A 121,874-nucleotide genomic window follows, 5' to 3' on the forward strand; every position below is an offset into this window, starting at 1 on the left:
ATACCCATAGGGAGGTGGTTAAATAGGCTTTGTCTCCCCGACAGACCTGGTCTTCACCTGAGGACGGCTGCTTGCGTTGTGGCCGAAACGTGAGAATTATTTTATTCTGTTTTATTTTTTTATTATTTCCATTCTACGTGACTTTACCGAGAGAACCAAGAAGAGGCCTTGAGGTGTTCGAAACGCGGTTTTGGGTCTGGTGGCAGTTGCCAGGTACCGGAAATGAGATCCAAAGTTAAATTTCGATTTAAAGCTTTCGTGACTGCAGGGATTCATCTTCTTGGTTCTTTCGGTAAAGTCACGTAGAATGTAAATAATAAAATAATAAAAATAAAACACCCCCATCCTAAATTTCGATTTAAAGCTTCTTTCGTGACTGCAGGGATTCATCTGCTTGGTTCTTTCGGTAAAGTCACGTAGAAGGGAAATAATAAAATAATAAAAATATAACAATAAAATAATTCTCACGACGTTTCGGCCACAACGCAAGCAGCCTGGAGAAACAGGTCTGTCGAGAAGACAGAGTCATTCAGACTCTGTCTTCTCGACAGACCTGTTCTCCACCTGAGGACGGCTGCTTGCGTTGTGGCTGAAACGTGAGAATTATTGTATTGTTTTATTTTTATTATTTTATTATTTCCATTCTACGTGACTTTACCGAAAGAACCAAGAGGAAAGATCCAAAGTTGAAAAATACTTAGCGCCGGCCACGGCATCTAGAGAATCATCCATCCTTGGCAGCGGCTACGCATCTGCAACCGTTATTTGATTTAACTTACGAAAGTCAACGCAGAAGCGATGGCTTCCATTGTGCTTCTTAACTAGGACTATTGGCGCACCCCAGGGGCTCTTGGATGGTGAGATGATGTCGGCTGCCAACATGTCATCAACGGCCAGCCGAACATGATCTTTCTCAATGGGACTCAACCTGTACGGATTCTGGCGAATGGGAGTCGCATCCCTTGTGTTAATACGGTGGCTCAAAAGGGAATTTACCTTTGCTAAAAATATCTGTGAATTCCAACAAAAGAGATTGCAATGTATGTGATGTTATTAGAAGCCACGAACAAACACCTCCTCGTGAGAGACCGAACAACGCAGAAGACCCCCTTGGCTCCCATCTCCCATGAAGTTCAAGTTCATGTATTAGGTATAGCCCTGTGAGCCATTCGGCACTTGAATCGGGTGCAACCGTAACAAACAAAAACATGAACAAGAAAACATCTTAAAGTGACTATGTGCAAATAGAAAATCCAAGAAAAGACAGCAAAATATTGCAGAAAAAGCACCGTACACCAACGCTGTGTACAAAAATCCCAGTGGGATGCAAGTCAAACAACAACAACAACCACAAGACAACTTAGATTAAGGCCATCAGTCTAACTCCGTACTACAACAAACAAACATGGCCAAACCAAAAAACGTTACAAAAATCACCAAAAGAAAGCCATAAAAGCAATGAAACAGTGGTCATAGGAAGCATCTGGGACCACAAACACTGAACCGCGTCCCAGGCACAAACCGTGGCAACAGCAGCGGCAGCAGCGATAGCAGCGATGACTCACCACTTCCTACGACTCACGCCGCAATCTCCTGGCTCGTCAACCATCTCGAGATGTGGAATAATTACACGTGCTCGCTCCTATGTCAACATCAGCCATGCTCAGAATTGTTTTCGATTCTCGGAAAGAAGAAGAAAAGAAACCCGCACACAATACCGAGACACCTTCTTTCTGGAGTCTTCATTTAAAACGGCGTGATGCAGTCATCTGATTTTTTTTTTATTGCATAAAACTTGGGACAAATAAGTAAGATTTAAAAATACTTTAAAAAAAAAGCTTTAATGAAATGTACCGTACGAGTAATGACCATGGGTGAAAAAAAACGATTTTTCCAGCGGCAGGCATCGGGTTTTTTCTTTAGTACAATTAAACCCGATTTCGGGGAATTAAAACCTGGTCTAATGAATACGAAACTCTGATCCAAGGCTGAGGCTGCTTCCTCGTCGGTGCTGCTATCGTACTCGGGGGGGCCGTCGGGCACGGGGTAGTCGTAGAATGCGGCGGGCAGGTTGGTCTTGATGAACACGAGCTTCTCCACAATCGTGGGCGCCAGTGAGTTCCTTAGCTTGGAATGGATGAAGCCCATCGGTGAGAATTTGGCGAAGTGCGGTTCTGCAATTAGAACCAATTAAACCGGATTTCTCCCAATCTCAGATCGGGTTTAATATAAGAAGACAATTAAACCCGATTGTAAAAAACCAGACTGTGCCACCCTTGGTAATGACAGAACTCCACGACTCCAGGAAGTGGCCCCGAAGCTTGCCATAACATAAGGGGCCCGTGGTGATTGACAGCCAACGTGAGTTGAGCGTGGACAATTAGACCCAAGCCGAAACATCACATTTCAAAAAGAATGTCGATACGACATTGGGAAGTGGGTTAAAATTGAGTTACAAGATTTGAGGATACGACAACAACAGACGGTGAGTTTATAGAAAGCGTATAAAATAATGTTTAAAAATATATTTTATTTTATGATAGAATATAGTATTATCATCAGTATGACATAAGTATACCAAGTTTGCCGTCGATAGCACATTGGGAAGTGGGTAAAAAATGTAGTGACAAGATTTGAGGACACAACAACAGAGAGTGAGCTAAATAGAAGCGTGTAATAATAACGATAACAAAGACGGTGTTTGTCCCCAAGTAGCTCCGACTGCAGGCGGAGAGACCAATTATCGGCTTGTCCAAGCCACCGCTAGGGCATCATTGAAGTCGCACGTGCCAAAAATGCACTCGCCGACACGAACACAACCACGCGGCACAAGGAAGCGTCGCTTCACAGCAGCCGCATCTGCCTCCGATTTCGCTTCAAGCCACCACCCAACAGAGGAAGAGCGCGGGGCGATGAGCTCATGCCTCCACCCTCGCAGCGTCTACCTCACCCCCCACCCCTTCTCCTCCTCCGGTTATCACCTTAGCGGTAGCGTGACGAGCGTGGGGGCAAGGGTGGCCGTCTTGCCCTCCTCCCCACTCCCAGCCAGACACCCTGGTGGCCACATCTACGAGTTGGAACGCCCTTGACAAGCACCGTGAGATGTGTTTTAGCAAATATTGTGGGCCACACCTGGCCGGTTGAGCTGCACCTTCAGGGTTGGCGACTTTGACTGAAGCTCTTGTGGAAGATGTTTTGTTTAATTTCTTAATTAATTTTCTGAAATGTCCGATGATGAAAATCGCACGGGAGATCGATACCAAGTCCGGTAGAGACTCGCGATGTTGGACAACTCTCGCTGAGACGCTGGGTCACACCCTATATGACGTCACACTCACCCAGAGATCCACTCCTATATGACGTCACACACTCACCCAGAGCCCCACTCCTATATGACGTCACACTCGAGACCACATCACCGCAAGACTCCGCTACCCTCGCTGGCTCCTGAATCACAATCGAAGACCTCAGATCAATCGCCAGATTGCACTCACCGTCTTCAAGATCCTCACTCTACTCCCCTCCACGCACTCTCCTACCCCTCCACTCTCATCTCACTCTACTCCCCCCCACGCACTCTCCTACCTCTCCCCTCTCACCTCACTCCACTCCCCTCCACGCACTCTCCTACCTCTCCACTATCATCTCACTCCACTCCCCTCCACGCACTCTCCTACCTCTCCACTCTCATCTCACTCTACTCCCCTCCACGCACTCTCCTACCTCTCCCCTCTCATCTCACTCTATTCCCCTCCACGCACTCACCTACCTCTCCACTCTCATCTCACTCCATTCCCCTCCACGCACTCACCTACCTCTCCACTCTCATCTCACTCCACTCCCCTCCACGCACTCTCCTACCTCTCCACTCTCATCTCACTCTACTCCCCTCCACGCACTCTCCTACCTCTCCCCTCTCATCTCACTCCACTCCCCTCCACGCACTCTCCTGCCTCTCTCCTCTCATCTCACTCTACTTCCCACTATACACTCTCCTGCCTCTCCCCTCTCATCTCACTCCCCGCCACGCGGCTCCTGCACTCCGCGTGCTCCCTGCTCCACTAGCCGAGTCTTGCTCTCTACGCCCGCGGTCAATCTCCGCTGAGTGGGGAGGGGTCGCTCCCTCTCTGCTGCTGCTCCGGCACTCCCGAGACGACAGCAAAGGTCACGGTCCCCAAGTAGCTCAAGTAGTCCCCCCCCCCCCCCCCCCCCGATTCATGCAAATACATACGTGCATCAAATATGATCTCCGATTCAAATCCGAGTAAAACACAACGAGCTAATGAACATTACAACAAAACGTGTTTTTTGACGCACTTTTTTTTTCGTCTCATTAGTCTATTTGCAGGAGGTCGCAATGAGGATCAGTGTACTTGTTCTAATTAATTGGTGCGAATTGAAATGGCGTTGTCCTGGATGCGAGAGCACGGGGGAATATTGGGTGGTGATGCGTCTTGGCACGCGGCTCCACGTTCAGTGTTGTGGGGGGTAGAGAGGCGCACACACAGACTGCTGCGGCGTGGTTACCGTGCAGGAGAATCAATGGCAGAGCCAGGATTTTCAGGTAAGGGGGGGGGGCGCTTAAACCCCTCTGGCAATTAAAAATGATAGAGGAGTTGATAATTGTTTTTTTTACCCTTCTATCTGGCAACAAAACTGACACCTTTTTTACAAGGAGTCATGTTTGCATAGACCACAATACCTGCAGTCATAATGCAAACAAAAAAACATAACTCTGATAATGTATGCACTGTCCTCGAAGTTGATTGGTCCACACCCGAGACAGCTTTCCTTAGAGCCTAGTCTCACATGGTGTTGGACCAGATGACGCCAAAAGGCGCACTGGACCAATCAACTTCAAGGACAGTGCATACAGAGTTATGTTTTTTGTTTGCATTATGACTGCAGGTATTGTGGTCTATGCAAACATGACTCCTTGTAAAAAAAGGTGTCAGTTTTGTTGCCAGATAGAAGGGTAAAAAAACAATTATATTTTTTACTGGCAAATGAGGTTCCAATGGTGATAGAGGAGTTGTTAGTAAGTAACGACTTGTCCCTTGCCTCTTATTCGACGCGTGTGCGGCGATGGCGCAGACATCGATCGAGGGTCGAATTCGCACCGCGTGGTGTGATCGGCATCGCGCTCGCTGAAGGTGTTGATGCCTTCAGGGAAGTCGTGTCCTGTAAACAATTATGTGAGTCACTTATAACCGCTTTGCCGTTACTTATTGCCAATTATGGACTCAGACTATTGTCCTATCATCTCACAGTTTCCCTGGCACGTAATAATAATAATATGCTACACAGTGGCAGTGGGGGTCGCAAAATGCCGATGTATTACTAATAAACCCAAATTAAATTGGGGATTTCGATCGGATCATTGGGGGGGGGGGGCACGTGCCACCCCCCCCCTCCCCCGCCAGTGCAGGAGACATTTCAAATGCGCCTTGCCACCACCATCACCATCACCCAGGCGCTTCCTTCGCAAATGTCTCTAAACATTTTTTTTTCAACTAGAAACGTGATACAATCGATACATTTCTCCTTTCAACATATCCCGTGAGCCACACGCGACTTTCTGGAAGTTTTTTTATTTTAATTTCTAGTTATCGTCGTCAGCACCGTCTGGTTCGACGCGGGCGAAACTCTGAACGTGTTTCCACAATCCGGCGTTTCGTGAGCAAAATCGGACGTTGCTTTTGCTTGAAGCGGGCGCTGGTGGGATGGACCCCCACAATTGTCGCTGAGTGCTTCTTGCCCCCGGCGTTTGTCAACAACGCGAGAGAGGCATTTGTGTAATGTGCCGATTATATTTAAAAGCGACCCGAAAGGAGGCTGCTAGACCCTTTGAGGGCAGACGCGTGCGGAGGAGTCAGGGCCATGTCCACACACAGCAAGGGAGACGCTCACGCGAGGATTGGGTTCGCGACTTCCAGGTCAAGGGGTAGAACGTGGCTCGCAGACAGCGTCGTGGACGTGATCGGGTAGATGGACGGGGTTGTGACGGGTGGGACACGTGCCGTGTGCAGGGTGAAGGGGCGCAGGTTCCCACCACAGCTGTTGCGACAACTACAGCTGCTACACTTGCTACTACAGCTGCTGCTACTGCAGCTGCTACTACAGCTGCTGATACAGCTGCTGCTACAGCTGCTGATACAGCTGCTGCTGCTACAGCTGCTGCTACCATACCTGCTGCTACCATACCTGCTGCCACACCTGCTGCTACTACAGCTGCTACTAAAGTTGCTACTACATCTGCTGCTACAGCTGCTACTACCACACCTGCTACCACACCTGCCACACCTGCTATTGCAGCTTCTACAGCTACTACTACAGCTGCTACTACAACTACCGCTGCAGCTGCTACTACAGCTGCTGCTACAACTACCGCTGCAACTGCTGAGCACAGGGCCAAGGGCCCAGAAACGACAAGGGGCCAGCAACACACAGCACTGTCAATGTTGTCACGGATAAGTTAACACTGCTGATGCTATTACTACTGCTGCTCCTACCGCTGCTGTCACTCGTTCGCCGCCTGCTGCAGATGTTCGCGGTTCGACTCCGACAGGCCGTCCTGGTTAACAGTGCGGTGTGTACTGATGGTAAAATGCTACGACGCACGGACCGCTTGATTCACAGTGGACGCTAGAGATCGCCTGCCTGGCGTCATTGGAGACGAGCATGCCATTGAGTACCTGCAGGCAGCGAGAATACACCCGGTCGTAGTTAGGGGCCGTCCATAAATGACGTCACGCGATTTTGGACGATTTTTAACCCCCCCCCCAACCATTCGTCACACGGCGTCACAAAGCAATGCCCCCCCCCCCCCCAAATAAAATATGCTTCAAATCGCTTTAAACTATTGTCATTGTAGTGCGTATTTAATGTGGCGCTGCACTCGGATGTTTTTCGGAGAAAACATTTATTAAAAAGTATATTTGATTAAGTAGAACGTGTTGTCTATATTTATTTAAAGTTGCGCATTTTTACGTGACGTCACATTTCTCACCCCCCCCCCCCCCCACTCGTCACACATCGTCACAAATGTCTGCCCCCCCCCCCCCCAAGTGCGTGACGTCATTTATGGACGGCCCCTTAACTACCTCGCCTGGTATGCAGGAGGTCGCGGGTTCGATCTCGATCCTGACGCCTGCTGTAGATGTCGAGTTTGCGTCTCTCTCTCTCTCTCCCTGTGGTCCTCCGGGTTTTCCCCTCCACGTTTAGAGTAAACATCACCACGCGCTTAGAGTATGTGGCTACTGCTATACATTTCCACACGGTGATGATGGTGACGATGATGACGATCATCAGCCACTCCGTTGAGCTATCATTCGTGGCCAGGTCGGTTCTGAAAAAACATGCGACATAGCTCAGTGGGGCCTCCTTACCTGGGCCTCCCCTAGGTCGACTCAGCCTCAAACGAGCACCAGCTGCGATCTGTAAACATCGCCACTCGGGGGAGACAAAGGCGGCCTGGCGTGATGCTGGCCACCCCCCCCCCCCCTCGTGTACCGTTGCGGCCTTCATAGGTGCTTGCTAACAGCACTTGCCCCAACAGTCTGTTAAGGCTATATGGGGGCGCTTTATCTTTGTGGTGCATCAGCCAGTCATCTCGGTCATCTCAGTCGACCCGTGGCACCTGCTGGGTCTGCCCCGTGACCTCCTGCCAGCGGGCGTTCGACACTTCACGTGGTAGCCTCAAGGTGCACATGGCCTGGCACAAGCGTCGTAGTGACGTCACCGCCACTTAGTGGCGAATGGCGGCGGTTGTTGGTGTGTGTGTGTCGGGGTCACGCGAGGTTGTTTTACATCTCAGGCGCGCCAGTGCAGCTCTGCGGCTGGGCAATTACACACAAAATCACACGCACAAAATCACACACACAAACTTACGCACGCACAAAATTACACAAAATCAACCACACAAAATGACACGCGCACAAAATTACACACTCACACAAAATCACACACACAAAATTACACACACACAAAACGAGGCCGAATCACTCGGTCGTTGGCAGGACCCCCTCCTGAAGAGCGCGGGGAGCCTGAGAGCCGGCCAGAGAGGCTGTTGTCTGCCGTGGTCAATCCACTGCTGGACGGAAGGCCCTCTTCCTAAGACGTCGCCTGGTCACGCAAGTCCCGTGGCAATATTGCGTTCTTATATCACCACCACCACCATCACCACCGTCATCGTCATCATCATCTAGTGTATCCTGGGCCCCGACATAGGACTGTGGAAATTCCAGCGCTCGTTCAGGTTCGCCAATGGGGTTGAGCGCCGCGCTATTGCTCAATTGAAGCCGGGGGGGGGGGTGAGGAGGTGGGGGGGATCTATGAAGATTAAAAATCGTTTCGCCCGATTTTAAACCCCGTGGAAGCGGGTTTCATAGAGCTACCTTGGAGATCCCTCAGCCGTGTGATCCACGCACGGTACCTGCCCCACCCGCCCTGCCGCTAAGAAAGTCGCGTTCGTGTTTGAAGCTTTCGTGACTGCAAGGATTCATAGTCTTTGGTCTTTTCGGTAAAGTCACGTAGGTGAAAAATAAAATAAATGAAAACAACTAAATTTGCATTTATTTTATTTAGTAAGTCACGTAGGTAAAACATAAATGAAATAAATGAAAACAACTAAATTTTCATTTATTTTATTTATTAAGTCACATAGGTAAAAAAATAAATGAAAACAACAAAATGTTCATTTATTTTATTTATTGAATCACGTAGGTAAAAAATAAAATAAAATAATTTAAACAACAAAATTTTCATTAATTTAATTTTTTACCTACGTGACTTTACCGAAAAAACCAGAGAGTTTAACGTTCGTATTTGTATTATTCTCAGCCGCTAGAATTTTTCCGAATTATCCACCGCATTTCAAGTGATTTATGTTGCTGCTGTTGTTGTTGTGCAATCATCGGTGACTCGGGCCGAGGCCATCAACTCACTGGCACTTGAGAAACGACGTCTAATCGCCTCCGATCAGCACGGTCGGCTAAGTGCGGTGCGAAAGAGGTTCAACATACACGCGTACACTCACTCGCAGGTCGATGGAACCCGCGTTTCAATACAGGCTCTCAGCGGTGCCGGCTCAACGATATGTATCAATACTCTCTTGGTTCTTTCGGTAAAGTCACGTAGAAGGGAAATAATAAAATAATAAAAATAACCATTATTAATTTAAATAATTTGTGAGAATTCTTTTATTATGGAAAATAATAAAATAATAAAAATAAAACATAAAAAAAATATTCGTGATAATAAAATAAAATAATTCGTGTGAATTATTTTATTTTATTATGTAATATTTTATTATTCTATTATTTCCCATAATAAATAATTCGTCAGAATTATTTTATTTTATTATGTTGTATTTTTATTATTTTATTATTTCCCTTCTACGTGACTTTACCGAAAGAACCAAGAAGATGAATCCCTGCAGTCACGAAAGCTTTACATCGAAATGTATCAATACTCTCTGGTTCTTACGGTAAAGTCACGGAAATAGAAAAAAATAATAAAATAAAACACGACGTTTCGGTCGCAACACAAGCGGCCGTCTTCAGGTATTTAATTTAACTATTTTTTCTACCCACGTGACTTTACCGAAAGAACTAGAAAGTATGGAGTCACGAAAGCTTCAAATCGAGATTGATATTTATCAAATTAGTTTAACACTTAGTCGTCGGCTTTCACGACCAATATTCTCCACAATAGAGGAGTTGTTGGGTTAGATCGCGTAAATATAAATGTGTCGTGAAACTCGCCACCACGCGGCGCAGCCAAATCTGTCTGTCGCCTGATGATGCTTGCTTTAATTACTGGTGAAACGTCGTTCTCGATTTGTAAACGTTGTAGTGGGTTTACTCTCCAACACGCCGGTGTGCTGTACTAGTAACGAGTTGGCGCGTTCTGTTTAAGTGACAAACCCCTTACTAGTTGGCTGTGTCGGGTGGTGGCGGGTTTAACGACACAGTGATTTTTACGCCATCTAATCCTGACCACCCGCCCACTCTAATATCGATATATCAAATACCCTACCTAAGAATCAGAGGTCGCAAACGGGTTTTGATTCCTTACCCGTACCCGGCCGCACCAGGGTCGCAAACGGGTACCCGTACCCGGCCGTACCCGTACCCGTACCCGGCCGTGTACGGGTAGGGTACGGGTATCGGGTACCCGATTGCGACCTCTGGGATGAAGCCATGTTGCAGGCGCGGGTGGGTTGATTCTAGGAACTTGAATTGTGAGAAGAGACAAGACGTTGGGAAATGAGTGGCAAACAGTTACTCACCAGTGATAATAATGTGTCTATATTGGCCTTCAAATGAGTTAGATAGTCCAGCGGTGGACTATCTGTTTGCTTAAACACGGTGAATGTGGTGCTGTTTGTTGCTGGCTCCATGGCGTCTCAATGGGGGGGGAGGGCATGCACCTGGGCTCAACAACAGTGAAGTGAGTGAATTACTGAAGGCATTGCAGAGGGCACAGAGAGAGAGAGAGAGGGGGGCCATCTGACCCCTCTCCCCTCGTCACAAAAAGTCAGACCCTCCCCCCCCTCAAATATGACGTCACAAAGCTCTGCCCCCCCCCCCCCCAAAAAAACAAAAACATGCTTCAAATCGCTTTAAACTATTGTCATTGCAGTGCGTATTTAATGTGGCGCTGCACTCGGATGTTGTAGGAGAAAACATTTATTAAAAAGTCGATTTAATTCAGTAGAACGTGTTGTCTATGTTTATTTAAAGTTGCGCATTTTCACGCGACGTCACATTTTTCAAACCCCCATCCCACCCCTTGTCACACATCGTCACAAATGACCCCCCCACCCCCCCCCCCAGGTGCGTGACGTCATTTATGGACGGCCCCCAAATCATTCGCCCACCGGTGTTTATATTTGCAGGCGAGCGTCAGCGATAAGCTGAGCAAATGGCAAAGATTGTCGGTGCCCCACGTCACGTGTGCTGTCGAGTCCCTGATGCTGCCACCATCAGGGATGGAAGTTGCCCAACACTTTACCCCCCACACGGTATGGATGCGTTCACCGTGGTGGAACCCATTCACTGTGTAACCCATTCACTGTGTCACCCATTCACTGTGTCACCCATTCACTGTGGTGTAACCCATTCACTGTGTAACCATTCACTGTGGTGTAACCATTCACTGTGTAACCATTCACTGTGGTGTAACCATTCACTGTGTAACCCATTCACTGTGGTGTAACCCATTCACTGTGGTGTAGCCATTCACTGTTGTAACCATTCACTGTGTAACGCATTCACTGTGTAACCCATTCACTGTGGTGTAACCATTCACTGTGTAACCCATTCACTGTGTGACCCATTCACTCTGTAACCCATTCACTATGTCACCCATTCACTGTGTAACCATTCACTGTGTCACCCATTCACTGTGTCACCCATTCACTGTGTCACCCATTCACTGTGTAACCCATTCACGGTGTGACCCATTCACTGCGGTGTAAACCATTCACTGTGTCACCCATTCACTGTGTAACCCATTCACTGTGTCACCCATTCACTGTGTCACCCATTCACCGTGGTGTAACCATTCACTGTGTCACCCATTCACTGTGTAACCCATTCACTGTGTCACCCATTCACTGTGTAACCCATTCACGGTGTCACCCATTCACTGTGTCACCCATTCACTGTGTGACCCATTCACTGTGTAACCCATTCACTGTGTCACACATTCACTGTGTAACCCATTCACTGTGTCACCCATTCACTGTGTCACCCATTAACTGTGTCACCCATTCACTGTGTGACCCATTCACTGTGTAACCATTCACTGTGTCACCCATTCACTGTGTCACCCATTCACTGTGTGACCCATTCACTGTGTCACCCATTCACTGTGTAACCCATTCACTGTGTCACCCATTCAGGAACTGCACCACCGGCGAAGTTCCGAGTCTGGACCTGCAGAGTCCAGCGTGCTCCTAATTGGAGCGCATCCGCGTTTGTTATTCTATTTGCGAAACTCCGTGACGCTAATCATCTCAGGCAAGTGGACACCACGAACGAACGACCACCAAACAGTGCCCCGCAAAACCATCAAACCCTCCAATTTCCTCGGGCAAACTGGTGCTGCCGTAATAAAAGAAACGATGTCGCCGGAGCTGTCTGTAAAAATCTCCGTCGCACACACAGACGACACACAGAGGGCCACGGGGCGGAATGGATTGTATTTGTAGAAATTACTGTCACCGGTCTGTCGACTGCTCAGCGCCGGTTAACGTGAACACATTTTCCGCATGTTAATCCTCACTCCCCCCGCGCGCCCCACGTTCTCCTAAACAGTGCATATGTCAACTCTCGTCTCAATGTTCTTGGTTCTTTCGGTAAAGTCGTCACGTAGAAGGGAAATAATAAAATAATAAAAATAAAACATAATAAAATACAATTATCACGACGTTTCGGCCACAATGCAAGCAGCCGTCCTCAGGTGAAGAACAGGTCTGTCGGAAAGTCGTCCTCAGGTGAAGAACAGGTCTGTCAGACGCTGTCTTTCCGACAGACGCTGTTTTTCACCTGAGGACGGCTGCTTGCGTTGTGGCCGAAACGTCGTGAGAAACATTTTATTATGTTTTATTTTTATTACTTTATTATTTCCATTCTACGTGACTTTACCGAAAGAACCAAGAAGATGAATCCCTGCAGTCACGAACGCTTTAAATCGAAAGAGAATTATTTTATTACGTTTTTTTATTATTTTATTATTTCCATTCTACGTGACTTTACCGAAAGAGCCAAGAAGATGACACGCCCTCTGTTATGGAGAGAGTCAGAGAGGTCACGAGCCGGGAAGATGTTGAACAACCCTCGTGTGCGTGCTCAAGGGGAGCTCTTTGAGTCGTCAGTTCCCAACGACGAGGTCGGAGGAACGAGCGAACGAGCGACGAACGTTTCCCCGTTCGCATCGAGCAAAACCACGGCGGTCATCACCGGGTCACTCCACGCATTAGACACCGCTTAAGTGCGCCCACCACCACCACCACTACTTACCACCGCGACCACCCCCACTACCACCTCCACCACCACCCCCACTTACCACTACCACCACCTCCACCCCCACCTCCACCACCACCACCCCCACCACTACCGCCCCACCACCACCCCCACTTACCACCACTACCACCCTCACCACCACCCCCACCACCACCACCACCCCCACCACCACCCCCACTTACCACCACCACCTCCACCCCCACTTACCACCACCACCACCCCCACCACTACCGCCCACCACCACCCCCACTTACCACCGCCACCACCACCACCACCACGCCCACCACCACCACCCCCACCCCCAGCGCCACCGCCACCTCCACCCCCACCACCACCACCCACATCCCAACCCCCACTAACACCACCCCTACCACCACCCCCACCACCACCCCCACCCCCACCCAGACCCCGCCAAATAATTCGCAATTATCTGTCGGGTAAATTGAGGTGCACTCTAAGAGCCCAATGAGGCCGTGCGGGCCCCAAGCCGTTTGAAGTCGAGAAATCCGCGTGATTATCCCCGAGAATTGTCTCCGTGACGACGTCCGCTCGACGGCTGTTCACGCTTTTCATGGATTGTGCCGGGGTTTGTTTCTCATTCTCTTCTTTGCACGACAAAGGGGTTTGGTCTTTCTGGGGTGAGATCGCGCGCATGTAAATGTCGCGTCGTTAAACCCGCCACCACCACCCGACACGGCCAACTAGTAACGTGCCAATTTGTCACGAGCACAGGCAAACCCGCGGTGTGTTGGGAGAGCAAATCCACGACGTTTACAATTGTTGAGTATATGCTTGCAGAGGTCGCAACCGGGTACCCGATACCCGTACCCTACCCGATACCCGGCTACCCGTACCCGGCCGGGTACGGGTACAGGTAGCCGTTTGCGACCCAGGTGCGCCCGGGTACGGGTACGGGTAGGTCGTGAGTCACTGGTGAGTAACTGTTACTCATTTCGAGTAAGGTACGGGTAGAGAACGGGTACCCGTACCCGGCCGGGTACGGGTAAGGAATCAAAACCCGTTTGCGACCTCTGGCACGCGGTGCCGTGGGTGTAGTTTATTGCGGATGAAGCTAGCGCGGGGCAGAGGTCGCAAACGGGGTTTGATTCCTTACCCGTACCCGTACCCGGCCGCACCAGGGTCGCAAACGGGTACCCGTACCCTACCCGATACCCGGCTACCCATACCCAGCCGGGTACGGGTAGGGTACGGGTATCAGGTACCCGATTGCGACCTCTGGGATGAAGCCATGTTGCAGGCGCGGGTGGGTTGAGTCTAGGAACTTGAATTGTGAGAAGAGACAAGACGTTGGGAAATGAGTGACAAACGGTGACTCACCAGTGACTCACGGCCTACCCGTACCCGTACCCGGCCGCACCAGGGTCGCTAACGGCTACCCGTACCCGGCCGGGTAGCCGGGTATCGGGTAGGGTACGGGTATCGGGTACCCGGTTGCGACCTCTGCCGCGTGCTCGAATGAGCGCGGCGTGTTCGCATTCCCGTAGCAGAGCCACCACGGAAGATGCCTCCTGCATTATTGTGTTGAGCCTGCGAAGAGCAACCGGTCCCTTAATTTTTTGGTTTGGCCATGTTTGTTTGTTGTAGTACGGAGTTAGAATGATGGCTTTAATCTAAGTTGTCTTGTGGTTGTTCTTGTTGTTTGACTTGCATCCCACTGGGATTTTTGCACACAGCGTTGGTGTACGGTGCTTTTTCTGGAAGATTCTTTTGCTGTTTTTTCCTGGATTTTTCTGTTTGCCCATAGTCACTTTAAGATGTTTTCTTGTTCATGTATTTAGTTTGTTGCGGTTGTACCCGATTCAAGAGCCGAATGGCTCACAGGGCTATACCAAATAAATGAAACTTAAACGATTAAAGGTTTGTTTTGTGTGTTTAAAAAAAAAGATCAGAATCCTACCACTCCAATGGTGTTCTTGGTTGCCACGTTAATCCACTCAGATGGTTATTTTATAAATAAATAAGAAACAGGCTGAGTTGATGGGACATCGAAATATCGAGTTAAGAAGAAAAAAAACACATCCTCATATCAAATAGATTTTAACGACAAAAAAACTCCGTACCTCCACGTAGCAAATGAGACTTATTTTTAAATCCTTTATATTAAGTTCGCTCGCTTGCGTGCTTGCGTGCTTGCTTGCTTGCTTACGACCGTGCAAATATTTCGGTCGTTTTTTAACCCACTTCCCGTGATTCAATCGAGCTGACATTTTGCACACAGACTCGTTGTGCGTGACAATAAATTTTCGTGAAATTTTTTTTCAAAAATTTTACACTGTTGAGGCAATTTTTTTAAAATATTTAATTACCAATTGCTTAATGCTGGCAGACAATCATCTGACCCATAGGTGGCAGCCATCTCAAGCCAGAGGACGAGAGGACTCTAGCCGCCACGCATATAAAGGATTTAGAGTGAAAAACTTTGTTTTTACGGGTTAATTTATTAATACATCAACATCGTTCAATGGCACCACGGCCTTCTGTTGAGGGCTTTGATATCGCCAAAGCTGTTGATTACTCAAACGTTGGCATGTGCGTGGATATATTTGTGCCAATGTTGGTGGAGCAACGTTGGGCTAACGTTGGGCTGCAACTCTTCACACGTTACACTCGGTAGCGACCAAACGAGGCTATTTGCTGTTGCACCATCAACAAGACTCGACTTTTACTTCCCAGGACATGAATCGTTAAAGTAATACGGAACGGGGGGGGGGGTGACACATTCCCAAGGCTCAAGGCCGTTGTTGTTATTGTTGGGGGTCTTGAGTCTACTCCAATATATGTAATTGTAAAAAAGAAACGGATGCTTTTCTTGTTTTACGGAAAATGTATACACAGGCCAAAGGCTGTTGTTGCATTCAACAACATCGCAAGCAGACAGTGAACTCGCGTACACTTCATGGAAGCGTGACTGCGCTTAATAAAATAGAAAAATCACCGTACACTGAACAATCTAACATATATGTACACACTATAACAAGACCGCTTGTGTTGCGATCGAAACGTCGTGGGTTTTTTTTGCTTTTATTTTTTTTTAATTTATTTCTAATTTTAATTTTATTTTACTATTTTTATTATTGTGGGTGTTTTGCTTTTGCTATTTTCTGTTTATTATTTTAATTTTATTTTCATTCTTTTTATTTAGAATTGTCAATTTATTTTTATTATTTTTCTATTTACGTGACTTTACCGAAAGAACCAAGAATATATATCCCGCACCGTAGATCAGTGGTTCTTGACCTGGGGTGCACGCACCCCCTGGGGGTGCACGAGATCCATTTTCGGGGGAAGGGTGGGCGGTGGGGGGGTTATCGAGACAAGGACAGATTTTTTTTGTCGAAGGTAAATCATCGAAAATAAATTCAGCACTGGGACGTAATTACCAATGTACTTTGTTTCATCAAACCCTTTGCGTTTATTAACATCGATATTTTTTTGCGATTGAGAACCAAAGGGGTGCAAGGCTGCAGTTAAATGTTTAATAATCACTGCTGTAGATCATCGATGAATTATCTGGTGGCTTCGGTGGGGAGGGGGATTAAAAAAACGCCGGATAACCACCCGTCGTGTTCGTAGCGCAGCGCGCTACCTGCTACACTACCGCTCCCCACAGTTCCAACACACTCCACCACACTCCACCACACTCCACCACACTCACACTCCACCACACTCACACTCCAACACACTCCACCAAACTCCACCACACTCCACCACACTCACACTCCACCACACTCCACCACACTCACACTCCACCACACTCCACCACACTCACACTCCACCACACTCCACCACACTCCACCACACTCACACTCCACCACACACGCGCACTGTTGCAAAGCGTCTCTCCAGCAGTCCAGGGTTCACGTCATACCCCCTTTATTTCCTGCCCCCCCCCTCCTCCCCCACCCCCCAACATGTTTCTGGAATCTTCCAGTTGTGTGACAGCCCCAGTTGGGAGGAGCCACATTCCCTTAACCCTCTAAATTCGGTGGCTCTAAAACAACAACAACAATAACAACAACAACGTGGCCACACGTCAAAGTTCTTCTGAGTTGGTGCTCTGGGCAAGGCTGTACCAGTGACAAATTGGCCACGCTCTGTTTACGTGACAACCCTCACTAGTTGGCTGTGTCGGGTGGTAGCGGGCTTTAACGACGCATTTATACATTTACGCGATCTAACCCCAAAGACACCTCTTGTGGATGAGTGAGAGTTGCTGTACACGCAACGATGCACACCTCTGTGTGTGTCCGTGCGTGTGCGTTGTTAAATCTGCGTGTGCACGAGGGGACCCTTTGCCAAGGGCCGTGACCCTGCAGATGAACTTCGAGCATCCGTTACGAAGACGCTCCGTGACCCGCGGGGCTTGTGCGTCAGGGTGTATTGTCGCGATGCGGTGATGAGCTTCTTCGTACGCTCAAAGGCGAGATGTGGCTATTTATAATCAGGGGTGTCAAAATAGCAGCTTGGCAATACAACGAAATAGGGGGTCTGAATCCGCGATGACGTGCATGACTCTGCTGATGAAACTGAAAATTAAAACAATTTTTACTGGTAAGAACCTCCTGGTTACACCAGCCCACAGGGGATTATTGTGTCCGTCCGTTGTGAAGGGAGGGGCTGGGTGGGGAGGGAGGGGCTGTGTGGGGATGGGCTGGGTGGGGAGGGTGGGGCTGGGTGGGAGGGGTGGGGCTGGTCACCCCGTGGTGCCCTTATAAAACTCAACGTTTAACCTACTCACGCCGGCTTGTGCCCGCCCTCACAGTCGGCCATATTTGCGGAATACACCACGCCGCCGTTGACCCTGGCCATTGACCGAGCAACCCAACGTTTCTACCAGCTCCCTCCGCAGGAATGTGGTTATTTTATGAGGTAAGGCCCACTGAGCTACATAGCTCTTTGTCAGAAGCGTCCTGGCCACAAATGATAGCTCAACGAGTTGGTTTATCGCGTGGAAATTTACGACAGCTAAAATGCTCTAGACGCGTGTTTAGAAATGTGGGAGGGGTAAAAACCGGAGGAGCCGGAGAAAAATCCAAGCGATCACGGGGAGAACGTGAAGACAAAATATACAGGGGTCTGGATCGGGATCGAACCCACGATCTCCTGTATACCAGACGAGGTAGTTAACATCTCACCACCGTCGGCATCCATGAGACACTGAATGTCAAAACGTGTCCAGAGTTTTTGCTCGCGTTAAACCGAAGCTTTGCTGAATTGAATAAAGAAATCACTCCTGGAAAGAGGCCGTGTTATTGATGAAAGGTGACCCCAAGAAAAACTGATTATTTTTGTTGTGGAGGGACTTAGATGGGAGGGAGGAATATTGCCTGCTTATTTAGCCAGTCACTTCAACTCTCCACAACTACCCTCATGAATTAACTACGGCGTTGACGTGCGAATCAGAATCACAGGACAATGACAACAACAACAACGACAAACAAACAAACAAGAAAACCCAACGGCGTTCACAAAATCTCATCATAATATAGTACACAATTCTAGATTTGAAGCTTTCGTGACTTTAAGAATTCATACTCTTAGTTTTTTCGGTAAAGTCACGTAGGTAAAAAAATGAAATTAAAATGTATAAAAATAAAATAATAAAAATCACGACGTTTCGTATCAAGTGACCACTTGATACAGCAAATCTGGCTGTGACGGTCCCACCTGATGACGGAGACTTGTGTTGCCTCCGAAACGTCGTGATTTTTTATTATTTTTATAAATTTAAATTTCAGTTTCTTACCTATGTGACTTTACCGAAAAAACTGAGAGTATAGTACACAACTCAAAAGAATCACCCGTGGCGTTTGGCGTCGCAACCAGGCCCTCAGGATCATTCGTCTGCCAGGGGGAGGTGACAATGGCTGCTGCCGTTGCCGTGATCCGAAATTGAGCCCAAGTTGAGAGCAATTTTCGAATTCGCCAAATTTGGGCCCAGGATCAAAGGACGCGGGCAAATTTCGAGGCATCGCGTGGGCTGACTGCGAACTCGACACGAACGACAGCGAGTGGGCTTGGGGCAGGCAGGGAGAGCCACGTGGCCACGTGGGACGATGGCCGACGGATGAGACTGGTTATGGAATAGCAGCGGAAGGAGGGAACAACGCGCCCCATGGGGAGAACCACTTCAGAGATGGTGGGGGATAAAATGTAACTGATGTGTATTGTAACATCGCAGGTCCACGAGGGATGGTGATGGCATGGGCAGGTCTCCCATCCAGCAGTGGATATCACGCGGCCTTTGTTCGTGATGATAGTCGTACGCGAACCTTCGTTCGGGAACAAAACAAGTATAACCCGTAAAAACAAGTTTTTCACTATAAATCCTTTATATGCGTGGCGGCTAGAGTCCTCTCGTCCTTTGGCTTGAGATGGCTGCCACCTATGTGTCAGATGATTGCATTGCACCATTAAGCAATTGGTAATTAAATATAAAAAAATTGTCCTAAAAAGTGTAAAATTTTGGGGGAAAAAAATTCACGAACATTAATTATCACGCACAACGAGTCTGTGTGCAAAATGTCAGCTCGATTGGATCACGGGAAGTGGGTTAAAAAACGACCGAAAGATTTGCACGGTCCTAAGCAAGCCAGCAAGCAAGTGAACTTAATATAAAGGATTTAAAAACATTGCGATTTAGCAACAATGTGGCGGGCGGGTGGTTGTGATGAGGTGGGGGGGGGGGGGGCGTGCGCTGGGGGGAAGAGGAGGAGGATAGGGTAGGCGACTTGGAAAGCGCGTGGCAGGAAAGTGATCGCTGTACGTGTCGACAAACCCCCCCTCCACACCACCACGAGCAACACGTGCTGAGCACGGAGGGGGTGGTGGGGGTATAGGGTGGAGGTGGTGAGGGAGGGGGTGGTGGGGGTGTACGGTGGAGGTGGTGAGGGAGGGGGTGGTGGGGGTATAGGGTGGAGGTGGTGAGGGAGGGGGTGGTGGGGGTATAGGGTGGAGGTGGTGAGGGAGGGGGTGGTGGGGGTGTAGGGTGGAGGTGGTGAGGGAGGGGGTGGTGGGGGTATAGGGTGGAGGTGGTGAGGGAGGGGGTGGTGGGGGTATAGGGTGGAGGTGGTGAGGGAGGGGGTGGTGGGGGTATAGGGTGGAGGTGGTGAGGAAGGCGGTGGTGGAGCGGGAGAGGGGGGGGCGGTGAGGACTCATCCAGCAGTGGATTGACAACCTGGCGGGGGGGGGGGGTGCAGGAGGGGGGCTGTGCACGTGACCGCGTTGTTATTTCGAGGTTCCCTGGTGACGATGCCGATCGCGTCGCGCGTGCGTCACAGGGCCCCGTGACGCACGCGCGGCAGGTGTGGCGGGCACCCACACGGGGGGGGGGGGGGGTCGAGCTGGCAGTGCCGCACCCCCCCCCCCAACAGTTGAGGCCGGCTAAGCCGGTGTCTGCCGCGTGTTGTGCCGTGTGTCTTTGTGTGTTGTGTTGTGTGTCTGCCACGTGTGTCTGCCACGTGTGTCTGCCACGTGTGTCTGCCACGTGTGTCTTCGTGTGTCTGCCACGTGTGTCTTCGTGTGTCTGCCACGTGTGTCTTCGTGTGTCTGCCACGTGTGTCTTCGTGTGTCTGCCGTGTGTGTCTGCCGTGTGTGTCTTCGTGTGTCTGCCGTGTGTGTCTTCTTGTGTCTGCCGCGTGTATCTGCCGCGTGTGTCTTCGTGTGTCTGCCACGTGTGTCTGCCGTGTGTGTCTTCTTGTGTCTGCCACGTGTGTCTGCCACGTGTGTAATCCCCCCTCGTAGTTGGTGGAGCTGTGAGCGCTGCGCTACGAACCCGACGCAACCCGAGTTCGAGTCCCGTTCACGGCCAACGCCACAGTGACGATTCTAATCTGAACCGGTCCCGGGCCTCCCCTAGGTCGACTCAGCCTCAAATGAGTACCTGGTGCGGTGTGTAAACAGCGCCGCTGGGTAGACAAAGGCGGCCGGGCGTGGTGTTGGCCACCCACCCCCTCGCGTGCCGTGCCGGCCTTCATAGGTGTTCGCTAACAGCACTTGCCCCAACAGTCTGTTAAGGCTACACGGGGGATCTTTGCCTTTGTCAGTGAGCGTGCGCTGCAGGGTGACGAGGTCTCACACGAATCTTCTACATTTGCACTAGTGCCCGAATGTTCAAACACAACATAATTGTGCACAGCATCATTGCATATTCATTTAATGTTTATGTCGAACAGGAACCCATGAAAAGAACGTCCCTTGCCGACAGCCCCTGCCTGTTCACCAGCATCGATGTGCCCGGGACTGACACTGCTGATGAGACGTTGCATGTCGCAACCGATCCAGAGGTTTGGTTTTTTTGTTTGTGCCGAGCCAATGCTGCCGAAATTACGCACTCTCCGAAGGCAGTGTGCGACTGATGTTGAATAAGATTGATATATGAATGAGACGTGTTGCCTGCATAGCTATTTTAATACACACACACACGCAACACGTGAATTACACACGCACTCTCCACCACCACCACACCGCACTTTATTATTCGCGTTGGCCGTGTAACGGTGTAATTGCAGTCCTTAATGCCCTGCGCCTCGTCAAACCGGTGGGGCACTAATTAGGGTCGAAGCAGAAGGCATTAGAGACCACCGGGGCTCCATTAGCACAATCGGCCCTGGGTAAGGCCTGCACTCAAATCATTTGGCGGTGGAGACAGAGACGGGGCCAATGCATGGGACGAAGTGGCCGGATTTGGGCCGGTTGCTGATCGCGATTGGTGGTTGTAGGTAGACACTGGAGATTCAGCATCAGCACCAACGATGAGTTCGATTCCCATCCATGGCTGACATCGTTGGCGAATATCTGGAACGGCCCCCTCCCACCCCGATTGCACCAACCGGCGTGGCCGGTGAAGGATTTTCTTCGTCCAGCAGTGGATCGGCAAAGAGCTGTGAATTGTTTACTGACGAGAGCACTTTGATCTGATGTTGATGTTGCGTTTGTTGATGTGCAGGTGTGTGAAGTGGAGCGGTCAGCGCGCCGCGCTACGAACCCGGCGACTCGAGTTCGATTCCCGCTCACGGCCAACATCGGTGACGATTATACTGAACCGGTCCTGGACCTCCCCGAGGTCGACTCAGCCTCAAATGAGTACCTGGTGCGGTGCGTAATAAACATCGCCACTGGAGAGACAAAGGCGGCCGGGCGTGGTGCTGGCCACCCACCCCCTCGTGTGCCGTTCTGGCCTTCGTAGGTGCTCGCTAACAGCACTTTCCCCAACAGTCTGTTAAGGCTACACGGGGGATCTTTGTATTTTTATTTGTAGAGAGATGCAATCCAGACTGATGAGCCGGATGCCTTCTCTGGCCCCCTTTCCCCCCCAGGTGTCGAGTCATCTTTTTTTAAATGTCCCGAGTTGGTCATGACACTCGCCCTTGAGCCGGAGAGACTGGGAGGCACGGGCCGGATCAGCATCACAATTACAGTCGGAGGCTGCGAGACGTTTGTGCAGCCCCATGGGTTTTGTAATCACCAACTTTATCGTGAAAATTCGGTCACAGTTCCTATGATCACTGTTTCATTGCTTTTATGTCTTTATTTTGGTGATTTTCGAAAAAGTTTTTTGGTTTGGCCATGTTTGTTTGTTGTAGTACGGAGTAAGACTGATGGCCTTAATCTAAGTTGTCTTGTGGTTGTTGTTGTTGTTTGACTTGCATCCCACTGGCATTTTTGCACACAGCGTTGGTGTACGGTGCTTTTTCTGCAATATTTTGCTGTCTTTTCTTGGATTTTCTGTTTGCACTCAGTCACATATTCACTTTAAGATGTTTTCTTGTTCATGTTTTTTTTCTGTTTGTTGCGGTTGCACCCGATTCAAGAGCCGAATGGCTCACAGGGCCATACCTAATACATGAAACTTGAACTTGAACCAACAACGCTGTCCCCCGCATCGGCGCACCCGCGCAACATCGTGGATGCGGAGCAGGAGCGTCTTTCTTCTTCTTGGTTCTTTCGGTAAAGTCACGTAGAAGGGAAGTAATAAAATAATAAAAAATAAAACATATTACCTTAGAGTCGCGGCATCTCTTCAGAAAGGTGAGAGACTCGATTAGCTGAGCCTTCTTATCACGGAGCTTGTTGAAGGATCTCAACGTTATGTGGAATGCCTCCCCGTAGAGGCGATTAAATTTCGATTTAAAGCTTCTTTCGTGACTGCAGGTATCTATCAAGAAGATGAATCCCTGCAGTCACGAAAGCTTTAAATCGAAAAATTCAGGAGCATCTTGCGGACTACACGGTGACGGAACAGCGGACGCGGCCCCTACGCCGCTGACGCCAGGAACCTACCGTGGAGCTCATCCGTCAACTGACCATCATCAGCTTGCCATCTCTAAGATGCCAACCTGCCATTCTGATCGTGGACGGCCCCGTTCAAACCCACAGCGGCGTCGACTCGGCTCGCTGACGGAGCTTGCAGGCGAGGACTTCATCGTGGCTCGCAGATGCGTTTGGCGTCGTCAACGCCTCCTCCCCCATGGGGCAAACGGTCGAGGTTGAGGACACCGGCTCGTGCTGTCGCCAGGGCCGCACGCGGTTGAACCACGTGCCAAGAGGAAGGGAGAAAATTGCCTTCTAGATTTGAAGCTTTCGTGACTGCAAGGATTTCATATTCTTAGGTTTTTTTCGGTAAAGTCACGTAGGTAAAATATTAAAATTTATAAAAGTTAATTAAAAATAAAATATTATATAATATAAATTTTATTTTACTTTTATTAATTTAATTTTTTTTTACCTATGTGACTTTACCGACAAAAAAACCTAAGAATAGGAGAAATTGCCCTTAAACGTCGCCTATCATCAACGCACGCTCCCTCCTCTCGTTGGCCACGGTGCTATTGACAAATGTGTCGAGTCTCTGGCATTTACGCTTCCCTACCACTGCACCCCCCCCCCCCCGCGCCCAAGAGAAGGCGCTTCCAGGAGGTCATTTCGGTTGCGCCAAACGTTTGACATTCGACCTTCGGTGTCACCGATTTCCAAAACGTTTCTCGCGCGATCGTTCGCGATTTAAGAAACCTCGCCGCCCCCCCCCCCCCCCACGTGCCCCCCCCCCCCTCCCTCGCCCCCCGTGGCATCTTTCGCTTCGTTAAATTTGCCGTTACATTCGGCCACGTGGGGATTGGGGTGTTTAATTGGCAGCAGCGCGCACACTTCACGTGGATGCCGTGGGTGACGCGGCTTCTCTCGGGAGGAGGAGGAGGTGGGGGGTAGTTTAAGCACGGCACGGATTCCGTGGCTGTGCCTCCCCCTCCCCCACCTCCTCATCCTCCTCGACCTCCTCGTCGTCCTCGTCGAGTGGTGAATTCGTGACATCGCGTGCATCACGTTGGCCGCCCTCGCCAGGCGTTTGCTAACCGCTGCGCCACCGCTCCCCCGACCGATGTACAGTTTAACCATTGGAACCCTGGCTTTGACCTGGAGCTTTGTTGTTGATGTTGCAACACCGCATTAGATTTAGTATCGAATTAAATTAGTATCCACTAGATACTGCGTCGTCTTCACGACGCAAATGTTGGCCCAGATAAATCCGCGGACAAACCCAAACAACAACGGTAATGATGATGATGAGTTGGACGTACCCTGGGTCAGACACGCGGGGTAACAGCGAAGCGAACGGAACGCAAAACTGAAAGAAAAAAATGTCACGGTAAAGCGTGGGGAGAAAGCCAGAGGCACTTCGCGTGGTTTAGACCAGCAGTGGATTGTCAACAGGGGGGACCCCTGGGAGGAAGGGGGGGTGGTGGGGGGGGCTACGTGGCAATGTCCCAGGGGAGAGAGGGGGGTGGGGTACGTTGAGGTTTATTTATAAATTTCGTGAAATGACACCGTGCGCGGAGCGTCATTGGTGAACAATAACGTTGCACGGATCTGCCAATGTAAAATAACTGCGAGAAAACGTGCATCCGTATGGTCACCTTGGACGGTATGAAAACAAATCCTTTCTCAACTGATCGATCTTAAACAACGTGGTTTGTCGAGAGTAACCGGCGAGCGAGGGCACGTCACGTGACGCGTGCAGTGCCGTGCCTCGGACTTTGTTAATTTGTTTCATTCGCCCACTAATTCAGGATGGCTCACAATTTTTTTTTTACAAATCGGTCAACATAACGACGCTCTTTGTTCAATTCGTACATTTATTTCTCAAAACCACGTTTGGGGTCGGGCAAATGGGGGGGGGGAGGGGGTGGTTGTGTAAACTCGTTTGAAACAAAATTGAACGAGTGGGTGGGGGTGGTGGGGGTGGTTACAGGTGACCAACTCAAATGTTGAGAACCCAGTGGAGCAGAGAGCGCCACGCTTCTCTGTCTAGAACGGTAAGTGGTCTTGGGCAGACGGTGATGGTGATGACCCTCGTGGTCGAGACTAACCATGGAGTGGCTGGCAAAGGAGTGAACGCGACGACCCCCTGACCCAGGGCGCTCACCGCTACGGCGGAGACGGAACGATGGTCTCGGCTCATGCGACGGAACCGGACGAATCGTTGCATCGCGCGGCCGGAAGAGATGGACACAGGTTCAGGGCGGAGGTGGATGTGGTGGTGTTGGGGGGGGGGGTGGACTACGGATGGTGTGGGAGGCGAGCCTTCATCCATCCAGCAGTGGATAGCCCACGGTGACGACGAGCATCTTCGCTCGCAGCGAACGCCACGTTACGCTGGGCGTGTCCGCGCGCAGAGGGGGCGAACGCGGGTCCGTGGACGCGCGCGGATTTTACGTCGTCCCCACAACACCCCCCTCCCCCGCTCCTCCCCCACGTTCACTGCGGGACTCCTGCACGGAGCCACGGCCGATGCGAGACGCCGCTCAGCGAGGGACGCGACGAGAAGCAGCAGTTGGCACGTGCCCAAGGCGCAATGTGTCTGGAGCGACCAGAAACATCGGGACGTGTCAACAGGTCAAGTTCTGGGCGACGCTCGATGCTTTTTGGTTGTTTATTAACATTTTTTCGCCCCGCCTGATGAAGACCGCTTTGTGTTGCGATCGAAACGTCGCGGGGTTTTTTTTTTGCTTTTTTTAGTTCAATTTATTTTCTATCTCCGTGACTTTACCGAAAGAACCAAGAATATTTTTATTTATATTTTTTTTATTGATTTTATTTTCTATCTACGTGACTTTACGGAAAAAACCAAGAATTTTTCTTTTATTGATTTAATTTTCTATCTAAGTGACTTTACCGAAAGAACCAATGAATATGAATTCCTACAGTCAGGAAAGTTTTAAGTCGAAATATTTTTCATTTATTTATTTGATTTTCACCAGGTTAAGGCCTCGCTTGGACTACATACAGGGTTTTTTTAAAGTTTTGGTTTTCTTAACACTTCTGAGAATTTGCAGCAACATCACAAGAAAGGTGCCGTTTCCGGGCTCTGGAGACTACCTGGAAAAGATTCCAGGCACGCGCTGACAACGATGGCGAACAAGTGAAGACTATCTTACTTTTTGAAGAGTTAATGATGACGTCACCCTGCTGCTGCTCTATATAAGAACGGGAGACAGAGCAGAGCCCCTCACCATTCTGGCGAATTGCCCGATGATGCTGGATGCAATTACCAGCGAAACGTCGTGCTACTCAAAAATTGTAAATGTTGTGGTTTCACGCTTCAACACACCGGTGGGCTAAAGCAGTGAACTATTTTGTCTTTTGTCAACGTGACACTTTTTTACTGTTTGGCCGTGTGTCGGGTGGTGGAGGGTTACGACACATTTATAAGTAACGCGATCTAAACCCAAAAACTTGATTATGAATAATATTGGTCGCGAAAGCCTACGTGTTAAACACATTGTTTACACGTTACAGTGCATTATCCGTTCCTTTCCATTAAAAACGATAGTCCCATATAAGTGGGAGAGGGGGGGAAGTCTTTTCTTTTTGTTTCAAGCTATCGGAGGAAGCCGGATAACCCGGAGGAAACCCATGCGGAACAGGGGGAGAGAACACACAAACTCCACACAGAAGAAGCGGCCGAGGTCGAGATTAGAACCCGTGCCCCTTCTTGCTGTGATTCGCGGATGTTAACCACTGCTCTGCCCGCCCTATATGACGTAACGAGCAATGTGTGAGCGCTCATCTTTGTTGGTAGATCCTGAGCCAGTGGTTGAAGATTTCGCGTTTCTACGTGCGAGTCTACGGGATCTCTGTGCAAATACATCCTATAGGAATATACGTGAGTCTATGGGTGTCTATGTGAGTCTATGGGTCTCTTGTTAAGTCTATGGGTGTCTATGTGAGTCTGTGGGTCTCTTGTTAAGTTTATGGGTGTCTATGTGAGTCCATGGGTCTCTATGTAAGTTTATGGGTGTCTATGTGAGTCTATGGGTCTCTATGTAAGTTTATGGGTGTCTATGTGAGTCTATGCGTCTCTATGTAAGTGTATGGATGTCTATGTGGATGCATGGGTCTCTATGTAAGTTTATGGGTGTCTATGTGAGTCTATGGGTTTCAATGTAAGTTTATGGGTGTCTATGTGAGTCCATGGGTCTCTATGTAAGTTTATGGGTGTCTATGTGAGTCTATGGGTCTATGTAAGTTTATGGGTGTCTATGTGAGTCCATGGGTCTCTATGTAAGTCTATGGGTGTCTATGTGAGTCTATGGGTCTCTATGTAAGTTTATGGGTGTCTATGTGAGTCTATGGGTCTATGTAAGTTTATGGGTGTCTATGTGAGTCCATGGGTCTCTATGTAAGTCACTGGTGACCATGGTGAGACCATCAACTGACTGCACTTGTGAAATCTGGAATAATTAACATATATCCGTCAACCCATTATCAGTGCCCTACCTTATTACAGACCAATTCAGACCTCATTGCTCACCCCGTGCCCCTTATACATCTCAACGTTCATCCGACAAAGTCCCATCACAAGTAGAGAAACACAAACAAATTGACAGAAACATTTTTATTTGCCCCGCATTGAAACGGCCGTACGCCGTATGAGCCTGAAAACTCAATTTGCCTGCACAAGAATCCGTGCTGGTTGACAGCCGTGAATTAATCACATGCGTCAAGAACCTAGACTCGAACCCAGAACTCCTGAGCGGCTGCTGTCAGTTTCGATAAACCTCAACGAACGGAGGCGGCCGTCTAAAGCCGTGGCGCCTGATGAAGATTGAGAGTGAAAGAGTCAAATAATATGTATCTAAATATACACCCCCCCCCCCCCCCCCGATATTTTAATAAAAACACATACGTGTGTAGTAGCATCAGTGGCCGCACGTTATATTTCGACGGAATGAAAAGTGACATTTGATGTGCCGCCGGGTCTGATGCATTTGACATTTAAGGCAACCAAAACAAGACACAAAGACAAAGGTCCCCCCCCACCCCCGTATAGCTCTTGATAGACTGTTGGGGCAAGTGCTGTCAGCGTGTGGCTGACGGCACTGTGGCACACGAATGTAAGGGCGTTTGGGTGGCCGGCACCCAAACGTCTCGGCCGCCTTTGTCTCCCTCGTGGCGATGTTGCACGGGTTACACGCACACACACACACGCGCGTGCATTTAGTTACGTGAGTGCGTGACTCACAGAAGAAGAAATGTAATCAAACGTGACTCAGAAGCCAGACGAGGCTTTCTTTTCTCAGATGAGCAATGACGGGCAGGGCAATTCATCGCCATTGGCCATGGAGTGGAAATCTCCCGTTCCCATGGCAGGGATCAGCCTTAACCGCCGTACGACCGCTCAGGTGACCCGGGCCCACGCGAAAATGCCGAGTCGCTAATCAGGGCTGGGGCGATCAGAAGTCGAGAACTGCCTGTACAAGCAAAAGCCCTGGACCGGTTTCCACAGACAGTGTCTCATCAGCAGAGCCAGGCTTGTTTGGATCAGTGTCTGATCAGGCTTGTTTGGATCAACGTTGATGACTGCCAGACGTTACAGGTAAAGCACCCTCCTCCTCTTTGAGGTAGGGGTCACAGATTTGAAGCTTTCGTGACTGCAAGAATTCATATTCTTAGGTTTTTTCGGTAAAGTCACGTAGGTAAAAAAATTCTAATTCTAATTAATAAAAGTAAAATAAAAAATAAAATAAAAATCACGACGTTACAGGCTTGCTGTGACGGTTCCACCTGAAGACGGAAGCTTGTGTTGCCTCCGAAACGTCGTGATTTTTATTTTATTTTTATTTTACTTTTATTAATTTTAAATTTTTACCTACGTGACTTTACCGAAACAAACCTAAGAATAGTAGGGGTCACAGTTCGACACAGCGCCAGTGGCTCGCTTTCACCGCACTGTGCATCATAATCTCACATCTGCACAGATACCGACAACAACAACAATCGTATTGTGCCAAAAGCTAAGCCGCTCACGCGATCAAAGATCCCACACTCGTCATAACGAAGTCTGGCCGAACAAGGGGGTTTACAATAAATTGATGAAGTGTGCAGTAGGATTAAGCTTTTTTTCTTTTTACATAAGTACCAAACCCGTGGGCAGAATGGAGTAATTTTTTAAAAAGAATTCTCACTAAAACCCAGGTAACACGACGACAGTGCACAAAATTACATGTCGCAGTAACATAGGGGTCGTCCATAAATGACGTCACGCACCTAGGGGGGGGGGGGGTTCAGACATTTGTGACGATGTGTGACGAGGGGGGGGGGTTGAGAAATGTGACGTCACATCAAAATGCGCAACTTTAATTAAATATAGACAACACGTTCTACTTAATTAAATAGACTTTTTAATCAATATTTTCTCCTACAACATCAGAGTGCAGCGCCACATTAAATACGCACTACAATGACAATAGTTTAAAGCGATTTGAAGCATTATTTTTTGGGGGGGGCAGAGCTTTGTGACGTCATATTTGAGAGGGGGGGGGTCTGACTTATTGTGACGCCGTGTGACGAGGGGGGGGGGGTCAAAAATCGTCCAAAATCGCGTGACGTCATTTATGGACGGCCCCTTACTACTCTTACACTCCGCCTTTCCACGTGTCCAACCCACCCATACCTCCTCACCCTTCATTAAAATCTGAAAAGCCTCAATATCCATATTCTAGAATGGAAATAATAAAACAATACAAATAAAACATAATAAAATAATTCTCACGACGTTTCGGCCACAACGCAAGCAGCCGTCCTCAGGTGAAGAACAGGTCTGTCGAGAAGACATAGTCTGAATGTCTGAATGTCTGTCTCCCCGACAGACCTGTTCTTCACCTGAGGACGGCTGCTTGCGTTGTGGCCGAAAGGTCGTGAGAATTATTTTATTATGTTTCATTTTTATTTTTCATTATTTTTTCCATTCTACGTGACTTTACCGAAAGAACCAAGAAGATGAATCCCTGCAGTCACGAAAGCTTTAAATCGAAATCCATATTCTATTCCCAACCTCCGAGTCGGTGAGACGCTTCTCCTCCATCCCACTCACAACGTGTCTCACCCACCCCAGCCTGCTACACACGGTCACATCAACGCGTGGAGGCACGCGCACGCCTTTTGTTAATCCACTGCTGGATGACGGCCTCCTAACGCCATGCGACTCATGGGAGGAGAATTGTTTGACCCTACTTCCCCACCCCGGTCAATGCGGATTGGTGAAGGCGAAGGCCATAGATGAGGGAGCATGGAAGTACAGTACAGTATATTGTTTAATGAACACGGTTTTAGAGCACAGTCCCAAAGGCGTAAAACATTAAACAGCCCGCAATAAACACCAGGTCATCGACTCACGCGTACACTGCTTTCATATCGCCAAGAATTTCCCTGTAACTGTGCACGCTTTTGGCGACGTACGGTGCGAAAGAAGTTCAACATACGTATCGGGGGTTGTTTTTTTTTCCTTCACTGACAGTCTTACACGGTCCCATCGTTTAGAGGGGAGTGCTAGTCGCCAAATAACATCAGCGGCGCTGTTTGTTAAGCAAACCGGACTCTGAGGATGAGACCCAGAAAGTCAAAACCAGTTCGGAGTTTGTTTGCCGAGACAAATACTGCTGGTTAACAGACGAGCAAAAAATCATAATCAACGTTTTTGGGTTAAGATCGCGTTTATTTATAGATGTGTCGTAACCCTCCACCACCCGACACGGCCAATCAGTAAAAAAAGTGTCACGTTGACAAAGACAAATAGTTCACTGCTTTAGCCCACCGGTGTGTTGAAGCGTGAAACCACAACATTTACAATTTTTGAGTAGCACGACGTTTCGCTGGTAATTGCATCCAGCATCATCGGGCAATTCGCCAGAATGGAGAGGCTCTGCTCTGTCTCCCGTTCTTATATAGAGCAGCAGCAGTAGGGTGACGTCATCATTAACTCATTAACTCAGAGGAGCAAAAAGTCGAGCGGCCTTAACGAATTAAACAAAAAAAAACAATCACTCCACCCCTGACTCACGCAGCCACCCACAACGCGCTTGCTCACCCACGCGCTCACTCGCTCGCTCACTCAATCACGAATGCTTTTTTTTTCCACCCACGTATCGATTCACGAACTCACTTTCTCTGTTCAGTCACTCGCTGATTGGCTCACCCATCTGTATGTACGTTGGATATTTTGTCTCCGCCGTATATACGTAGACTAGTCGACTCGTTATTTTACTCAGTCAATTGTTTAACCGCTCAACCACCCGCTCGCTCACTGCCCCATATTTCAATTGACTCACCTACTCACCCATTCCCTAGCTCACTCACCCACCCGCGAATTTGGGACGATTTTTAGAAACCCCCCCCCTCGTCCCACGGCGTCACAAAAGTCAGACCCCCCCCCCTGAAGTATGACGTCACAAAGCTCTGCCCCCCCCCCCAAAACTATATTTCCATTTTGAAAATAAAACATGCTTCAAATCGCTTTAAACTATTGTCATTGTAGTGCGTATTTAATGTGGCGCTGCACTCTGATGTTGTAGGAGTGTTGTTATAACAATTAGTGTTGTTAGAACAATTCTATATTTATTTAAAGTTGCCCATTTTGATGTGACGTCACATTTCTCACCCCCCCCCCTCGTCGAGGGGGGGAGGGGAGTTGAGAAATGTGACGTCACATCAAAATGCGCAACTTTAAATAAACATAGACAACACGTTCTACTTAATTAAATATACTCTTAATAAATGTTTTCTCCTACAACATCAGAGTGCAGCGCCACATTAAATACGCACTACAATGACAATAGTTTTAAGCGATTTGAAGCATGTTTTATTTTTTTTGGCAGGGGGGGGGGCAGAGCTTTGTGACGTCATATTTGAGGGGGGGGGTCCGTCTTTTTGTGACGCCGTGTGACGAGGGGGGGGGGGGGGTCAAAAATCGCGTGACGTCATTTATGGACGGCCCCCTTACCCACCCACTCATTCACTGTTCGTTGTCGCTCCGCTCCGCAACAGTCAATGCTTCGATTTAAAGCTTTCGTGACTGCAGCGATTCATCTTCTTGGTTCTTTCGGTAAAGTGACGTAGAATGTAAATAATAAAATAAGAAAAAGAAAACATAATAAAATAATATAATAATATATTATAACGTAGAATGGAAATAAAAAAATAATAAAAATAAAACATTATAAAATAAAATAATAATGATATAATAATATAATATTTTTTTATATTATATTATTTTATGATGTTTTATTTTTATTATTTTATTATTTCCATTCTACGTGACTTTACCGAAAGAACCAAGAAGAACAGTCAATGCATTCTCTGCCGGTCTCAGCGAATGTTTGTTTCACTGACCTTGGTGGACGAGAAGAACAATAAATGATTTAATGAAATGTGCCCATGCCCATCCCATGCCATGCACATTGTCACCCGCCCGGAAATCCTGTCCTCAGAGTGGATTACACCTCTAATTGGCAGCTCCCACGTGATCTCACAATAGGTGGCGATGGCTGCCCAAGAGACGTGTTGCTTGTTATTCAAACTCATTGCGTAATTGTGGAGGGGTTTTCTTTTTTTAGCGAGTGGTGCATAACACTGCATTGGTCACGGCCGACGGCGACGACGATGATGATACCGTGACGATGTATCTTCTTGGTTCTTTCGGTAAAGTCACGTAGAAGGGAAACAATAAAATAAAAAAATTCTCACGACGTTTCGACTACAACACAAGCAATTATCATCACACCTGATGATCATCATCATCGCACCTGATGATGATTGCTTGTGTTGCAGTCGAAACGTCGTGAGAATCGTTTTAATTGTTTCCCTTCTACGTGACTTTACCGAAAGACCCAAGAAGATGAATCCCTGCAGTCACGAAAGCTTTAAATCGAAATTCATAACGATGTAGTTAACGCCCGTAATCAAGCACTGTGGAGGTGATGGTTGGTGGATCACCGCACAGATTTTTTGGTCAGTGAGGAGCCGCAACCATGTCTCGCCAGCACAAGGGGGTAGAGCAAAGAATGTGGACTTCGACTGCACGGGACAGCGTTTCCACTCGCACGCGCGAGTTTCTCCGTGATGCACACACACGCAGTGAATTGGCCGACGACGTCTTCATCTATAGATAGAGGATCACAGAGCGTGGGCAATTGTTGACGGCTGCTGCTGCCTTCCCGCTCATCGTCTGTGGTTCATCCTCCTCGTCCTCCTGGAGCCTCCGAGTCGTCCCCCCTCCCCTCTCTGAGTCGTCCTCTCCTCTCTCTCTCTGAGTCGTCCTCTCCTCTGTCTCTCTCTCCAAGTCGTCCTCTCACCCTCTCTCTCTCTACGAGTCGTCCTCTCCTCTCCCTCTCTGAGTCGTCCTCTCATCTGTCTCTCTCTCCAAGTCGTCCTCTCCACTCTCTCTCTCTCTCCGAGTCGTCCTCTCCACTCTCTCTCTCTCTCTGAGTCGTCCTCTCCTCTGTCTCTTTCCGAGTCGTCCTCTCCTCTGTCTCTCTCTCTGAGTCGTCCTCTCTTCTTTCTCTGAGTCGTCCTCTCCTTTGTCTCTCTCTCTCTCCGAGTCGTCCTCTCCTCTTTCTCTGAGTCGTCCTCTCCTTTGTCTCTCTCTGAGTCGTCCTCTCCTCTTTCTCTGAGTCGTCCTCTCCTTTGTCTCTCTCTACGAGTCGTCCTCTCCTCTGTCTCTCCCTACGAGAGCGAGAAGCCGACGCTGTGTGGCGGTGGTGCATTCTTGACATGATGATTTTGATAATTTAACAAAATATATATTAAGTTGACGTTACTAAGTTGTTATTTATTTAACTGAGTACGGGTTTTTATTTTTTGTGGTGGTGGGTGGTGGGTGGGGGGCATATTGCAATGCATTGCTATTATAATGTACACGCTGTACACACATACGTGGTTAGTATATTAATACTGTACATATATAATAGTGTATTGTGTGTTAATTAATATAAGCACATATTATCCATTAATACACAGGCTGGATATGTTAAAATAAAAGAAAAAATTAAAGTGATTATTTTGCTCAAATGAGCATTGAGGCATTCGTTATGATCAAGTGGTGGAAATTCCACGTTCCTATGGCGGGGACGAGTCTAGAAACGATGGGCCAACACCAACGTACAACAACTCTGGTCCAACGTTTGCCTGTTTACTATTTATTCAGGGGACAACCGAGGTTTTGAATTCCCGCAAAGTGGTATCAATTTTATCGACCCCGAAGGGGAGGGATGATAATGGTCTGAGTCAACCCCCAGAGGCAGTTGGCTCTAGTTCTTGAAAGCAATCTCCCTCTTTGCATGGAAGAGTAGTTGAGGGTTGTCACTCCACAATGGACGTATCTGATCAGTCGTTTTTTTGGGAATGTTGTTCCTGGAGCTTGTCCCGTCTCTGATGATGGTGATGCAAATGTCCAAATAGCGTTCTTCCTTTTGGTCCAGGCGCGTTCTCCTTATTCATTGTGGTGAAGGAGCTGAGTTTAATTCCCATGCTGAAGTGGCCTTGAACCTCGTGGGAATGAAAGGACGCTCTCTAAATAACGATTCTTGTAAATTTAATTGTTCAAGTGTGATATCTGGCTTGGGGAGGAGACCCTTCATCCTGCAGTGGATTGACCACCGATGTGACACACTCGATCAGCAGCTGCTGCACACACCAGGAGATGGTCTCATCCTCGCTCCATCTCCTCGGTCGACGACCTCGCGGACGCGTTCCGGTCCTTGACGATGGCCGGTGTTCGCTGTGGATATCTTCAGCAAGTTCCTGCTTTCATTTTATGGTGGTGGGTGGGGTTCATCATGGGTTGTTCTTGCTTATTCGGTTTTTGTCCGGAACTTTCAAGCGTGATTTTTTTCCATTCATCAACCACCATCCCGGCAAACCTTGCTAACGTTGAGCCAACGTTGAGCCAACGTTGGCATTCGATTGGAACTTGCTGTCCCAGCGTTAGCATGCTTACTGGGTCTGTGCTGCTTCCGTGCTCTCCCATTGTGTATTGTGACACAATTAATATCAAAATTGTGTTCTCTGATTTCCTTCCTCCATCTTCTCCCCGTGGTTTTACACAATTCTGACAATTTTTCCAGCATTTGTATTAGGGGCCATCCATAAATGACGTCACGCACCTAGGGAGTTGGGGGGGGGTCGGATATTTGTGACGTTGTGTGACGAGGGGGGGGGGGTTGATAAATGTGACGTCACATCAAAATGCGCAACTTTAAATAAATATAGACAACATGTCCTACGTAATTAAATAGACTTTAAATAAATGGTTTCTCCTACAACATCAGAGTGCAGCGCCACATTAAATACACGCTACAATGACAATAGTTTAAAGCTATTTGAAGCATGTTTTATTTTTGGCAGGGGGGGGGGGCAGAGCTTTGTGACGTCATATTTGAGGGGGGTCTGACTTTTTGTGACGCCGTGTGACGAGGGGGGGGGGGTCAAAAATCGTCCAAAATCGCGTGACGTCATTTATGGACGGTCCCTTATTAGTATTGCCTGAGCCATTGTTTTGTTACGTATTAACTGTATTTTAGTCATCATGGATGTTGCAGTTTTAATATTTGGTCAATGTGTACACACACAGTCCTGCCCGATGGTGGTTCAGATGTAGAGCGATCGGAAGGTCGTGAGCTCGACTCCAGCTCATCATCATCCCTCCCCTCCGGGGTCGATAAATTGATACCACTTTGCGGAGAATGCGAAGCCTCGGTTGCCCTATGAATAAACAGTGAACGGACAAACGTTGGACTCGAGTTGCTTTACGTTGGCCCATTGTCTGGGTTAGATTCGCTCCCGCCACAGGAACGTGGAATGTCCACCACTGGGCCATAACGAATGCCTCGATGCTTATTTGAGCAAAATAATCACTTCGACTTTTTTTTATGACACATTCAGCCTGTGCGTTAATGGATAATATGTGCTTATATTAAATAATACACAATACATTATTGTAGATGTACAGTATTAATACTGGTAGGAACCTCTGGTTACACCAGCCCACAGGGGATTATTGTGTCCGTCCGTCCGTCGTGCAGGGAGGGGCTGGGTGGGGAGGGAGGGTGGGTAAGGGCTGGGGAGGGTGGGGCTGGGTGGGAGGGAGGGGCTGGGTGGGGAGGGGCTGGGTGGGGAGGGTGGGGAGGGGCTGGGTGGGGAGGGTGGGGCTGGGTGGGGTGGGGCTGGGTGGGGGGTGGGAGGGGTGGGGCTGGGTGGGGAGGGGCTGGTCACCCCGTACGTTTAACCTACTCACGCCGGCTTGTGCCCGCCCTCACAGTCGGGCATATTTGCGGAATACACCACGCCGCCGTTGACCCTGGCCATTGACCGAGCAACCCGACGTTCCTACCAGCTCCCTCCGCAGGAATGTGTTATACTGACTACATGTGTGTGTGTATACACATCGTCGACATTATAACAGCAATGCATTGCAATATGCATCTCCTACCCCACACCAACAAAAATAATAACCCGTGAATAACTGACAAAACGAGTAACGTCAACTTTATAAAAAAAAAATTTATACAAAATTTTTTAAATAAAAAAATACAACGTTAATTTTAACGTAAGGGAATATGTCACGCGCGTGTGTGTGTGTGTATGTGTGTGTGTCTAAGCCCTTGTGCTATGCAAGTCTCCATGGTAACCCCCACACTGATCTATATGGGTCCGAGGCTATCGCGGAATCGATTCTCTTGTTAATCGACTCGCAGGCAAAACCCCCCCGTAACGATTCCGCGTACACACACCTCCCCTCCCCTCTAACGGGGGGGACCAACGGCTGCGACGGCTGTTGGAATCGATCCGAGTTGTTGTTGTTACCGTGAGCGTCGGATCGATTCTGCAAAAGGCGGGATAAGATGTGAGTGGGTGTCTCGCTGCTGAGGCAGAGAGACGGAGTGAGGGGCTTACACGGCAGCGGTGCTCGTAACGAGATCCTTTTAAAATAAATTACATCTCTACAAAGAGGGCGGGCGGCGGGGGGGGGGGAGCTCTGCATCTACTAAAATAAGTTAGCGCATTTTTAAAAACTAATTGCATTTTAAAAATGTGACATTTTTTTTGCCTATAGAGCAACAGCTAACCGGGCAATATAATATTTTATTAATATCGCCTTGGCATCTATCTCACACGAATATATTGTACATCCTTTAAGCGGCCACAATCTCCCCCTGGGGTAAGTCATGTTTGTTAATATTTGACGATTGTGCAATGTGCAATGTGTGTGTGCTGTTGTGTTTCTATGTGAGGAGCGGTGGCGCAGTGGTTAGCGCCGCTGTACTTTAAATTTGACTGGCTACGAGTTCGATTTCGGGTCACGGCTATTATCAGTGGCGATTGATAACTGAACCAATCCTTAGAACACCATCACCACCGCTCCTCACCAGTCAACCCGCAGTGACCAGCGAGGTGAAGTATGGTCAAACACCCCCAAAACACGGAGCGATGGGGCCTTTAATCCAGCAGTGGATAATATTAACAAAAGGGTTTAATTTGGTATGCGACGGTGTGTATATATGTGTGTGTGTAATAACCATTTAACAATGTATATACACAATCAACAAGTGCATGTGTGTGTGTGTGTATCCCTTACGAAGATCTGCTGCTGTATACAAACGAACATTTATTTAGTAATTGTCAATCAAATACAAAGATCGCTTTATTTCTAAACCGCATTGATTGTTGACACAAAGACAAAGATCCCCCGTGTAGCCTCGACATACTGTTGGGGCAAGTGCTGTGAGCGAGCACCTACGAAGGCCGGTACGGCACATGGAGTGGGTGGCCAGCCCCACGCCCGGCCGCCTTTGTCTCCCCGGTGGTGATGCTAACGCACATGCGCCAGGTACTCATTTGAGGCCGAGTCGACCTAGGGGAGGGTCCACGACCGGGTTCAGATAATAATCGTCACGATGAGCGGTGGTGGTGGCCGTGAGTGGGAATCGAACTCGGGTCGCTGGGTTCGTAGCGTAGCGCGCTGAGCACACACAGCAAGTACACACACAGCACACACACAGCACACACACACAGCACACACAAATACAGCAAGTACACACACATACACAGCAAGTACACACACAGCAAGTACACACACACAGCACACACACAGCACACACACACAGCACACACACAGCACACACACAGCACACACATACACAGCAAGTACACACACATACACAGCAAGTACACACACAGCAAGTACACACACACAGCACACACACACAGCACACACACAGCACACACACAGCACACACACACAGCACACACATATACAGCAAGTACACACACACAGCACACACATATACACAGCAAGTACACACACACAGCACACACACACAGCACACACACACAGCACACACACAGCACACACACACAGCACACACACACAGCACACACATGCACAGCAAGTACACACACACAGCACACATATACACAGCAAGTACACACACACACAGCAAGTACACACACAGTACACACACACAGTACACACACACACAGTACACACACACAGCAAGTACACACACAGCAAGTACACACACAGCACACACACACAGCACACACAGCACACACATACACAGCAAGTACACACAGCACACACATATACACAGCAAGTACACACACACAGCAAGTACACACACACACAGTACATACACACAGTACACACACACACACACAGTACACACACAGCAAGTACACACACACATCAAGTACTCACACACATACACAGCAAGTACACACAGCACACACACATCACACACATACACAGTAAGTACACACACACAGCACACACACACACACAGCACAACACACACAGACACACAGCACGCACACACATACACATCTGCAAGTACACATACACACCAAGTACACGCTCCATATGCAGCAACACAATACGTATTGCACTGTGTGATAATGAAGACACAAACAGTGTGCGGATTTCCACATCAATTGCACATTGCCAGGACAGATGCATTATGAATGGACCTTGCAATGTACTCGAGGTATATTCACACAATTTGTGTGCAGTACTTGTGTTACAGACATATCATTAATCAGACATGGTCAATACACTGCTGGACTAATGCATTACCTTCTCCACATCAATTCTATGGGAACTATAAACACAAATACACCTTGACACGTATACACGTGTGAACACACTGTAATGCGTTTAGTATGTACGCAATAATATATGTGTGTATTATATACACAATAGAACACATACATTGCATACCTTTGTTGCATATGCACTGTGCACCCAGTTATAACTGAAAAAAGGTCTTCAAACGGAAATATAATAGGCGACGTTTCGGGCAATCTCCCTTCTGTATAGCCTATATATGTCATGCACATGATTACCATGCCATCAGTTAGTGTATGTGTCATGGCACACCATGTGTTTTTGTGTGCCATGCACGTCAAACAGCACATACACAACACTACGAATCCCGTGTGGTGTATCGTGTTAAATAGTAGGGCCATTGCCCGAATCGTCGCCTATCGCATCTCTTTTTCTTGTTAAGGCAGCTACATTTACGATGCAGTGATGTATAACACATTCCTGCGGAGGGAGCTGGTAGTAACGTTGGGTTGCTCGGTCAATGACCAGGGTCAACGGCGGCGTGGTGTATTCCGCAAATATGCCCGACTGTGAGGGCGGGCACAAGCCGGCGTGAGTAGGTTAAACGTTGAGTTTTATAAGGGCACCACGGGGTGACCAGCCCCTCTCCACCCAGCCCCACCTCTCCCACCCCCACCTAGCCCCACCCTCACCACCCAGCCCCTCCCCACCCTCCCACCTCACCCAGCCCCTCCCCACCCTCCCCACCCAGCCTCTCCCCTCCCCTCTCTACCCTTCCCTCCCCACCCAGCCCTCCCCACCCAGCCCCTTCCCACCTTCCCCTCTCCACCCAGCCCCTGCCTCCCCACCCAGCCCCTCCCTGCACGACGGACGGACGGACACAATAATCCCCTGTGGGCTGGTGGAACCAGTGGGTTCCTACCAGTATTAACATTATTTCTGCGGAGTAAATACACAACACGTGTATATGTATTGGTGTATAACAACACAAAAACAAAGATCCCCCGTGTAGCCTTAACAGACTGTAGGGGCAAGTGCTGTTAGCGAGCACCTATGAAGGCGGCACGGCACACGAGGGGGTGGGTGGCCAGCACCACGCCCGGCCCCCTTTGTCTCCCCAGTGCTGATGTTTTACACACCGCACCAGGTACTCGTTTAAGGCTGAGTCGACCTATGGGAGGCCCACATCGGTTCAAATATTCGCCACCGTGAATTGGTCGTGAACGGGAATCGAAACTCGGGTCGCGGGGTTTTTGTCGTGCAGTTGCGCTAACCACTGCGCCACCGCTCTCCGCAAACAACACATGGCCACGAACAATGCACACACAATTCTGCATTGTGAACTGCAGTGCGAGTTAAGTCAGTGGATAAATACGTTCGACAAACACAATCATTGACAATTACAAGGGCTTATCTGAGGCTGGGTTTGGCATGAGAGTCAAAGGTCTTTTTTAAAGAGATGGGTGCATTTTAATTGAGCAGTAGCTGCTGCATTTGCAGAAATAGCAGGGGCATCAACGGCAGCATCAGCAGTAGCAGCAGCATCAGCAGCAGAAACATAACTAGCAGCATCAACAGTTACATCAGTACCTTCAGCATTAGTAGCATCATGACCAAAAGAAACAGCAGCATCAGAAACATTGTCATCAGATGCATCATCATTAGAAACAGCATCAGTAGCAGCAGCATCATCCGAAGCATTAGGAGCGTCATCAGCAACAGTTGCATCTTCATCAGCATCCATCACTTCAACAACATCAGTCGCAATCGCAATTGAATCCTGAGTTGTAATATCGTCAATACCATTATCATCAGCAGCAGCAGCATCACCATCATTAACCCTCGCGTCAACATTATCAGTTTCAGCAGCAGCAGTAACCACAGCAGCAGCTGCAGCGACATCAGTAGCAGCAACAGGAGTAACATCGCCAGCAACAACAGTAGTAACATCAGCAGCAGCAGCACCAGGAGCATCGTAATCATCAGCAGCAGTGGCATCAGCAAGCCGCAACACACACTCAACAATCATCAGCAGTAAGCAGCATCAATCAATCATCAGCAGCAGTGGCATCAGCAAGCCGCAACACACACTCAACAATCAGCAGTAAGCGGCATCAATCAATCATCAGAAGCAGTTGCATCAGCAAGCCGCAACACACACTCAACAATCATCAGCAGTAAGCAGCATCAATCAATCATCAGCAGCAGTGGCATCAGCAATCCGCAACACACACTCAACAATCATCAGCAGTAAGCAGCATCAATCAATCATCAGCAGCAGTGGCATCAGCAAGTCGCAACACACACTCAACAATCATCAGCAGGAAGCAGCATCAATCAATCATCAGCAGCAGTGGCATCAGCAAGCCGCAACACACACTCAACAATCATCAGCAGTAAGCAGCATCAATTAATCATCAGAAGCAGTGGCATCAGCAAGCCGCAACACACACTCAACAATCATCAGCAGTAAGCAGCATCAATCAATCATCAGAAGCAGTGGCATCAGCAAGCCGCAACACACACTCAACAATCATCAGCAGTAAGCAGCATCAATCAATCATCAGAAGCAGTGGCATCAGCAAGCCGCAACACACACTCAACAATCATCAGCAGTAAGCAGCATAAATCAATCACCAGCAGTAAGCAGCATCAATCAATCATCAGAAGCAGTGGCATCAGCAAGCCGCAACACACTCAACAATCATCAGCAGTAAGCAGCATCAATCAATCATCAGCAGCAGTGGCATCAGCAAGCCACAACACACACTCAACAATCATCAGCAGTAAGCGGCATCAATCATCAGTAGCAGTGGCATCAGCAAGCCGCAACACACACTCAACAATCATCAGCAGTAAGCAGCATAAATCAATCATCAGCAGTAAGCAGCATCAATCAATCATCAGAAGCAGTGGCATCAGCAAGCCGCAACACACACTCAACAATCATCAGCAGTAAGCAGCATCAATCAATCATCAGAAGCAGTGGCATCATCATCATCATCACCAGTCTTTCGTCCATAAAGCCTCCTGTCCCCCCCATCTGTGCCCATTGGTGGCCCATTTCGCGTCCCATCCCCTCCTTATGCCACACAACGCCTCACTCCAACACACTGTCACGTAATTAGCCCACGCTGGTGCATAACAGCAGCCTGCCAAATGGACGGTGTAAAGTATACGTTAGCTTCGAATACGTTCGCGTACGCGTTGATGAGTATCCATTTTACGATACGGTTAATTATATGGTGTGCTTGCTGGCAAATGACTTAATCACCGATATGTGTAACGCTAATGAGTAACCTAACAGCGTGTCCGTTTCGTGTATAAAGATACGGTTTTGACGGCCGAAATGTGGTGGTGCCGTCCTTTATTTAAGCAGACGATTAAATATATGGGCCCGTTGAGACGCATGATGCATTTGGGTGGCAGGACGAATTGACCGATGACGCTGGCTGTCATCACGACCAGCGGAACGTCATTAAGTCAGATCGTAAAATGTGTTGCGGGTTTCGTTCTCTCACACAAACCGATGGTTCTGAAGTAGTAACCTAATTAGCACGTATTCTTAGGTTTTTTTCGGTAAAGTCACGTAGGTAAAACATCAAAATTAATAAAAAAATAAATAAAATAAAACAAAAATCACGACGTTTCGGAGGCAACACAAGTCTCCGTCATCAGGTGGGACCGTCACAGCCGGATTAGCTGCATCAAGTGAGGCAATGATTCAAGATGTAATCCCTTAAAAAGCAAGTTGAGGGGGAGGAGAGGGGCGGGGGGAGCTAATCAGAATGTGGTAGCCAATGAAGCTCCCCCCCCTCTCCTCCCCCTCAACTTGCTTTTTACGGGATTACATCTTGAATCATTGCCTCACTTGATGCAGCTAATCCGGCTGTGACGGTCCCACCTGATGACGGAGACTTGTGTTGCCTCCGAAACGTCGTGATTTTTGTTTTATTTTATTTATTTTTATTAATTTTGATGTTCTACCTACGTGACTTTACCGAAAAAATCTAAGAATATGAATCCTTACAGTCACGAAAGCTTCAAATCTAAACTAATTGGCACGCTCTGTTCACGTGACAAACCTTTCTGATTGGCTTGTGCCGGGTGGAGGAGGTGGTTCTACGTTTGCGTTGACGCGATATAACCCGAACAAAAACTTTTATCGCGAATAATAACGTTCGCGAAAGCCTACTTGTTGATTTGACGAGTGGCACCTCAACGATGGTTTTCGCCACCGTCTAATTTGCCCAAACCTGCAACTGACAAGCGTGGTGAAGTATGGTCAAACAATACCCGTGATTGACATGGCGTGGGGGAGGCCTTCATCCAGCAGTAGATTGACAAGAAGCTGTAAGTTTCGATGTAAAGCTTTCGTGACTGCAGGGATTCATATTCTTGGTTCTTTCGGTAAAGTCACGTAGAAGGGAAACTAATAAAATAAGTAAAAATATAAAACAATAAAAGTCTCACGACGTTTCGACTGCAACACAAGCAATCATCATCAGGTGTGATGATGATGATCATCAGGTGTGATGATGATTGCTTGTGTTGCAGTCGAAACGTCGTGAGAATATTTTTATTTATTTAATTGTTTCCCTTCTACGTGACTTACCGAAAGAACCAAGAATAACAGGCTGTAAGTTGATATAATTATCATGTAAAGGCTTTCATCTAGCAGTGGATCTATCATGGCTGAAGGGTGTGGCACATGTGTTTTAGTCGATGTTTTTGGCCAGGTGGTCGTTGTCGTCATAACAAGGAGTGTGCGTGACCCGCAGTCGAAGGTCGCAAGCTCAAATCCTGGCTGGCCATCAACTCATCTAATCGTCCGTCTCTGGGCTGAATAAAATAGAAACCACTGCGTGGGTAGTCAACAGTGGTAGTCATACATTTACTCCCACCCCCCCCGCCCCCCTGAGATAAGAATTTAGAATTTCCACCACTGTCAACTGGACATTCAGACCTCCACCGTTTCTGCAGTAGGAATTCAACATTTAACAAAGAAAAACCATCTCTATTATTTGCGCGTTATTTTTTTTTTACTAAGCACGAGGTGAATTTTAAATATCGACGTGACATCTCTCGCAAATATGAGGTATAGTGCAACCGCGAATACATTTATCTAAGAAAATTGCCCAACCGTCTCGAATAAAAATCCATCCCCGTATCTCTCCACCGAGAGCGTGCGTGTGTGGGCTGTGTGCGTGTGCGGGCGTGCGTGTTTGTGTGGGTGCGGTAGTGTAGCGGTCAGCGCGCTGCGCTACGAACCTGGCGACCCGGGTTCGATTCCCGCTCACGGCCAACACCAGTGACGGTTATCTGAACCGGTCCTGGGCCTCCCCTAGGTCGACTCAGCCTTAAATGAGTACCTGGTGCGGTGTGTAAACATCGCCACTCGGGAGACAAAGACGGTCGGGCGTGGTGCTGGCCACCCACCCCCCCGTGTACCGTTCCGGCCTTTATAGGTGCTCGCTAACGGCACTTGCCCCTACAGTCTGTTAAGGCTATGCGGGGGATCTTTGTCTTTGTTTGTGTGGGTGCGGTAGTGTAGCGGTAGTGTAGCGGTCAGCGCGCTGCGCTACGAACCCTTTTACCTGAGTTCGATTCCCGCTCACGGCCAACACCAGTGACCACTGCGGAGACAAAGGCGGCCAGGCGAAGTGCTGGGTCCCCACCACCTCGTGTGCCGTGCCGGTCTTCATAGGTGCTCGCTTACAGCACTTTCCCCAACAGTCTGTTAAGGCTTTGATCTTTGTGTGTGAGTGCGATAGTGTGTAATGGTTAGCGCGCTGCGCTACGCACCTGGTGCGCCGAGTTCGATTCCCGCTCACGGCCAACACCAGTGGCAATTATCTGAACCGGTCATGGGCCTCTTCTAGGTCGACTCAGTCAAAAAAAGTACCTGGTGCGGTGTGTAAAAATCACCACTGCGGAGACAAAGGCGGTCGCGCGTGGTGTTGGCCACCCAGCCCCTCGTGTGCCGTGCCGGCCTTCATAGGCGCTCGCTCACGGCACTTCCCCCAACAGTCTGTTGAGGCTATACGGGGGTCTTTGCCTTTGTGTCTACATTGCGATGCACAAATCCCATAAAACCCAGTGTCTGTGTAATGCACCCAATCAATCCGGTTCAGAAATAAAGCTTAATTTAAGTCATGTTGAGAGCTCATTGAGAGAGGATGTCTCTCTTACACGGGGGAGGGGGTGGCGGAGGGGAGGGGGGGGATCTGGACAATAGGAAAAAATAAGGTCACAGCAGTATCCCCGTCGCACAAAAGGGGTCGGCTTTTAAAATGTTTGTTTATATTTCTGCGGTCCAATGTTTGCAAGAGGAACGGATTTCACGAGATTCCCGTTGTTTGACCCCCTTGTGTTGGGAATTCGCTCGAAGCGTGCGTGCCCACCGTGGAGTCGAAGCGATGACATCGGTTCACGTACCGGTGGCCCGGGAGATTTATTTGCATCTTGAGATCGTGAGAGGTGGCGCCTGCCTTCATCCAGCAGTGGGTAGACCCTGTCAGATGTTGTTGATGATGGACGCAGTCGTGGGTCACTTTCAAATATGCCATTTTTCATGGCCTTGACAACTTACATTTTGTGACACGCTCTCCGATGGCTGTGCCTCGTTTGGAAATGTTCCGTGTGTGAAAAGGAAATATACGTATACAATTAAAGCCAACATTAATCAGAAAACCTTCACGCAAAACCCGTGCGTCCATTCACATCCAAAGACGGTGGGTCTGCGTGCATGCAGTAGATGCGTGCGTTTAATAGTTGGCGATGAAAGGCGCCATTGCGATGTTTTTGCCTTTCTCATGAGCCTCCGATAAGCATGGTGGCTGTGCGCATGGAGAGGTTACGGGGTGAGGGAGAGAGACAGTGTGCACGCTGTCTCGTCTGCTGTGCGGATGGATCGCTGGCCAGCCGACCTGTTTGATGAGTGGGCGTCCGCGGTCCTGATTTGCGCCGAGCCTACGATGCGGAGCGGCACAATTGGAGTTGATAAAGCAGCGAGGCCTGTGAGCAGATCACCGTCGCATCTTGGTTGAGCCGCCCGGATAGCGCTCGGATGGGCGACCGACCGATCACCGTGCCTAACAGGTGTTATAGGCTGCAGTGGGGCTATGACATTGGCAACAGATGGCAGTGCAGAATTGTTGCACTGCTACTTCTGTGCTCTCCGCCTTGACCAACCTGCACTAACCAGCATGGTGAAGTATGGTCAGATAACCCCCCCCCCACCACCCCCCGGTGTGGGGAGGCGTTCATCCAGCAGTGTCGTGGCAGAAAAGTCTGTGCAGGTAGGAATGCAACCGCGTCTCAAGATGCCGTACAAAGATTAAACACGATTTGCGTGATAACGTCGAGGGGACACGCGGGGTAATTTTTTTATTGTTGTTGCTTTATCTTCTTGGTTCTTTCGGTAAAGTCACGTAGAAGGGAAGTAATAAAATAATAATATTTTATTACTTCCCTTCTACGTGACTTTACCGAAAGAACCAAGAAGATGAATCCCTGCAGTCACGAAAGCTTTAAATCGAAAGTTGTTGCTTTAATTTCAGTTTTGCGGAGGTGAAGGGAGGAATAAAACACACAGGGACTGGAGTAGGGTCGTGGGCTGGATGTTATCTGGGCAGATAAAGACATTCGGACAGATGGAGACGGACGTAGGGAGATGAGGCGAGGAAGTTCTTAGGCATGAACTACTTAAATTGAGAGCATGAAGTCAAATTCCAAGAACACAGGATGAGATGTTACTATCCTTTGTACAAGCACTTCCAAGAGTTCATGAACAGTGAGCCTGGTGAAATTTGGGGAGCGCATCGTCAGTAGTGTACCTTTGGTTCCTAGGGTGTTTCGGCCTTTCACACTATACACCCTCCCCAAAGGCGGCCAGCGACAGGGTGATCAATCCTACGCTTGCGTCCCATACCCAATTAGTCATAGGAGTTGCCTTGTTGTTGATAGCCAACAGAGGCAGAGAGATTCAGACAGTGGGGGCAGCAAGGAAGAAGGAGAGACCTCCCATCATCATTGGTACAAGTGTTCGCACCAGTGTGATAGTGCAGGCTGTCGGTCATTGGATGAGGGGCAGAAGAGGGGCAGAAGGTCTGAGGCCTGGCCTTGAAACGAGGGCATGCCGTCAACAGTACGGTGGTCAGTGGCAGGGAGATGCAGCCAGTGGGGGCGGCAGCAGCAAGGAAGGAGGAGAGACCTCCCATTGAACGGGAATTGACTGGTGTCTCTGATTTGGAGGTCTTTGGTTGCTGGAGCAGAGGGTGCGTGGCGAGGGGGGGGGAGAGCACAGAGAGATGAGATGTGAGAGGTGAGAGCAACATGACAGAAATATAGAAATAATCCAATCCAGCCAACGATCGTGTCTTTTTTTCTCTTGCACAGCCGTCACAGCGGTTTTGGCTAATGTATCGGATACGCCGTCCAGCCAGATGGCGTCGCGGTTAGGGCAGTTTGACTCGGGACCAGAAGGGTCAAGAGTTCAAATCCCGCTCAGGATATGACTCAGCCCGTTATCATTATCGTTCGTACACGGTGTGGAATTTGCCCCAGCGTTATGGTGCGAGGCTACCCGAGCGCAGGAAAGGCGCTGTGTCCTACAGGCGATTAAAATCCACGGTCGTTTTTCGGGTGGGACCGATGGTTGTCTACGTGGCGTTACCAAATGAGGTAATTTGCGAGTAATATTCAATGTTGCCAATTGCGGAGCGTGTCGCCGGCACACACGGCGTATACTCAACTTCAAAGAGCGACGTGGGATCGATAAGGTCCGCTGGGAAGCGGACGATTCGTCGCGGTCAATCGTCGTTATTCCTTCGATGTCCTTAAAAAAAGAGTATTGTACCACTTTGCGGCAGGTCAACAAAGTGGTTTTAGATTCTATAGACCCCATCGGAAGCGAGAGCGGCAGTCCGTCTCTGTGCAAGTGTTTGGGTCTATGCATGAGTTTATACTGGTAGGAACCCACTGGTTACACCAGCCCACAGGGGATTATTGTGTCCGTCCGTCGTGCAGGGAGGGGCTGGGTGCGGAGGGAGGGGCTGGGTGGGAGGGTGGGTAAGGGCTGGGTGGGCAGGGGCTGGGTGGGGAGGGTGGGGCTGGGTGGGGAGGGGAGGGTGGGTAAGGGCTGGGTGGGGAGGGGCTGGGTGGGGAGGGTGGGGAGGGGCTGGGTGGGGAGGGTGGGGCTGGGTGGGGGGTAGGAGGGGTGGGGCTGGGTGGGGAGGGGCTGGGTGGGGAGGGGAGGGGCTGGGTGGGGAGGGTGGGGCTGGATGGGGAGGGGCTGGTCACCCCGTGGTGCCCTTATAAAACTCAACGTTTAACCTACTCACGCCGGCTTGTGCCCGCCCTCACAGTCGGGCATATTTGCGGAATACACCACGCCGCCGTTGACCCTGGCCATTGACCGAGCAACCCAACGTTCCTTCCAGCTCCCTCCGCAGGAATGTGTTACAACACTGTGGATTTCCATAGCAGCCTGTACCCACCAGATCTCGAGACGTTGCACACAAACAGTGGGAATATTTATAGAGGCAGCAGACACAAAGATGAGGCTCTTAGGCCTGGACTTGGGGGAAGGGCGTTCCAGACAATGGGAACAGCAGAAGAGAATGAGCGATCTCTGCACAATAATCGAGCAAGATACGACATGACGAGCATCTCTAAAAATTTCAGGGATGTATATTTTTTAAAACTCTGTGGTGCTTTGCCCATCTTGTGGGCTTAACCGCCAAGTGCTGCTGCTGCTGCTTGTGCAGGATGTGGTTATACGCTCACTTAATTGAATGTCTTGTCAGGATTCCTCCTAAACTAACCCCGGTTCATTACAGCTTTGTGATGCATGGCGCGCTCCCGAGCCCGCTGCGTTGTCAATTTTGAAAATAAATCTACCCTGCCGGCGAATTTAATTTAATGAAAACGAGCGCTGATCGAACAGCTTACTCCTATCTGCATGTCAATCTCTTTTTTCATGATGATGTTAGGCTAACAAGAAAATGATTCTATCATAATTACTTCGTGCGTGCTTGTGTATGTACGTGCGCGTGTGTGTGTGTGTGTGCGCTTGTGTCTTCGCATGGCCTCAAAGTGCACCTAGCCTGGCACAAGCGTCCATGCTGATGTGACCGCCACTTGTTGGCGATTGGCGCTTGTTGTGTGGGTGTGCTCTGGGGAGCGGTAGTCTAGTGGTCGGCGCACTGCGCTACGAGCCGAGTGCGAATATTCTCACCGGTCCTGGACCACCCTTAGGTCGACTCAGCCTTAAACGAGCACCTTTTGGCGATGTGTAAACAGCAGCAAATGGGGGGAGACAAAGGCATCCGGGCGTAGTGCCGGGCACACCGCCCGCTCGCGCGCCCGTGCCGACCTTTAGTGACCTCTCGCCAACGGCACTTGCCCCTTCCAAGTCTGCGTCGCTATCGGCGGGCGCATCTTTACCGTTCGTCGTGTGGGTAGGCCGCGTCTTATTATTTGTGTGCCGAGCGTGTTATTGTATGCCGTCGACTCCGGCTCAACGGTCGTTTTTGCTAAACATTTGGCAGCAACCTTCCACGCGTCCTGTTGGCTGCCTCTTCTTGTGCTCGCTTGCGATTTCGGAGCCCGCCGTGAGGCCGCGCGTGCGGGAACCAGAGGTCGCAAACGGGTTTTGATTCCTTACCCGTACCCGGCCGCACCAGGGTCGCAAACGGGTACCCGTACCCGGCCGGGTACGGGTAGCCGGGTATCGGGTACGGGTATCGGGTACCCGGTTGCGACCTCTGGCGGGAATGCCTGCGCTCAACGGGCGGAGCGCCCGCTATGTTGTTTGGCTATGTTTGTCCTCGCTGCGATTTGAAGGAGGCTCGAAAAGTTCATCTTAATTTCAGCCGCGGCCTCCTCTCGCGAAGGCAGTTTTTGTTTCGTTTTTCGAGGCTGTCGGGGCTGCACGCCAACACGGCGATGGGAATTCCGAATCTATCCGTGCAGAGCTTCGAGGGCACCGGTGTTGTCTCCGGGTTCTCCGGTTTCCTCGTCAATTACGTGTATTGGGCGACGTTTCGGGCAAGGGCCCTTCGTGACGAATAACCGTGCCTATATATATTTGTTTCCTTTAGGGTCACAGCGTTATTGACAAACGCGCTGAGTTGTGTTGTTATTAATCGTGCTTGTGCACCACAGCATCACCAACTTAATTTTCTCATTAATTATGGAGCTTGACAAACATCCGAATGCTGAGGGGGGGGGGCACTGTGGTGGTCGTAATGGTTAGCGGAGCACTGGACTTGCGGTCCAGAGGTTTTCGGAGGAGGGAACCAACGATGGAAGTTTCACGGAAACGGTGACCGTGCTCGTAGAGATAGGAGAGTTAGTGACGTACATGTACTCTGCACATACACTGCACGTCTTCCAGGATGCTAATTTGGGGATGCTGTTTGCGATGTGCGTGTCCGGGTGAAGGCTTACAGTGCCCTGTTCAAAGATGCGCGCGTTCAGAGCCACCGTTTGCATAGGAGTGAAACGACAGAGTGAGCTAGTTTGAGGGCAAGGTCGTGTTTGTCCGATGAGCAATATGCCTGCGTCACCACCACCATCATCATCATCATTGTCATCCTGAGTCATAATCTGTCCGCGGCTGGTTGAAATCCTCCTTAAGCCATCGCCGTACCCGCACGCTCCTCCTGCGATGTGCCACGGCGGGTGGCTCCTACGGCGCGAGCCCATTTTCGTCGCTCCACCTCCACAGTGGACATACCCGCGGAGCGTGAGCCATTCCCTTGGCCGTCGCTCCGCCGTCCCTCATGACAGGCCGAGCATCGTCCCCGTCCCGTGGCCGTGACTCGCCCGGTTGGCCCCGGCCCCGCTCGCTTCTCTTCACGGTTTCACTTTGGTCTTGAAACCGCGCGCGTGCGCTCTCTCATCCACGCGTTCCTCTCTTTTTGTCTCTTCACGCGGAATTCTGAGTGTGTTGCATCGCTCTCCCCGATGCCACTTTACCCACTTTTACATTTCTGTTTCGCTTTCTTCGTCGGTGGCCACGTTTCTTGGGTCGTGCGTCACAGCGGCTGATACGCACCAATGAAACATTTTGGCGCCAACTCAATTCAAGAAGCGTATTAAATTCTGTATCAGTAGTGCTGTTCGTTTGCTGCCCGCATGATGTTTTGGGCCTTTTGGCTTCTGCTCAGCAACTCTGTTTAAAAATCTCTTTTTTTTCCCACACCACTACTGGCAATGAAGCAAAGACCTGGGAGTTATAGAAGGTTCAGAGTCAGACTGCGACTTTACTCAGCTAGCAAGGACCCATTGAGCTAAGCAGCTGTGCTACAAGAACGGCCACAGCCCAAGCAAGACTGGCAGTAGTGGTGGCAGTTAAAGGGCATCGCTGGGAGGTCAAATAACCCACACAAGAACCCGCATGACCTTCTTCTTGGTTCTTTCGGTAAAGTCACGTGGAAGAGAAGTAATACAATTATAAAAATAAAACATAATAAAATAATTCTCACGACGTTTCGGCCACAATGCAAGCAGCCGTCCTCAGGTGAAGAATTCTTCACCAGCTGTCCTCAGGTGACTTTACCAAAAGAACCAAGAAGATGAATCCCTGCAGTCACGAAAGCTTCAAATCCAAATTTAACCCGCACGACGTTGGGTGGTCCTCATCCAGCAGTGGAATCACAAAAAGGACTTCAGGCGTGCATACAGCTGAAACGCACCACGCGAACCGCGATGCTCCAAATGGAAATGTAGAAATGTTCAGCTGAAGCGTGAATTAAAAAAAAACAACTCACGACACGTGCAGCGTGTATGTAAATAAACAGATGCCGTAAATATCAATTACGCGTTCCGCAGAGGTCAGTTTGGGTGTGAGGAGAGTTGGGCCGCTCAAGGCCGGGGCAATGCGTGCTCTTGCTTGGCTCTCGTACGGGTCAGAGAGTGCAGCGGACGCACGTCCAAGATGCCAGGAATCTCACGGCACGGCAGCGTAAGCAACTTGGGAGGTCCCGATTCCATGCCCTCTGGCCAGTATGGCCAAAATACCCTTGTAAGTTGGAGCCCTTTCGAGCTGCCTTTAGCCCGAAAGCCCTTCTGCCAGCAGTGGCGTGAGCAAGCCATTGCAGGGGCTGCACCTTTACCTCTGAACTGATTCTAGATTTGAAGCTTTCGTGACTGCAAGGATTCATACTCTTGGTTTTTTCGGTAAAGTCACGTAGGTAAAAAAATGAAATTAAAATTAATAAAAAATCTAATAATAAAAAATCACGACGTTTCGGCGGCAACACAAGTCTCCGTCATCAGGTGGGACCGTCACAGCCAGATTTTGCTGTATCAAGTGCAAACCTGATGACGGAGACTTGTGTTGCCTCCGAAACGTCGTGATTTTTTATTATTTTATTATTATTAATTTTAATTTCATTTTTTTACCTACGTGACTTTACTGAAAAAACTCTGAACTGATGTCGTGGCGGACGCTTTTTTTGAGCGGGCGCGCCGCTCGCTCCGCCGCCGCCGCCGCTGTGTGCGAACACGCGGGAGGTCGCGACTCGGGACTCGGTGTAATTATGGAAACTTTTATCTGACGCGACGTCAGCCGCGCCTGCGCCCCCCCACGCTGCCAGGGCCCGCCGTGTTTGACGCACGCGCGCGCAAGCCGAAAGGTCAGGCCAAGTGCGTCGCCACGCTCGAGACGAACGTCACGGGTTGGTCGCGGGCACAAGTTGGGAATTCCACATTGCTATGGTGGTGACCGGTCATTGTCCGTAAGGGGCATCTTGGAGGGACCAGGAGGAGAGGCTGAATACGGCACCACGGTGGCGAGATGTTAAATACCTCGCCTGGTATGCAGGAGGTCGTGGGTTTGATCCCTGTATATTTGGAGTTTGCGTGTCTCTCTCCCCGCGGTCGTGTGGATTTTTCTCCGGGTCCTCCGGTTTTCTCCCTCCACGTTTAGAATCAACATAAGTTTAGAGTAGGAGTTTAGGAGCTAGATGGCAATGTCGAGGTCTACTGCTGGCCACGATCAGAGGGCTTCAGGAAAGAGAGAGTTCGCGTCATTCTGAAATTCCTCCTCCGACGTTGGAGGAGTGCAGACTACCGCAGTTTGCTAGAAGCCCCATAGTAAACCCATGTACCTGTGCAAGAACCAGAGGTCGCAAACGGGTTTTGATTCCTTACTCGTACCCGTACCCGGCCGGACCAAGGTCGCAAACGGGTACCCGGCCGTACCCGTACCCTACCCGTACCCGGCCGCACCAGGGTCGCAAACGGGTACCCGTACCTGGCCGGGTACGGGTAGCCGGGTATCGGGTAGGGTACGGGTATCGGGTACCCGGTTGCGACCTCTGGCAAGAACCTGAACTGTACTGCACATACTGAACGTGTGAACTCCCCCCCCTCCCGTGTTTCCTCTGTAAAAAAACAGGAAAAAAAACCTAGTTCCCTCCCTTCGTGTCGTGATTTATAACCCTGCCCTGGCTCCGGAGCATCTCCAGACACGGCTCGCATTTTGACACCGCTGCCTCGCAGGCAAATTGCACAGTATCGCATTTGTCATGTATTTGTCACGTGTCGCGCTGCGTCTGCGAAGGATACATCGGTCCAACAGCGGGAGAAAAAAACCAACCCCAAACCCCTCCTTCCAAAGCACCAAGGCAAACAGCATTACTCAGCAGGCAAACATACGTTAGGCAAACGAAACTCAATTACGTGTTCGGGACATTTCACGTAATTCAGGTCAGTTCCGGTCAATTCATCTCATTAGGAGGGGTATCACAGGCGAGCGGTAATGTCATTCTCTCCATCCGTCCGCCTGCGTTCTTAATGCGCGCGTTATCACGTGCTTTGCTTATCAGCGCAGAATTCCTGTCAGACCCCGTTGCAAAATTATTTTCCACTCTTGGGAGAGGTTTTCGACGCCGCCGCCGCCGCCGCAGCGGTGTGACGGTCAGCGGCACTGCAACTCGCAATGCGAGGAGGTCGCCCGTTCGGCAGGTGAAACAACGGGGAAAGTTTCTTAAATCTCTCCCCGTCGCCCCGTGTCCGTGTGGCACTATAAGTGCAGCTCAGCACACGGCAGATGCCTGCGCAGCGCGACTCACAACCTCTTCTTGATACCAAGATCCAGGATGGTCATCGTGTCTATGCGCCGCTTCTCGGTGGCAGCCCCAACAGTCTGGAACGATATCCCTCTGCACATTCGCAGCATCACCTCAATAGCCTCTTTCAAGAGAGACTTAAAAACTCGTCTCTACAATCACGCTTTCGAGCGACTCTGAGCTTGGCTCCGCGCCTCTGAGTTGCGGCCACTACGGCTGCAAATTTGCGCGCGTTACAAATTGAACTATTATTATTATTAGTGCCACAGCCAGTCGATTGGCAAGAGTCCCATGCGGTGCGATAAAGCGTGGGCTACTCTTGCCGGTTTTTTTCAAGTCGTCTGACCTGCGTAGTGAGAAGAGGAGGAGGCTGGACAAGTATGCCCCTCTCTACACAGCTCCCGAGCGGAGGAAATTCCGCCTGAGTGGCACGAGTGAGAAATTGCAGGGCTGCATCCGTCAACCTGTAGCCCAGGACAGCGGTCGGTGCTTTTGACAACAACTGAGGCTGGAGATGAAGTCTATCAAATGTCCAGGCTTTGGCCAGCACGATCAGAAAGGCTGTCCTGAATCTTTTTTTGTGAAAATCTTGGTGTAATATCACTCTGGCTTTATGCTCACCGCTCATAATGCGGGCAGTAGGCAACACGAGTAGTGGGCGGGGCTACCCGAGTAGTGAGCGGGGCTACCTGAGTAGTGGGCGGGGCTACCTGAGTAGTGGGCGGGGCTACCTGAGTAGTGGGCGGGGCTACCTGAGTAGTGGGTGGGGCTACCTGGGTAGTGGGTGGGACTACCTGAGTAGTGGGCGGGGCTACCTGAGTAGTGGGTGGGGCTACCTGGGTAGTGGGTGGGACTACCTGAGTAGTGGGCGGGGCTACCTGAGTAGTGGGTGGGGCTACCTGAGTAGTGGGTGGGGCTACCCGAGTAGTGGACGGGGTTACCTGAGTAGTGGGTGGGGTTACCTGAGTAGTGGGTGGGGCTACCCGAGTAGTGGACGGGGTTACCTGAGTTACTGAGTAGTGGGTGGGGTTACCTGAGTAGTGGGTGGAGCTACCCAGAGTAGTGGACGGGGTTACCTGAGTAGTGGGTGGGGTTACCTGAGTAGTGGGTGGGGCTACCAGAGTAGTGGGTGGGGCTACCAGAGTAGTGGGCGGGGCTACCCGAGTAGTGGGTGGAGCTACCCGAGTAGTGGGTGGAGCTACCCGAGTAGTGGGTGGGGCTACCCGAGTAGTGGGTGGGGCTGACGGAAGGAGGGAGGGGAGTTGCCAGTGTGACCGCATGTCCCGGTTGAGCCTCCAAGAAATCTTCTTGGTTCTTTCGGTAAATTCACGTAGAATGGAAATAATAAAATAATAAAAGTAAAACATAAAATAATTCTCACGACGTTTCGGCCACAACGCAAGCAGCCGTCCTCAGGTGAAGAACAGGTCCGTCGATAAGACAGAGTCTGAATGACACGTCCTAGGCTTGGAGCGTCCATTTAAGCTGGGAGGGAGGAGGAAGAGCGCCTTGACAAAATAATTTGCATATCAAGAGGAATGTCACTTTAGCGGAGATCACGGTTCAATTCTGTGATACGGTCACGTGGAGGATTCCAGAAACTTTCCCCATTGTTTAATCATCTTCTACGCCAGGGGATGAAATCGAAGCAGCTTCCTTTGGTATCGCACATGTGGTGTGCTCACCGTTGCAGCACCTCTGTGGCAGCTGCGTACGTTCATCAATTTAAAAAAGGTACAGATTTTATTTTCATTTCCCTAAGACATTTCTGCATGCGAGGAAGCTGGTTACCATTTTTAAAGTTGTTTTCCTCATACTGGTAATGCAAAAGAAACCCATTTTTAACAAGCGTATTAAATATACAATTATTACACTCCTGAAATGAGTCTCAAGACTCAATCGAGGCTTTCCTGGGTAAATAAAGGGGCAATTGTTTCGGAGTATTTATTAATACGCTTTATTTATTGATGCGGTTTTCGTTATGCCTGTGGGTTTATATCGAGTACAAAAATAATATACAATAATAAATGGAATGTTTAATGCTGCATTGGGTATTGGCACACTGTCTCTGCGTGAATCCCAGGTGCTGAGGTTAATTCTTCAGGCGCAGTTTGCAGAGTACCGGATGAAGACAAAGTGAATCGCTAATCGCGCGCACTGTTACATAACGCGACTGATGAATGGCGAGGGGTGATGAGAATTACATTTCATATTCGAGTGTTAAGCAACTTAAGGGAAAGGTCGTCAAAGCCAATTTGCATTCCAAACCCTCCCCCCCCTCCCCAACACCCCTATAACGTATTAGAATTAATATCCACAACCTTTTACGCGGGCAACGCATCCTGCGTTGCGATTGCCAATTAAGTGACGCGGGCGTGATGGCCACTGCCCATTAGGCAGAGTGGACACTCACGCGATGGTTTAAGTTGAATAAATAAACGAATCGGTAAATGACGCATTTTTATTAATTCAGGGGGCAGCGTTGGAGCGGTGGTGCCGCGGTTGGCACGGTGGGTGCTGCGCTACGAACCCGCCGGTCCCCAGGTTCGATTCCCGACCACGTCACCAACCCGCACTGACCGGCGTGGTGAAGTATGGCAAACGGATCAACCCTCGACCGACAACGGCTTGGGAGGGTGGCCTTCGCTGAAATTAATCGATAAGTAAACCTACGCAGGGAATCATCGGTGACGGCGAGTCTCAGGTGCCTTTATCAGGAGGGTTTCATTGGGGTGTTGGGGCGATGCTCTTGGCCAGTGGTTCTTCTTAGCCTGGGGTGCACGCACCCCCTGGGGGTGAAACATCCCCAAGGCTCAAGGCCGTTGTTAATGTTGGGGGTCTTGAGTCTACTCAAATATATGTAATCGTAAAAAGAAAAGGGTGCTTTTTTTTTTTACGGAAAATGTATACACAGGCCTAAGGCTGTTGTTGTTGCATTCAACAACATCGCAAGCAGACAGTGAACTCGCGTACACTTCATGGAAGCGTGACTGCGCTTAATAAAATAGAAAAATCACCGTACACTGAACAATCTAACATATATACACACACTATAACAAGACCGCTTCTTGTTGCGATTGAAACGTCGTGGGTTTTTTTTGCTTTTATTATTTTTTATTTATTTCTAATTTTATTTTCTTTTACTCTTTTTATTATTGTGGGTGTTTTGCTTTTACTATTTTCTGTTTATTATTTTAATTTTCATTCTTTTTATTTAGAATTGTCAATTTCTTTTATTATTTTTCTATTTACGTGACTTTACCGAAAGAACCAAGAATATATATCCCGTACCGTAGATCAGTGGTTCTTGACCTGGGGTGCACGCGCACCCCCAGGGGGTGCACGCACCCCCTGGGGTGCACGCAAGATGCCCTTTCCTGGTGGGGGGTGGGGGGTGTTAGCGAGACACGGACAGATTTTATTTGAAGGTAAATCATGGGAAAGGTAAATCAAGAACGAGCACGTAAGTAACAACCACTTTGTTTCATAGAAGCCCTACGTATTTATATTAACATAAATGTTTTAACGATTGAGAACCAAAGTGGTGCGAGGCTGCAGCAGAGGTCGCAAACGGGTTTTGATTCCTTACCCGTACCCGGCCGCACCAGGGTCGCAAATGGGTACCCATACCCGTACCCGGCTGGATACGGGTAGCCGTTCCCTACCCGTACCCTACTCGAAATGAGTGACAAACGGCTACTCACCAGTGACTCACGGCCTACCCGTACCCGTACCCGGCCGCACCAGGGTCGCAAACGGGTACCCGTACCCCTACCTGGCCGGGTACGGGTAGCCGGGTATCGGGTAGGGTACGGGTATCGGGTACCCGGTTGCGACCTCTGGTGAGGCTGCAGTCAAGGTGTAAGAATCACTGCTCGAGGCCGATGAGAGTCATGGGAGGCAACAGCAGCACCGGAAGAACCACGTCGCCCACACAGAGTTAGCTCTGAACCTGGATCCAAGGTGGGGGGCAATGGGGATGATTTCCCCCCCCCCCCACCACCAGCCATCCCACCACCCCTTTGATATTCCCAACATTGCTATGTTATGTATATTTACCATCAAGAATTTTTTTTTTATTAATGTCAAGCCTTGTTTAAAAAGCTTGACATTTCAGGACCGCCCCCACCCCCCCACCTCTTTGGAGGTTTCTAGAACCGCCTCTGATCCTGACCCCATCTGATGAAATTGGCATGGTTTCTCAGTGTCGTTGGGGGTGTTAGGGAGCATGGAGTGGCGCTGCAGCGGTTAGCGCACTGCGCTGCAGAACCTGGCGACCCGACTTTCCACTCCCCGGCCACGGCTAGCATCAGTGGCGAGAGGCACACACCACACAATTCACCGACCTGCAACTGACCAGCGTGGTGAAGTATGGTCGAGCAATCCCCCCCCATTCCCCGTGACTTACGACACGGCATCCATCCAACAGTGGAAAAACAGCGAGGCTGAAGGTTATCACATTAATTTTTAATTATATCATGACCTTTAGGCTTTTTGCAGTTACAATATATCGTCTGCGGTGTGTTATAGGAGTATTGCAAATGATTTTCAGCTGCTGTGCAGATTAAATATTTCAGCTTAGCATGCATTATTGATACTGGAGTCAGTATATATTTTTATATATTAAATCTTTTATGAAAGGGACAGGATTGTAACCCGGTATCTGAACAGTGCTTGCTCAGAGGTGAGAGACGCTGAGCCCGGCGCTGCTGAGAGCCTGGTTATCAATTCGGGTTTCAGCCTCTGCCTGTGATTATATTATCAAACTGGGTTCTCAAGGGTAGAGGCACTCAGCCTGGTCGCTCATGTCGGCACAAAGAAACCCATCGCATTCAAGTTAATTCGGCGCTTAATTTCCAGCTCTGAAGATTAAACGTATCGGTTTGACTGCCGGTGCAACGGACATTACTCTCTCCTAGTGGCAGAGCTGGTGGGAAAGTGCTGCCCTCCGCTGTGTGTGGATCAGAGGTCGCTTGAATAAGTGTCTGCGATATCTCAGAGGTAGCTCTGTGACATCCACTTCTGTGGGCCGTGTCGTGCCGCTCCGCGAGAGACCCGAATGGGATCCGTCGTCTCGTGAGGACGCGAACGCCGACAGCGGAGTTGGGATTTAAAATCTTGAGATTTTTTTTTCGTTCAAAATAGATGTTTCTGCTTCAGTTGGCAATAGGGCAGGACTCATCACCATTGGCACCCCTGAACCAGCGGTGTTATTTCCACATTCCCACGGCGGGGCTTAGTGTATTCTAGATCATGATAATAATAATGATAATGACAATGCTTTATTTCTACAGCGCAGTGAGAATATGGCGACGGCTTTGGAAGAACGGCTTCATCCATCAGTGGATTGACCGTGGCTTGACAATGATGACTACGACGACCACCACCATTGACGTAGCCGGGAAACAGCCTCACCGAGTCTCAAGGCCTCTTCGTCAAAGGAGGGTTCTGATACATAGGAGGCAAACAGCGGGGGCGTTTTCACATCGCCCTCCTCCTCCTTCCTCCTCCTCCTCCTTCCCTCCTCCTCCTCCTTCCCTAATGAGGCAATAACGCGAACGCGGCGGTCGCCGCCGCCGTCGCCACTCAATATCGCGGCGCGCGAATTAGGTCAGCCGCCCCACATCTGGGCTTCCCGTGAAGTGGGATCTCGTGTTATTAAGAAAATTTTACGATGTTATATGAATGTGGCAGGCAGGGCTGGTGGAACAGGTGGGGGGGGGGGGGGGTTAAAAAAAAGCCTAAAACATGAAGGATTCTAAATTAAAAAAATAAATTGTCTTTTCCCCAGCCACCCCCCCCTCCCCAACACACACAATATTATTCGAGTTGTGCCACGGACCAAATCACCCGGAGTGCACCCGGCCGCGTCAAATCCGGCAAGCCGAGCGCGGTGCAGCGAGCGTCGCGCTTGGGATGAGGCCGGTCGACCGCCCGTGGGGGTGTGCCAGGTGCTATAGGCCGCTTGCATGTCCCGCTTTCAATCGGAAACAACAGGGGCGGCAGTGCAACAAAGTCCACCAGTTGCAACTGCTCTCTCTCGCGCGCTCGCCGCCCTCGCCAGCCGGGGAGTGGACGTGGGGCGATCGCCGGTGCACTAGTGGGTGGCTGCCGCGGGGCTGAATTCGTCGGCGGAGAGTTTAGAGTGTTGAGTTGAGTCAATTCGATTTTCAATTTCTGCATTCATGCAGTGAAATTAATTAATGCATCCATGTATGTATTAGTTTAACACGTCCTTAGGCTTTCGCGACTGATGTTATTCACGATGAAGGTTTTTGGGTTAGATCGCGTAAGTATAAATGTGCCGATTTAAAGCTTTCGTGACTGCAGGGATTCATATTGTTGGTTCTTTCGGTAAAGTCACGTAGAATGGAAATAATAAAATAATACTAAATATTTGTATAAAATAATAATAATAAATATTATTTTATTATTTCCATTCTACGTGACTTTACCGAAAGAACCAAGAAGATATAAATGTGTCGTAACCCTCCACCACCCGACACAGCCAGTAAGGTTTGTCACGTAAACGACGTGCCGATGAGTTTGCTACCTCAGCCCACCGGTGTGTTGGAGAGTAAGAATAGTCAAGCAATCCAAGAAGATATCGCCTTGCTCTATTTGAGACCGGAAACAGGTGGATTGCTTCACCATTCTGGTAAATTGCCCGATGACCCTGGCTGTAATTACCAGCGAAACGTCTTACTACTCGGATCGTAAATGTTGTGGATTTACTCTCCAACACACCGGTGGGCTAAATGAGTCACTAATTTGCGCTTTGTTGACGTGACAAACCTGACCGGCTGTTGTCAGGTGGTGGAGGGTTACGACACATTTATACTTACGCGATCTAACCCAAAAACCTTTATTATGAATGTATATGGATATATTTAGACATGCCATTGCGGTGAATCGAGGCATCGCTGCAATTAATTTTGAGCAAAACATTTTTTCTGCAAGATCGAGCATTACCGGCGCACAGCACGACGTAGGCAGATCTGACGTCGTTACACTCGCACATCGAACATTCGGATTTTTCGCGGTGGCTGATCTTCGAAAACAAATGTCGCCTCCCCCCCCCCCCCCCCGGGAAAAATACCACAGACAGACAGACAGGGATGGAGAGGCAGGCAGAGGGGGGGGGGTAGGAGATCCGTGACGACGACTCGGAGCGAGACACGATTAGCATTAATACCGGCACGGCCACATTGTGGGCCGCTACAGCCAATTACGCGCTTGCCACTCACTGCCATTCCGCCCGGGCCCTAATGTGCCCGTCTCAGTTGGGGCGTGCGTGGTGCCTTATTCCATTAGCGGAGGCAGCAATTAAAACAAAGAGGCAGTGGCGCGCGCTGGCGGACTATTTGCGCGCACGTGCGCGCATCTCCCGAGACCCGTGTGACCCTGCCATTCACGCGAGGAAATGAACGGTTGAATGAATTAATGTGTGTGTATGTGTGTACATATATATATGCAGGGAGCGGTAGTGGAGCTCGCTGCGCTATGAACCCGGCAACCCGAGTTCGATTGCTACCTAATGGCCAACACCAGTGGCGATTAACTAAAGTGGTCATGGGCCTCCCCTAGGTCGACTCAGCCTCAAAGATGTACCTGGTGTGGTTTGTAAACATCAATTCTCGACGTCAATATGTACTCCCTTGCAATCCCCAAAAATGCCATCTGAAAGAAGACCACTGGGGAGACAAAGGCGGCCGGGCATGGCGTTGGCCGTCCACCCCCTTCATAGGTGCTCGTTAACAGCACTTGCCCCAACAGCCTGTTACAGGCTATAAGGGGGATCTTTGCCTCTGTACATGCGTACGTACATTACCATTGCGTTGGGATATTTTCAACACTGACCCGCCAAAGCACTTTCTCGCCAGCTGAGAATCATGTTTTCTCGCATGGCGAGCTGAAATCTAGACAAGTTAAAATCGCCTGCTTTTGTTATCGAACTTTCACCACCGGTTCCCCAGCAAACCTCGCCTCACTACTCTCGCCTTGCGCTGAATCACACGGGTAGATCCCTACGCAGCGTCACTCAAAATCTGCTTCGGTCACCAAAGGTCTTGAACTGTTACAGCCTCACGTCGGTTCTCTGCTGTCGCCCCCTCGCTGCGGAACTCTCTATCCCTTTGCACATCCACAACATCAAATACACTCTGACTTTCAAGAAACATCTAAAGGCCTCTCTCTATCTGTTTGGGTCGGGGCTTTCGAGCAGCCCTGTTGACTCGTCTGCAAAAATCTGGTGCGTTATAAATGTCATTATAATGATCCATGTGATCAGGGTTTCGATTTAAAGCTTTCGTGACTGCAGGGATTCATTTTCTTGGCTCTTTCGGTAAAGTCACGTAGAAGGGAAATAATAAAATAATAAAAATAAAACATAATAAAATTATTCTCACGACGTTTCGGCCACAACGCAAGCAGCCGTCTTTAGGTGGAGAACAGGTCTGTCGAGAGACAGACTCTGTCTCTCGACAGACCTGTTCTCCACAGACTCAATGGCAGCTGTCCCTGTGCACATGCACGAGTTGCCAGTGCGCGGACAGGCAATGGGCCTGGTAGGAGTCACGTAAGAGACAGTGAAGGTGATCATTGGTTTTTTACCCTTTTATCTGGCAACAAAACTGACACCTTTTTTACAAGGAGTCATGTTTGTATTGACCACAATACCTGCAGTCGGAATGCAAGCAAAAAACACAACTCTGATAATGTATGCGCTTTCCTTGAAATTGATGTGCGCCTTTTGGCGTCATCTGGTCCAACACCATGTGAGACTAGGCTCTAAAGAAAGCTGCTCGGGTGTGGACCAATCAACTTCAAGGACAGTGCATACATTATCAGAGTTGTGTTTTTTGTTTGCATTCCGACTGCAGGTATTGTGGTCAATGCAAACATGACTCCTTGTTAAAAAGGTGTCAGTTTTGTTGCCAGATTAAAGGGTAAAAAAAAACAATTATCATATTTTGCTACTGGCAAAGGAGGTTCCAATGGTGAGACAGTGAAGGTATCGAGAGCCATAGCCGCTGAGTGCGTCACGATTAGGCGAGCTGACGTTGTGTATGATAATAACGATAACAACAATAATTATAATAATGTCACATTTGTCACGCATGCAGGTTTCGTTCGCTCTCGGAGAGAGAGAGAGTAGAGAATGATTCAGAGGCGTGTGAAACCACAATCAAGTGCTTGGGATGAGAGCCAGACCCAGCACTACCAACAATTGTCCAATTTCTGTGATCCTATAGTGGGATGTTTGACCAACTCCATCCATGTTTCTACACGTTGGGGGGAAAAAAAAACCGTATGACCCGGATGGGTGGATGACACTCAATCCCCATACAGATGCAATACAGATGGGAATGATCCCACTTGCTGTACTGACATCGCACCCTGGCAAGCCACTAGATATCAACCTCGACGCCCTCAGGTAGGGGAGGGAGTTTCACGAAAGCGGGCGCGTGATCCACCATCCACTCTCATCTGCCTACCACGACGCAGGATTGCAGGCGGCGCCCGCTCGGGTATTTGTAGCTGTTGTTGTTGTTATCTATATTTTTCCATTTATTTTTTAAAGGTTGCCATTATAAATCTGGGAGCCCATTGAGATGCCATAAATGATGTATGGCTTATGAATAGTGCATGGTACGTTAAGGCTTTGCGTAATTTTAACACTCGGCCCGGTGACATTTTCAGCGGTGATGGAGGCTCGGCCGGGTGAATTAAGCTCCCCTGGACTGGGGACCTTGAGGTCTTTGCTTTTTTTGTGTCCTCGTTTAGTTTTGGCCGAGCACTAACCGGCAAGCGTGCCAGTCCGTCTGCTGGGCATTTGTTCATCTGTATGTATGAAAGTTGAACTTCTTTCGCACCGTACGTAGCCAACCGAGCTAATCGGAGGTGCGGGGGAAGGACAACAAACTAAACACCAAAGGTAGTTCAAAACAAATGAGTGTTCAATCTAGATGCTTTAAAAGTCCATAGCTCCAGTGGCTTCCTAATAACGGAAGGAAGGGCGTTCCAGATGGCCGTGGAAGAGCATCTGAAAGCGCGCGATGCGATGACCGTCTTTGTTCGATGGCGAACGAAAGGGCCGCTGTACAAGGAGAGGCGAGCGATGGAATCCTGCGAATGGTCAATGCCAGGCAGGCATTGTCATGGGGCTACGGGTCAGGGTATGGAATTCAGCGTCAGGGCTACGTTGAGGTCAGGGTTTGGGGTTCACGTGAGGAGTGTGGCAGCGAAGAGATGGGCGACACCCCTGAGAGGTCGTCCGTTGAAGTCACTCTGAATGTTCCGGCCGCCGGGAGCATCAGCGGAAGGGCTGTGTGGTTGGGGATGGTTGACTCAGCCCATCATCCCTCCAGAGTCCATAAAATGTGCACCGTTTTGTTGTGAGAGGTCAACGGTGGTTGTTGCTGTGGATGTCCTGGCCCTGCCATATGAACGTGGAATTTCCACCAGTGGCTCAGGGTTGGATAAACAGGAGATGAGCACTGCTGCCACATGGCTCATTTGAGCAGAACATCACTTTGACTCTTAATGATACATTGTGTGTGTGTCTCCCTCTTTATCACCATCACCACCTCCTCTTCCTCCTCCCCCTCCCCATGCCTCGACCACCGCCCTGACACAGCCGGGGACGTCTGATCAAGACAGCGGAAGTCTCAGGATCCTCCTCATTCGCTCGGTACGTTCGCCCCACGCGAACTTCGGTCTTTGATGCCAGGTCTGTCTTCTCAACAACCTGTTCTTCACCTGAGGACGGCTGCTTGCGTTGTGGCCGAAACGTCGTGAGAATCATTTTATTATGTTTTAATTTTATTATTTTGTTATTTCCCTTCTATGTGACTTTACCGAAAGAACCAAGAAGATGAATCCCTGCAGTCACGAAAACTTTAAATCGAAAAATCTGTGTGGTGATCCACCAATCTCCTCGCTGCTGCCTCCACAGCGCTGAGTTACAGCAGCCACGCCACGTGCAGCAGCAGCAGCCGCCACTGCCGCCCTGTGTCGCGGGGGTCAACGATACAATCGAGATGGCGAAACCCCAGACTATGCTTTGATCGAACCGTGACCACCTCCTCCCCGAATCGTCGCGGTCCCCGAATCGCGACGATTTATAGAACTATACGACAGGGGATGATTGAGCGGCGTGTTCCCGTGCCGTGTGCTGCTGACACCAGTCGTGTCCACACCGCAATGCGCCACCTCTCTCTCTCTGTGCTCGGTTGTTCCCCCTCCCCCCTGCCCCCCCACTCCGACCCCCCCCCCCCCCCCCCAACAGGAAGAGGAGGGGAGACGATGACCGCCGCTCGCCGCGCTGCCATCCGGGCTCCGCCCCCCACCTCGCCCCCCACGCCTCCTCCTCCGCCTCCGCCCCCCAACGCCAACCGCACGGCGGGGGGAGACGGCGGCGGGGGGCTTCCCCGCATCCGGGACAAGTTCATGAACGAGCTGGGCAGCCTGCCCCGTGCGTGGTGCATATACAACAACATCAACACCTCCGAGACCGCCGACCGCCGTCGTCATTAACACCGTTATATATTGCCAAACTCATTTATCTAGCACGGTCATCTCAGATGTTCTTCTGCTGGCCATCTGGAACGCTGTGCCTTCCGATATTAGCAAGCCACTAGAGCTATGCACTTTTATATTGAAATTAGAAACCGATTTCTTTAGAACTGCTTTATGTATTTAGTTTGTTGTCCTTCCCTCACACAGTGCGAAATAAGTTAAACAAACATGCGCTTATCGGCATTTGTACCGCCGCCATCGTAAGGTTACGTTGCGAGCGGCACAGCAAGGTGCCGTCGCATGCCATGGCGTCATCGGGAGGGAGAGGGGAGGACCGTGCTTGTCCTTTTAGCGCTGGTTTTAAAAAAATAATTGAATTTTTTTTTATTTTTAGCACTGTTTTTTTACAACTTTTGTTTACACCATGGGGCCTGTTAAGAATCAAAGTAAAAATATAAAATTCTCCCCGATGACCAGTTTGCCAATTTGCGAATGAATAGTTACACTATCAGTCGCCGTTGAGTAACATCTCGGCGTATTTAGCAACGTTGCTGCTCTGTTGTACGATACATCCTGAAATTATTACATAGGTATCGTCGCGTTTTGATTTTGGCGAAACGCATTGATAACGTAAAAACAAACTTTTTATAAAGTTTTCTCTGGTTTTCTCCCACATGTAAACACTCATGAATTGGCCGGTAACACCTTAGTGTATAGAGGACCGCAGATCTTGGTCAATTGTTGTTGCTGACGCCAGCGGTTCATCGTGTGGCTGCTGCTGCCTTTCTTGCTCCTCGTCCGCGGTTCCTTCTCCTGGCGCCTCTGAGTCGTCCTCTCTCTCTCCAAGTCGCCTCTCTCTGAGCCGCTCTCTGTCCGAGTCGTCCTCTCTCTTTCAGAGTCATCCTCTCTCTCAGAGTCGTCCTCTCTCTGAGCCGCTCTCTCTCCGAGTCGTCCTCTCGCTCTCCGAGTCGTCCTCTCTCTCTCTCAGAGTCATCCTCTCTCTCTCAGAGTCGTCCTCTCTCTGAGCCGCTCTCTCTCTGAGCCGCTCTCTCTCCAAGTCATCCTCTCTCTCTCAGAGTCGTCCTCCCTCTCTCAGAGTCGTCCTCTCTCTCTCAGAGTCGTCCTCTCTCTCCCAAGTCGTCCTCTCTGAGCCGCTCTCTCTCTGAGTCGTCCTCTCTCTCTGTCTCCGAGTCGACCTCTCTCTCTCTGAGCCGCTCTCTCTCTCTCGCTCTCTACGAGAGCGGACGCCCTGCTACGGCAGCCTCTTAGCGCCACAAGTTGGCATCGTCATTTCATCCGAAGTACAACAGCACGGCAACGTCGCGTTCACGGCTCTGTGCGTCAGCTGGGGGGGGGGGGGATCTTGACGTACGTCATTGTGCCGCTGTCGAGTAACGGATAGGCAATATGGAGAGATTTCGATTTAAAGCTTTCGTGACTGCAGGGATTCATCTTCTTGGTTCTTTCGGTAAAGTCACGTAGAAGTAAAATAATAAAATAATAAAATTAAAACATAATAAAATAATTCTCACGACGTTTCGGCCACAACGCAAGCAGCCGTCTTCAGGTGGAGAACAGGTCTGTCGAGAAGGCAGAGTCGTGAGAATTCTTTTATTATGTTTTATTTTTATTATTTTATTATTTTCCTTCTACGTGACTTTACCGAAAGAACCAAGAAGATGAATATGGAGAATTATTTTATGATGTTTTATTTTTATTATTTTATTATTTTCCTTCTACGTGACTTTACCGAAAGAACCAAGAAGATGAGTATGGAGAGAGTTGATAAACAGAGAAATAAATAAACCAATCACCCAGCCAGCCCCCCCCACCACCGCTGTGGCTGCCGGGCCTTGCATAACTTGGCAGGGGGCGGTGGTTGGGGGGGGGGGCACCAATTTGAAAGTAATTTCACGCAGGAAATGACTACAAAGCGTTCGGCATGACACGGTCAGTTTTTTTACGTTCGCGCGAACGTTGATGGAGCTAAAAATAGAGACGTTGGGGAAAGGGCCGAGGAAGCGGGCAATACGTGGGAAAACCAAACAGCTGATACGGGTTGCCCCAACGCCCACCGCCGGAACGGAAACAAAAAGCGTGAACACGAAGAGAACAAACAACGCCTCTGTTCGTCGAGGCGACATTTGTTTTCTCTTGAAGTCCATTCGTGTGTGAAAGGCCTTGTGCCCGATGGGACGGGTAAAAAAATGCACTTTATTTTTAAATCCTTTATATTAAGTTCACTTGCTTGCGCGCTTACGACCGTGCAAATCTTTCGGTCGTTTTTTAACCCACTTCCCCTTGATCCAATCGAGCTGACATTTTGCACACAGACTCGTTGTGCGTGACAATTTATTTTCGTGAATTTTTTCCCCCAAAATTTTCCACTTTTTAGGAATTTTTTTTCATATTTAATTTAAATACCAATGTGATAAAAATGAAACTCTTACTCAAGAAAAACAGAAATGAATAATAAAATAAAACCGGTGCCACGCATATAAAGGATTTATAGTGACAAACTTTGTTTTTACGGGTTAATTTTTTCGAACGTGGAGACACGGATATGCCGCAGCGGGCGTACGTTGTGTCCGCTCACCGATGCTGGTAGCTACGTTGTCCATGACGAAGACGACGACCCGAGCGAATGACTCTGTTGAGTTGGGTAGCAGTGGCACTGCACGGCAGGAGGGAAGCACCCGTTCCAGCCAGGTACTCAAGCGGGAGCCCAGACAGACCTTGGAACTCTCCACGAAAACCGCCTGCCCACCGGCACCAGTCGATATCTCAAACTGGGACACGGCCTGGCTTCGCCTCATTAAGGAGGACGGGAGAGAACTTTAATTCTCGGACGCGAAGAGAGAGAGACAAGTTTCAAGTTTCATTGATTAGGTATGGCCCTGTGAGCCGTGCGGCTCTTAAGTCGGGTGCAACCGCAACAAACAAAATATGAACACAGAACATCTTAAAGCGACGACGCGCAACAGAAACATACTGGAATAAACCAGCAAATATTAAAAATAAACTTATTAAAACGTTGCGTGCAAACATCACAATGTGATGCAAGCCAACAACAACAATAAGACAATTTAGATTAACCATATGTTTTCGAATCACCAATAGAAAGCTAATAAAACAATGTAACAACAGTAATCATCGGAACTGTGATTTAAAATGTAACAATAAACGATACACATAACGCGTACGACAAAACCTGCAGCCATAGCTGGCAGCACGACACTCCCAGTGTATGATGTGTGAGTGAGTCAGTGCATGATGTGTGAGTGAGCCAGTGCATGATGTGTGAGTGAGCCAGTGTATGATGTGTGAGTGAGTCAGTGCATGATGTGTGAGTGAGCCAGTGTATGATGTGTGAGTGAGCCAGTGTATGATGTGTGAGTGAGCCAGTGTATGATGTGTGAGTGAGCCAGTGTATGATGTGTGAGTGAGTCAGCGGCAGCGTGAGTGTATGATGTGTGAGTCAGCGCACGATGTGTTAGTCAGCACATGATGAGTGAGTCAGCGCATGATGAGTGAGTCAGCGTATGATGAGTGAGTCAGTGTATGATGTGTGAGCGAGTCAATGGCAGCGTGAGTGAGTGTATGATGTGTGAGTTAGCGCATGATGAGTGAGTCAGTGTATGATGTGTGAGCGAGTCAGCGGCAGTGTGAGTGAGTGTATGATGTGTGAGTCAGTGTATGATGTGTGAACGAGTCAGCGGCAGCGTGAGTGAGTGTACGATGTGTGAGTCAGTGTATGATGTGTGAGTCAGTGTATGATGTGTGAGTGAGTGTATGATGTGTGAGTGAGTGTATGATGTGTGAGTCAGTGTATGATGTGTGAGCGAGTCAGCGGCAGTGTGAGTAAGCGCACGATGTGTTAGTCAGCGCACGATGAGTGAGTCAGTGTATGACGTGTGAGCGAGTCGGCGGCAGCGTGAGTGAGACGAAGGCAGTGGCGGTGGCGGCGGCGTCAGTGGCAAGAGTCAGGTGGAGCCTCATCGTGGTTATGCTGTTGCTTTCGCAGTGCCGCCCTGGGCGCTGGTGTGCGTGGCGGTGGTCGGGGTGGTGCTGCTGCTCTGCTGCTGCGCGTGCGTCTGCAAGAAGTGCTGCTGCAAGCGGCGCAAGGGCAAGAAGAGCAAGGAGAAGAAGAACGCCATCAACCTGCAGGAGGTGAAGAACCTCGGGCAGACCTACAAGGACAAGGTGGGTCCCTCCGCCGGCCACGAGGCGGTGACAGGGTCGGGAGGCTGGAGGTCGCCGCTGGGCCTCCAGACCCCGTTTCAGGAGGGTCTTGCCGAGTTGTTGAAGATTGAGGTGGGTGGAGGAGTGGGTGGGGGGGGGTACGGCATGTTGCGGCTGTGTGATCCCAATTGAGTCAATTGCAGAGACGTTTTGAGCATTGGGATGTTTTGGCCACTGTGTGGCTTTATTTAGCTACGGGGAGGAAACCGAACAGACGGAGGAAACCCGCGCAGAAGAGGGGAGAGACAACGCGCCCGGGTCGGGAATCGAACCTAGGCCCCTTCTTGCTGTGCGGCACGAGTTTCACCACCGCTCCGCCCCCCCCACACGTCCGCTTTGGTGCAAGTGTTAAATGAAATAAAATTATAAAAGTTTCTCAAAGCCAGTGCGTCCGACGTCGCGGGGGAGATTGTCGCTGTCGAGCTGGCCATTAGTGTGCCGGCGTGGTTGTCCAAACTTTAAAAATTTGACATTTACCTGCGAGTGACTCGACTGGGATCACACTTAGCAGCAGCAGCAGCAACATTGTCCCCGAATGGCATCAGACAGATGCCCGATTGCAGCCCAGGTGCCGAGTCTCCTTGTGCCACACGTGGACAGCTGCCATTGGGGGGGGGGGGGGGCGCTCCTCGAAGTGCGCTGAGATGAGATGCAAGGCGCTTATCGCGTGTGAAGCGCTGAAGGAGGGCGGCTTCTATCAACCCCAAATAATCACCACCAATCACCACCAAAGACAAAGATCCCCCGTATAGCCTGTTACAGACTGTAGGGGCAAGTGCTGTTAGCGAGCACCTATGAAGGCCGACACGGCACACGAGGGGGTGGGTGGCGAACACCACGTCCGGCCGCCTTTGTCTCCCTAGTGGCGATGTTTTTACACACCGCACCAGGTACTCATTTGAGGCTGAGTCGACCTAGGGGAGGCCCAGGACTGGTTCAGATAATCGCCACTGGTGTTGGCCGTGATCGGGAATGGAGCCCGTGTCCCCAGGTTGATAGCGCAGTGCGCTAACCGCGGCACCACCGCTCCCCAAGGCGGGCAGCCTTGTATCAACCCCGAATAACCACCACCTCTGCCGCCGCCATCGTCTGTGCTCCAGGTTCAGCCGGAAATCGACGAAGTGGACTTCAACGTGGGCCCTCCCCCCCCTGAGATCGTGCTGCAGAAGGAGGAGGAGAGACTGGGGAAGCTGCAGTTCACCCTGGACTACGACTTCCAGAGCACGCAGGTGAGAGATGCCGATGGCTTGGGGAGTGGGTAGCAATACTTACGGCGGTGATGTCGTTGACGTTGGACCGCGGTATGAACCAGAGGCATGAACGCGTGAGGGGGCGCCGCTGGGATTGCATGGGAAGGCGCGTGCGTACCTTTGTCTCAATTAAGAGCGGATTAGAGGCAACCTTTCCCTCTCCCAGTGTGACATTTCGCATAGACAACAACGGGCGAGGTGGGGCGGTAGCGGTGGGGAAGATAGTGGTGGGTGTGGCAGAAAGCAGAGTAAGTTTAGCGATTCCCCTCGATCCTACTGCCCTCCACATAACAATTGTTTATTTCTATAAGCTCTTCTCCAGTTTAGGTTATATATGCAGAGTATTTGTTGTTTTGCTGTGGGGAGGAGCGATGGGATGGTGGCGGTTGGCGGTAGCGGTGGAGCGGTGGGGCATGGCGGTGAGGCGGTTGGGGTGAGACGTGGCGATGGGCGGTAGCGTTGCGCATCTGTTCAAGTTCAAGTTCATTTATTAGGTAATAGCCCTGTGAGCCATTCGGCTCTTGAATCGGGTGCAACCGCAACAAACAAAAAACAAAAACATGAACAAAAAACATCTTAAAGTGAATATGTGACTGAGTGCAAACAGAAAATCCAAGAAAAGACAGCAAAATATTGCAGAAAAAGCACCGTAAACCAACGCTGTGTGCAGGGTGATAGTGGCACTTTGTGTATGTGTGACCTCCTGCCAGCGAGCCTTCGACGCGTCACGTGGCCTCAACGCGCACCTAGCCTGGCACAAGCACTGTGGTGACACAACTTCCACTTGGTGGCGTATGGCTGCTGTTGTGTGTGCAATGTTCACGGCCAACATCAATAACACTGGTCAACAAAAAAAAAACATTTTTTACTGGCCTGGACTTTTGCAGCTGATTTAGACTAATTTCAGGGTGCTGATTCCAAATCTGATCTCAGATTTTCTCTATCACATCTCATTTTTATGCTATCGGCATACCCCATTTTCATTGATTTTACCCGAAATTAACTCTGTCACTTATGATTGCAAGTTGTTGCGAGTCAGTGACTGCTTTAGTGTTAAAATATGGTGCTGTATTTTTAGGATAGTGTGTTTATAATATCATTTTATGTAGATATCCACATTCATTTAATATTTTTCTTTTGCAGTTTTTATTGAAAATGCAATATTTGATATCTCAAAAACCTGATGCCAGATTTGGAATCAGCACCCCAAAATTACCTTAAAACCGTTGGAATACCTTATGCCAGAAAAAGTGTGTTGACCAGTGTAATGTATCTGAAATGGTCCTGCGCCTCCCCTAGGTCAACTCAACCTCAAATAACTACCCGGTGCAGTGTGTAAAACATAGCGTTGAGCGGACAAAGGCAGCCGGGAACAGTGCCGGCCACCCAACCCCTCCCTGCGCCGTGCCGCCCTTCACAGGCACGACTAACAGCACTTGCCCCAGCAGCCCGTGCGGGTTACACGGACCGTCTTTGTTGCGTACAAAGACGGCCCGTGAGTAATGGCCTCTGTCAACTCCCGTGAGCTATCGTCCTTGAGTGCCGTGTAACGAGCGCCGTGATTGATGCAGATGGCTTCGTAAGCCACGGAGGCCGTAATTGGTGCGGTCACTTCGCTGCTTACGCTAATTGTTGCCACCCTCCCCTCCCCCCCCTCGTTTGGGAATCCGTGACTCCCGCTGCGGAGAATCCTGCGCCCGCTGTTGACGGCGACATCCACCGTCGTCGTCTTCATCATCAGCAGCAGCCATGATTTATCCACTGCTGGATGAAGGCCTCACTCCCCAAGCCAATGCCACGTCTCGTAGCGATCCATCTCTCCTGCTCCCCCTCCATAGCTCTCCCTCTTCACGTATGGTTTTTTGGTAGAGCAACGTTTAGCGATTCAGTTGTAAAGTGATGGAGCCATTCCTTTGGTTCGCCCGAAGAGTTATTATAATGGGGCGACATTTCGCGCAATGGGGAAGGATCATTATCCAAAACGTCGCCAACTTGTTATTTTTTTTTTACTTTTAAAGCCACAGTGTTGTTGACGAATATGTTGAGTTGTTTGCTTGTTGGTTGTGCTCGTGCAGCCGCTGCCCGATGCAGCCGCAGGGGCAGCAGCAGCAGCAACAGCGGCATCAGAAAATAGGGCCTGGGTTGGATTCCTGACTGGGGTGCCTTTCTGTTGTGGAGTTTGTATGTTTGTACCGTGTTCTGAATGCGTTTCCTCTGGGCTCTCTGGTTTCCTCCCCAGACGTAAACTATTTTTAATTTTAACAGGTAAGGCCCACTGAGCTATATAGCTATTGTTAAAGAAACGACTTGGCCGCTAATGATAGCTGAAAGAAATTGCTTTGCACATGGAAATCTATAGCAGCCAAATACTCTACAATGCACGTTTCTAAATGTGGAGGGAAAAACCGGCGCGGACCCGGAGAACGGAGAGAACACGCAAACTCCAAATATACAGCAAGCATCAGGGTCGGGATTGAACCAACGACCTCCTGTATACCAGGCGAGGTAGTTAACATCTGGCGTCCATCATCCCAATGCAAACAAAAATTCCCCTGCAAATCACTCACTTGGCATCACTCACAACAGCGGCAGCAGCAGCAGCAGCATCGCTCGCCCAGTGCGAAAACCAAGGCAGGGCCCTCCTGAAAAAAGGATAACGTGTGTGTGCCAATGTGTTTAGGTTACGAACCCGGCGACTCGAGTTCAATTCCCGCTCATGGCCACCAACACCGGTGACGATGATCTGAACCGGTCCTTGGCCTCCTCGCTTAGGTTGACTCAGCCTCAAATGAGTACCTGGTGTAGCGGTGCGTAAACATCGCCACTGGGGAGACTAAGGCGGTCGGGCGTGGTGCTGGCCACCCACCCCCTCGTGTACCGTGCCAGCCTTCATAGGTGCTGCTCGCTAACAGCACTTGCCCCAAAAGTCGGTTATGTCTATCGCCACTGGGGAGACTAAGGCGGTCTTGCGTGGTGCTAGGAACCCACCCCCTCGTGTACTGTGCAAGCCTTCATAGGTGCTGCTCGCTAACAGCACTTGCCCCAAAAGTCGGTTATGTCTATCGCCACTGGGGAGACTAAGGCGGTCTTGCGTGGTGCTAGGAACCCACCCCCTCGTGTACTGTGCAAGCCTTCATAGGTGCTGCTCGCTAACAGCACTTGCCCCAAAAGTCGGTTATGTCTACATGGGGGGATCTTTGTCTTTTGTGTTTCAAGTGAGGGGGGCAGGTGGGGAGCAGGTACGTTAATTGGCTTATTAAAGCGGAGGGTAATTAATCTCGCAGGTGCTGAAACACACGCGCACACACCTCGCCACCGCTGGGATAGGAGCGCATCAACGGATATAGCTCTCTGCGTTTACGTGCGTGTGTTCGTGTGATAGCGTGTGATAGCGTGTACAAGCAGCAGTATGCGTGTTCAACTTGCTGCGCGCCCCATACGTAGCCGACCGTGTTTGTCGGAGGTGAGTGAGGAGCCGGTGAGGCAGTGGTTCGCGCACTCCGCTACGAACCCAGTCACCCGGGTTACATCGCCGCTGCTCACCAACATCGGTGAACAATATCTCAACTGGTCTTGGGCCTCCCCTAGGTCGACTCAGAAGCCTTCATTGATATTCTTAGTTTTTTTTTCTCTCACTTTCGATGCAGCTATCGTGCTGTGACGGTTCCACCTGAAGACGGAAGCTTGTGTTGCCTCCGAAACGTCGTGATTTTTATTTTATTTTTATTTTACTTTAATTTTTTACCTACGTGACTTTACCGAAAAAACCTAAGAATATGAATCCTTGCAGTCACGAAAGCTTCAAATCTAGAATTAGCCTTCATTGAGCATTTGGCAAGGTGTGTAAACGGCTGGTGGGACCAAGGTGGCCGGGCGAGGTGCTGTTCACGCCATCCCAGCGTGTACCGTGCCGGCCTTCGTAGATGCTCGCCAACAGCTCTTTCCCAAACCGCCTGTGGAAGCTACATGGGGGATCTTTGTGTGGTTTTGTGTGTGTGGGGGGGAGCGGTGGTGTAGCGGTTAGCACGCCACACTACGAAACTGGTGACCCGTGGTCGATTCCTGCTCATGACCACCACCAGTGACGATTATTTGAACCGGTCCTGGGTCTCGCCTAGGTCAACTCAGCCTTAAATAAGTACCAGGTGTAGCGGTGTGTAAACATCGCCACTGGGGAGACAAACGCGGTGGTGCTGTGGTGCTGGCCACCCACCTCCTCGTGTGCCATGCCGGCCTTCATAGGTGTTCGCTAACAGCACTTTCTCCGACAGTCTGTTAAGCCTAGACGGGGGATCTTTGTCTTTGTGTCAAACAAAGTGAGTTGGTAGAGTGTGTTATGCAGGTGCTGAATCTGGCAGCCACTTCTCAATCTGGAGCGCCTGGGTCTGTTCTGTTCTTTGACCTGCTGCACTTAAGCCTTAACCACACTCAGCCACTCTGAGTGCACTTAGCCTGGCACGATCGCGCTCGTAATGTCCCTGGCACTTAGCAGTGAAAGGTGGCTATTGTTGATGTGCTGGGTTGTCTGTACATATTTTGACCATGCCTTTGTGTGTGTGTGTGGACCTGTCTGTGTTTATATGCACGCGTGAGTGTGTGTGTGTGTCCGCGTGCATGGCGAGCGGAAGCGCAGTGCTTCGTGCTCAACGCACCGCACATCGAACCCAGCAAACCGAGTTTGAGTCCTGCTCAACACCAATGGCGAATGTCTGAACCGGAGTCTGTAAACAACGAGACCAAACCGGTGTTGCAGTTCGCACATCAATCAACACCAGCCGCAGGCGCCGAGAGAGTAAACAAGCTATCTTGTTTTTAATTGGCAATGACGAAGGATAATAATAATAATAGAAGCGTGTTGGCAAGGTGACGTTTGTGACGTTTACCTGTGTTGGTATCCAGGTTGTTAAGCCATTCGGTCGCCCCTCTGCGTGCATCGTCTCGGTGACACTGCCCTCAGTGTGGGACCACGTGACCCATGCTTTGTGACTCGGTGGTGCGGGGGGCAGTGAGGGACCATGTGACCAATGCTCTGAATCGGTGCTGCGGGGCAGTGTGGGACCACGTGACCCATGCTCTGACTCGGTGGTGCGGAGGGGGCGGGCAGTGTGGGACCACGTGACCAAAGCTCTGTGAATCGGTGGTGCTGTGGGGGGTTGGCCTCCCCTTTGCCGAGCTAAACGCCAGTTGTAGTGTGTGCGTTGTGTGTTGTATGTTGTTTGTTGCGTGTGCGATGCCGCGTGCTCACTGTGTGCGCCGCGTGTTTGGGCAGCTGACGGTGGGCATTCTGCAGGCGGCCGAGCTGCCGGCGCTGGACATGGGGGGGACGTCCGACCCCTACGTGAAGATCTTCCTGCTGCCCGACAAGAAGAAGAAGTACGAGACCAGGGTGCACCGGAAGACCCTGAACCCCGTGTTCAACGAGAGCTTCTCCTTCAAGGTGCCCCGCTCCGCCACTCTCTCACGTCGTCGTCGTCATCGTCCTCATCGTCATCATCATCTTTGTCATCGTCGTCGTCGTCGTCGTCGTCGTCGTCGTCGTCGTCATCGTCGTCCTCGTCGTCCTCGTCGTCATCGTCCTCATCGTCATCATCATCTTTGTCATCGTCGTCGTCGTCGTCGTCGTCGTCGTCGTCGTCGTCATCGTCGTCCTCGTCGTCCTCGTCGTCATCGTCCTCATCGTCATCATCATCTTTGTCATCGTCGTCGTCGTCGTCGTCGTCGTCGTCGTCGTCGTCGTCGTCATCGTCGTCCTCGTCGTCATCGTCCTCATCGTCATCATCATCTTTGTCATCGTCGTCGTCGTCGTCGTCGTCATCGTCGTCCTCGTCGTCATCGTCGTCATCGTCGTCGTCATCATCGTCATCATCATCGTCGTCGTCGTCATCATCGTCATCATCACACCGTCACCTCCCACGATCCCACGATGCAGCCATCCATCTTGCACACACGCACGCTGACCAATCGTCATCATCATCGTCGTCATCATCGTCATCATCGTCGTCATCATCGTCGTCGTCGTCATCATCGTCGTCATCATCATCGTCATCATCATCATCATCGTCGTCGTCGTCATTGTTATCATCGTCGTCATCGTCATCATCATCATCGTCATCATAATCATCATCATCATCGTCGTCGTCGTCATTGTTATCATCATCGTCGTCATCCAACATCATCGTCACACCGTCACCTCCCACAATCCCACAATCCCACAATGCAGCAATCCATCCTGCAACACACGCACGCCGACCGATCGTCATCATCGCTCCGTCTCCGCCGTGGACGCGTGGCGCCCCACGGTTAATGCACCGCCACCGCGGTATTGCCCAGGGCGGCCTGCGCCGCCTTCGAACCGCGAAACCCCCTTGCCGCCACTTGGCAACGACAGCGGATCGCGACGGCTGCCGTCGTCGAACTAGTTTGTGAGTCACGTGACGCTCCCCCCCCCCTACCGCCCCCCCACCGCCACCGCCCCCCCTCGATTGTTAGGGGAGATTGTTTGGCCGGATCAACAAAACACGTTGCTCGTAATTTTTTCGGCGTCCGTGCGGAGCGGCTCGTTAGCCGCTAATTGGATGAGGTGTGACTCATTCGACGGCGACGGCGGCGGTTTGAAAGTCTGTGCGCGAGCGTGGGCGTCTGTGCGGTTTTGCGCGGCCCACGCGCGAGGGAAGCGGTGGCGCAGCGGTGAGCGCACTTTCGCTGCGGACCCGTCGACACGTGTTTCGATCCCCGCTCGCGAACAACAACGGTGGCCGGATTTGAATTGAACCGGTCCTGGGCGTCACCCCTAGGTCCACGCAGCCTTAAACGAGAACAGCCTGACGTTTTTGGGCCCATTTCGGGCTCTGCGCTCAGCAAGTGCGTTCACATGCGACGGACGGACGGAGCCGACGCATTGTCGCTTGCAACCGACGGTCGTGAAGCGTCGCAGAGAGGCACGACGCGGGCGTCACGTAGCCACTCATCTCGAGAGCGCAACGCGTCCGCTGCCACTGACCGACATCAAGGGAGCGGGGTCACGGTGGATCCCACTCGCGACGACCTCCCCCATATTCTTGGGTTTTTTCGGTAAAGTCACGTAGGTAAAAAATTTAAATTAAAAAAAGTAAAATAAAAATAAAATAAAAATCACGACGTTTCGGAGGCAACACCGAGATCTGCACCGCCAGGAAAGTCCTCGCCGACTGTTTCTCTTCACAGACGGTGGCGGCTCTGAAAAATAGGTCACCCGCTTCATTTGCAATGTAAATGCGATGTCTTCATTAATAAATAACGGCTTCAAACTGCACGGCGTTTGTGACAAAGATTCCCCCTATTTGTGCTGACACACTGTTGGGGCAAGCGCTGTTAGCGAGTAGCGCCGATGGCACGCAAAGGGCACCACGCCCGGCCGCCTTTGTCTCCCCAGTGTCGATGTTTACACACCGCACCAGGTACTCAATTGAGGCTGAGTCGACCTAGGGGAGGCCTAGGGCGGAGTGAGTGGAGGGGGAGGCAGCCGGGGTGAGGAGTGTCCTGTTTGACAGTGCAACGAAGGCGGTGTCGCGAGTGGCTGCTGCGATGATTATGAACCTCACTCCATTGGGAAACAGCAGCATCGCCCCTCGCCCTCGATGTAAACAGCAGCATTGCCCCTAACCGTCAATACAAACAGCAGCATTGCCCCTAACCGTCAATACAAACAGCAGCATTGCCCCTAACCGTCAATACAAACAGCAGCATTGCCCCTAACCGTCAAAACAAACAGCAGCATTGCCCCTAACCGTCAATACAAACAGCACCATTGCCCCTAACCGTCAAAACAAACAGCAGCATTGCCCCTAACCGTCAATACAAACAGCAGCATTGCCCCTAACCGTCAATACAAACAGCAGCATTGCCCCTAACCGTCAATACAAACAGCAGCATTGCCCCTAACCGTCAATACAAACAGCAGCATTGCCCCTAACCGTCAAAACAAACAGCAGCATTGCCCCTAACCGTCAATACAAACAGCAGCATTGCCCCTAACCGTCAAAACAAACAGCAGCATTGCCCCTAACCGTCAATACAAACAGCAGCATTGCCCCTAACCGTCAATACAAACAGCACCATTGCCCCTAACCGTCAATACAAACAGCAGCATTGCCCCTAACCGTCAATACAAACAGCAGCATTGCCCCTAACCATCAATACAAACAGCAGCATTGCCCCTAACCGTCAAAACAAACAGCAGCATTGCCCCTAACCGTCAATACAAACAGCAGCATTGCCCCTAACCGTCAAAACAAACAGCAGCATTGCCCCTAACCGTCAATACAAACAGCAGCATTGCCCCTAACCATCAATACAAACAGCAGCATTGCCCCTAACCGTCAAAACAAACAGCAGCATTGCCCCTAACCGTCAATACAAACAGCAGCATTGCCCCTAACCGTCAATACAAACAGCAGCATTGCCCCTAACCGTCAATACAAACAGCAGCATTGCCCCTAACCGTCAATACAAACAGCAGCATTGCCCCTAACCGTCAAAACAAACAGCAGCATTGCCCCTAACCGTCAATACAAACAGCAGCATTGCCCCTAACCGTCAAAACAAACAGCAGCATTGCCCCTAACCGTCAAAACAAACAGCAGCATTGCCCCTAACCGTCAATACAAACAGCAGCATTGCCCCTAACCATCAATACAAACAGCAGCATTGCCCCTAACCGTCAATACAAACAGCAGCATTGCCCCTAACCGTCAAAACAAACAGCAGCATTGCCCCTAACCATCAATACAAACAGCAGCATTGCCCCTAACCGTCAAAACAAACAGCAGCATTGCCCCTAACCGTCAATACAAACAGCAGCATTGCCCCTAACCGTCAATACAAACAGCAGCATTGCCCCTAACCGTCAATACAAACAGCAGCATTGCCCCTAACCGTCAATACAAACAGCAGCATTGCCCCTAACCGTCAAAACAAACAGCAGCATTGCCCCTAACCATCAATACAAACAGCAGCATTGCCCCTAACCGTCAAAACAAACAGCAGCATTGCCCCTAACCGTCAATACAAACAGCAGCATTGCCCCTAACCGTCAATACAAACAGCAGCATTGCCCCTAACCGTCAATACAAACAGCAGCATTGCCCCTAACCGTCAATACAAACAGCAGCATTGCCCCTAACCGTCAAAACAAACAGCAGCATTGCCCCTAACCGTCAAAACAAACAGCAGCATTGCCCCTAACCGTCAATACAAACAGCAGCATTGCCCCTAACCGTCAAAACAAACAGCAGCATTGCCCCTAACCATCAATACAAACAGCAGCATTGCCCCTAACCGTCAATACAAACAGCAGCATTGCCCCTAACCGTCAAAACAAACAGCAGCATTGCCCCTAACCATCAATACAAACAGCAGCATTGCCCCTAACCGTCAAAACAAACAGCAGCATTGCCCCTAACCGTCAATACAAACAGCAGCATTGCCCCTAACCGTCAAAACAAACAGCAGCATTGCCCCTAACCGTCAATACAAACAGCAGCATTGCCCCTAACCGTCAAAACAAACAGCAGCATTGCCCCTAACCGTCAAAACAAACAGCACCATTGCCCCTAACCGTCAATACAAACAGCAGCATTGCCCCTAACCGTCAAAACAAACAGCACCATTGCCCCTAACCATCAATACAAACAGCAGCATTGCCCCTAACCGTCAAAACAAACAGCACCATTGCCCCTAACCGTCAATACAAACAGCAGCATTGCCCCTAACCGTCAATACAAACAGCAGCATTGCCCCTAACCGTCAAAACAAACAGCAGCATTGCCCCTAACCGTCAATACAAACAGCAGCATTGCCCCTAACCATCAATACAAACAGCAGCATTGCCCCTAACCGTCAATACAAACAGCAGCATTGCCCCTAACCGTCAAAACAAACAGCAGCATTGCCCCTAACCGTCAATACAAACAGCAGCATTGCCCCTAACCGTCAATACAAACAGCACCATTGCCCCTAACCGTCAAAACAAACAGCAGCATTGCCCCTAATCGTCAATACAAACAGCAGCATTGCCCCTAACCGTCAAAACAAACAGCAGCATTGCCCCTAACCGTCAAAACAAACAGCAGCATTGCCCCTAACCGTCAATACAAACAGCAGCATTGCCCCTAACCGTCAATACAAACAGCAGCATTGCCCCTAATCGTCAATACAAACAGCAGCATTGCCCCTAACCGTCAAAACAAACAGCAGCATTGCCCCTAACCGTCAATACAAACAGCAGCATTGCCCCTAACCGTCAAAACAAACAGCACCATTGCCCCTCGCCCTCGATGCAAACCCTCTGCGCGCCGTGCCTGCGAAGCGATCCGCGGCGCGAATCCCACTGTCAACGGTTTCGGAGCAATTTGTCCGAGCCCGCTTTCCCACCGCACGGAATTTAGTTGCTTTCACGTCGAGTTCTCTCTCCGTTTCCGACCCCTCCGAGCCGAGTTCCCCGCCTGGCCAGCTGAGACGAACTCGACGCGCCGAACGCCGCGTGCCGCCCCCGCAGGTGCCCTACTCGGAGCTCGGCGGCAAGACCCTGGTCATGATGGTGTTCGACTTCGATCGCTTCTCCAAACACGACGTGATGGGCGAGGTGCGCGTGCCCATGAACACGGTGGACCTGGGCCACGTCACGGAGGAGTGGAGGGAGCTGGAGAGCGCCGACAAGGAGGAGGTGAGTCGATTCTCTACCCCTCCCCCGCCCACCCCCCCCTGCGATTCGACGTGGGATCTGTGCGCGGCGGATGAGTGGACGCAGAGAGGGAGAGAGCTGGGGAAGTGCCGACCGCGGAGGAGGAGGGCTCCGTTCTTAAGAGCCGGTCGCGTGCAACTGAATCGTTTACGTGCGGACGTCTCTGCAACCGGTTGCAGGGAGCAGTTGCACACAACCGGTCGCGGGGAGCAGTTGCGCGCAGTCGGTTGCGAGCAGCAGAGAGGGGTTCGACTCTCGAGCGTCGATCTGCTCGTAGCAGCGGCGTATGTCGTCACCGTGTGACGCGTCTACGCAACTGTGATTGGCCGTTGGTCGTTGCGATCCTGATGTGGCGGGTGGGGGAGGGGACGCGTGGAGCTAATTAGCAAGGGGGGCGGGGCTCTGCTTTAGAGGGCGTGGCCAGATGCCGTAGCCACGCCCAGACCACGCCTTGCCGCCCAACCAGAGGTCGCAAACGGGTTTTGATTCCTTACCCGTACCCGTACCCGGCCGGGTACGGGTAGCCATTCCCTACCCGTACCCGTACCCTACCCGAAATGAGTGACAAACGGCTACTCACCAGTGACTCACGGCCTACCCGTACCCGTACCCGGCCGCACCAGGGTCGCAAACGGGTACCCGTACCCGGCCGGGTACGGGTAGCCGGGTATCGGGTAGGGTACGGGTATCAGGTACCCGGTTGCAACCTCTGCGCCTGACTGCTCGCTCAGACCCGGACACAGCAGCTGCGGACGGCGATTGAGTGGCGTGCTTTTACTTGGAGGGTGATTGGCAGCGCAGCTGATTGTCCGAGCGGTGCCGCCGCGTGTCGCTCCCTCTCCCTGCGTGCGAGCAGCAAGAGAAGCTGGGCGACGTGTGCTTCTCGCTGCGCTACGTCCCCACGGCCGGCAAGCTCACCGTGGTCGTCCTCGAAGCAAAGAACCTCAAGAAGATGGACGTCGGCGGCCTCTCCGGTTTGTATTGCCCTCACAGGCCAGAGGTCAGGTGTGGTGGAGTTGGTATTCTCAGCCTGGGCCTACACGATCATTCCCTCCCTTCTCTACGCTTGCGAAACTGTGGACCCCCCCCCCTAATGGAACATCTTTGCCGGTTAGAAACATTTAGGCTGGCCTGCCTACGATCTATCCTGAGTTTAACCAGCAGGCTGGATTGTGTGAGGAGCTCACAAATCCTCGAAAGATCTGGACAAAGTCCCATCGGTGAGCACCTCTGGCAGGCAAGGCTGCGTTGGCTGGGCCATGTAGCCCGCATGCCCAGCCACCGCATGCCCAAACAGCTTTTGTTCGGCCGGATCGAGGGGGCTCAACGAAGCTGTTAAAAAAACTAAAAACATGAAAATTATTTGACATCTAAATCCCAGCTCTTTGAATAAAAAAAAACATTGGTTTATCATTCCACGAACATCACCCTGTGGCACAGCAGGTGGGAAGGTGCCACTCCCGTACTGCGCGGTTCAGAGGTCACCCGTAGGGGCCACAATATTAGCTCTGAGGTGTCTCCTTCCACGGGCCGTTCTCTACAAGCGCGTTGCGCACGAGTCCCGAGCGAGCTAGCGCCAACAGCACGACCGGGATGCTGATCTAAACTATGTTTGTATTACACCAGGGAAGGGACACTCAGCTCCGTAGCTCTTTTCCAGAAGCAAGGGACTCATCGCGTGGAAATGTATAGCTGCCAAATACTCTGAACGCGTGTTGATTCTAAATGTAGAGGGAAAAAACGGGGAAGGATCGACGCGACTACGGGGAGGGAGAACACGCAAACTACAAATATACAGCAGCAGGCGTCAGGGTCGACATCAGTCGCACGACCTCCTGCATACCAGGCGAGGCAGTTAACATCTCCTAGCCACCGTGATGATGATGAGAGAGAGAGACACGCAAATTCCAAATATACAGCAGCAGGCGTCAGGGTCGGGATCGGCCCCACGACCTCCTGCGTACCAGGCGAGGTAGCTAACATCTCCTAGCCACCGTGATGATGATGATGAGAGAGACACGCAAACTCCAAATATACAGCAGCATGCGTCAGGGTCGGGATCAGCCCCACGACCTCCTGCGTACCAGGCGAGGTAGTTAACATCTCCTAGCCACCGTGATGATGATGATGAGAGAGAGACGCAAACTCCAAATATACAGCAGCATGCGTCAGGGTCGGGATCAGCCCCACGACCTCCTGCGTACCAGGCGAGGTAGCTAACATCTCCTAGCCAACGTGATGATGATGATGAGAGAGAGACGCAAACTCCAAATATACAGCAGCTGGCGTCAGGGTCGGGATCGGCCCCACAACCACTTGCGTACCAGGCGAGGTAGCTGACATCTCGTCGCCGCGGCGCCACGGCCTCCCCTACAGATCCCTACGTGAAGATCCATCTGATGCAGAACGCCAAGAGGATGAAAAAGAAGAAGACGACCATCAAGAAGAACACGCTGAACCCCTACTACAACGAGTCGTTCAGCTTCGAGGTGCCCTTCGACCAAATACAGGTACCCTCATCACGCATATCACCGCAAGTCGCATCCCGGCGTGTGCGTTGCGTGTGTGCGTGTATGCGCCCGTGTGTATGCGGGAAGCGGTGGTGTAGCGGGTAGCGCTACGCTGCGCTACGAACCCGGCGACCCGCGTTCGATTCCCGCCCACGGCCAACACCGGTGACGATTATCTGAACTGGTCATGGGCCTCTTCCTAGGTTGACTCAGCCTCAACTTAGTACCTTGTGTGGTGTGTAAAACAACACCACTGGGGAGACAAAGGCGGCCGGGCGTGGTGTTGGCCACCCACCCCCTCGTGTGCCGTGGCGGCCTTCATAGGTGCTCGCTAGCAGCACTTGCCCCTACAGTCTGTTCAGGCTATACGGGGGATCTTTGTCTTTGTGTGAAACAAAGTGAGTTGGCAGAGTGTGTTATGCAGGTGCTGAATCTGGCAGCCACTTCTCAATCTGTAGCACTTGAGTCTGTTTTGTTCTTTGACCTACTGCACTTAAGCCTTAACCACACTCAGCCACTCTTTTGTGCGGACTACAGACCCAGTGGAGGCGAGATGTTATTTCCCTCGCCTGGTACACAGGAGGTCGTGGGTTCGACCCCTTCTCTGACGCCTGCTGAATGTTCGGAGTTTGCACGTTCTCCCCGTTGCCGTGTGGATTTTTCTCCGGGTGTTCCGGTTTTCCCCCTTCACATTTAGAGTCAACGTGCGTTTAGAGTATTTGGCTGCTATACATTTCCACGCGATAAGCCATTTCTTTGAGCTATCATTAGTGGCCAGGTCGTTTCTGAAAAAAAGAGCTATATAGTTCAGTGGGGCTTACCTGGTAAAATAACATTAGTTTAGTTTATAGTTTAGACCAGAGTTTATTTGTGACATCTTGTCAACGCCATTCGGCTTTCCAAGCTGCAGCTGCAACAGCAGCAGCATCATCATCATCATCGTCGTCATCAGGATTGAAGGCGCATTGTTGAAGGTTGAGCGCGTGGGCCCACAACGACTTTGCTGCGCGACTCCAATCAGTGGCGGCGGCGGCGGCGGTGGCTGCGGTGGTGGTGAGCGACGTTAACGAGGTCCTCCCGGTGGGATGGGGAGGTGGACGTTTTGGCGCGAGCGAGCGCCGCCGCCGCCGCCGCCGCCGCGAGGGGCCTACGCCGCTGCCGCAGCCTCCGGCCGCAAGGCTCGGCGGAGAGAAGAGCAGCCGACGGTCGATAAATGGGGACTTTTTTTTACTGATTTTTATTTTTAACAGATTTTTCTTTTTTTTGTTACCCGCAAGAGCCACGGTTTTTACAGCGGCCTCAAAAGCCCCTCGAATATTTGCCGAGGTCAAGCGGATAGAGAGAGAGACGTCGCGAGAATCCAATTTTCGGCTCCTCGAAGCCGCTAATGGGGCGGCTGTGACGGCGCGCTAACAAAGCGATTTGCGCGCTGTCTTCTCCCAAGGAATTTGCGCCGCTAATTAAACCCAGTTGCACTCAGACGAGGTGTTTAAACTATTAAAACGCGAGCCGTGCGAGCGAGAGAGAGAGAGATGTACAAACGTTTGCGTTGGGTATTTAAAGGCGAAACGAATTCCCGCGCGGGATGCTTTGATGCGGCGCGGCGTGTGTGAGACACGCGGCCGGCTGCTGGAACGGCTGTGATAACGACGGGTGAATGGGCAGACACGCACGGGGGGGGGCGTCTGTTTCATCACCGTGCTGATTTCTCACGAAACCACAAAAGGTCAGCGGAGTCGGTGACCTCATCCCGGTCAGCAAACATTTACCAAACAGAGGCCCAATAAACGGCACTCGTGATGGGTAATTTCCGACAGTCGTCGTCAACAGTGTTTGACTCACCTCCGCCATAGGAATGTGGAATGACCACCGCTGGCTCTGCAGAGCTGTAATCAGGAGATGAACACCCAATGCCTCAATGTTCATTTCAGCAGGAAAATCACTTGTTTTAGTTTTTTACACACGTGACCATATTTGTATAACTTTATTGATACAGGACACAGCAACTTTATCGCCACCACTCAATGTGTCCCAGCGTCCACCCGGTATTTTAACACCCATATTTCCCCCCCCCCGCCGCCGTGCCCCTCACCCCCCCCCCTCCCCCCCCACAGCGTGTCCAGGTGGTGATCACGGTGCTGGATTACGACAAGCTGGGCAAGAACGAGCCGATCGGCAAACTCTACGTGGGCTGCAACGCGTCCGGCGCGGGCCTGCGCCACTGGTCCGACATGCTGGCCAACCCGCGGCGCCCCATCGCCCAGTGGCACACCCTGCAGCCCCCCGACGAGGTGGACATGGCGCTGCAGAACTGAGGGCCCCACCCCCCCAGACGTCGCACCCGTACCTGGCTACAGCGTCCGGCCACCGGCTCCCTCCCGCCCCCCCCCCACCCCACATCGTAATGACCGGTCGCAGCTCGCTAACTAACGTGTCGCACGGCGAAGGAATCGCGCCGCAGCTACAAATCACCGCCGGGCAGATCGGTGCTCGAGAGTCAAGTCCGCCGTCGTTTTTTGTTGCGAGCGACCGGGTTGCGTGCAACTGCTCGCGGCAGGTTGCAGGAACGTCCACGTGCGAGCGATAACTACCGATCGCTCGTGCCTGGACTCGGCTTCTCTCTCGTTTGTTCGTTTTATCTTTTACCGATTCCCTATTGGCTGTGACTCGGCCCGAATATCTTGACGTCTACGATTCCTCCAAGCCTTGGGGAGCGATTTGGTCAGGGTGCCGCCGATCAACGTAAATCGGCGTGGTGTCAATCCCCCCTATCGATCGTCGACCCGTCAGACCCGCGTCTCGGTTACCGCCATCTCTGGCCGGCGGCGCGAGAAACGCCTCGGCCAGGCGGGCGCGGAAGAGCTCCCCTCGGGTGGAGGATGCCCCTTCCCGCCAGCAGTGGCACGGGCGAGCAGTTGCGGCGCTGCTCCCCATGCCTTCCGTCGGGGGGCGCGTTGCGTTTCGCGAGGACAATCACCGGTGGTAAATCTTGCGCTCAAACCCCGCGCCGCGACGCCGATGCGGTCGGCTCGTGCCGACGGTGTTTCACGCGGCGTCGAAAACTCCCCGTGGTGCTTGACGCGGGGCCTCGGGCGGTCCGCGTGCGTTAGCGCCTCGTGCCACCGCCGCCGTGTGAAAACGTCTGTCGGTCGGCGTCGCTGACGCCAACGACGACGGCGTGAGCCACTCACGGGCTCTCTGCCCTTCACGGATTGCGGGCGGATGTCGAATGAAATTGAGACGGAGGGCAAAACAATGTCGCGTCAGTCAAGAAGGTTGCTTGACCATACTTCACCTCGCCGCATCAATTCCGGTTGGTGGAGGGGTGGTGGTGGGGAGGGGACGACCCCCGACCGTGTCAGATTACCGCTCGCCACCGATGTTGGCCACGGCCTGCGGATCAATGAGTGATATCCGAGCCACTCCATTGCTCCTCGCGGGAAACTTCCCCTCCGCATTAAACAGTCACCTCCCTCTCGCTGGTTTCCGCTCCTCACTCAAAACTCGCTCGTTGTTCCCGAGCTCACCTCACGACCCCCTAGTCTCCCCCCTCGTGAGCACCACCGTTCCTGTTCCCTCTTCACGTTCTCATTACGTGGCTAGCACTCGTTTCCCGTTCGTTCAATCCATTCATCATCATCATCATCGTCATTTACTGTAATCCATTTCGCTTCCACCGAATTCACGCATCACAGATGCGCCCATTGCTTCCTCTCGTCTATTTTACTCGCCTCATCTCCACCATTACATTCGTACGTACCCATTCTTAATTTTCCGTAAAGCGCCTTGGTTAAGGCGCAATAGAAATTACGTTAAGATGAAGATTAGCAGCACCGCCGGTGTTGTTCCTGGGGAGCGATCCGCACTCCATCGACCGGTGCGGACGATTCACTGGTATTCACAGCCAGCAGCCGTCCGGCAAACATTGCCCAAAACCATCACCAGACAATCCTGGCAACCGCCTGGTGATGCTGGCTGTAACTGGCAGTGACACCACGTACCCAAGCCCGTTCAGCGTGTGCTGCGCAGAGGTCGCAAACGGGTTTTGATTCCTTACCCGTACCCGTACCCGGCCGTAGCAGGGTCGCAAACGGGTACCCATACCTGGCCGGGTACGGGTAGCCGGGTATCGGGTAGGGTGCGGGTATCGGGTACCCGGTTGCGACCTCTGGTGCTGCGTGGATCACTCTCCGGCAACGACGCCCCGCACTGCTGCAGTGATGGATCGGCGAGTTGGTTCATCGCGTGACGACTTTACATTTAACTCTCTCCCATTCCGAGGCGTCTGCAAGTTGCAGGGTGGGTGCGCCGCTAAATTTAGTTAAGAGAGGCGTAGCGCCGTTGTGTTTAAAGACTTTGTTACTCAACCGCAGAGAAGCTTAGCGACGCGACCACCGCTCTACGATAGCCATTGCCAATTTGTGCAGCACGCCCTCCCCCGTGGCCTTGTGGGAAGCCTCCGTTGCTATAAGTTATTTTATTTTTTTTCCTTCCGGATTCGTTTTGGTGATGTAAACAAGTACGTCATCGGAACGTGAAAGGGGTGAATTTGCCTGTGTTGGGTGGAGGAGGTTGTACAACACAATGATGAATTGTGATATTGGTCGCAAAAGCCCACGTGGTGAAGTACGGTCAACAACTCCCCTGACATCGGGCGCTGCCTGTACGTGTACACGTGTGCGTACCTGTGTCCATGTACCACATCACCCATTTATTCTCGAGCATTGTATTTCATGAATCAATATTGTCTCGGTGTGTGTGTATACGCTCGTCTAGCATAACCATTAATCGGATATCTGAATGTCATGTGGGTTCCCTGGCCCCATTCTCTTCAAATCCAGAGCTTCCCCGTGTTAGGCTCGTAGCTGGCTGCTCTCCGTACCTGCCACCCTGTGCATGTGCTGGACTAGGGAAGTTTGTGCGCACGCGCGCGTGCAAACCCGGCGTTGGTTCGAGCGTGACCGAGCCTGGAGCCTGCTGCTGATGAGACGTCGATTACACTGGTCAACAACAAAAAAATTCTGGCCTGGACTTTTGCAGCTGTTCTAGACTAAATTCAGGGTGCTGATTCGAAATCTGATCTCAGATTTGCCCTATCACATCGCATTTTTATGCTATCGGCATACCCCATTTTCATTGATTTTACCCGAAATTAACTCTGTCACTTAAGATTGCGAGTTGTTGCGAGTCAGTGACTGCTTTAGTGTTAAAATATGGTGCTGTATTTTTAGGATAGTGTGTCTATAATATCATTTTATGTAGATATCCACATTTATTTAATATTTTTCTTCTGCAGTTTTTATTGAAAATGCAATATTTGATATCTCAAAAACTTATGCCAGAAAAAGTGTGTTGACCAGTGATATCGAAATCGGTCCGGATGGAGGTGATTGCCCAAGTTGCACCAACGCTGCTGGGATTGTGTATTCCCAACAGGCCGATGGGATGTGCGGAAAAAAAGTGATATCCGTGAAGGAGGCGTCTTACCGGCGTATTTTGTCACTTATCGTCGCGCGTCTCCGCAACCGGTTGCAAGTGGTTGCTCGCAGCCGATTGCAGCAGCGACGTATTGCATCGCGCCGTGTCTTAGCGAGCCGTGATTGGTCGTTTGTTCACATCGTTGGCTTGGGGGTGGCTGACTTAACCCACGGTACGGCGAAATGCGTGCCACTTTGTAGGGAAGTCAATGGTGGTTGTACTATGGAGAGGCTCGGCCTCGCCACGGGAATGTGGAATTTCCATCACTGGCTCTGCAGGGGACGAGCGCCCGTTGGCGCAGCGGGAGAAGGTTCGCTCTGACTTGAGATATTCTGACTTGAGATATTCTGACCTCTCCTCGACCTCTCAGTAACGATCTCCCCGTCCTTTTCTTGTTTCACCGTTTCAGACTCTCTAAGAGGAAAGAGATTCATTGTTTGTTCTACTTTTTAAGTTATTGAGATTTTTGTAAAAAATGCAGTATTCCTTTTTTTATATATAAATTAACGTTTTTTTTTTTTTTTTTACAACTTACAGCGTCTTGTGCTTATTTAATTAACGAAAAACTCGGATGGCGCGCACGCCACAGGCAGACTGCGGCAAAACCCGGAGCAAGAAGGGGATTTAGACGGAAAGGTGACGCGGCCTGGAACCCGTGACGGATTCAACTCCATCGGTTAAATCCTTGGTCCGCCACGGTGGCGAGGAGATGTCATCTCCCTCGCCTGTTCGCAGGAGGTTGTGGGTCCGATCCTGGACCCTGGCGATGCCTGCTACATATCTCGATCCCGTGTGATCTTTCTCTCCCCGAGGTGGTCCCGGCGTGGATCGTTCCCCCTGGTTTTGCACCGCCCCCCCACCGACGTTGACAAACAACGCGCGTTTAGACTATTAGGCGGCCGCTCTAATTTATTCCCACGTGTGGCGGCGTTTCCACCGGCAGAGATGAGCGACCGCCGAATGCTCGTTTTGGCACTGGGGTGAGACGGCAGGCGACGGCGTTCGGGGTCGGCACCGCCGCTCCGACCGGCGTTGGCCTTTCAAAGCCGTGGTTCTAAGATCGTTTCTAAAACGTCGCAGGCCGATAATATTGCTTTGGGAAGGTCCGCAACCCTTTCGGTGTGTGGGCGGGCGGGCGGGGAGAGGCGTGGGCTTTCTTTGGAAGTGAACGTTCGTCCGTGGTGGAATCTTACAGACAGTTAATTTTAGCCCCCTTCTCCCCCAAAAGAAAAAAAGCCTGGACATGGGTGTCCACCACCACCACGTCCCGAGCGCTGTAGTCTAGCGCGCCCGCGTACCACCTGCCTGTGTAAATACTCGGTGGGTAATGGAAAAGCCATGAATGTATATTGTACGGTACTCGTGTGTTCTTATTTTGTACACTGGAATCGCGGCGGCTGGGCTGCTGGGTTGCCGGAGACGGCTTCGTGATTTATTTATTTTGAGTCGCGTCGCTTGAGTCAAATGTTGCGTCCCGAAACCCTCCTCCGCACGACACGGCGCATGTACGAGCGTTGTCACGTGGTGAACAAACGTGGACGATGTGTCACCGCTTCAGCAGCAGCAGCAGCGGTACCGGTAGTGCTCGAGAGCGATCCGCACTATTGGGTGGTCCGACGATGCTTACCGCCAGTTCTCCGCAACCGGTAGCATCAGCATCGTCAAATCGTGAATCGTAATATCGGTGGCGAGGAGCCGCTGTAGTGTGGAGACTTTGGGGAGAGGGTGGAAGCCAACCGGGGCTGAGATCTGCACAACCCAAAATCTTACACATACGGCTCTTCCCTTGTCGCTACCGGCGGCATTGTTGTTGGCTATGCTGCCACGTGACCTGTAATCCGGGCACCGTGGAGCTCGCGAGGGTTGATGGATCACGCAGCTCCCCTCCTCGACCAAGGGGAGCGTCGAGATCGCCACCTCCCGGCATGCCCAGGGGTTTGAGGGGCGAATGGCGAGTGGGATACGTTTCACTTCGAAAAGGTGGCGCGTGGAGCCTTTCGCAGGAGCAGGTTTCCCTCGGTCCGTTTTATTTATTTAGCTGTGGTGATGTCATGAGTTGAGAGACTTGAGTACTTTTAACGATTATTGAGAGAGAGAGAGATGTCTACCGGACCGTCAAGCGTGGTTCACGAGATGCCACGGCTGAAGATCCCCTTGGGAGGGCGGTTGCCGCTCTCTTTATCGTGCATTGAGAGACCCGCGAACACGGTGGGGGGGGGGGGGGGTCTCAAGCTCTTGTATAAGGCGTTCGTGTAAAGTTGCGTATTTCGAGTGTTTTGTCGCTACAGCGTTACGCTTACTTTCCCATATTTGAACACTGTAATTATCTCTCCATGCCTCAGCCTGCCCCTCTTACCACCGCCCCCTCGCCCCCACCTCCTTCCCCTCAAAAGGTTCAAAAGGTTGAGCACCACAGTCCTAAGTGCCGTAACACTTGATCGGTGACACCAGTTCACATTCAAGACCCCCCCCCCCCCCGCCCAAAGTGCTCGTGCGGTTTGAAAAACGTTCCCCCTCCTTCCTTGACTTCACCCCCGCGTGTCCGGCTCCTGCCGTTGAGATTAAATGAGCAACGGTCGGTGTTTGGGAACCGTCGCGGCGATTAAGTGGAAGATTCTACGCAGTCGGTCGGAGCGGCGATTTAGAATGGGTGGGAGTTGGAGGGGGATATGTTGGTACAAATTTGCCTTCAGTTAATGCAGTTTCATCGGAGCAGGCTGGAGGGGGATTCTGGCTTCAACCTCGATGACCACAAACAAAGAGGGAGGTTTGAGTCGCAGTGTTTGTGCGGTGACGCAGGATTGAACGTGGTCCGTCTCACGTTCTTGAGATGGGACGATGCTCTTTGTGGTAATTTCCCATGAAACGTGTCGGCTCGATTGCGGGAACCTTTCGAGCATCGTGGTGTCTGGACAGTTAAAACGAAATAATGACGTCAGGTAAACGCGTGTGATTTAGCGATCGCTTAACCTAAAGTATATATAAAATGCAGTTGTTGACGTGCGTAATAGGATTTTTGACGTGAATTTAAATTGGCAGCTTCGTGTGATCATGACGGATTGTGAGTCGTCTTGGAGGTCACATCGAGAGCAAGATAAGAGGTTTAGGGTGGCATTGAACCGTCTGCTGTCGTCTGGATATATCCTAAACAAACGTACAAGAGTGTTTTCCCTAACTTAGGCGGCTTCATAAACTTTGAAACCTACGTCGGTGCAAATTTACGTTCTGCCCTTTTGTAAACGTTGCCATCGTTCGTACCGATGTCACCATATGGCAGGTTGATTTGTGGGACAAACTTGATTTGTTCTTTTCTCCTTCAGAGTGCCAAACGTGAGTTACATTTCAGCGCGCTTCTAATGTGCATTTGTGCAAGGACCCCCCCACCCCCAGCTTTAATCATGTGACAGGTCTGCCATCTAGTGGCAAGATCTGTGGAATGTTTCGCGTGAGTTCTCCAGAGTTATTGACTTTGTTGCGTACGTCACGAACACCAGACCGACGGGTCACAGATGCGCCTCTTCGCGAAACTTCCGTCCTCGGAGTTACAATGGTGTAAACGCTTCACCCCGAGCTCTCATACTCTGATGGTGCATTGTCTTTGAGTTGTGCGCCTTTTGGCGTCATCTGGTCCAACACCGTGTGAGACTAGGCTCTAAGGAAAGCTATCTCGGGTGTGGACCAATCAACTTCAAGGACAGTGCATATATTATCAGAGTTATGTTTTTTGTTTGCATTATGGCTGCAGGTATTGTGGTCTATTCAAACATGACTCCTTGTAAAAAAGGTGTCAGTTTTGTTGCCAGATAGAAGGGTAAAAAACCAATTGTCATTATTAGAGAGGTCAACGTGAAGAGGTCATACGCAGCTAGCGCCACACCGTTGCCACGACACCTTAATGCCGCATCATTGCGAGTGTTGTTGTTTATCACAATCAGCGGGCCAGTGGCTCGCAAATCGGAAGGGTCGCGTGTTCACATGCTGGTTGAAGGGGGTTGACTCAGCTCACCATCCTTCCGTCTGGGGGTTGATTAAATTAGTATACCACTTTGCAGGGACGTCAAACTGTGGTTGGATCTCGATTTAAAGCTTTCGTGACTGCAGGGATTCATCTTCTTGGTTCTTTCGGTAAAGTCACGTAGAAGGGAAGTAATAAAATAATAAAAATAAAACATAATAAAATAATTCTCACGACGTTTCGGCCACAACGCAACAACCCACAACCTAGCTTATATATATGCTCCAAGCACGTGTGCTGTTTCATTCAGACGCTGTCTCCCCGACAGACCTGGTTTTCACCTGAGGATGGCTGCTTGCGTTGTGGCCGAAACGTCGTGAGAATGGGCAGGAAATCGCTTTTGACTTTTATTTGAGGAGTAGTGAACCTAGATTTGAAGCTTTCGTGACTGCAAGGATTCATGTTCTTAGGTTTTTTCGGTAAAGTCACGTAGGTAAAAAAATAAAATTAATAAAAGTAAAAGCGTGCTTCAGCCGCACCGAACCTCACAAAAATAATATCCAGGGCCTACCTTGGCTCCTCCCACCCTCAACCAGTATATATACAAATACTGTGTTCTTTGAATTTCTCCCACTTGATACAGCTATCGTGCTGTGACGGTTCCACCTGAAGACGGAAGCTTGTGTTGCCTCCGAAACGTCGTGATTTTTCTTTTATTTTTTCTTTTACTTTTATAAATTTTAATTTTTTACCTACGTGACTTTACCGAAAAAAAACTAAGAATATGAGTAGTGAACCCCAGAATGCAATTCATGAAAATTCCGCGTTCGCAGCTTGCGACGATCGGGTGGTGGCCGCTTTCACCAGGCGGCGGGCGGTGAGTGTGTGTGTACGTCAACGCCGCCTCGGTCGGCGTGCCACCCTGCGTGCGAATTAACGAAGGAAAGTTCTTAAGTTTTCACTTTTCCGAGTGTCGATCTCGTCGTGTGCACGCTGCGTGCGTGCCACCCTGCGTGCGTGCGTGCGTCACCGGGGCTCCCCGCGTCGGGTTTTTTCTTTTGTACGTCGGTGTGAATCGTTTGGGGTCGTTTTAGCTGCCAGTGGTTTTATTTATTAACAAAAAAAACTTTTAAATCCATGATATAGTGTTTTTTTGGGGGGATTAGATCGCGTAAATATATAAATGTGTCGTTAAACCCGCCACCACCCGACACAGCCAACTAGTAAGGTTTGTCACGTAAACAGAACGTGGCCAATTCGTCACGAGTACAGCACTAACCGGTGTGTTGGAGAGCAAAGCCACAACATTTACAATCCGAGTGAGACGTTTCGCCAGTAATCACAACTAGCTTCATCGGGCGATAGCCAGATTTACTAATTGGCTGTGTCGGGTGGTGGCGGGTTTAACGACACATAGGTACGCGATCTTACCCCCCCCCCCAAAAAAGCCTCTCTATTGTGGATGATGTTGGTGGCGAAAGCCGCCTGCTGCGTGTTAAACTTGAAAACGTGACAAGAAAACACCTCGGAGCGGTCCCCATTGATTTGGAGTGTGTACAAATATCAGTGCTGTAATATTTATATTTTTAATGTTTTATGGTGAATCGATTCTATATTGTCCATTTTAAATATGAATAAAAGCCCCCCCCCCCCCCACCACCCCCACACCTGTGTAAAGTTGCAGCAGTGTGCGAATGGCTCCATCGGTGGTGAGAGAGTTGGTGGTGGTGGTTATGGTGATGGGACCACTGCAGCTGCGAGACTCAAGAGTGGAGGAGGTCAGGAGAGTCGCGGTTCTGTGTCCCCCGACAGCTCTCCCGCCCGACATCCTCTTTCTCAGCTTCTCACGAGCCGAACAACCACAGGTTGGGCGGTGAGGGGGGTGGGGGGCTTGCCCTGCAACGCGAGGTCCGACTGTAGAGCTGTCGAATAGCTGCCCCCGCGCTTACAGAGCCAAGGCCGAACGGCCGAAACGTCGCGATCATCGGATGGCCCCTGTTCCCCCCCACCACCACCACCACGGCCTTCGAACATCTTCAACGCCCTCCTCCTGTATTAGGGCAGTGGCAGGGACAGGGTCCCAGGAGATGACTTTCATGAACGAAGCCAATTCATTTTCTCAGCCTCTTCTGTCTCTGTGCGCCTCTTCTCTCATCCGCTGGCTTTTGCCCCTTTTATTCATGTTCTGGATCTCGATGATGGTCTGGGGGGGGGGGGGGGGGTGATGGAGCGGACACTGTGGTGACCCCCGGTTGTGGATCTCCCTCCTGGTGCCCCCCCCCCCCCACCCACCCAAGAGCACGTCAACCGTGTAGACGGAGCGCTGAAATTCCACTCGCCGAGATGGATCTTTTGTTGTTGTTCTCATCAGACTCAGAATCTGTATTTATACTGCAAGAGGAATACGATGAGCTACAAATCTTCTAATTCAAAGATGTGTCCGGGAGGGGGGGAGGGTAAGAACGTTACTACAGTCACACGATTTGAGTGCAGAGTACTATGAAGGTAAACAAATCACGCGAACACAGCACAGATACAACACTGAACCATCCCAAATCCTACCAGGCAACAGCCATCAAAGCATCTTACACTCTGGGAACCTCATTTGCCAGTAAAAATATGATAATTGGTTTTTTACCCTTCTATCTGGCAACAAAACTGACACCTTTTTACAAGGAATCATGTTTGCATAGACCGCAATACCTGCAGTCATAATACAAAACAAAAGAACATAACTCTGATAATGTGCACTGTCCTTGAAGTTGATTGGTCCACACCCGAGACAGCTTTCCTTTATCAGTTATGTTCTTTTGTTTTGTATTATGACTGCAGGTATTGCGGTCTATGCAAACATGATTCCTTGTAAAAAGGTGTCAGTTGTGTTGCCAGATAGAAGGGTAAAAAACCAATTATCATCTTACACTCCTCCATCCGACTCCAAGAAAAGCAATCAACGCAACTCCTATCCCCGAGGCGGCCAGCAGATGGCAGTGGAGCAAGTGGGTCCATCCGTTTGTAATTGTCGTCGAGTAATCCACCCACCACTTCCATCATGAGACCTCCTTTGCCAGTACCAAAATATAATAATAGGGGTTTTTCCCCCTTTTTTCCCCCTTTTTTCTGGCAACAAAACTGAAACCGTTTTTACGAGGAATCATGTGTGCATTCACCACAATACTCGTGGTCAAAATGTAAACAAAAAATCACACTGATAATATATGCATTGTCATATTGGTTCTGTCGGTTAAGTCACGTAGAAGGGAAATAATAAAATACATTTTTTGTTGTGGATTTCACACCTGACGATGATTGCTTGTGTTGCAGTCGAAACGAAACGTCGTGAGAATTTAATTGTTTAATATTTTTATTATTTTATTATTTCCCTTCTACGTGACTTTACCGAAAGAACCAAGAATATGAATCCCTGCAGTCACGAAAACTTTAAATCAAAATATGCATTGTCCTTGAAACTGATTGGTCCACACCAGAGACAGCTTTCTTTTGAGCCTCGTCTCAAACGGTGCTCGACCAGAGGACGCCAAAAGGCGTACAGCTCAAAGACAATACCACTATCACTCTTTGGTTCTTCCGGTAAAGTCACGTAGTTAGAAATAAAATAAAACAAATCACGCAACACAAGCGGTCGTCATCAGGCGACCTGAACTACCCACGTGACTTTACCGAAAGAACCAAAGAGTTATGGATTGCTGCAGTCACGAAAGCTTCAAATCAAGATTCAATCCACCCCACCCTTTCCCCATCTCTCGCGGCGATAACAACAACAATCGGCGTCTCGTTATCGCCTGCACACGCTGCCGTTATCACCATCATCACCATCGTAAAATGAAAGTACAAAGAACACAGTCTGTTCACGGGATTTTATTTTCAACACGAGTCACAGAGTATCATCGACTCGACAAGTCGGACACGAGCACCTGAAGCAAGAACAACCAACTCGGCTTCGTCGGGTTATCTAGAACTGCACGTGGTCTTCATATTTGCACGTTTTATTTTTAAACATTCCCTTTGTGAATCAACTGTTGGATGAGACACTCCTCCCACACCGTATGTCTGATGGAAGAGGGGGGGGGGGGTTGGTTTGACCATACTTCCCCACGCTGGTCAATGTGGGTGAAAGAGGGAGGGGTGCAAGGATCGGTTCGGATACCACCCGCCACTGATGTGAGCCGTGACCAAAACCTAGGGTGGGTCGCCCGGTTGGTTAGCAGCGTTGCGGTGGCGCTAACCATCAGCGCCACCGCTCCCCCACCCCTCCACCCAACACCCAGTCAAAGACCTTGTGGGGTAGCCCCCCTTTTGCCCGCCCCCCCAACCCAACGGTGCAGTTCTTGAAATCCAAAACCACAACGGGACCACTTGACCAAAATTCTACGACGGGTGCGTTTGGAAACTGTAAGTCACATCAAAGCGCGGTGCATGGAATCCGATCAAAACGACTCCTCGCTCACGATGACGACGACGATTACGAAGACGACAACGACGAGGAGGAGGAGGAGGCGAATATTTCGTAAAATTTCCGAGCGCGATGCAAAGTGTCGGGCACTGACCGACCGAGCGAACGAGCGAACGAGAGCGAGCGACGATTCACGCGCGCGGTCGTTCTCCGCCACCACCCGGGGAGGCTCCCATCCTAGAGCCCCCCCCCCATCTCCCCTGATTCTGGGGCTCGCCTTTCGCAACGGAGAGTTCACGTTCCGACGTGATAAGCGTATCTCGCTCGCTCGCATTCACTGGGCGCGTGGTGCGAAACGTCGTGGGAGTGAGAGGGGCGGTGAACACACCGCGCCAGACGCCCAGAATCTCGCCGGGCGGTCGGGGGGGGGGGCAGGGGGGGGAGCCGGGGGGGGGGGGGGGGGCCGGGGGGGGGGGGGGAGTCGCTGGGCGACCCCCCCCCCCCCCACGGTCACCAGCCACATCGTGATGACCTCTTCGCAGCTTGTACGAATATTTCAGCGGTCATTTTAACGTTGGTAAAACAACAACGATGTTAGTTTCGGTCGTGTATGCTCGTCAACTTTGCGCCGATTCAACTTCACTATAGTTTCAACTACGGTTTAAAAAACCCAATGGATATTCTAACCTACGCCATGCAAACCCAAGAAAAACGAACGGCAAACAGCGAGCGAACTCTTTCACAGAGAAGAAAGAGAGGAGGAAGTGGAGGGGGTGAGGGGGAAGAGCGATTCGCGATGTGTCGGAATCGCCTTCGTGTCGGAACTCGCCGGCCCCGGGTCCCCACAACACGAGGGCAGTGGCGTAGCGAGGATATTTTGCGCCCAGGGACGAACTATAAAATTGGCGCCCCCCCCCCTCCCGTTTAATCACATACCAAAATGTAATTACATGACATGTAGGCTGTGTGTGGCGGGATATATAAACTTTTAGGTTGAGGTGTAGATTTGTGCAGTAGTTTCAGGCTGCCGCGCTCGCCGCAATAAGTTATAATGTAACGTTGCAAGCCTCATTTTGGCGCCCCTTTACCTTGGCGCCCGGGGACATATGTACCCCCCTGCCCCCCCACCCCCCCCCCCCCCCCCCCCAGCTACGCCTCTGCACGAGGGCGTCCCTCGAGGAACGCGTCCCAGGCGCGACTCTGTGCGTGAAGAGCCCCTCCCCTCCCGTGCGCTTCGATTAATTCGTAATTGGACGACGCGGGGCGCAGGAATGAGTAAAGAGAGACAGACATGGCCGAGCGTTCGTCGTCTGACCCTACGCACGGCCACGTGGCCGCCGGAACAAAATAAACAAAAAAACAAAACTTTTTTTAAACTAAAATTTATTTTGCGGACGGACTCGGTCTACACGAACTACATCAAGTTTTGAAAAAGAAATAAAAGACAAAAGTAGAAAGATGCATTGTTGTTGCAAACCGCCGTTCCTGCAAATGACTCGTTTGTGACGTCGCAAACGTCACGTACGCGTTCATACGTTAGTGACGTCACAATGGAGTCACGTGTCAGGCACGCACGCGCGGCACCATCCGAGTGCCCCACTGCCGAGGAGCGAAGCAGGCATTGAACTTGGCAGCAGGAGAGAGATTCGCCAGGATGATGGAGAGAGAGAGAGAGAATGCCACGCGTGTGAAATTTTATGATTAAATCCTTTATATTAAGTTCGCCTGCTTGCTTAGGACCGTGCAAATCTTTCGGTCGTTTTTTAACCCACTTCCCGTGATCCAATCGAGCTGACATTTTCCACACAGACTCGTTGTGCGTGACAATTAATGTTCGTGAAATTTTTTTTCCAAAATTTTACACTTTTTAGGACAAAAATATTATATTTAATTACCAATTGCTCAATGGTGCAATGCAATCATCTGACCCATAGGTGGCAGCCATCTCAAGCCAGAGGACGAGAGGACTCTAGCCGCCACGCATATAAAGGATTTATAGTGAAAAACTTTGTTTTTACGGGTTATACTTATTAATCGGCCAAAACGCACCAAAAATGATTCAACGTTCACGCGGCTGGCGAAGTTTTTCAATTGGAAATGTTTAGAATGTGGTACAAAGGACACGCGCACTCCTCCCTGCCGGCACTTTGAATCGTGAACTTCATTCGCCGATGCTGCCTTCTGAAGCTTCCTCCTCCCATGTTGAGAAGAAGTCGGTCCACCACTCGCACACCAACTCACCCACTAGTCACCCTGCAGGTCACAACCCATACCCATCAATCACTCGCTCGCTCACCCACTCACCACACTGCAGGTCACAACCCATACCCCTCAATCACTCACTCGCTCACCTCACCCACTCACCCACTCACCACACTGCAGGTCACAACAACCCACTCCCCTCAAATCACTCCCTCGCTCACCCACCTCACCCACTCACCACACTGCAGACCGCCTCACTTCTCTCTCCGCACCGCTCCATTCTGGAATCCCCCATCGCATCACAATCGTCTCTTCCCCCCCCCCCCACCAATCCAAGCTCTTACAACAAACTCGGTTAATTCAAGACTCACGTTACACCCCTTATCCAAGTCAACCTCGACGGTGCTGTTTGTGTTCGGCCGTTTGACGTTTCGGGCCCGTGGCCTGCGACTGTGTTCCAACAACACATTCGTTAACATTGGTGGATGCTTTTTGTTCCCTTTGGGAAACTCAAATGCCGTCCGCGTGATTTCAGCAGCAATATGGGCCTCAAGGTTCATGGCGACCGATCCCTTGCGATCCGGACGTCCCAGGCAACGTCTCCTGCAGTCGCCGTGCAAGGAACAGCTTGGGGGGGGAGGGGGAGACCCATTGGAACGATGCACGACTGTCAAGAGTTACGTTTTCAGAAGTCAACTTTCTCGACGCGGCTCCCCGCTTCGAGCAAACAACGAGCAGCCGGGCCCTCAAAGCAGCGGTGGACATTCCACATTCTCATGACAGGGGCCATTCGCTCTACGGGACGACCACTGCCACACGCGGCCGACCCAAAGTATTTACCGGCCAGTGGCCAAAGTGTCCCCAATGCGGTCGGACACGCGGCAAGCGGCTATTTGAGGACCACGCCGAAAACAGCCTCGGAAACTTCTCCGGCTCAGCGAAGCGATCGGAGCCATCGCCGTGACGGCGTCGTGCTCACTGCGCGCGCTGCGTGTGCGGTGCCGCCGACACGCGATCTCTGTCGCGTGGGCCCCGAGCACGACGAGCCGACACTCTGGATTCCGCACCGCACTGCGGGTCCCATCCGTAGCTCGTGTGGGTACAATGGACAATGAAAATTTGCGAGCACCGCCCTCGCTGCCCGTAATCAGGCACGCACTTTACCGGGGCACTCACTGCGGGGTTCCCAAGTTCGCTCAAGTCCGCAAGAAGGACTTTATACCCGAGCCAACGCCCGCGGCGGGGGGGGGGGGGGGCGACCGCGAGAGATATCCTGGGACAGATTGCCGGCGAGCCCACCGTCGTAACGCCGCCACCGCCCCCCCCCCCCGCACGCGACTCCTAAACCGCAGCGTGGCTCCGTCGTCGTGATTTCTCAAAACACGCTCTGCTCCTGAAGCAGAAGGGCCATTGCCCGAAACGTCTGCCCGTTAACCGTATCGCCTGGACTAAGAACGCGTACCAGTTTTCCCTCCGGTGTTCTCAATCCAGGGGGGGGGGGGGGGCAGTCTCGTAATCGAGTCGGCGATTCAGATCCCCGTTGGGTAGGGATTGGACTCAGCCTATCATCATCATCCCTCCATTCGGGGCCGGCTAAAATATCTACCACTTTGTGGGGAAATCAAGAGCGGCCGTCCCACGAACGGCTCGCGCCCCACTGGCTCGTCAGTGAACGGGAGGTGAGCACCAACGCCTCAATGCTGCTCGCTACGTGATAAGTAAATCGATTACTGTTTAAACGTGTGCAACCAGATTTGTCTAATTCTACGCGTAGTAGGCACAACCATGAACTTGACTGCACCTTTTCCATCATTATCGTATTATCCGGATTGAAATTAAAAAAATTCCCAGCGTACGCTGTATTTTGTGACATTTTGCCTTACAAATTTTTTTTCTGTAATGACCCCCCAAGTTTGAGGTGGGGTCTCACTCTTAAGCCGCGTCTTACAATGCGGAGAATACGGTAACTGTACAGGATGTCCCATAAGTCTGGAATCATAGGGAAAAATAACTCGTTCATGTTTCTGTAGGCCCAAGACGTCTCCGAGTAAGGAAAAAAAGACTCCATATAATTCTACCTATCGTAACATCGGAGACAGAGGGAGGAGGTCGCTGTTGAATTGAACACACTGCGTCCAAACATCGAGCCAATTAAACGGAGAGCTCCGTTAGCAAACTTGTTGCTAAATTTAGCGAAACGGGATCCACACAAGATAACCCATGCCGTGAGACCTTCGAGATCCAGCGACGATGACGACACAAGCGCCGATCTCACGTCGCTGAATTTTTATCTCGGGGGGGGGGGGGGGGCAGAGGTCGCAAACGGGTTTTACCCGTACCCGGCCGTACCCGTACCCTACCCGTGCCCGGCCGGGTATGAGTATCGGGTACCCGATTGCGACCTCTGGGATGAAGCCATGTTGCAGGCGCGGGTGGGTTGATTCTAGGAACTTGAATTGTGAGAAGAGACAAGACGTTGGGAAATGAGTGACAGTTACTCACCAGTGACTCACGGCCTACCCGTACCCGTACCCAGCCGCACCAGGGTCGCAAACGGTACTCGTACCTGGCCGGGTACGGGTAGCCGGGTATCGGGTAGGGTACGGGTATCGGGTACCCGGTTGCGACCTCTGGGGGGGGGGGTCACTTGAAGGCGCTGGGTCAACGCGGAGAAAACTCATGAGTGCTGAACATTTGCCGCAGCGCATTATTGACCATCCACCGCGCCCTTGCCGACTGGGCATCTCGTCTGGAGTTGTGCATCAGGTACAACGGTGGACACATTGAGCACGTTCTGTGAATAAAAGCAATATTATTGCCTTTTTGTATTATTTTCCCTACGGTTCCATACTTATGGCACACCCTGTATATAGACACGTGTCCGTTGGGAGGCGGTGACGCATTGGTGTCAAAACCCAAGCTGGAAAAAAAAAATCCACATTCTACACTGAAAGTAAAAAAAGAAATGGCAGTAAATTACGTCGTCATAATACAGAACTGGGGCGAGCATTGTGTGTAGCAGTAATACAAAAAACGACACGGCTAATGACATCAAAGCCTGGTCCCCAGCATCCATATTGCCGTCAAACATCAACATCGCCCCGTCTGAGCGAGCAGTTGCGCACAATCAGGGTGCGGTTGTGGGTGTGACTACAGCCAGCAGAGCCCCGACCCCCGCGACCCGTCAGCTTCACCCCTAACCCCACCCACATCAACGACCAATCACACGCTTGTGAAAGTGTCACGCGGTGCATCATGGGAGCTCCTTGTCACGTGCGCACTGCTGGTCGAAATCGCCAGCGAGCATATCGGAGTCTCTCGCCTCAACTGCTCGCAATCTGCAACCGGTTGCAGAGAGCAGTTGCAGATACATCGGCACGCGATAATTATTTGACATGGGCGTGGTGCCGAAAGTGATGCAGCCCGTTGAAATATGCAAATCAAACATTTTCAAAACGCCTACCCCCCCCGCACCTCCCACTGCATTGTATGTGCATTGCCTACGTCACGGTCTAAACAGCGGCACCATCTAACTGCTAAGTTCCCTTTCTCCTCGCGCACCATTTACTTATCCGTTTAGACCTTTGTAAATATCCCTCTGGTCTCTTTCGATAGATAGCCCCCCCCCCCCCGCCCTTCTGGGGTTGAACCCAACGGTGTAGGCGCGCGACCGAGGCAAGAGAGCCCCCCCCCCCCCCCGCACGCTCTCAAAAGCAAGGGGACAATGATGTGCAGCACCCAGAATTGGGGGATAGTTTTAGAGGCTTTAGGGGGAGGGGGGGTGGGTTCAGCAGACTCCTTGCAAGAAGTTTGCAGGTTGCGAATCCGGCAGGCCGACCTGGTTATGGCGAGAGAGCTGGCTAGCTTGCCGGCTCGTGAGCCGGCTACCCGGCGGGCTGCGGTTGGCCTCGCGTTGGCAGCGCGGGCGCATTAACCGTCAGGTACCCGGCGCCGCCCGCTTCACGGTGGTGGATCCACGCGAGGTGACGGCATTTGCCAAGGTCGGAACGCGGCACGGAAAACTGCTCGATGGGGGGGTGAGGATGCAGCAGAAGCGGCAGCATCATCATTACGCCACCTCCCCCCCCCCCCCCCCCCAGCTGTGAGAAAGGACTGCAGGACGTTGCGCAACACAGCAGCAAGTTCCTCCACGCAACGATGATCGCCTGGCGCCATGAAAATAACGGCGCCAATGCCAAAAACGCACCGAATTATTTTCCATTTTTAACGTTGCCTTAACAGGAAAATAATATATACGTCCGATTATGTATGTACTTTTTAATTTTAAGGCAGCGTTATTGACGAATGTGTCAATAACGCGGCAGCGCCAAACAATTAGTTGAACGAATCATTTTTGCTAATGCGGAAATCGTTTAGTTCGTCTCCGCGTTAGCGAAGGCGAAAGTCGGGAGAGACGCCAGGAATTGTCACGGCGCGATAGGGGAGCCACTCGCAACTTGGGGACAGGAACGTGGCAGGGAAGCGTTGTGGGCATCATCGAGAACAGGAGGCGGCTACGATTGGGTGGGTGGGACGTGTGTCCCAAGGTTCTCGTTTTAATGAGGCGTCTGGTTTCACAGACACCCGTTTGGTGACGCGGGGGTCAGGTGACGCGGGGGTCAGGTGACGCGGGGGTCAGGTGACACGGGGGTCAGGTGACGCGGGGGTCAGGTGACGCGGGGGTCAGGTGACGCGGGGGTCAGGTGACGCGGGGGTCAGGTGACGCCGGGGTCAGGTGACGCCGGGGTCAGGTGACGCCGGGGTCAGGTGACGCGGGGGTCAGGTGACGCCGGGGTCAGGTGACGCCGGGGTCAGGTGACGCCGGGGTCAGGTGACGCCGGGGTCAGGTGACGCGGGGTCAGGTGACGCTCGACGCCACGCGGGGGCACCGCGCACGAAGGCCACGGCAGGGAAGGGCGCGAGGAGAGAACGGGGAGAGACTTCGGCCTCAGTGGGGGGGCCAACGCTCGCCCAACCACAGCCCGCCGTGTAGCCAGTCGACTAAACAGCCAGCGAACTCGTCAGCTATCCAGTGAACCAGCCAGTTAACTCTCCAGCTCTCCATCCCCCCCCCACACACAGCCATCTCCAACTCGCCACGCAGCCACCAACCCGCCGCGGACGACGCTCGCCAAGGTAACTATCGAGCCGACAAGGCGGCGCGTTGGTGCACCCCTCCGCGGGCGACGCCGTCGCCGCCGTCGTCACCGACGCGTCGGCACGGCGACGACGGCGGCGGCGCGGGGTCGGCGTCGCCCTCGACGGCGCCGTCCCGTCTGGCCGCGGCGACCGCGACGGCGGCGTCGTCGTCGTCGCGGCAGTCTACGACGGAGAGCGCGATGCACATCTGCGCCAGGTAGTAGGTGCTCATGACGAAGGCGGGCGCCGCCGCCAGCCGCGTGCAGAACTTGTCGATGGCCAGCGCCAGGTCGGAGGCCACGAACAGCGCCGCCCCCACGCACGCGCACATCTGGTTCCACGTCCAGGGGCGGCCCACGCGGGCCGCGGCGCGCCACATCATGCCGATGATGAGGGAGAAGTAGGCGGCCAGCAGCGCCGGCATGGGCCCCGACGGCAGGCAGGGGAACATGAGGCCGTAGATGGCCGCCCCGCTCGCGCCCAGCACCAGGCCCAAGCGAGAGCGGAGCGGCTGGAAGCCGAACGCCGCCAGGTAGAAGGCGTGCGCCGTGCCGAACATCAGCATGCCTGGGGGGGGGCGGGGGGGGGGGGGAGCGGGAAGACAAAAGGGGAGCGGGGGTTAACCACAACGCAGTTGCCGGGTACGGGGCCCAAAGGTGGGAAACATCAAGGAGGCCAGAAACAAACGGAGGAGGTCTGTTGGTGTCCGTGCGAGTCACTGGCGACTGGGCTGAGACCATCAACTCGGTTCAGTCGTATCTCTACGGGTCTCCGTGCGAGTCTGCGTGTCTCCGTGCGAGTCTGCGTGTCTCCGTGCGAGTCTGCGTGTCTCCGTGCGAGTCTGCGTGTCTCCGTGCGAGTCTGCGTGTCTCCGTGCGAGTCTGCGTGTCTCCGTGCGAGTCTGCGTGTCTCCGTGCGAGTCTGCGTGTCTCCGTGCGAGTCTGCGTGTCTCCGTGCGAGTCTGCGTGTCTCCGTGCGAGTCTGCGTGTCTCCGTGCGAGTCTGCGTGTCTCCGTGCGAGTCTGCGTGTCTCCGTGCGAGTCTGCGGGTCTCCGTGCGAGTCTGCGGGTCTCCGTGCGAGTCTGCGGGTCTCCGTGCGAGTCTGCGGGTCTCCGTGCGAGTCTGCGGGTCTCCGTGCGAGTCTGCGGGTCTCCGTGCGAGTCTGCGGGTCTCCGTGCGAGTCTGCGGGTCTCCGTGCGAGTCTGCGGGTCTCCGTGCGAGTCTGCGGGTCTCCGTGCGAGTCTGCGGGTCTCCGTGCGAGTCTGCGGGTCTCCGTGCGAGTCTGCGGGTCTCCGTGCGAGTCTGCGGGTCTCCGTGCGAGTCTGCGGGTCTCCGTGCGAGTCTGCGGGTCTCCGTGCGAGTCTGCGGGTCTCCGTGCGAGTCTGCGGGTCTCCGTGCGAGTCTGCGGGTCTCCGTGCGAGTCTGCGGGTCTCCGTGCGAGTCTGCGGGTCTCCGTGCGAGTCTGCGGGTCTCCGTGCGAGTCTGCGGGTCTCCGTGCGAGTCTGCGGGTCTCCGTGCGAGTCTGCGGGTCTCCGTGCGAGTCTGCGGGTCTCCGTGCGAGTCTGCGGGTCTCCGTGCGAGTCTGCGGGTCTCCGTGCGAGTCTGCGGGTCTCCGTGCGAGTCTGCGGGTCTCCGTGCGAGTCTCTGGCAGCGGCTAAGACACGGAGTGGAGCCCAGGCTCTCGGCTGTTCCGGCTCAGCGCGTCTCTGACCTCAGAGCCACGCGGCCTCCCAGTGGCCAAGATCGCTAACCGTTCCTCGTGTGTCCGGGGGCTTTCGTTTTGTATTTCCGTAGACATTCACACGCGCGTGTTGGATCCGTGTCCACCAATCGGTTGCGTTGGCAGTTTTTTTGTTGCTTGCTTTTGCATCGTTTAACTTGCGTCGAGCCAAAAGTATCAATATTTCACGTGTGTACGAGGGACACTTTTTACTTATTCATAATCAACGTTTTTGGGTTTAGATCGCGTTATTTATAAATGTATCGTAACCTTCCACCACCCGACACGGCCAATCAGTAAAAAGGTGTCCGGTTGACAAAAGACAAAATAGTTCACTGCTTTAGCCCACCGGTGCGTTGAAGCGCGAAACCACAACATTTACAATTTGATTACGACGTTTCGCTGGTAATTGCATCCAGCATCATCGGGCAATTCGCCACAATGGTGAGGCTCTGCTCTGTCCCCGGTCTTATATAGAGCAGCAGCAGGGTGACGTCATCATTAACTCATCAACTCATTTGTAAATGTTGTGGTTTCACGCTTCAACACACCGGTGGGCTAAAGCAGTGAACTATTTTGTCTTTTGTCAACGTGACACTTTTTTTTACTGATTGGCCGTGTCGGGTGGTGGAGGGTTACGACACATTTATAATTAACGCGATCTAAACCCAAAAACGTTGATTATGAATATTGGTCGCGAAAGCCCTACATGTTAAACTGACCCTTTACTTACCCAATTGAGTTTCACCTGTGCCGAGTCAGTAACAGCCGAATTACGCGCGGGCGGCCTGTAGCCCCGGTCTAACAGAGAGGGTCTTGGCATGTAGACATCTGGCAGCTCACCAGCATTGATTCAAGCGAGCCTGACTCCGCAGCTGATGAGACACCGCATGTCGAAACTGGTCCTTGCCGAATGTAAAAATAATAAAAAATAAGCGCCTTATTTTTTCACGTGGACGTGGGAGAGGTGCACCGTCTTCTTATTTATTGAGTTACATAAAGTGGTTTTAAACTTTACGCGCTGTGCAAATGCTGCGACTGTGTACACACGGGGCGGCGATCCACAGCAAGGTTGTTGCTCGTAAAATATGGAACGGCAAAATATGGAACGACGCTCGAGGAAAACTGTTGATTTAGTGTCAGCCTGACATCCATAAAGTTGCAAAATTTACGCTGGCAGTGAATGTTTTAACCTTCGGCTCATTTATAATGCGCCCTTGAATGAATACAAGAACACACGAGGACGGTGTCTATTTATAAATATACACACACACAGGTAAATATACACACACACACATTAATGACGAGCTCTCTTCTCACCCCCTTTCTCATGCTTTCACTCTCACGCCCTCACCCGTTCACCCTGCCAGTCTCACCCCCTCACTCACTTACTCACCCCCTCTCCCATTCACTCACTCACTCACTCACCCACTCTCCCCCTCACTCACCCACTCACCCCCTCACTCACCCACTCACCCCCTCTCCCGCGCACTCACTCACTCACTCACCCCCTCTCCCACTCACTCACTCACCCACCCACTCACTCACTCACCCACCCCCTCCTCTCCCACTCACTCACTCACTCACCCCCTCCTCTGCCACTCACTCACCCCCTCTCCCACTCACTCACCCCCTCTCCCGCTCACCCACTCACTCACTCACTCACTCACCCACCCACCCACCCACTCACCCACCCACTCACCCACTCACCCACCCACTCACCCACCCCCTCCTCTCCCACTCACTAACTCACTCACCCCCTCTCCCGCTCACTTACTCACCCTCTCTTCCACTCACTCACCCCCTCTCCCGCTCACCCCCTCTCCCGCTCACCCACTCACCCACTCACCCACTCACCCACTCACCCACTCACCCACTCACCCACTCACCCACTCACCCACTCACCCACCCCCTCTCCCACTCACCCACTCACTCACTCACTCACCCCCTCTCCTGCTCACCCACTCACCTCAACTCCTCTCCCACTCACTCACTCCCTCTCCCACCCACTCACCCACCCCCTCCTCTCCCACTCTCCCACCCACTCCCCGCACCTACCCCCTAACCCACCCGCCCCCCGCCACTCACCCGGCTCGAAGTAGCCGTAGGCCTCCCACACGAGGCAGGCGTCCCCCAGCGCCGAGAAGACGAGGCCGGCGAGGATGCGCCGTGCGTACGCGTGCACCGGCGCCCGCAGGCTCATGCCGTGCGCCGCTACGAAGGCGCACAGGCACAGGATGGGCAGGCACTTGATGAGTGTGCTGAACCACGAGGCGCTGCTAGCGGGCAACCACAGCACGAAGTAGATGCACGTCGTCTTGAAGAAGGGCACCAGCTTGGGCCCGCAGCTCTTCACCTGCGTCCACCGCCACACGCACGGCGCGCTCCGGTCAACGTCCCGACACCCGCCCCACGCGCTCGCTCGCTCGCTCGCTGCCAGAGGTCGCAAACGGGTTTTGATTCCTTACCCGTACCCGGCCGCACCAGGGTCGCAAACGGGTACCCGTTCCCTACCCGTACCCGTACCCTACCCGAAATGAGTGACAAACGGTTATTCACCAGTGACTCACGGCCTACCCGTACCCGTATCTGGCCGCACCAGGGTCGCAACCGGGTACCCGATACCCGTACCCTGCCCGATGCCCGGCTACCCGTACCCGGCTGGGTATGGGTAGACGGGTATCGGGTAGGGCCGGGTACGGGTAGCCGGGTATCGGGCAGGGTACGGGTATCGGGTACCCGGTTGCGACCTCTGCTTGCCGCCCGTGTTGCCCACGTGCTGGGCATCCCAACATCCCCCTAACCCCCCGGGTCCACTCAGCCTTAAACGAGTACCTGCCTGTGCGCACAGCGATTTGGTACGTGTGTGCGCGCGCGTAGTGCGGCTGGTGTTTGTGTCTGTGCGAGGAGCGGTGGCACAGCGGTTAGCGCGCTGCGCTACGAACCCGGCGACCAGAGTTCGATTCCCGCTCATGGCCAACATACCGGTGACGATTATCTGTACCGGTCCTGGGCCTCACCCACGTTGCCTAGAATGAGCACCTCGTGTGGTGCATAAAAACATTAGCACTGGCCCCCTTGGTGGCGATGTTGACACGTCGCACCAGCTACTTATTTGCGGCCGAGTCTACCTAGGAGCGGCCCAGAACCGGTTCAGATAATTGGTGTTAACCGTCGGTGAGAATCGAACTCGTGTCACCGGGTTCGAAGCGCTGCGCTTTAACCGCTCCCCGTGATAAACACACACACACAAAAACCGACTGTACGTACACACCCGCACAAAATCGCTGTGCACGCAAGCGGAATTGAGTTTCCGAGCGCAAAATCACGTGCCAGTTGGCCTTGGTCCAACGATGCATTCAGGGTCAGCAGTCAAGCTTGCATCGATCGCCACACAGATGACCGTCAACACATGCTACGTGGGTGGGAGTGAGCGAGTGTTTACGGAATTAATCAGAAAATTCAACATCCCAGAGGAGGCCCGGCGGCTCACAGGTCAGGGTCTCAGCCGACCAGCCACAGCGATTGAACTCGGCTTCTCAATTGCGTGGAGCAGATGGTATTGGTCCAATCGCTAAACGACCGCGCAAAGCAAATATTGCTTGTAATTCGATTCTCTACTTAATTTTGATGAATTCCAGCCGACGATTAACGGTGTTGGTTTGACTGCGATGTGACGAACGTCACTCTCGTACGGCAGGGTGGGTGGGAAAGTACTGCGTGTACCTGAGGTCACTTGAAGGGACCTCAAGAGATAATTCCATGCACCCCTTCATGAAGGCACAGAGGGGATCACGAGCGTATAATTGCACGCCATTGGAATACGTCAAGACGCGCCGATTATAACGCGTGTCGTCGTGCAATCGATTCACTGTTCGACGGCCTCCTACAGCCAGCAGGACCTCACTACCGCGTCCCAAGGCCCTCCCCCCTCAGGTGGGTCCTGCTTCAATCGGAAACATTGGCCAATTACACTTGACGAGAATGTCCACAGGTCACACCGTACGGGTTCAATATAAGAAAGCCCCAGGTGACTTCCGGCTGCTCGAATCAACGTCGAAGCCCATTGGTGCTCATCTCCTGTTTACAGCATCGGTGGCAGAGGTCGCAAACGCGTTTTGATTCCTTACCCATACCCGTACCCGGCCGCACCAGGGTCGCAAACGGGTACCCCACCCGTACCCAGCCGGGTACGGGTAGGGTACGGGTATCGGGTACCCGATTGCGACCTCTGGTATGAAGCCATGTTGCAGGCGCGGGTGGGTTGATTCTAGGAACTTGAATTGTGAGAAGAGACAAGACGTTGGGAAATGAGTGACAAACAGTTACTCACCAGTGACTCACGGCCTATCCGTACCCGTACCCGGCCGCACCAGGGTCGCAAACGGCTACCCGTACCCGGCTGGGTACGAGTAGCCGGGTATCGGGTAGGGTACGGGTATCGGGTACCCGGTTGCGACCTCTGATCGGTGGTGGGAAATGCCACGCTGCTTTTTGCGGGGGCCGAGTCGACCAATTCACCTTCAACTTCCCCGCAGAGAGGCATTCGATGGGCCGAGTCAACTGGCCACCCCCCTCCCCCGAAGAGGATTTGAACTCATACTCTTAACTCTTTTGGTAAAGTCACGTAGGTAAAAAATTTAATTAAAATTAATAAAAATAAAACAATAAAATCACGACGTTTCGGAGTCAACACAAGTCTCCGTCATCAGGTGGGACCGTCAGACTTGTGTCGACTCCGAAACGTCGTGATTTTATTGTTTTATTTGTATTCATTTTAATTTCATTTTTTTACCTACGTGACTTTACCGAAAGAACTAAGAGTATGAATCCTTGCAGTCACGAAAGCTTCAAATCTAGGATTTGAACTCACGACCTTCCGATTAGCAGCCGCTCGCTCTTGTGCCGAGCCGCTTGCTCGCTCCCTTCCTCTCTCGCTCTCTACTCAGGCCATCGCACAAACTCAACATCAACAGGAAGAGTGGGCCCGCGGTTAAAATCCTCACTGGAATCATCCACTACGCTGCCAGTAAGCGGGGAGGGGGGGGGCCGCGGTCGTGCCGCTCTGTCAAGCGCGTTGCCCGGCGCGATGTCTACCACGTGCCGCTGGGAGCTTCCCGAACCGAAGACGGCCACAAGTATTCTCCCTTCTCCCCGAAGAGGGCGGAAACGCCGGACGTGGCGCCGAGCGATGCCAAGTTCAAGCCCCGCGAAAGTACGCCAGAGAGGCCTGGCTCTAGCACACCCAGCAGGAAGAGGGACAAAGCGAACTGTGGGGTCAACCATGCGGGATGGCGCCGGCCGGCACTATTGCGGAACATCTCACGTCAAAGCGGTACAACCCTGAAAATGCACCGGGGACCAGCAGTCGACACCACAACCCCCGCCACCCCCCCCCCACCCCCACACGAAGTGCCGAGATGGTACGGCCCCATGTGTAGAGTCAGCTGTTCCGTGGGGGTTTTGGTATTCTGCGTAAACACATCCTGCAGGGAAACTAGTTCCTAAAAATAGTCAGCGCTGCAAGGTGGTGGTGGTGGTGGTGGCGGCGCTGGTCTGGTTAGTTCCGTCCTGCCGCGTGACCACGCAAGCGCTCCCATCTTCTCTTCGTTGTCTGTGCCGGACGATGACGGTGGTGGTGGCGGCGGCGGCAATGGACTAGCGTTGACTCGCCACGATACCCGCGCTAGTGGGACACGTCGGAAAAAGATTAAAGGGATCACTCGGGGCAGACGTGAACGGCAAAAAGCAGTCGAAACTAGCGAGGACGACTGGGTCCTTGCCTATAAACATCTGGCAGTGCACTGGCATTGGTTCAAGCAAGCCTGGGTCTGCCTTGCCCAAGCTTATTACATTTGATGAAGTGCAAATTGTACGTTCATGCCGTATTTTTTTTATTGACCTTGCTCCTACTGGACATCTTGGATCCAAGAGCTTTACAAACTTCATCATATTCCTCCAGGATAAATACATATTCCCATTCTGATGAGACACTGCATCTTCTTGGTTCTAAAATAAATAAAATAATAAAGCATTACTTATTATGTTACATTTGTATTATTTTATTATTTCCCTTCTACGTGACTTTACCGAAAGAACCAAGAAGATGAATCCCTGCAGTCACGAAAGCTTTCAATCGAGAGACACTGCATGTCAAAACCGGTCCAGAGCCGTGCATGCAAACTGGCAGGCGAGTAAATCCTGTATTTTAAATCTCTGGAGGAGTTCTCACTTGTAAAGGAGACGACGACAACGACGATGACGGAGAAAAAAACATCCAGGGAAGAGTCCCTGGACTCTCCTTCTGAAAGATCTTTCATCGGGATGCTTTTGGCCAATCCCCATGAAATGCTAAAAGCGTTTGGCGTGTGCGGCGAAAGTGGAGAGCACAGAGAGCGGCCCAGGCAAGCGAGAGGCGCAAGAGATACGTTCTCACTCACGGGAGGGGGATTACATTACGTCAATACCACCGCGATTACGATGACCTCTGCGAGTCCCGTTACAACTGTTGTTGTGACACTGCATTGACGGCGGCGGCGGCGGCGCAGAAACAACAAACACACAGCTGGGATGCAACGTTCGCCAAAATTAGAACTGCCTGGCCCTGAAAAAGATGTTTGGTTTTTTTTAAACACACGTGCATAACACAATAATAGGCCGACGATTCTGCTTTCTCATACTCATCACGAGTTTTCAAGACTCTCTTTCGGGATGGCCACACGGGGAAACGTTTGGCCACTTGAGGACAACCGACGGGAGAGTTCTCGGTCCCTTGGAGGAGACCGCATCGCGCGGGAGAAAAACCCCACGACGCGCCACGAATACAAATGGGAACGCCACCTGGCTTAGCCAAAGACGGAGGGACAACTGGGATTCAAAAGGCTGCGGTGGTTTCTCATGTAAAAACAAGATTAAGGCGTATTAATTCTAGATTTGAAGCTTTCGTGACTGCAAGGATTCATATTCTTGGGTTTTTTCGGTAAAGTCACGTAGGTAAAAAATTCAAATAAAAATTAATAAAAGTAAAATAAAATAAAAATCCGAAACGTCGTGATTTTTTTATTTTATTTAACTTTTATTAATTTTAATTTTTTACCTACATGACTTTACCAGAAAAAACCCAAGAACATGAATAAGATTAAGGCGGCCTTCAGTTTTTTTTCTCCCGAGAGCAGCGCGACGAGCGGGTTTCCCCGGTGACCATTCCACGTTGCTGTGGCTGCTGACGAAAGCCCAGGACGGCGGATTGGTAGAGCCATCCGCTGGCTACGCAGCTGAGCGGCGGACTGCGCCGTGAAACCCGGCGGGCCGAGTTCGACTCCCGGCCCCTCGTCGTGACTATCATTTGTGGCCAGGTCGCTTCTGAAAAATAAGTTAAACACGACGGCGGGCTTCACCCGCTAAGATACAACAATTATTCTTCATCTTCTTGGTTCTTTCGGTAAAGTCACGTAGAATGGAAATAACAAAATAATTATAATAAAACATAATTATTATGTTTTATTTTTATTCTTTTGGTTCTTTCGGTAAAGTCACGTAGAATGGAAATAATAAAATAATGAAAATAATAAAACATAATTATTGTTTTATTTTTATTCTTTTATTATTTCCATTCTACGTGACTTTACCGAAAGAACCAAGAAGATGAATCCCTGCAGTCACGAAAGCTTTAAATCGAAAATTATTCTTCAGTTTTATTCGTGTATATATTTAAGCGATTATTTGTTTTACCTTTCCTGTAATTCGCACTGGTATCGTGTTGTGTTGTTATTGCTTGTTGTTGTAACGTTCTTACCCCGTGCCTCGACTGGCCACATCCGTGAAAAAAACAAATCTTAGCTCATCGGATTCCTCCGGTACAAATAAATATTCTGATTCTCAGCTGCTTCCTTGTGGTGGCCGTGTACACACGGGGCAAGCGGTGCGGGTCACATCCTGTCCCCCCACCCCGCTCGTCTCTCGGTACGGGAGATAGCAGCAGCAGCGCTGGGCGGCTGTGAGCCAAGAGGAGGGCTTTTGAGGACAAAACACTTCACACTTTGTCCTCAAAAACTGGGCCAATTTTGCTGGGCGATCGACACACAAACACCGCATTGGCATGCAACGTTGAGCTCTCGCCCACATGCGTGCACACAAAGATCCCCCCGTGTAGCCTTCACAGACTGTTGGGGCAAGTGCTGTTAGCGAGCACCTGTGAAGGCCGACACGGCACACGAGGGGGTGGGTGGCCAGCACCACGCCCGGCCGCCTTTGTCTCCCTAGTGGCGGCACCAGGTACTCATATTTTTTGTTTCTGTAACGTTCTTACCGACCCAGATCCTGACCATACTTCACCACGTTGGGCAGTGCGCGGTCGTGAAGAATTGGGGGAGTTCCCAGGACCGGTTAGTTCGAATATCATTCGCAAGTGACGTTAGCCATGGCTGGGATTTCAACTCGGGGTCACCAGGCTCAAAGCACAGCGTGGTAACCCACCGGGACCACCGATCCACTCCCTCAACGGGCATCGTGATTTCTGTAGCTGTAGTATTATACCGGTGAAAATGCATGAGCTGAAGGGACAGCTGCCCGCAAGCGTCACGGTTATCACACTGGACTTGCCGTCTAAAGGTCGCCGGTTCGATCCCACCCCTTGGCAGTTGTTTAATCCGAAATCTCCCAGCGGCACGTTCACACTGATCGGCAGGGCATCACGTGTGCGATGGGGGGGGGGGGGGGTGGTAACGTAGGTGGCTGACTCCCGCATTCCTCCAAGACGCCTGGGCCAAGCGTGGGAGGGTTGCACCGATTGTACACCCTCGAGAACAGTGAGTTCTTGACCTGGGGTTGCACGCGCACGCCCTGGTGGTGCGAAATGCCCTTTGTGAGAACCGCAGCGGCGCAAGGCTGCGGCAAAGGCTAAGAACCACTGCTCTTCGAGTCTTAGGGGACACTCTGGGGTTCTATCGAGTGGTGGAGGGCCCCTCTGGCAGCAGTGGTGCGTGGAGGCAATTGCAGGAGCTGCGCCTTTGCCTTTGAACGGTAAGAGTCTGGGAGGGGAGGGCGTTTGTCGGCGAGAGAATTGTGAACTGGGGCGGGTTGGATAGAAACTGGGAAGGGGGAAAGCCTCAAGTTCTGGACGTGGAACGAGGAGATGGAGCCAATGATCCGATTGAAAGCCCGATACTGGGGCAGCAGGACAGGAGCGGCAGCATCAATACCTGTCAACCACTTATCCCTTATTACAGATCAATTCTGATCTTATTGGTAACCATTAAAAATCTCAACGTTCATCCTACAAAGTGGCATCGCAAGGCAGAAACTCAAAACGAAATGTGTGCCCGTATTGAAACAGTTGTACGCACTCGGGGGGGGGGGGGCGGGGGGGGGGTTGGCACGTGCCCCCCCCCCCCCCTCAATGATCCGATCGAAATCCCTAATTTCGATCGGATCATTGGGGTTTATTAGTAATAAATCGGCATTTTGCGACCCCCACTGCCACTGTGCAGCATATTATTCCGTGCCAGGGACTCTATGAGATGATAGGACAATAGTCTGACTCCATAATTGGCGATAAGTAGCGGCAAAGCGGTTATAAGTGACTCACATAATTGTGCGCAGTTGTGTGTATACAGAGTTCACGACTTCCCTGAAGGCATCGACAGCTTCAGCGAGCGCGATGCCGATCACACAACGCGGTTCGAATTCTACCCTCGATCGATGTCTGCGCCATCGCTTAGGGGCCGTCCATAAATGACGTCACGCGATTTTGGATGAATTTTTTACCCCCCCCCCCCTCGTCACACGGCGTCACAAAAAGTCGGACCCCCCCCCCCTCCCTTAAATATGACGTCACAAAGCTCTGTGCCCCCCACCCCCCAAAAGATATTTCCATCTTGAAAATAAAACATGCTTCAAATCGTTTTAAACTATTGTCATTGTAGCGCGTGTTTAATGTGGCGCTGCACTCTGATGTTGTAGGAGTGTTCGTTTTAACAATTAGTGTTGTTAAAACAATTAGTGTTGTTATAACAATTCTATATTTATTTAAAGTTGCGCATTTTGATGTGACGTCACATTTCTCAAACATGCCCCCACCCCTCGTCACACATCGCCACAAATGCTCTGACCCCCCCCCCCCCTAGCTGCGTGACGTCATTTATGGACGGCCCCTTACATTTCTCATTGCTGGAGGGTTTGCCCCCCACCCCCACTACCTGAACACCTTGGCTCCACCATCGCCGCCGTACGGACCTGAAAACTCAATGACCTGAACAAGAATACGGGGGGGGGGGATGGGGGTTGATCACGACATTAATAAGCGATGTCTCCATCACATGTGCGTCTCGGCATGGAACAGAGGTCGCAATCGGGTACCCGATACCCTACCCGATACCCGGCGACCCGTACCCGGCCGGGTACCCATTTGCGACCCTGGTGCGGCCGGGTACGGGTAAGGAATCAAAACCCGTTTGCGACCTCTGGGCATGAAAACAACAACAACTACAACCACCCCCCACCACCACCACAGGTTCTTACACAACTCCAGCCGGACAATGATACCAATCATAACACTAACAATAATAACAACAACAATAACAACAATAACAACAATTCTAGATTTGAAGTTTCCCTGACTGCAAGGATTCACACTCTTAGGTTCTTTCGGTAAAGTCACGTAGGTGAAAAATAATAATATTAAATAATAATAAATGAAAACAACTAAATTAAATCACGACGTTTCGGAAGCAACACAAGCCGCCGTCATCAGGTGAAGAGAGCGATTCAAGACACGTGTTTTTTTATATAAATTAAATTACTGGAGCAGTTACACTTGATGACGGAGGCTTGTGTTGCTTCCGAAACGTCGTGAGTTAATTTAGTTATTTTCATTTAGTAATATTTTTATTTATTTATTTTTTACTTACGTGACTTTACCGAAATAACTGCATCAGCTGTGCGACTCGAAACGAATCGGTCAGCGAATTCCTCGAGATACTCATCCAGAAGCGGTCATGGATCACGGTATTTGGGACTTTAAAAGTACAACAACACACACTGTTAGGTTTTTTCGGTAAAGTCACGTAGGTAAAAATAAATAATACAAACAATAGAAATAATAATAGAAATAATATTAAAATCTACAATTACAACACCACAGCAACACGGACTGTACCATACAGTAACATGAACATACGTGCAGCACAAAGGCAAAGATCCCCCGTGTAGCCTCAACAGACTGTAGGGGCAAGTGTTGTTAGCGAGCACCTATTAAGACCGTGACACGGCACACGAGTGGGGGGTGGGTGGCCAGCACCACGCCCGACCGCCTTTGTCTCCCCCCAAGTGGCGATGTTTACACACCGCACCACGTACTAATTTGAGGCCGAGTCGACCTAGGGGGGAGGTCCCGAGACCGAGTGCGTGATAATCGTCACCCGTGGGTGTTTGTTGACAGCGATCGGAGGTAATCGGGTTCGTAGCGCGCTAACCGCTGCACCACCGCTCCCCTCCCCATCTCCCACCACACACACACGCACGCTAACAAGGCGGCCTCGAACGAACAACGCGAATCTTACTTACCACGGTCACGGGGGAGACCATCGCTGCCTCTCGCCCTTGGGGGGGCCTCTCGCACACACTCCGACAATTGTTCACAACAACAAAATGTGCTCGCCCGCCTCTCTTTGTTGCGTTGTCGAACCCCCCCCCCCCCACCGCACCGATCCGTCAACACGGCCTCGTGTTCGTAATCACCGTCGTTATTACTGCGACTGCTGCGACGACATTAAACGGCGTGTAAACAACAACAGCAGCGGCAGCGGCTAATATGATGATGATGATGAAGCCGAGTTAGCCCCAAGTGTCCTACGACGACCTGTTGTTTCAGAAGCCTACGGGGAGCGATGCGGATCCTAAGAAACGCAGGCGGCGCGATCAGCTGATCTGGGCCTCTTCGCGCGCGCTTCGTTATTTACCTCGGAGGAGCAAGCCCCGCCCCCCCGACCGCTTGCCCCGCCCCCCCCACCGCTTGCCCCGCCCCCCACCGCTTGCCCCGCCCCCCCACCGCTTGCCCCGCCCCCCACCGCTTGCCCCGCCCCCCCACCGCTTGCCCCGCCCCCCGACCGCTTGCCCCGCCCCCCCCCACCGCTTGCCCCGCCCCCCACCGCTTGCCCCGCCCCCCCACCGCTTGCCCCGCCCACTCACCTCTTGCCCCGCCCCCACCGCTTGCCCCGCCCCCCACCGCCTGCCCCGCCCCCTGCTTGCCCCGCCCACTCACCGATTGCCCCGCCCCCCCCCCACCGCTTGCCCCGCCCCCCACCGCCTGCCCCGCCCCCTGCTTGCCCCGCCCACTCACCGATTGCCCCGCCCCCCACCGCTTGCCCCGCCCACTCACCTCTTGCCCCCCCACCTCTTGCCCCCCCCCCACCCCTTGCCCCCCCCACCCCTTGCCCCACCTACATGACCCGCCTCCCCCCGTAATAGCAACGCCCACCCGCACTTAAGCTCCTCCTCCCGTTCCCCGCTTACTGCTGCCCTCAAATAGACACGCCCCCTACCCCACAATAGACACGCCTCCTACTCCATAATGACCACGCCCCCTATCCCATAATGACCACGCCCCCTATCCCGCATTAGACACGCCCCCCGGCCCCATTCTCGACTTGAGACCCCCATCGAACCCACCCCCCACCTCACTCTCAGGAAGCCTCAGGGCCCCCTCGCAAATAGCCACTCCCCCTCCATCGATTTAGGCTCCGCCCATTTGCGACTGGAGCTCCTCCCTCAGAAAACCACGCCCCTTCTCAAATTTAAGGTCCGCCCATCTCCTCGCGTCTGCGGCGATAGACAATATTTTTAGGTTTATTTTTATTTTATTTTACTTTTATTAATTTTTATTTTTTACCTACGTGAATTTACCGAAAAAAACCTAAAAATATGAATACTTGCAGTCACGAAAGCTTCAAATCTAGAGCCGATAGACAATAACGACCAGGCCTCAAGACTGCTTTCTTTAAAGACCCACTGTATTGTTAACGTGTTGAATGTGTGTGTGCGTACAAACGCTTTTGTTACGTGATTACGTACTTTTTTAGTTTGTCTCTTTAAGGCAATAATCAAGTTCATGTATTAGGTATAGCCCTGTGAGCCATTCGGCTCTTGAATCGGGTGCAACCGCAACAAACAAAAAACAAAAACATGAACAAGAAAACATCTTAAAGTGAATATGTGACTAAGTGCACACAGAAAATCCAAGAAAAGACAGCAAAACATTGCAGAAAAAAACAGCACCGTACACCAACGCTGTGTGCAAAAATCCCAGTGGGATGCAAGTCAAACAACAACAACAACCACAAGACAACTTAGATTAAGGACATCAGTCTAACTCTGTACTACAACAAGCAAACATAAGTGTTCATTGACGAATATATTGGGATTATCGTTGGTGTCTGTGTTCATAATCAACGTTTTTGGGTTTAGATCGCGTTTATTTATAAATGTGTCGTAACCCTCCACCACCCGACACGGCCAATCAGTAAAAATGTGTCACGTTGACAAAGACAAATAGTTCACTGCTTTAGCCCCCACACCGGTGTGTTGAAGCCACAACATTTACAATTTGAGTAGCACGACGTTTCGCTGGTAATTGCAACCAGCATCATCGGGCAATTCGCCAGAATGTGTTATTTATATTGCCCAACGCGGCACCAAATCATCAACAACCTAATTAGCTTGTTTTTATTCCAGCCAATGGGAAGCGCGCACCGTCGTTCGCTCCTGTTACGTCACGCGTTGTTGTTGTCGAAGCCGCGTGTGGGCGGGGCGATGGGGGCGAGGGGCGTGGCCAGTTGGAGGAGGGAGGAGCCTGTGGGGGGGGCGAGGGGCGTGGCCAGTTGGTTGTGGGGGGGGGGGAGCCTGTGGGGGGGGGGAGCCTGTGGGGGGGGCGAGGGGCGTGGCCAGTTGGAGGGGGGGGAGGAGCCTGTGGGGGGGGGAGCCTGTGGGGGGGGGGGGAGATGCTCTGCCCAGCAACGGGTGACGTCACCACCCGGGGGCTCGCGCCGCACGTGACACGCGCCTGTTGTTGTGGCGGCTCGTCACGTGAGCGACCGTCCGTTGTCTGGTCACGTGGCGCGATGACGTAATAGCCCCGGCTGAGAGGTGAGCTCACGAACAAAGGGCAGAGCTGTCACGTGCTGCGAAGAGCACGTGGGCTGGTA

General features: G+C 51.3%; 2 protein-coding genes across 3 annotated transcripts; one reads left to right on the forward strand and one right to left on the reverse strand.

The window, feature by feature from the left end:
* Positions 1-37,234: 37,234 nt before the first annotated feature.
* Positions 37,235-91,354, forward strand: LOC133343462 (synaptotagmin-1-like). 2 transcript variants are annotated; one of them, XM_061553099.1, is made up of 10 exons: positions 37,235-37,539; positions 65,167-65,220; positions 65,818-66,003; positions 70,072-70,250; positions 71,390-71,518; positions 76,809-76,976; positions 82,074-82,241; positions 83,116-83,233; positions 84,636-84,769; positions 86,884-91,354. In XM_061553099.1, the coding sequence occupies exons 3-10, from the start codon at positions 65,835-65,837 to the stop codon at positions 87,082-87,084; spliced, it is 1,266 nt and encodes a 421-aa protein (XP_061409083.1). In that variant the 5' UTR covers positions 37,235-37,539; positions 65,167-65,220; positions 65,818-65,834; the 3' UTR covers positions 87,085-91,354. The 2 variants fall into 2 exon arrangements, with proteins under 2 accessions (XP_061409083.1, XP_061409093.1); XM_061553109.1 differs by lacking the exon at positions 37,235-37,539 and adding an exon at positions 47,732-47,770.
* Positions 91,355-104,587: 13,233 nt separating this feature from the next.
* On the reverse strand, positions 104,588-119,599 carry TMEM86A (transmembrane protein 86A). The gene is made up of 3 exons (XM_061553410.1): positions 119,239-119,599; positions 109,765-110,032; positions 104,588-106,524 (listed from the first exon to the last, which is right to left on the reverse strand). The coding sequence occupies exons 1-3, from the start codon at positions 119,257-119,259 to the stop codon at positions 105,959-105,961; spliced, it is 855 nt and encodes a 284-aa protein (XP_061409394.1). The 5' UTR covers positions 119,260-119,599; the 3' UTR covers positions 104,588-105,958.
* Positions 119,600-121,874: the final 2,275 nt, after the last annotated feature.

Source organism: Lethenteron reissneri, chromosome 2 (assembly GCF_015708825.2).
Source record: "Lethenteron reissneri isolate LAM-NWPU_2019-01 chromosome 2, ASM1570882v1, whole genome shotgun sequence".
NCBI lineage: Eukaryota > Metazoa > Chordata > Hyperoartia > Petromyzontiformes > Petromyzontidae > Lethenteron > Lethenteron reissneri.

Coding starts and splice junctions, on each gene's coding strand:
- TMEM86A (XM_061553410.1), bottom strand. CDS start 119,259: ATGGTCTCCCCCGTGACCGTG. Junction 110,033..119,238: donor TGGTCTCCCCCGTGACCGTG/GTAAGTAAGATT, acceptor CGGTGGACGCAG/GTGAAGAGCTGCGGGCCCAA. Junction 106,525..109,764: donor CTACGGCTACTTCGAGCCGG/GTGAGTGGCGGG, acceptor GCCCCCCCCCAG/GCATGCTGATGTTCGGCACG.
- LOC133343462 (XM_061553099.1), top strand. CDS start 65,835: ATGACCGCCGCTCGCCGCGCTGCCATCCGGGCTCCGCCCCCCACCTCG. Junction 70,251..71,389: donor GGCAGACCTACAAGGACAAG/GTGGGTCCCTCC, acceptor TCTGTGCTCCAG/GTTCAGCCGGAAATCGACGA. Junction 83,234..84,635: donor GGACGTCGGCGGCCTCTCCG/GTTTGTATTGCC, acceptor CCTCCCCTACAG/ATCCCTACGTGAAGATCCAT.